This window comes from Pongo abelii, chromosome 2, assembly GCF_028885655.2.
Source record: "Pongo abelii isolate AG06213 chromosome 2, NHGRI_mPonAbe1-v2.0_pri, whole genome shotgun sequence".
Taxonomy (NCBI): Eukaryota; Metazoa; Chordata; class Mammalia; order Primates; family Hominidae; genus Pongo; species Pongo abelii.
This window is the reverse complement of record NC_085928.1, coordinates 139608559-139730454: the sequence shown is the minus strand read 5'-3', so window position 1 is coordinate 139730454 and position 121896 is coordinate 139608559. Positions and strand designations below refer to the sequence as shown.

General features: G+C 39.4%; 1 protein-coding gene across 1 annotated transcript; it reads right to left on the bottom strand.

Moving 5' to 3' along the window:
• Window positions 1-802: 802 nt before the first annotated feature.
• Window positions 803-90330, bottom strand: LOC100461955 (collagen alpha-4(VI) chain-like). The gene is made up of 37 exons (XM_054552577.2): window positions 90255-90330; window positions 86951-87553; window positions 84139-84726; window positions 82829-83434; window positions 79322-79951; window positions 74393-74938; window positions 73277-73831; window positions 68842-69176; window positions 67525-67603; window positions 65413-65558; window positions 65169-65261; window positions 63536-63589; window positions 57981-58052; window positions 56633-56659; window positions 55157-55201; window positions 52541-52594; window positions 49434-49496; window positions 49014-49079; window positions 42806-42859; window positions 42653-42688; window positions 39373-39435; window positions 37371-37433; window positions 36230-36292; window positions 35662-35724; window positions 32746-32796; window positions 28507-28542; window positions 28340-28402; window positions 27016-27078; window positions 25779-25814; window positions 24415-24451; window positions 22099-22110; window positions 21516-22009; window positions 13480-13570; window positions 10033-10716; window positions 8171-8267; window positions 7295-7524; window positions 803-1423 (listed from the first exon to the last, which is right to left on the bottom strand). The coding sequence occupies exons 1-37, from the start codon at window positions 90328-90330 to the stop codon at window positions 1251-1253; spliced, it is 7047 nt and encodes a 2348-aa protein (XP_054408552.2). The 3' UTR covers window positions 803-1250.
• Between the last annotated feature and the right edge of the window lie 31566 nt (window positions 90331-121896).

Genomic DNA, 121896 nt, shown 5'->3' with positions numbered 1-121896 from the left:
GCAGTGGCTTATGCCTATAGTCCTAGCTACTCAGGAGACGGAGGCAGGGAGATCATTTAAGCCCAAGACATTGAGGCTAGGCAAGGCAATATTGATATAGTGAGGCCCTGTCTCACATGAAAAAAAAAAAAAAAAGACACCAGAGAGCTTGGGTCTTTTCTCTCTTGCTGTCTTTATGAGCATGCAATGAGGAAAGGCCATGCGAGGACCCAACGGGAAGGTAGTCATTTGCAAGCCAGGAAGAGCGCCCTCGGTGCTGTGATCTTGAACTTCTAGCCTCCAGAACTGTGAGAAATAAATTTCTGTGGTTTAAGCCCGTGGTATTTTGCTATGTCAGCCCCAGCTGACTAATGCATGATCCACCAACCAGAAACAGCCGTGCATCCTCAGTGCCCCACAGATCTCCTCCACACAGTTCCCAATTCTGTCTGGAAGCTGGGCCCATGGTTAGAGGCCCAGAGAATCAAGCCATGAGGCAGAGGAAAATCTCACAAAAAACACAATTTTCCTTAATATCTTTGCTGCGAAATGTTTCATCCATGGTGAATGTAAACCTTTCATTTCACTTTTCATTAATAATGTCAGCCTTGATTGTTGAGTCACCATGTTTTGAAGGACAGAGATCACTATAATGGGTGCCAAAGGGTTGGTCTCATGGAAAAATCACTGCTGTCTCTTCATCAACCACAGTGTCACAAAGTATAGCACAGATTGCAGTGAGCAAGAATCACACAGTCTCATGCCAAATGATTTAAAAAAGAATGCCTTTATTTATCTACATTAAGTAGTAAGGATGAAGTTCGTTCACATTAGATGTCCCTTTTTCCATGCCCTGTCTTTGACTAATATTTCCCTATTCTCTGGTGGTAAAAAAACAAACCAAGTTTCGATTCATTTCTGAATTAGGTTTTTCTCACTGCTTACACTGATTTTTATTTTGCTACATAGCACCCCCAAATTTTAAAATAATATAAGTCAAGTTCAAGTTTCTTTTTCATTCAGTTCTAATTCATTTAAATATCTTTCAGTTACTTTTTTAACTATTAGAATTCAGTCCTCAAGTCACAAATCATCTGGTCCAAGTCCTTGTTGGCGGGAAAACATTCAGGCGTTTAGGAATCTGATGTCCAAGGAGTTGGAATGGGCTATGTCACTTCTGAGCTGTGAGGTCCTGCCTCAGCCATGGTAATCTCCATTTCATCAGCATTAAAAGCTCTGCCTTTAACAGTAACAGGGCTCTGCCTCTACTGTTACTGTATTGGGACACACTGAGCCTCACATTCTTCCTTGGTTTCAAACCGGTTGGCATTGCCCCCACAGCTGCCATACCAGAACTGCTGGCAAACCTGTTCCTCCTTGTTGTAATACCACTTCAGGGTGTAATCCTGACACTCGCCTTCCATTGGATCCATGGAACAAGGACCTGCAACAAAATAAACACAGAGCTGAATTTCCTGCATGACCATGACAGAAAAAGAGCAATGGTTTGGAGTCACAGACCTGGGAATGAATCTCAGCCTCACCACCAACTAGTTCTGTGACCTTAAGCAAGTAATTTAACCCCTCAGAGCCTCAATTTCCTCAGCTATAAAAGCAATATTTTTAAAAACTTCTATATCACAAGTATGTTATAAAGTGTCATATAACATATGTGAAATGTGCAACATAGTTAGTTATAGCTATGACTTTGCACAGTACCTGGAAGACATACAACAGATAATGTATAGATGAGTGAATAAATGAATGAATATTAATAAATCTTTCTGATACTGAGCACTCCTCACTTGTGCATTATACTGCTTTCCCTCCTTTTGCAAACCATCCCAATTGCTTGTCTCCAGTCTTCTAATGACCTAAGCAAATCTAGCTTATTTATTATTTATAGTACCCTGACTCTTGCCTGAGAAATTAAGACATCTATTAAAGGAAAAACATGATGTTCCTGAACAATTAAAAACAGCATTGGAAATCAACACATTACAACAAAGCAAGATCTGAGACTCCCTGAATTTTACATGAGGCAATGATTTTCCCAGGTATATAACCCTCCCCACCTCAACTTCTAGGGAGAACAGATTTCCTTGGGTATCCTTTGTATCACATAGAAGTATTTCTGACCCAGGTTGGCCCTGAAGCACAGGATGCTGCCATCCTCCCCATAGTTCCTCCTAGGGCTTCCATGTACCCTTAAATAAAGAGGATACTATCTTCAAAAACACAAGCCTTAAAATTCATGCTTCGTTTCTGTGAAACTATCTGCTAACCTCCCAACAGTATAATCAGCACAGACTAGTTTTCTAGGAGAGGTGACCAGATGTACTGTACCCACAGGGATGAGATATGCTCTTAGTATGGTAAGAAATTGATCATGGAAATAGTTCTATGCTTTGAGTAGTCATATTTGAATTTGCTCACTGCATGACCCCTACTCTGGAGGATATAAGATAACAAGCAGTACAGGCCCAGGAGAAGTAAGAGAAATACTTATTCAAAAACCTGTTGTTGTCAACAGAAAAACACTCCAATGGAGAGCTCTTTGCTCTACTCTCTAGAGCCAACAAATAGACTCAGGGGTTAGTTATCAGCTGGCACCAACCTCTGCCATTACAACTGATTCTGAACTGACAAACCAAGAATTCATTCAAATATATCCATCACTTTTCCTAGGGACACTCTGTCATCTTTAGAACCTCCACCCTTGCTTTGGGTCGGAAAGACAATCAAACAGGGACTGCTCTTCCTAAATTAGACTTCTAGAGTAGCACTTTCTATAACGATGACATGTTTGATATAATGGAAAATCTGTGCTGTCCAATACAGTAGACACCACTCCCATGTGGCTGTTGAGCATTTGAAATGTGGCTAGTGCAATCAAGGAACTGAAATTTTAATGTCATTTAATTTTGAATTATTTACATTTAAATGTAAATAGCCAATGTGGCTAGCAGTTATTATATTGGTCAGTACAGCTATAGGTGAAAGAGTCCTTCATGCTTTATGCTAATTATCTCTAAATTATCTTTGTAGCTTAACACTCAGAATACCACTAGTCTTAATTTTTCTTTTACCAGTATGTTAAGGCATTGAGGGCCAACAAATTTTTACCCAAGCAATTATTGCTAGCCCCCAGTCTTATATTTGGCTTTATTTTTTACCATGAATATTAACCTTTGCCTTCTTGGAAGAACTATGTGGTGGCAGTAACAATTTTACTCACAGTCGTTCATGGAATCCAGGAGTAAAGAAAGGTAAAGGTGCAGAAAGAGAAAAGAGTTGGCAGGTACGAACAGCAGCTACAATGAAATTATAATTTTGCTCCAGCTTATTCTATTCCCTGGCATATATGTCTTATAGCCCTACTTGGAGGAGAAAACCAAAAAATTGGTCTGTGTGCTCTGGATATAACACTGAAATTGAAAATGTACCAAGATCAGCCTGGCACCTGCGAAGAGAGATAACTCATTTAATTCTTCACAGGTAGGCGCAATGAAAGGTAGCAGGCACTATGGCAGAATTTGTCTTAAGATTCAGGAGAACCAAGGAGGCTGTGAAAATTTAAAACTACCTGGGGGCATAGAAAAAAACTCTAAGGAGAGGCGAAACTTCAGCTGAGTAGTAAAAGATGAGTAGATATAGCCCACGTGGACACTGTGGAGGAAATATAGACAGTCAGGTGAGGGTAAGCAATGGTACAGAGATCTGGAATAAATCGCAAGGCATAAAGGCCACGAAAGGCATATGCAGGGAAGTGGCAGCCAGTAAAGCCCCAGAGGACCAAAGCAGGGGTCTAATTGTAAAGGCCCGTGTGCCTTCCATAGGCACCTGAACATTATCTTCTAAACAATGAGGAACCATAGAAGAGGAGAAGAGACACAACCATATTTGTGTTTTAGAAATGTCAATCAGCTGTTTAGAATGGAACTGGAAGGAGGACAAATTGGAAGAAAGCAGACCAGTTAGACAGCAGGAGGCAAGGGAGAAGAGGTCAACTAGAACAATATTGGGCAATCAGGCATTTTTTTGAAAGAAGACATCCAAGCAGCCAACAAATGTGAAAAAATACTCAACATCAATAATCATCAGAGAAATGCAAATTAAAACCACAAGGAGATAGCATTTAGAGTAGTCAGAATGACTATTATTAAAAAGTCAAAAAACAACAGATGTTGGTGAGAACGTGGAGAAAGGGAACGCTAGTGGTGGGAATGTAAATTAGTACAATCGCTATGGAAAACAGTATGAAGAGTTCTCAGGGAACTAAAAATAGAACTACTCTTCAATCCAGCATCTCCACTTCTGAGTATCTGCCCAAAGGAGAAGAAATTATTATATCAAAAAGATACCTACACCCGTATGCTCATAGGCACACTACTCACAATAGCAAAGTCATGGAATCAACCTAAATGCTTATCAATGAATTATTGGATTAAAAAGTGGTATATATACCATGGAATACTACTCATCCATAAAAAAGAAAGAAATCATGTCTTTTGCAGCAACATGGATAGAACTGGAGGATATTATCCTAAGTGAAATGATACAGAAATAGAAAGTCAAAAACTGCATGTTCTCACTGGTATGTAGGAGCTAAACAATTGGTATATGTGGACATACACAGTGGAATAAGACACTGGAGACTCCAAATGGTGGGAGGGCCAGGGCAGGGGCAGGGGCGTGTAGGGTGAGATACTATCTTTTGGGTACAATGTACACTATTTGGGTAATGAGTACTCTAATAGGCCAGACTTCACCAATGTGCAATATATCCACATGTACTTGCACTCCTAAATCTAATTAATTAATTTTTAAAAAACAATACTGAGTTTTCCATTCCTGGGCCAGTGGTAGTTCATACCAATAAAGATAGTTGGTAAAGGAAGAGAAGGAAATTTGAATGGGAAAGACAATGAGTTGGGTTTGTTGAACTAAGTTGGTTTGATGTGACTGCAGGCAAGTCCAGTGGAATGATCTGGAGGGTAATTGAATACACTAGGCTGTAGCACAGGAGAGAGTTAAAGTGGAAGATACGGATTTGAGAGTCACCAGCACAGAGGGGATAGTTGATGTTGTGAGGGAAAAAAAAAGCATGCCTAAGTAGTGTGGTGGGTGCAGAGTGTTTGGAGGACTGAAGAAAGAATCGTGGGGAAGGGTGTAGCAGATTCATCATGACATTAATAAACGCTAGGCTTCAGAGCAAATCATTTGCATAAGGCTCTTCTAAATGAATATTCACTTTTCACTTAATTTTAACAATTTTTAAAATCTTTTTCTTAAAGAGGGCCCCCAAATTGTACAAATTCCATAAAACCTGAATCCCTCTGTGAAGGTGGGTCTGGGAAGAGGAGCCCACAAAGACAGACTGGCCAGAATAGAAGAACAAGAGGAGAATGTTGTCTCCAAAGCTGTGAGAGGAGAGGGTTTAAAGAGGAAGGTAGTGGCCAACAGTGGCCAGATCCCAAGAAGCACAAGTCAACAAGGTCTGGAAGAGCCCTTTGGTCTTTCTTGACAATTCAGAATAAGAGAAGGGCCAGTTCTTTTCTCCAGCTGGAGGGCAGGAAGAGAGGCTTGCAGAAATACAGAAAGTTACAGGAGGTTGCGCTCGGTCACCTTTATTTCTTTTGAAAAGAATAAAAAAAGAGGGAGGCATATCTGCTAGAGGAAGAGGCATGGGGGAGGAGGTGGTAAGGGTTTTGAATGGCCTTGGAATGAAAACAGAAAGGAAACTGGCCAGCCAGAGCCACGAAACAACAGAGCAGCTGAGAACTATCAGAGACCTTTAAACCTCAGTTTTTGTCTGTGAATGGGATTGGATTAGTTGACTAGGAAACTCTCCCCCATCCTTTCCACCTTGATTTTATGAGAAAGAAGGCCTTAAAGCAGTAGTTCTCACTCTTGGTTGTTCAGTGGAATCACTGGGTAAGTCCCACACCCAGAGATTCTGACTGATTTGGGCTGAGGTCAATCTTTAAAGATCTCCAGGTGACTAATGTACAATCAAGACTGAAAATCACTACCTTAGTAAGATTACCTGAGGATATTCTATACTGAAAACATAAGAACCAACAAGATAAGTTCTTCTATGTTTAATATTCTAGCCTAAGGATGTGGTATTCCTATGTCTGTCTGATTCTGTTATTTATTTTGGACATGTGTTTGCTTTGAAATCTAAAAGGTAGCATGTATCATCAGCATCTTAACAACTAACTTGTGTGGATGTATATACTATGTGGCAAACACATGAATTATCAAGTTGTATTCTCAAACCTATGAGGTAGGGACTCATATAATCCCCACTTTACAGAGCAGAAAACTGAGTCACCGAGAGAGTGAATAACTCCCATGGCCACCCAGCCAGTAGCCCCAGATGGAGAATCATCTAGGCACATTCAAAACCTCAGATAAATGATCTCTCCTTTAATGTAACCAGGACTAACCACACCACTCACTAGAAACTCTTTCAGCTATCTTGAATCACTTTCCAGAATTTCACAGAGAAGTTTTCCTGTATCTCTTTCTCATGTGTTTAGTGTTCTGCTTAATTTGTTGATCACATATAAAAAGTAACTTAGCGGAGAGTACAGTGGCTCATGCCAGTAATCCCAGAACTTTGGAGGCCGAGGCAAGAGAGTCACCTGAGGCAAGGAGTTCGAGACCAGCCTGGCCAACATGGTGAAACCATGTCTCTACTAAAAATATAAAAATTAGCCAGGCTTGGTGGCGGGCTTTTGTAATCCCAGCTACTCAGGAGGCTGAGGCAGGAGAATCACTTGAACCCAGGAGGCGGAGGTTGCAATGAGCCGAGATCATGCCACTGCACTCCGGCCTGGGTGACAGTGAGACTCTGTCTCAAAAAAAAAAAAAGGAACTTGGCATTTGCATTACTGCATGCTGTAATCCAAAATTGATGCTACAGTTATTTTAGATGTATCCAAAATGTAGAGCCTCTCTCCAAGTAGGTACATTTCAAGGTCAGGAGTATCTTTATCACTTCTGCAATAACTCATTGCTTCTCTGCAAAGGTAGTGCAGACACTTCATAGAGTGTGCCTTCATAATATGCCCTGAAATAACTTTCATCCAGCTCCAGTTTGACAGCCAGGTGAAAGTTAGCCTTTGTCTGTCTTTCTTTTTAAACTATTTTCTTTAGCTGCATACATGAACCTGTGGATTTGTAAGCAAAGTGAATTTTAAAAAAAATTGCATGCTAACACAGTGCACAGGATTTTTTTTAAGAAAAAGTTAAAAATGAAAAAAGTGCATCCAACTTAAGGACCAAGAAGTAGTTTGGTTTTTACCAAAGGTAGTGTCTGCATTTATTTCTTTTCTAGTTCCTTTTTGTTTTGCTGGTGTTTCTTGTTCATTTTCTTCAATGTCATATTTGTTATTTTCATAATTTTCAAGTGCTTCTTGCTGAGTTATAGATGTTGTGATGTCTTTTCTCTTCTCTTCTAGAAAAACGCCTGTTGCTTCAAGTGCTTCCAAATCATCAGCCAAGCCAGACATACCAAACTGGTGCCTGGGCAACCTGTATAGAAACAATCCATGTCAAACTGCATGAAAAGAATCTCAAGAACTGAGAGGCTCAACTGTTGTTACTGTTATTGCTGTGATTTGTAAGCCTTATGTTTGGGCATTTCCTAATGACTGTGTTATTGAATTAACTATTTTCTTAGCTTTGCAGACATGTTTGAAAAATCAGAATGTATGTTTAGCATTATCAATTTTACCTCTGGGATATGGAATTCAAGCTTGGGGCGATATGGTAGAATGGAAATTGGTAGAAATTGGTAGAATGCCAAGACCAGCCTTGACAACATGGTGAAACTATCCCTACAAAAAGTACAAAACCAGCAGGGTGTGTTGGCATGGGCCTGTAGTCCCAGCAATGTGAGAGGCTAAGGCAGGAGGATTGCTTGATCCTGGGAAGTGAAGGCTGCAGTGAGCCGAGGTTATGCCATTGCACTCCAGCCCGGGCAATAGAGCAAAACCCTGTCTGAAGAAAAGAAAAGAAAGACAATCCATATCAGAACTGTCAAACCCAGGAGCATCCCAGGACCAGTGGTTTAGGTCAAGTTGAGGACTAGCATTGCATATGACCTTTCTTTAGGGAGAAAGTCTCTTCCACCTTGGGGCAGAGGTATGAACCAATCTCAACCCTGTCCTCAACCCACCTGTTGACAGGCGTGACTAATTGCAGCACAGTGTCCCCACGGTGTAGGCCCCCACATTCTTCAGTGAGCTCTGGAGGTGGGTACTGGTTTGTCCCACCTAAAAGTAAAATAAAAAATCAAGTCAAATATAAAATAATATAAAATTCTAAAATAAAATAAAAGAAAATATTATTCATGAAGACATCAAATTCAAAACATAAAATCAAGTAAAACAAAGTGTAAAATATAAAATAAAACAAATGAAACAAAATGGAATAAAACATAACAATATAAAAATAAAAGCAAAACATTAATGTTTTTAATCCTGGAAGACATAAAATCAAAAAGACATAAAATATATTCACATAAAGCATAAAATAAATATAATATAAAAGCAAATAAAACAAAATAAAAACATAAAATGTATCCTATTATGTAAATAATGCAAAGTAAAATCCAACCTAAGAGAAAAACAAAATACAAAATACAATCTAACATAATACAATATAAAAAATAAAGTAAAATTAAATTAAAACAGATTAGAAAAGTGATTCCTTCAGGCTGCTTCTCCTTCAAAGAATCTCTAAGCCATCAGCCTTCTATTACCTACATATATAAGAAATCTAAGGTTCAGAGACATTCATGAACTTTTCTATGATCACATAGCTCACTAATGGCAGAGCTAGGACTAGAACCAATTCACTGATCTTTGTACCTCTCAAATTGGAGAGGTACAAATGCTGTGTTAGTACTTCTAAGATGTCCATCAAACTCCTTTTATTCTTATAATGATGAAGGCACAGATGTCCCTCAAGGCTCCCAATGGGCTACCACAACCACCTATAAACTGAGAAACTAATGTCTCCAAGCAAGGAGGGCAAGGAGGCTCCACATGTTACAGCAAAGCACCCTGCACATAAGTTGAATTATGCACTGGAGGATGAAACCCAAGACAAACTGCTAACAATGTGACCAGGATAATACCCTTGCCATCGCAATTCTAAATCTCCATTATCATGCTAGGGATACAGATTTGGCTGCTCACGAATTTAATTCATCTAGTTATAAGAGAAAAAACAATAACAATTCCACTAGTTCTAATTGGAGTTAAGGATGCTCGAGCAGGGGGATGGGAAAGAATTCTGGCTAGGACCCACTGGCACAGCCCTTGCCCCTTAATCTTCACTGTTGGCTTCATCAATCCAACCTGAAATGGAAGACCCTAGACTTTTGTCCTGTCTCCCTTACTTTCTAGTGAGTCCCTGAAAACCCCTGACTCCACACTGCCATGTCAACCTCTACTTTAAAATAAACATCAAATAAACTAGGATCATTGGTATCATTCTCAATCTTGTAAGAAATGCAGACTCTTGTCTCCAATGCAGACCTACAAAATCACAATCTACATTTTAACAAGATCCCCAGGAGATTCATGTGCATGTAAAAATTTGAGAAGCACTGTCAAATACTATTGGAAACTGTAGTAATAAATAGTAATAGCAGTAACTATGCCTTATATGTGTACAATATTAGTGCTTTCAAAGCCCCTCCCTGAACATATGGCTTCACAATTAGAGAAAAGACTGCAATTCTCATTTTGACAAACGAGAAAATTGAAAAGTTACGTGGAAGACTGAGGCTCCCAGCCACCAAATGAGAAGTTCAGGACAAAAAACCATCACTAGGCTTGACACAATGTCAGGGCAGTAATAGTGCAGAGTTTTCAGGAAATGAGGTGCTCCCTGGCGTTTCCCAGGGATGCTGGGCTACAAACATTAGGCAATAGTGAATCTGCAACAGGCACCTGCATGCCCAAATGCCAGGCTCTGTAAATTCCTCTCCCCACTCCACCCAAGGTGCCCCAGTTCCCGGGGACTGCTCACTTTTTAGGAGTTTCAGGAAGGCCCGAGTGAATCCCCGAGCGTAGTTAACCTCTGGCTCCGAGACCCCTTGTAGGCGCAGTAGATGCTGCTCAGAGGGAGCACTGACCAGCTCGGCTAGCTCGGCTAGCTCATGGGTCCCCACACCCGGACCCAAGGCCAGCACAAAGAGGGTGATGCCCTTGCATTTGGCCTCCAGGGACAGAGTCCATAATTTCTCCCTGTCCCAGCTACTTGTCTCGCTGGCCACGATGGCGAAGAGGACTTGTGCCTTCCGCGGCCGAGGGGCTGCCAGGAGCACATTCTCCAGCGTCCACTCCAGGGCGTGGCCCAGGGCGGGGGTTCCCTGTAAGGGGCGGGCTGAAGCCTCGCGCACATGTCTCTGCATCTGTGTCCGGTTGCCATAGGTGGTCAAGTGGAAGCCCTCGCGCACAGGGAGGCGACCCACACCCGGCCAGAAGTTGGGTGTCGTGTGCGTCACCAGGGCCACACGCGCCCCACGGTGGGACGCGCTCGGCTGCTCAGCCACCTCCAGGTCTTCTAGCGCAGCGTCCACTAGACTCAAAGACCCGCGGTGCACGTCGGCATCCACTCCATAGGAGCTGTCCAACACAAACACCAAGTCCACGTCCACCTCCTGGGGCCCCGGCGCGCCAGCCGGGCATCCTGGGTCTGGTCTGCATTTGTCTAGGAAGGAAGTGCAGGGAGAGGCTGGAGTTAAATCACGCATCCCCTTCTTTTCCATGCAAAACACAGTTCCAGACCCTCAATAAGGACAGCTGTCTCTGAGCACTATCTTCCAGGCATTGTGGTGACGTGGCAAGTCAATGGGCACTGTAAATGAGCTCATTTCTCATAAGAAGAATTGAGATCGATTGCACACTTAATGTTTTCAACCACTAGGCCATATGGCTTCCCAGTCTCTGTGTTCACAGACATCACCTCTATTTCCTCCTCCAAAAAATAATTATAATCTAATAATAGATTATAATCTAACAATAGATAAATCAACACTAGTGGGAAACCACGTAAAAAAACATTGATTGCTAGAGCTGGAAGTGACCTTAACGACCATATGAAACTGCCTTTTTTTTAAGGTTAAGAAAAAAAGATCAAACATTGCCAATTTTAAATGAAAAGCTAATAGTGTAGTCTTAGAGCTCTAGAGCTGGTTCAGCATCAAAATGGCATGTAGAATTTTTTTTTCTTTTTTTTACTGTTGATTCCCAGGCTCTAGCCACGCCAAGATTCTGGTTTGGTAGTGTTGGGAGGGAGCTCAGTATCTATCACTGAAATGTACACAGGTATTCTGATGAACAACGGTGTTAGGGACCCACTGCTGGGGCAAAATCTTTCATTTAGAACTGGTGGGGGCAGGTGTTCTTAACCTGGGAACCACAGTCTCCCAAGGTGTCTGTGAATGAGGATGGGAAAAAATTACATCTTTATTTTCACTACCTCTATTGAAATGAAATTTAACATTTCTTTTCACTGTGCATAAAGACAACAAACAACTATAATACTAGTGATTCCGACACCAATAGAAATCACTGATTTCCTTATCACTGGTTGCAAATGGCTCAATATTATTTGCACTCACTAATACTTTGAAATAATAGTTATTAGACCTGCTAGATCTTATCGTTTAAAATGCTAATAAAGAAGCACATGACAAATGGGTTAAGAATGTGGTATACACAACAGAATACTATTCAGCCTTTTTAAAAAAGCAGGAAATTCTGTCATTTGTGATGTGGATGAACCTAGAGGACATTATGCTCAGTGAAATAAGCTGGGTACAGGAAGACAAATATTGCATGATCTCACTTGTATGTGGAATATAAAAAGTTCAAACTCATAGAAATAGAGTGTAGGGAGGGTGGCAGGGAGGTGAATGGGGAAAAGAGGTACATTGGTCAAAGGGTACAAAGTTTAAGTTAGACAGAAGGATAGGTTCTGGTGGTCTGTTGCACAGCATGGTGTTATAGTCAATAATAATGTATTGTATATTTCAAAATAGCTTTAAAAAGTGGATTTTAAACATATTCACCATACACAAATGATAAGTATTTGAAGCAATTGTTATGTTAATTGGCCTGATTTGATCATTCAACAATGTATACATGCATTGAAACATCACTGTGCCCCATAAATTTATATAATTATTATTTGTCAATTAAAAATAAAACTTTTAAAAATATATATTACTATATCAAAATTTTTAAGTATTTTGATAATTTCAATGTAATCATTTTCCTTTGTAATCCTGTTTTTATTTTCTGCATTGAAAACATTATTCTAAGGAGAGCATAGGTTTAACCAGATGCAGAAGGGATCTATGATACCAAGAAAGGTTAAAAACTCCTAATTCAGTCATTAGCAAAGCACAGGGGTAATAGTCAAGAGTTCAGCAACCTGGCTGCCTGGTTCAGTCCAGGTCTATTCCTTACTCAGCATGTGACCTTGGGTAAATTACTTAGTCTACCAGAACCTCAGTTTCCTCATTTGACACATGGAGGTAATGATGATGATAATAATAGTACTTCCTTTTGAGGTTGCTTATGAAGTTTAAAAGAAAAACTGAGTTCATATATATGTAAGTGTTCAAAACAATGCCTGATGCATAGTAAAACCTCGATGAACACTAGCTAGGTTTAGGTTTCTAGAGGAGAGGGAACTGAGGCCCGAAAAAGCAATACGTCAGATTAGATGATGGATGTGAAAGCAGTTCATCACCTGTGACATACTCACAAATGGCAGTTACTACACTTGACTTGACCAAGTTGTCATAGCTGAGTATCTTGTGGTAGTACTAGGCTTAGTGTGGATCAAGCAGAGAAAACCATGACATCCCTTCAAGTTTACCCACTCTGGTGCTAGGTAAAATGGGTATGGACAGGAGCTCTTCACATGTGGGCATGCATGCGTTTCAGCAGAAACTTCTCTCCAGCACAGGTTGGTGTGGGATATAACAACGGGGTTTGGGAACCAAGACAAACTGGATGACTGGCCAGTATCCCACTGCTGGTCAATAGTGGTTCTAGGCCTAGAACCCATCACTCTTAATTCTTAGTTCAGTGGCCTGCCCATCACACTAAGGTACACTAAGGCAGGAACCACAAGCCCAGCCAACCCAGCAGCTAGCAGGACAGATAAATGAGCAGAGTATGCCAGGAGTAAGATAGGGAGGGATGAGGACTATGAGACTCCTCACCCCATTAAGAAGGGTGAGGCCCAACTCAGCTGTGCTGACTGTTTCTCATGGGAATGCAGTGTCTGTGACTCTCATGATAAGTCTGACTTCCTAAGAAAAACCAGAAATCCAGACTTCACAGGAAATTCTCTAGATTTTAAAACCCTGCACATGCCAAGTAAATATACATCTGCCGAGCAGAGCTAGCCTGTGGCCACCAGTGAATTCATCCTCTTCTAAAGGCTGTCCTGGCTTACCGTAGCAGAGAATGCAGCGGGCCATGTGCTCCACATCCTGCTGGCGCTCTGTCTCCCAGATGAACAAGTAAAATCTGTTGGTTCCATCCATCTAATCCAAACACACACACACACTCAAGTTTATGATTAGCTGGAGTAATTTCAGGCCGTCTTTTTCATGTGTTTTCTCATTCAGATGAGAAAAACATGAATATGATTTTTAAAGGATATATAATTATATAAATATATGTACAAATAACTCAGCATTATACATTCCAGTTATTTATTGCTATTTAGTTCCCTAGTTCTAACCTGGAGGTTGGACTGTCATTGGTGTGGCTATGTGTATTGTGGGTCTTCAGGCTCCCAATATGTGTAAAACTCATCCAACATCATGCATTGGAATGGGAGTAAGGAGACAATGTTAAATCATTTTTAAACTTCATAAATCTTTATTAATTGTTCACGGGATGCAGTGTGGTGGGAGCTATTGACCTGAATGGCAGACTCTTCAAATGGGCAGTCATAAATGTCAAATACCATTAGAATGGAAACAGTAGACACCATGTGGGAATCCCCTCTAGAGTATTCCTGGTGGTCAGAGCTAGACATATCACAACCAGAATATAAAAGTGAAGAGGCATCAGGGAAAGCTTTATAGAGATATAAATTTATCTCCTTTATTTAATTTATCTCCTTTACTTAGCCTTTTCAATTATGATTAATTTAACAACTAATAACAATGCTTAAAAGCAAAATATTAACAATAAATCCAACAAGGTCCATGGGTCAACTAGTTAGATGATCAGCAAACCCCTTCCTTCTTCTTCCTAGGGCACAGCTGGACTACATTTCCCAGGCCCTCTTGCAGTTAGGTGGTGCCTACTGACTGGGGTCTAGCCAATGGGATGCAGGTGGAAGTGACGTATATCATTTCCAGTGCATGCACTGTACTCCATTACTCCCTCTCCCCTCATCTGCCAGTCAGGTGAGGAGGATCCAGAAAAAGGCTTTGAGGCCCTAGGGTATAATGGGGTCGCTGACAGAAGCAGCCCACATCCCGAAACAGTGGCATGCAGCAAAACATGCCTTCTCCCACACAAACATATGCAAGGGACCATATCCACTTATGACAGGTGGCAGAAATAACCACTTATTATGTTTGTTAAGACACTGAGACTTGGAAGAGAATGGTTTCACAGTTAACCTGCCCTGACTTATACAGATAATTTGCAGAATGTCAAACTCATGATGAAACTAGAAATGCTTCTCTCAAGATTTGAGGTGTGGTTTACAAAGAGGTGGATGTCTAAGCTTAGTCATGTCCATCTTTGTATCTACTCTCTGCCAAAGCATGCAGAAAAGGGCCCCACTGAGAGTCAGCTTCTCCTCCTTCATCTGTGTGGGCAGGAACAAGCAAGCTCTGGGCCCTCCTCCAGGTAGCAATATGCTGAGGATATGAAGATGTTAGATGCTGAGGATATGAAGATGTCAGGCTAGACCTCAGGAAGATAGACAGTCAAGGGTTAATTTGCAAACAAATTTTCTTAACATTACAGAGCTCTTCACTCTTTCTGTTCGGGACTGTAGTGTATCCCAAACATTGTCTTTCAGAGTCAGCTTACTTGAAAACAAATCCTAGTGGGAAAAGAAATATGAAGAGTTCAATATTTATGCTAACGTAACACAGAAAACCATGGGAACAGGCCTAAGTCTCCTAAGAATAAAAGCAAAAAGCATCCTCTCTTGCTCCTCATATGGCAAAAGCAACCTTAAATTAGGCTTTTTCCTAACTTAGAAATCCAAATCAATCAAGACTGATTAAACAGATGCTACATGAAAGCATTAACAAACCATTTGGAGATATAAAGATGACATGGCCACATCTTCAAAGAGATTAAAATCCAAGTAGAAAGACAGATAAATGATTTTCAAACAAGAAAGAGCTCCAATAATATATTTTGGGAGCACAGGAAGAGGAGATTTTCATTTCAAGGGAGAGGAACAGAGGGAACCTAATGAAAATTGTGATGTCTGGCACTTTTGAGAGAATAAGTCAGATACTTAACTGGCAAAGAGGCAGGGAAATGCATTCTAGTGTGAAGGGACAGCATGTACAAAGGCCCAGAGGCGGACTGTGCTTATCCCTGGAATTCTGCTCTATGCTCTCGCTCCCACAGATTAGCGTACACCCACCTCCAACCTGCAGCTGCATGGCACACATCTGTGGAACTCCTTGCCATGTGGAGAAAGCTGGCATGAAAAGTGAGTGCAGCGCTGCCAACATTCAGCACTCAGATCTACTGCACATGATCATCAGATCTGAGTACTGACCAAGCCAAATGGACCTAATTAATCACCAAGGATTGAGAAAACAGTGTAGGCAGGAATATGACACATCACTAGCTGTACTGGAAATCACACAAGGCAATCTGGAAGGCTTCTGAACCCAGAATTCATGACAATGTGTCAGGAGATAGGAAGAGGCTGCGATAACTCTGGGTGCATCAATTTTACTCCAACAGTTGTAGGGAAATGCTAAGTTAGTGTACATTATTTTTTAAGCACAGGAAACATGGGTGAAGTATATTATAAAATGCAAAATTTCAGTGACTTTTTAAAGTAGTATGAAAGACTTCAAACAAATTTGAACATTCCCCCAAGTCTGTATAAATTCATTCTCCTTTGTCTTAGAGATGGTTCATAGGGAAAGTTCTGTGCAGCACTAACAGATTAGAGGTCAGGAACCTGGGTCCTAGTCCTTCATCGGCCGTAACTGGCTATGTGGCCTTGGATAAACCTCTGGCTTCAGTTTCCTCAGCGACAGAGTTTTAGGGAAAGACTCAACGACCCTGAGTTCTCTTCCTTTTCCAACACAGGCTGGTCCTAGGTAACTACCTTCTCTATTTGCTTCTTGATCAGGACAATGCACCAACTTTTCCACTTTGAGCAGCTCGGAGCACATAACTCTTCTATCTTTATTCTATTAATATTTGCTGGAAAACTATCAAATTCAACTGAATTTGAACACTTACTTTTTAAAAACTTTTCTAACAAACAATAATTTTATGATCATGTTTAAAATTTGTACTGTTCCTGCAAAAACAAAATTGTGGGAACAAAAACATGATAAAAGTCCACAGGGGAAGCTATGATTCAGTATAGATTCATCTGTACCTAGTTGTTATTAATAAACATTTAATTACTTTGACTTTGGACTTGCCAGCATGGTCCTTGTCACTGATAAAATAGACAAGATACTTCCTGAGAAAGTTCAAGCAGAGAGATAGCATGGGAGGAGAGGAGAAAACTGTGTATGATTCCTACTGCAAAGTTCCATCAACACCAGAGAAGGAAATATCAGTTGAGTATCTTTAACATAAACCAAGAGGTCTGCTCGAGGTTCAAAATTTTACTACAGTTTGATTCAGCACCTTTAGCAATTCTCTCAACCAACTTCATCCCTAAATGTCCAGTTGTTGTTGGGACTAGTTGTGTGCTAAAGACAGGAGTATATTGAGGGGAAAGGATATGGCAAAGGGGCTAAATTAACATCCTTTTTTGTTTGATAGACAGAAAGACATTTCTCAAGGAGTATAAGGATGACTCTCAAACTTCAACTCTCAATATTTAAAAAAAACTCCCCACGATCCCTGACTCAAACTTAACCCTGTGGGTTAAAGTCAATGCATCAGCTGTCGTACTAAGCTGCCAGAAGCCATGGGATAATGTTCATCTCTGGGACTGAGTTGGGGGAGTCTCTTGGCTTGGAAAGATGGGAATAGAGTAGAAAGAAGCAAGTGCTAGAAAGGAGGATTTGCCTTGGACAGAGGAAGAGCTAACTGGACCCTAAGGAGAGAGAATTAGAAACCATGTGTCATCAAGTTGAAGTAAGGGCTTGAGAAACAAGGACAGCAAACTGGAAAAAGTAGGGGGAAGGAGACAGAGGGAGAGAGTAGCCAGGTAACCCGTGACTGACCCCAGGAGCTTGAGTCCAGTTCCGGCTCCTTCCAGTTGGCATGGTCCCACCAAAGACTGCCATCAAACAGCCAACTCTTCCTAGATTCCTCGGAAAACATTAGGTGTCAGCATTGGGTTAAGGGTTTAGGTTGTATAGTGAGACTTAGGAACCAGCCATATCCAAATGTAAATTTCAGGACTGTATAGCTGAGAACAAGTAACTTCATCTCTGGCCTTCACATATCTGGGAAATGTACAATTATCATTATTAACTTGTAGCATAGCTATGAGGCTCAGACCAATACTCCTAAAACTTTAACATTTATGCAAACCATCTGGGGATCTTGTTACAAATACAGATCCTGATTGCTTACATCAGGGGAAAGGCATCACATGCTGGGTGATGCTGCTGCTGCTGGTGGTCCCTGAACCACATTTTGAATAGGGAGGGGTTGGTATGATAAGGCATGGAAAGCATGTGGCATGGTGGCTGGAACTCCATAGGCACTCACTATCAGATTTAATAAATAGTGGGCAAAGGACATTCTTATGGACCTCAAGAAGATGGTAATATAGTGACCCAATTGAGTAAACACATAGAAAGTGTCAGATATCCCTGTGGGTACCATCTCTTATAATTCTCACAACAATCCTATGAGTTTATCCCCATTTTACAGAGAATAAATTAAGGGGGCCCGATTGCCAAATAACACGCCCAGATTACATAAGGGACAAAACCAGGGTTTGAAGCCTCATTGCCTAATTCTTCCTTTGGTGCTGGTCCTGGCCTTAGGGCATTAACAGTCTGGTGGAGAAGAGAGCAGCCATAGGCCTCCTCTGCAAGGGCCCTAACTGCATAACCCAAAACCACCTTTCTTCAAAAGAAATGTTCCCAACTTTAGATATGTTGATTCCTCTGATTTGATTGTTACTTGATGTATATATATCAAAACATCACTTTATACCCCATAAATATATGCAATTATTTGTCAATTAAAAATAAAATAAAAATAAATACTTATATTTTATTGTCTCCCCAAAATAGGAAAGAATGTCCTACTGAAATTATCTGAATTTTGAAATTATACAAAAATATACCCCAAAAATTTATTTAGCCTTTCTCTTAATATTTTCAGCTTCTAAAGGTGATTTTTTGGTTTGCCTCCCATTATAGCTATCATTCCATTGCTTGGCCTTCTTTTTTAAGAGCAATACACAGAACTCGAAATAGGGCCAATTCATAGACCTATATCATTGTGTTATTGTAAAGACCAAATGCATAAATACAGGGAAAGAACTTAAATCTTCTAAAGTCTCTTTTCTTTTCCTGTTTTTGATTTTTGAATTTTGAAAATCCCATTGCTAATGAGAATTCCAGACCTTGAGCAAGTTGTTTAACTTCTCTGTGTCTCAGTTTCATCATCTGAAAAATGGGCTCATAATAATACTTATCTCATTGGACTGCTGAGGATTAAATGAATCAATAAGATCTTAGAACAGTGCCTAGATCAATAAATGTGAGCTATTAGGCATTGTTTCAAGGGAACATGGGCTAGACTTTTTATAAAGAAAAACAAAATTTGAAACCTGGCCCACAAATTGCATTTTCCTTGTAATCCTCTGCTTTTTAACTTAAAAAAAATGGGTCTAATGAAGTCTTCTTTTGAGACATAAGGCAATTAGACATTTCTTAACAAAGGGATTAGGCACAGAAAGTCCAAATGTTATAATGCAGTTTTATTTAGGTCTGAGACAACTCAATAGATGGCTTTATAAACCTTTTCAATATGCACCACAGCTTCTAAGCATGTTTAAATGGACTGGGAAGTTAGGACATCTGTTTACATAATTGCTTCAAATTGAACAACCATCATTTTTCCAGAAGTAGCATGTGGGTGTTGTTCTGAAAATCAAAATAACATAGAGGTGAAAGACAAAGCCCCACACATAATCAAAGAAAGCCTTCAGGCAGATAATTCAGAAGAAAAATCACAAGGTATTTCCACTCTCCTAACTGGATTGCCCTAAGGCTGAGGAACAGAGTAGGAGAGGTTAAGGGCTGAATTTTCTGCCCAGTTGTGAAGAAGTGAGGATTTTCTGAAAGGTCCTGAGAATGCAGTTGTCATTTTTACAGTTTCTCTCCTTACCAATGTCACCAGAAATGAGGTTACTCATTATAGCTGAGCTGGCAAGTATCATTTAACATGCTTTGTAAACTGTTAAATTTAAAGAACACGAAGTTGTCTCCCAGCATCCTGGGGTAAGAATATGCCCAATAAATGAAGAGGAGAGCAGATAGAAATGACAGAACTGAGGTTCAAGTACACAAGCTGGCATGTCCTTCTCACATACTGTTATATCCCTTTACTCAGAACCTAAGGCAACTAAGAGGGCAAGAACATCACAACAAAGGATCATCTGTGTGCAAGATCCCAACACTGTCTGCCCAGGATTCCCTCTCAGAGAGAAGCACTGATGAGCATTGGAGGGATGTGATCACACCCCAAGAATCACTCTCCAAATGTTAAGGAAATCCCTTCCTGAGAAATAAACACTTTGATAATTACACCTGGAAGGGAGCCTGGATAGTATCTAGTTGCAACTCCTCTCCATTTTTGAGCTGAGTAAAATAAGACCAAGAAAGGTGAAGAGACTTGTCCAAAGGCACCTCACTATTGATGAGAGAGCCAAAGACAAAAGCTGCATCTCTAATTTAATTAGCTATTTGTTTATACCTTGCCTTTATAAATCCATTCTAGCAGTTGTTGAGGATGTACCCTACCAACCCACCCTGTACAGACATCATACTAGGCAAGAGGGATGTAAGAATGAACAAGGAACTCATCCTCTGCATTTTAACTTTCTCAACTCAAGATATTTTGTCCATTCTTCCCTACAGTTTGCAAGCTGTCACAACTTTATTGATTCTTAGATGCATATTCAAAGCTGTGTCAACAAAATCTCTCACCTACCACTTCTGCTGCACACTGAACCTTCAGAGAAAATTAAATGGGCTGAATTGATCAGCTATTATGTTGAACCATATAACATTTCCATTTCTGCAGCTCAAAACTGGTGAAATATTGCCAATGTCCCATGATCCAACCTAACATTCATAAGCAGCCCGGAATCTCTTAAGAAGAAAATCCCTCTTCATTCTGATAAATCATCCCAGATATTCCATGAGAGTGTGTTGCATGGGTTTCAATTAGGAAAGTAAATTCTGGAGAATAGATAAGTAAATAAATGATTATGTATACATACAATGGAATACTGCACAGGAATAATAAAGAACAAACTACCCACACACACAACATGGAGGAACAAGAAGAGATGCCATGTTGGCTGGAAGAAGCCAGATACAAATGAGTACACACTGTATGACCCAATATATATGATGGTCCAGAACAGGCAAATAGTACTTGATTGTGATAGAACTCAGAGAAGCAATTACCATGGAGAGTAACTGCTTTATGGTTGCATAAAGAACGTGAAGAAAATTTACAGGGTGCTGAATGTGTTCTATATCTTGAACCACGTATCGGTCACAGGGATTTAAACATATATAAAAATTCATCCATCTGTACATTTAAAATCACTGCACTTTGTCCACTTTGTTACATGAGTATGTATGTTATATTCTGGTTTTCAAAAAGGAAGAAAATTATATTCTCTGACCTCCAATGATATAGTTTAGCATAGTGGCTAAGCACAGGCTCTGGAGGCAGACAATATCTGCCACTAACTAACTATTTGGACTTGACGATATATTTAACCTCCATAAGCCTTGGTTTTCTTATCCTGGAAATGGAAATAAACAATAACACCTACATTACAGAGTTGTGGGACTCATTAAGTAAGATAATGTACATGAGGCACATAGCACAGAATAGCTTGCTCAAGATTAGCCAGTGGGTACTAGGAGTAGCACCAGTATATGGGCCATACTGAGAGCCCTCACTCCTTGCATACACATCAATTCCAGGGAAATTCTTTCCCTAAACACCTCTCATTCCTCATGTGGTCCTTGATGGAGAGGTAGAAACCAGGTGTTAGCACCCCCGGCTCCCTGCCCACTTATGGTTCCCCCTACATACCAGCAGGGTGCCTGGGAGGTTGTGCCCCTCTGTGAAGGTGATGACCACGGGGATGATGCCCACTGCAGCAAGCTCCAGTGTGGCTGTATTGATGGAAGCTGCATCATAGGCCCAGCCCGCCTGGAAGAACACAGCCACCTTCCTCATGAGAAGACCCGAGCGTACACGTTTGAACACATGTCTCGCCATAAACCTCATGGTGGCCCCGAGTTTCCTGCGGCCGGATGACTGCTCCAGGGTGATGTTCCTGACAGCCTCCAAGAGTGCAACCTTCCTCTTGTAGTCTGAGAAACGAACCAAGTAATTGGTTTTGGCATTGTAGGAAACAATGGCCACATGGGCACCTGTTGGGCAGTTACTGTCACTTATTTCCATCTTCATCAACAGAGACAATAAAATGTCTCTCATCCTCTCAAAATCCAATGGGGAGACATCATTTGACATGTCCAAGGCAAAGGCCAATTCGGTTGGGAATGCTGGGCATTTGGAAGTACCTTGAGACAACAGATACACAGATTTAAGATATTCTGTAATGCCTTGAAAGAGGTAAGGGTTGAAGTGAGTAAGAAGGAATATTATTTACCTCTTGAACAAACTGGAAGGGAAATTATTTTGGAGAGAAAAGAAGACATTGTTAGCATATGTAGGCAGTCGCACCTTTCCCATGTGTGTGCTTCAATATGAAAAACCATCTTTTCTCAGAAATTCAAGCATGGCCTTCTCAGGCTCCTGCTGAGTGTGGCAGAGATCTCTACTTGTCCCCCAAAATCCATTCTCCCTTTTTTTCTATAGTCATGGAACCCCCAATTTTGGATTGAGCATATGGATGCCTGGAACAAAGACAACACTTCCCAACTTAGCCATCTTACAAATTCTAGGTAATAGAATAGGAAAGATGATAGGTAAAACTTTGAAAAAATATTCTTCTCCTTTCCCTTCCTTTCCCTGATGGCTGAAATACAGATGTGATGACTGAAGCCTGATATAGTTTCAGACCATGAAGCAATTTGGGGAACAGAACATCCCATATACACACAATGGCAAAGCAGGAAAATATAAAGAGACTAATCCCTGACCACCACAGGCTCCATATCAACCTGAACTTACTAGTTCCAGCCTATGGTTTCAGAAATAACATTTGTACCACTGTTACTGAGGATTTAGGTCACATTCAAATGAACTTAAACCTAACGAATACATTGAGCTATTCTGAAACTATATTATATACATGTATACAATATATACACACATAAAATTACATATATATTAATTATAAACTATATGTATTATATATAAGTGTGTGTATACAAGTAATACATTTTCAAAAAAATACTAAAAAAACAAAAAAAGAATTACCCTTAATTCATCATGTATATGTATTTATGTATATAAATACAAAATATATAATTATTTCATTTTTTCATTTCATTTTATAAAACTTGGAGCTTAAGATATATTTATTCTGAATCTTTATTCACTTAGTATGTAATGATTTTTTTCCATCAATAAATTTAGAGCAATATCATCTATTCTACTATATAGATGATCCTTTATGAGGAGCATACTTGTACATGTATCTGTGCACATTTGTCCAATCATAGCCCTATATAAATCTCTATAAGTATTGATTTTATATGCATGGTCCAGCCAGTTGCTCTTCAGAAAAGTTGTATCAATTTACACTCCCACCAGCAATATGTACTCTTACACATTTCCTAATCTGAATAGGAATTTTTCTGGCATTTTTAAAACACTTCCAATCTGAGAAACAAAATGGGTATCTCATTGTTTTAATTTATATTGTATGACTTCTGGTGAAGTTGAACATTTTACAGGTTTATTGTACATTTGTATATTTTCTTTTCTGAATCTCCCATTCATGTCTTTTGCCCATTTTCTAAAAGTGGTGTTTGTTTTTTTATTTTTACATTTAGGTTTAGCCATTATGCAATGTCTGTGTTTGCAGATAAAAATGATTGAGCAGTAGCAATCTTTTATATTTCAACATGATATAGTAAGGAATTTAGTTCCTTTGCCTGTATCCTTTGCTTATATTGCAAACTATTTTTTCCCACTTTTCTGTTTACTTTTTACTTCATGGCATCCCTCAGTGTAAAAGGGTTTTAACTTTTTATATGGTCGACTCTGAGACTCTTTTAATTCATAATCACACTGACGGTATTATTCTTTATGATTTCTAAGAAAAAGAAGTCCAGAATCTCTCTGAACAGCCACTGGATGGGACCAGAGAGAACATGGAAGTGTTAGGGTAAGAAGGGCAGGATGATTGCAGAGAAAACCCAAACTTCCAAACTAAGCAATTTGCCAAATCAACATTCTCACCCCATGGCCGTTCAGTAGGTAAATGTACATATCACAGGACACAAATATCCTGGAATGCATTGAACATAATAAATTCCAACTTGGGGATGTGACAAAACATTACTTAAGATTGGATTGTTCATAATTCCATTTTTAAAACACAACTGTAAATAAAATAGGACAGATTTCTTCTCAAAGGGTGACTATTGATCCCTCCTATTTAATAGGGTTACATAAAAAGAACAAAGCTCCTCTGTTTTGTGATAAGAAGCAGCAAGACGTAGGCACACAGGCGTGCAGTTATGACATCTCCTGGGGCACAGTATTGCTCAGTGGAGCTTCTCTTCATTGCTGAGATGGCATGCTGTCAATCCACTTTATTTCTGAGACCACATTGGGAAAGATTACTTACCTAAAGGGCAACTGGGCCCAATGGGTGAATTTATAAGAGCCTTTCACAATGAATAAGGCACCTTCCAAACCTCAGCCAAAGCCTCAGGTTACTTATGCCCCTAATCCGTAATCCATCCCCAGCTCATACCACTGGCTCCTTTTGAGCCTTTCCGAAACAACTTACGGCAGTTTTCACGTGTGAAATCAACAATTTTGCAAGGCTGTTAAAAAGATGGGGGGAGAACAGGAAAAAGGAAAAAGTATTTAACTTGAAGCATATTTTTATTCACACGTCACCTTAGGAATGTCATATGGGTGTTATCAGTGCCTATCTGAAGCTTTTTAATCTACGACAGAAAACCCAAAAATTGTCAGAGCAGATGAGACTATTCTACAATTACATTTCCAAATCCTGTCGATATTTTAAAACATTTAAAAGATGTGTGTGCAATATAGTGCCCATATTTTTGGAGATAGGTAGATAAGGGGTACCCATTTTTTAAATCTGCCTTACAAAGTAATGGAATCAAACCTGATTTTGAAGAAGTTGAAATCAAAGAATCTCAGCAGAGAATGCAAGGAAATGCTTTCAATTCTTGGCACTCTATATTATAATAGCAATTCCTATATCACTTCTTTAGAATGACTGCCAAGACAGGCACCCCTAACACCTCACCTGGTCATTCTGCTTCTTTCCTTCGATCCCTTCCTCTCTGTTCTGTTCTTCTCTCCATCCCAGGCCTCATCACTTCCTGCTCCTCAGTTGCCTCCACACCTCCCACCCCCTGCCTAATAGTATTTTTGTACTTGGGAGATGAAACGCTGTCATAACTTTTGAGATTGTTTTCAAGTGTTCCATGAAACACAGAAACCTGTGCTATTCAAAAGCCTGTGTGTGGGTTTATAAATACTTTATAAGCAGTTTTTGAGCTTTACAAAAAGTCACATTACAGAAAGGTAGTAGCCTCAAAGTCTTTTCCTTTTTTAATGTCAACTAGTGGTGCTCAAAAACACCCCAATTCCCTGCTAGATTTAAAATACCATTCTACTATTTTTATTTGACTTGGTGATAACATTTCAGAGTAAAGTCTATAAACTTAAAGTACTAACAGAATTTGTAAGAGGAAAAAACTAAAGACTCTTTAAGATTAACAGATTTCTATTTTGTGAAAGTGGAAAGCTTTGTGTTCTAAGAAGAATAAAGTTTTGGCTGGGTGCAGTGGCTCACGCCTGTAATCCCAGCATTTTGGGAGGCTGAGGCAAATGGATTACTACAGGTCAGGAGTTCAAGACCAGCCTGGCCAACATGATGAAACCGTGTCTCTACTAAAAATACAAAAATTAGCCAAGCATGGTGGCACACGCCTGTAGTCCCAGCTACTTGGGAGGCTGAGTCAGGAGAATCTCTTGAACCTGGGAGGTAAAGGTTGCAGTAAGCCAAGATCACATTACTGCACTCCAACCTGGGCAACAGAGTGAGATTCTATGTCAAAAATAATAATAATAATAATAATAATAATAAAGTTTGGAATTAAAATCTTCACCTACCGTCATATCTACCAAAACTTTGGGGCCCTTGATACCCTGGAAAGAATGGAAACTTGAGTTTAAAATGCAAAATTTTGAGATCCAACACATTCTTCTACAGAGTTGGCAAAAGAGTCTTAAAAACTCTACCACACTACATAGACCATCTTCTGTCCTTCACTCCCAGCCCTAGAGTTCTGTCTGACTCCTTTAGGAAGAAAGCCAGAGTGCCTAAGAGGTGTATCCAAGACCTCTGAGTCCAGAAGGCCTAGACAGAAACACTCTTAGAGGACCAGGTCATTTTGAAACCATAGTTTAGGATCACATTCAGAAAAAGGGCTATCGAAGATCCCAGGACCATTCATCGATAGTTCTAAAGTAGACCCTAGTTCCTCCCTTATCCCTTCTCTTCAGGCCACCCAGCACCACCCTTTTTCTGCCCTAATACTGAACAAGAAGTCTTCTCTGGAAACCTTCAGATTAGAGCTTCATGGCTCCAACCTCTGGGAGTCTAGAGATCATTGTTCTTATTTATAATCTACAAGGTGGTAACTTATGACCTCAGGCAGGGCACTATAATTATCTCAGCATCTCAGCCTTTGTTTCCTCTTCTGTAAAAATGCCATGAATGGTCCTTCTAGCATTAAAATTTTTTATTTTCTGACTTTGTTGCACCTCTCCAGTAAACCCTAGACTGCAAGTGAGACCACCAGGTTCAATCCATGGCTGACCTACTGTGCCATCCCTCATGGATTGACAGTCCGGCCTCCTAGGACAAGGCACAGAGCAGAAGGATCGTAGCCTCAAAGTCTTTCCTTTCATATCAAATGATGTTCCAGGGAATTTTAAAAATATTAGTGGACTCGCAACATTGTTAGTTAAGATTATATAAATATTATATTTTGTTAAGCTTTCCCCCTAGTTTTGCATAAATATTGTTGCTCATCTTGTTTGCAATGATAAACAATGATAAACTCACTCTCCAGTGAGTTTTATGCATCATTTTATTTATTTAGGTTCATACATCTCCAACCACTCCAATATCTTCCCCATGTTCAAGTAAAAATATATGTTGAATAAATATACTGTATAAAGACTTGAAGCTAATATGCTGTAGGACAAATGTACCCCATTCTCTATGTTGATCCCACTGTTTGTCCCAGATGTTCATTTCTTCTTTAGAGATGCTTCTTATCAAATCTTCATTTATTTTTATACAACAGTTGAAAACAAAAGAAAAAGGAAGCGTACATATTACCATTTGTCCTGGTGGGCCTTGGTCACCCGAAGTTCCAACAAATCCAGGAAAGCCAGCATTACCCTAAAAAAAGACCAAGCCAGAAGAATAAGCTTCCTCCTTGATTACAACCATCAGATCCACTTTGATATGTTATTATTCCTAATGCCAATGAGTCTGCTATTGACCAGTTAGTTTATAAACTGTATATCTGTGGGATAAGACATGGAGAACAGAAAGAGAGAAAGGTCATTTTGTGGGAACCATCCAAACTCCCCCCTATATACCCAACCTCAGTCATGCACATGTGTACATACACACACAAACACACACTTCTAGACAGACCCTTAAAATATGACTCAATACACTCTGTTGAGTCTTGAGGTTATATAATAAAAATAATGCAGGATGTCTGCATTAAGGGCCCGACATCAGGAAAAAGGAAAAATTTCCCTACCACCTTCTGGTTCTCAGTGTTTCAGAAAAGGCACATGGTGGCCATAGATTCACTGCTCATCTTCCAAGTATTTGAAATGACACAGTGTTATCTAAATACAGTGAATCCTTTATCTTTTTTTATTTGAAACTAGAAATAAAAGTTAGTTGATCAGAGCAACCATAGCCAGCAGCAAGCCAAGTTAGGCACAGATCAAATATTTCTTTATGTCCTTGCCAATGTATGGAAATGCTAATTCTTGAGCACCTAGAAAACATACATTATCTTTCCTTTCCTCTTTTCTGCAGTAAACACTGGTCCATTTCCTAGAAGACCTTGGTCTCTAACATTGATCAGCTAAACATTACCAGGATGTTAGATATCCACAGGCTTACTCTTTTCAAAAAGAGCTGCCAGTGATTGTGGCTGTTCAAGGCTGAGTGTTGAGAACATAAAGGAATTGATTTTTAATCGGAGACTGTATAAAGCACAGTGGACTCAAAGTCCACCAAGATGGCAACTACATTCTCAAGAATCTTTTCTAAAAATAGCAAGAGAAAGTTAAGGGTTGGGAGAATCCTAAAGAAACAGTAATGTTTGCTCAACAGCTAAAACGATATCCTTCCAAATGATGTCTAGACTTACCGAAGACAGAGGTGCTCCCAAACTTGGTTTTAAAAGGTTGGTATTGTAAAACCAAAACTCCCAACTTGGATTTTCTGTTGTTATGGCTTGGTAAACTGTATTTGTATTCAGGAGATAAATGAGAGTGGGATTAAGTGGGGAGTGGGATAGCCAAAGGAAGGTGTGGAATGAGCATTGACTGAGCAGGAATGGGCTTCCAGTGGAAATGTACTTCTGTAATGACGTGGGCTTCTACAGATCTTAGGAAGTTTCTTTGATTCTTACCCTCTTCCCTCTTATTCCCTTTGCCCCCTTTTCTCCTTGATGGCCAGGGTCACCATCTTCTCCCTTAACAGAATCAAAAGCAGAACTTTGAGTGTAAAGAAAAATAAGCACAAACAAATGACACATGCTGCCTACCAGTTGCCAGGCCCAGAAATATATCTTCTTACTTGTGCACCAGGATAGCCAGGGAATCCAGGTTCACCCTAGTGCCAGAAATGAGATAAGGTCTTATTTAATGTCACGTGATTAAGAAATTTCCTTGACATGCCTTAGGGAAAAAGAAGACACTATAATTTTGAGGAAATAGACTCAAAACAGGTGCCAGGAAAAACAACTATAGCAACAGTTGTTATCTTGAGCTGCTCTCAAGTGGCCATATTTCATATCTCTAATTCAACATGAAACGACTTGTAAATAATTTTTACAAATCTCCCCCCTCCCTAGTATATTGTGTAATGAAACTTTTTCCGTAGGGCATTTTTATCTCTCAGTTTAAATAACCTGAGGTTTAATCCAACAGAAACCAAGGGAGAGGGCACCACATTGAGTGTTGGGAAGCAGGTGCTCATTGTCAGAACCAAAGGCGTACTACAAAGCAATCATTCATTCAACAAATATCTATTCCCATCTCTTATCTTCCAAGCACTTCTCTAGGCACAGGAAATTCAGCAGTGAACAGAATGAAGACCTTGCTCTCATGGAACTTACAAGCTAGTGGGGAAGAAAATGAACAAAGAAATATATAATATGTGAGAAAGAGATCAATGTTATTCCAGAAAGGGTATTAAAGAATAAAGAACTATGTGTATCAAAGGATGAGGAGACACTATTTTATATGAGGTAGTCAGGCAAAGCCTTTTTATAAAGGCAGCATTTGGGCAAAGACCAGCATGAATTGAGAAAACAAGCAGACTTCTGGCAGAAGAGCGTTCCAGGCAGAGGGAAGAGTATGTGAAAAAAAAAAAAAAAAAAACCCTGAAGTAAGAGGAAGAGTATGTGCTGACATGTTTGAGGAACACTGAAGCAGAGTGGAGCAAGGAGGGCAGGCAGGAAGAGATGAAGACAAACAGTTCACAGAGACCACAGGGTGTAAATTCTTATAGACCATGTTAACAGTGGGTTTTATTCTGAGTGACATGGAGAACGACAGAAGGGCTTTGAATAAAGGAATGACTTGATCTATGTTTTTAAAGATGTCTCTAGCTGATGCATGGAGAACTAACTATATGAGGCAAGGGTGGAAGCAGAGAGACCAGTTCAGTGGCTATTGCCATCACACAGATGGAAAATTATGTTGGCTTGGTCCAGAGGGTGGCAGTGCAGTTGTGAGACATGATAAAATGCTGGATGTACTTTGAAGATAGACTTACCACTATTTGTTGATGGATTAAATGTGGGAGTGAGAGAAAAAGATTTATCAGTGACAGCAGCAAGTGTCTGTTTTGAGCAACTGGATGGATGAAGTTCCCAGTCCCTGAGATACGAAAGGCTGGAGGAGGGGTAGGTTGTTAAGGGAACCAGTTTTGGCTGACTGGATATTTGATAATATTAAAGGATTATTATTAATTCTTTGGTGTAAGAATGGTAGTGTGGTTACATTTTTAAATAATCTTTTAAAGATGCAACCTGAAATGTCTACGCATGGAATATATGATTATCTTGAAGTAAATCCCATATATCACATGACCTACAATAGGTGAACATATGTAGGGGTTCTCTCCTCACTCCTATTTTCTTAATGAAATATGAAGCATGATCATCTGCTTTAAATATGGACGACAAAGCAGATCTTGGAGGTTTGAGGAGGAAGAAGAGGGTATGAAATCAGCATGGTGGGAGGATAAGTGAGTGGGCGTATAAATAAAACAAAACAAAATTGGCCAGGGGTTGTTCATTGTTTGGATTAGGTGATGGGAACATGGGGTGAGGCAGGAGAATGTCATTATACTAGTCTCCACTTTTATTTTTGAATTTTTCTGTAACAAAATGTTAACAAACAAAAAAACAAGAAGAAATTTGTTTGGGGATATGCCAATTTTAAGATGCCTGCTAAATGACCAAGTGGAAATATTTTTAGAGTTTAGGATATTGGTCCAAGCTGGAGAGATAAAGTGGAGATAACAGGATTGATGGTTATCGATGCTATGGAACTGGATTTCCCCAAGAAATGTCACCTGAGAGGTGAGTAAAGAGGGAAGAAGGTATGAGAATAGAGCTTTGAGTCTTCCGATACTTAAAGGTCAAGAACATCCAGAAGATCTAGCAAAGCAGGATGAGAAAGAGAAGACAGTGAAAACCAGGAAAATAGAATGCACTGGAAGTTGAGTGAGGGAAAAAATCAGGAATAAACCCATGATCAATCTGTCAAATGCTGCTGAGAGATGGAGCACAATGAGATCAGAGAAGTGACCATTGAATTTAGCAACATGGGGTTTACCTCAACTAAAGCAGGTGTAGTTGAGTGGGGAGGGTTGAGGAGTGAAGGCTTGAGTGTCAGTTTTTCAACCTCAGCATCACTGATATTTTGGACCTGATGGTTCTTTGTTGGGAGAGGCTGTCCTGTGTATTATAAGATGTTAAACAGCATCTCTACCCAATAGATGCCAGCACCCTCTCCTTGAGTTCTGACAACCAAAACATCTCCAGACATTGTCAAATGTCCCCTGGAGGGCAAAATCACTTCTGTTGAGAAGCACTGGTATAAACTACTCCTTCAGTGAGTTTTGCCCAGGGGAAAAAAATGGACCGAGAGCCTCGGAAAGCAAAAGGGAGTGGAATCCAGTCTAGGAGGCAAGGATTAGTCTTAGGTAAGACCATGGACCCTCGTCCATAGTAGTAGGAGAGAAGGCAGGGTGTATGGGTACAGAGGCAAGTAGGCTGGCCTACTTGGTGGTGAACATTTATGGAGGTTCTTTTCTCACTGCTTCAATTTTGTTCATGAAATAGGAAGCATGATCATCTGCTTTAAGTATGGAAGACAAAGCAGATCTTGGAAGTTTGAGGAGAGAGGAGAGGGTGTAAAATAGTCAACTCAGAGAGAAGGGGAGTGAACAGACTAAGAAAATGTAGTCAACTGGCCAATCAGCAATATGAGACATTTAAAGTGAGGCCATTACATCTTGCAAAGAAAAATTCATGCAAATATGGACTGAATCTGTGTTCCATAATGTTAGCTGTATCACAATAAACAAAGACTGCACTTGTGCTTAGCTCCAAACTGACATGTAGTTCAAACCACACACATTTGAATTCCACCCAGAATTTCCCTGCTATGCAAACTTGTCCATAGCAGAGAAAAATTTAGTTTACCTGGATGGAATTTCAAGGGACTAGCTTCCACATTCACCTCTGCCTCTAACTAGCTGTGTGACCATAGGCAAGTTACTTCACTTCTCTAAGCCTCAATTCTCTGAAATGTAAATTGACAAAGCTAAACTAGATGATCACTGAGGTTCCCCATAGCCCATCATTCCATAGATATTTACTGAGAACTTACTATGTTTGAGGCATTTTTCTGCTCAATAAAATGGCAGTGGTGCCATCTTGCAGGCACCGGGAAACAAGAGAATTGCAGAGAAGCCAGCCCAGAGTCCTGACATCATTAAGCAACGAAGAATCACTAAACATCCCAGTAATTTCTTATTTTGTGAGGGAATACATGTAACTTGAAGACTGAAGCATCCAGAATAACAGTGGGTATTGAGACTTGATTTGCTCAACAAGTTCCATGTGACCTCCATGCTTTAAGACCTGTCAGTGACCACTTAACTACATATTAAAATACAAGCTTCTTATGAGAGTGGCAGTCATTCATTCAAATACACTTATTGAGCACCTACTCTCTGCCAGGCTCAATTCCAGAAAAACAAAAGTGCAATGCTGCTGTCAGGTTTACAGCCTGGGAGATACAAGAATAAATTATAATACAACATTGACAGAAGGGAGCTACTGCAGAAATATGAACGTGCTTTAGGAACACAGAGTATAGGAGAGCAAATTCTGTCCAGGGAAGACCAAGGCTGCTTCCACAAGGAGAAGTTGGTACTTGACTGGGTCTTAGAAAATGAGTAAAAATTGTCCAAGAGATGGAGATCAGGAAGCACATTCCAAATGGAAACACAAGCATTTGCAAAGGCAAGGAAGTTGAGAAAGGGTCTGGCATTCCCAGAGCTGAGGAGGGAATATCTGACATATATGTGGAAGATGAGGGAAGAAGTTTGACTTTTAAATAAGAGAGTGACAAAATCAATTTTTACTTTTTAGGGAGGGAGCTTTGGTGACCAAAACATTTTGTAAATATGTACAAAACATTCCTGGCATACAACTTGGAAAATAACACTTATTTTAATAAAATAAAATAAAAACTATAGTCCTTAGTTCAGAATACCCTGTAAGGTTACCCTCACCTTTGTTCCTTTTCTTCCTGGATGTCCATATCCATCAGAACCAGGAAGACCCTAAGAAAATGACATATAAGATGAATTGTAGAGTCATGCAGACTAACACTTGGTTGATAATAATATCTGAACCCTCGGATAAATCAACAATGCAAGGAAGTAAGGATAACAACGGGGCTTGATGGAGATTGAGAGACAACCTTCATAGGACAAACACTCAGATTTGGAGAAGATAAGAGTTTAAAACTTTGAAAGACCACAATAGAAGGAAGTTTTTAGGTTTTTTAAACCCCCATCTGTACATCAGCAAGATGATACCTTGGTTGTAGGAAGCCATACACAACTGTACAAAGTTTCCCTTGGGCTAAACTTGCTTTCCTTGTGAGATAAAGTAAAAATAGAAGCTCTAGAATTGGTAAATCACCAGACAAAAGCACAGACTTTGGAGAAAAAGATTGGAATATAGGCAATATAGTTTAGTGATTAAGTGTACAGACTATAAACGCAGACAGACCTGAATTTTTATTCCAGTTCCAACATTAGTTGTTTGAGTGACCCTAGGGAAGTTGCACAACCTCTATAAACTTCAGTTTCCTAATCTGTAGAATAGGGATAATAGTATCATCTACATTGTATACTTGTTGGGAAGATTAAGTGAGATTGTGTATGAAAAGTGCTTAGCACAATGTAAGGCACAGAGGCAGTACTTGATAAATGGTAATTAGTCTGCGCTGGTGGTAGCAGTGGTAGTGATGGTGTCGGAGGAGGGCAGTAATGATAGTGGTGCTGATGGTAATAGTGAAGGTGGTGGTGAAGGTAGTGATAGTGGTAGCGATGGTGACTGATTATAGTGATGGTGATGGTAATGATGATGGTGGTGGCAATGGTGATGATGGTGTTGGTGGTAGTGGTGACGGTGATGGTGGTGGTAATAGCGAAGATGATGGTGATGGTGATGGTGGTAGTGGTGGTGATGATGATGATGGTGATAGTGATGGTGGTAGTGGTGGTGATGATGATGATGGTGATAGTGATGGTGGTAGTGGTGGTGATGATGATGATGGTGATAGTGATGGTGGTAGTGGTGGTGATGATGATGATGGTGATGGTGATGGTGGTAGTGGTGGTGATGATGATGATGGTGATAGTGATGGTGGTAGTGGTGGTGATGATGATGATGGTGATGGTGATGGTGGTAGTGGTGGTGATGATGATGGTGATAGTGATGGTGGTAGTGGTGGTGATGATGATGATGGTGATGGTGATGGTGGTAGTGGTGGTGATGATGATGATGGTGATGGTGATGGTGGTAGTGGTGGTGATGATGATGATGGTGATGGTGATGGTGGTAGTGGTGGTGATGATGATGATGGTGATAGTGATAGTGGTAGTGGTGGTGATGATGATGATGGTGATGGTGATGGTGGTAGTGGTGATGATGATGATGGTGATGGTGATGGTGGTAGTGGTGGTGATGATGATGATGGTGATGGTGATGGTGGTAGTGGTGGTGATGATGATGATGGTGATGGTGATGGTGGTAGTGGTGGTGATGATGATGATGGTGATAGTGATAGTGGTAGTCATGATGGTAGTAGTGGTGGTGGTGATGGTGATAGTGATGATGGTGATGGTGGTATTGATGGTGATGGTGGTGATGATGCTGGTAGTTGTGATGTTATTGCTGAAGATAATGATGGTGGAGGTTGCAGTGGTTGTGATGATAATAATCATGAAAATGATGACACTACCAAGGAGCTTAGCATCTGTATAGACAGACAACGAGCTTACTGTAATAAAGAGTAAATTCAAAACCCTATAGGTGTTTTTTCTGAATGAACAAAGAGTTCCCCTAAACCAGGTAGATCAGTTGAGAAGAAAAATTAAAAATTTGAAGACACAAAAAGATTCCTATGGTCTAAATAGGAAAGTCTGAAAGACTAGAAAAGAAAGAAAAATAAGACAGAAGATTGCCAAAAATGAGTTCTTGGCAGGGGCCGGGGGCGGTGATAATGAAGTTCATTTGCTGTTACTCCATCTTCTCCATGCTGAAGGATGTGCAGAACCTCCATCATCTGCAACCCCCGAGACCCAAACTCTGTATTTTTGGAGATGTCTTTTGAAAATAGTCATAAAATAGCTAAGTTGCTCTCCTGTTCAGGGTGATAACTAAAGTAAAAATGCATAGCCCTGTGTTTGAAAGTGTTGTCTTGTAAAAGGAAATCTTTTATGATCTTTGGTCTCCAAAGATTATTTCTGTGCTCTGGATAATCAAACCCACACTCTTAAAAGTTTGCTGATCTGGCTGTCTTATTTGTTGCCCTGGAACAAAAATGTTTCACTGAACATCTCTGTATTCCTAAAAGACTCAAATGCCTATAAAATATCATTGTCAAACAGATGAGAGACATTGGCACTTTGCTCTTCAATATGTGAGAAGGCAAAATAAATTCCAAGTCATCTTTGGATTCTTAATTTATGCAAGAAGTCTCAGAAACTTTGACTATTTTGATTCTCAAGAGCTCTAGTGGTTATGTCATATTTGGAACCATGAGTTTAATTCATCAAGAATATTAAAATTTTGTGTTCACAGCAATGATGTTAAAGCCATTTCAATTTATTACATCAAGCTGATGCCATTTTTGTTTATCAAACCTCTTTTTTCATAATTTCTTACCAGAATCTAAAATATGGATAAGACACTTTAATGCTGTGGTAGATGAATCCATCAAAATTCAGCTTGGTGCACACTGAGATTTTTTAGACTATATCTCCCTGATTTGCCTGATTTCTTTTCTCTGGTATCTATATTCTGAACTGAATAAAAGTGGTTTCATACATTTAAAACATTAGAATTTTATGTAAAACAAGAACAAATGGCAAACAAATTCAATCAAGAATCCAAAACAGAGAAACTGGACTTACAGGTTGCCCTCTTGGTCCTTGTCGACCCTGTGGGCCTCTTTGTCCTGCAACACCAATCTCTCCCTTTTATTATAAAGAGAAAATATCTAATTAATTTTCTTCTATGAGATTATGCAATTTTGTGTCATTTTCCTTAGAGATTTTAGAGTCACTGCTTTCAAGTTTTGGTAGCATGCCATACAGCCTAAGGTAAATACTTTTCTCTAGGCTTTGTTAAATATGGATGGCTAACAAACATAGTAACAATTGTGGTACCGAAAATTAGCAGCACCAGGTATGTAACATCAATTACAGAATTTTATATTACTATGCCTTTTTCTAAATTTGGATATGCACATTTATATTTGTGGTGAATCCATGTGTATATCTATCTGTCAATACATCTTTGTCTACTTATACATGTGATTCATTTTTCTATATGTTCATCTATATGTCTTGCCTTCAGTCAATAGCATCACCAGCCATATCAGAAATGTATGCTGGAAGTGATAAGTAAAGATTTGTTTAAGAAAACCCAAGGGGTTCTCTCAAGCTACAATCAAGAAAGAGCGTGTTATCTGACATTTACCTTCACTCCTCTTGGTCCAGCTTTTCCTTTTGAACCATTTGTCCCTGGAGGCCCAGGATTCCCCTGCAACAAGACCGTGGTCAAAATCACCACCAGGGCCACAAAGTTTACTGTCTGTCTCTCTTGTTATTATTGAAATAGTCTGTAACTGGTAATATGCTCATGAATCACCTTAGAGATGGGAGTTTAACCTTTAATATTTAATACAATTAATTCTATCCTCCAACATATAAAATGCATAATATACACACTTACACTATGGGCTGGGGAGGTTAGGATAGGGGAGCGGGAGGCCACATCTACCACATACTGAGAATTGAAGGAATCATTTCTATGCTACAGGGGGAAACATTATTTGATTAAGAGATCAGGAAAAAAAAAACCTAGACTTTCACCTGCTCCAAACTGAAGATATTTTCAACTGAGATTGACAATAATATAATCAGTTATAAGGCTAGATTTTTTTTCCTGATCAAGGCAGAAAAATAGCAGAACTATTGCTTTGGCCATCTTTGAGCTGCTATTTTCAGTTTCCTGATGGAGACTCATTCCTGACTCTAATCACGCTGCTCATGTTTCTAAGCCATCTCAAATGCTCATTTCCGCAGGAAGCCACTCTAATCATCCATCTCAATCTATCTGAGCATCCTATGAACCATCAAGATATTAGCTGGGGAGTAAAGCACGCGCTAGAAAGAACCAAGTTGGAAGTCAGTTCAGACACTTACTATCTGGATGACAAATCATTTAATTCCCCTTAGCCTCAGTTTCCTTATCTATAAAATTGGTATAGTAATGCTTCCTTACATATTTGTGAGGAGCAGATTAGTTATTTATAATTTTATATGGTACTATTATTTCACCTTTTACTATAGCTAAGTATGAACTTGTATTACATACCCTCGAGGTTTAAACCCATATCTCATTGGTCACTATATTCCCACAACTTACCTAGAGTAGAAGAAGATACATAGCAGATGATCAATATCTACTGCATCAAATCAGCTTTTCCAGAAATTCCTGATATCCCCATATCCCAGAACGAACAGTGTGGCTTTATGTTATTTATCCAGGAACACTCAGGGGTATGAATCAGCCAGTGTTAATGAGTAGCTGCATTGTAGCTGTTTTACAAACCTACCTGAGCACCCACTAATCCTTTTTGTCCAGAAGTTCCTGGTGGTCCTTGCCTTCCTCTTGGTCCCTGATCCAAAGATGACATTAAAATGCAATCAATTTTTAAAGAGTCATTTATATTCCATGTAACCACAAAATCACCTTGGATGCCAATGGAAGCACAAATTAAGGTTCCCTGACCCATCACTATCTCATTTATCAAACTTTAATCAGGGAGCATCTGCACTCTGAAGCACCCCAGAACACTCACTTCAAACTCAACGCCATCTGAAGCAGAGGGTGTGAGTCCTCAGCATCTCTATTTTTAGCAATCTCTCCGGGTGAATCTGATGAGTACTAAAGTTTGAGAATATTGCTTTTATATTTGAATTCACTCAACTAATTTTAAATCCTAAAGGGGTGATGAGAGTGCAGCGAGGCTATTGATCTCCATTGAAGAATGAACCTTTTCCTTATACACACGAGGGTTAAGGACAAGAGATTGTGTTTTCGATTTGATCAAGAGCCAAGGGTGCATTTAAGTAGCTTAATCTCACTGACTACACTGCTGGGGATTTGCTCATTTTCTCTCCAATCTATTTTACTTTGCTGATTTTTGACACTTTAATATTTTTCCAGCTTTTCTGAGAAACACTTTCATATTAGAAGTATCGATTGACCATGGCTTCTACTCTCCTAGGTGAGGTATTGACAATCATCTATTAAAATAGACCATCACGCTCGCATCCCAGCAGGAAAGTGAGAATTAAGGAGAGGTTTTATTGATTATCTTGCTCATGGTTTCCAGCATGACTTGCTTCACTTCCAATCAGCTGTGTAATGAAGTGGGTATAGACAGGAAAGCAGGGACACAATAGTGGTGGAGGGTCCTGAGCCAGTCATCAAAAAGAAAAGGGAAAAATATACATCTTTTATTTGCTTTCCCTTCAGTTCAGATACTATTTTCCATCATAAAATAAGTATAATCTCTAATTACACGTTGACTATCGTTTTTTTTTCTTAGTTCCTTTAGCAAGTCTAAGAGCAGCAGATACCTTCTGAAATTATCATCTGACACTCATAGGATTTTTAATTATGGAGAATGATTTGATATATTAGTAAAATTTGTTGTTCCAAAGTTCTTCAAGTTGAGTATACTTAAAAACAATTTGTTTTTTAAAATAAATACATATAATGTGCTCCAGAAGGGCTATAGAATGACAGATTTGGGTTATGCTTAGATGATGCCAAAAGAACAGGTTGAAAGTTTAAATTTCCAGTTATCATTTGATAACCTAACAAAACCCCACTGGATGAACTTCTTGAGGGCAGGACCCTTGCCTTAATGGTATGAATGTCCCAGTTCTATTAGCAGTTCCCTGTGCATAATAGATACTCTGTAAACACTTTACTGATTTTTTCCTACCAAATTGAATGATGGGGTCTCACTCTGTTGCCCAGGCTGGAGTGCCATGGCACCATCATAGCTCACTGCATCCTTGAACTCCTGGGCTCAAAGTGACCCTCCTGCCTCAGCCTCCCAAGTAGCTGGGATGAAAGATGCACACCACTATGCCAAGATGTGAATACAATTTTAGTAAATTAAATCATATTTGAATACACAGCTTCAGAGGCAGTAATCAAGAGCACTGATTTTGTAACTATACTGCCTGAGTTTGAATCCCAGCTTTACCACTCACTAGCTGTGTGACCTTTGCCAATTTACCTAACTTCTCCATTCCCTCTTTATTTTTCTCCTGTAAAGTGAGGATAATAACCTCCCTCCCATTGAAGAATTAAATTAGTTAATACAAGTGCTTTAGACAGTGTCTAGAACATAGAGGTCAATAAATATTAGCTATTGTGGTTTAATCTTTTCAGAAAAGGGACTCTACAATTTTCTTTGGGAGGCCCTGGAAAGGATGCATCCGAAGCCATTCTGATTTATGTTAAATTATTATCAAACAATGAAGTTAAAATTTCAAACAAATATCCTTCAGCACTAAAACGAAGCTCCCAGATACAACCTGTGAGCCTGGATACCCAAGCTCTCCTTGGTAACCCTGTTCACCGGATTCTCCAGGCACACCCTGTCAAAATGAATAAAACTTATAGTGAGTTCACCAGCCATCTTTAGTGTTCTTATTGAAAGCAGCTTTTCCTGCAATATATCACTTGAAACCACAAGAGAAAGACTCAAACAAGATTTGACTGGTTGTGATCAATCCTCTTAGGAGATGAAGTTGAAGAGGAAATGTGGGTATTTACACTTATCTTGGGAAAAGGCAAGACCAGATTCTTAGGGCCTTTCCCAGTCTTTGCACATCTCCTTCCAATGTCTCAGCTAGTGATGGGAGCAAAAATACTTTGTTTAAATAACCCAAACTCTTATTTTGTGTAATAACTGGTTCCTAAACAGTCCTTCCTTTTAAGGCATACAGACTAAACATTCAAGGGCATTAAGGTCTTTTATTTCATACAAGGAAACTCAGAATGTTGATCACAGCAATAAACATGACACTCTGAGAAAGGCACAAAAAGTGCTTGGGAAAATAACAGGAAAGTGGCTTTAAAACCCTACAGACCTTGATAGCAAGAAGCTAGCTCTCTAGGCAAAGGATGAGTTGTTAAAATGATTCATTCTATAATGGATTTAATTTATCCCACAAATTAATATTTTCATTTTGCAGAGAAGATATGTTTTCCAAGATTGAGGATAACATCCATTTTGTGAATTGTTCTGCCTTCTTTTTCATGTTGCTCACATGTTGACTAGATTATTAATTATTCATAGATATGCAAAGAGCAAAAACTTCAAAGTCAGAATTTAATCAATATGTGGATCAATTACTCGTGCTTCATCAGTTTTTGAAACTATTCAGTACTTCTATTAATCATTCCTGTTATGTTATTCTGCTCTTTAAGAGTTGATTTCTAGATTTATAAATATGAACCAAATTTTAAAAGGAATACAGCTAGAAATTTTGAACCAGGTTATGAAATGTGGTCTAATTTGCATATCACATTAGTGATATTCATAGTGCAACATTTATAAAAACAATGTGGCTATATATAGCAATGTTCAGACTCTATCATAACTCTACGCTTATACATTTATATTAAGAAAATAATATGAGTGGAGCAAAAGTGAAAACAAAACAAAAAACCTGTAATACACATCACTGACATTCTTCACGTCAATTACCACGATACCCAACAAAACAGAAATTACCTAAATGTTCAACATAAGAAAGATTAGTAAATCACGGTACTTCAATAGAGTAAAACATAATGTTCTAAAATGATAATAGGGAGATTTGGAAACAGGAAAAAGCAGAATATAAAATGTTATGTACATTATAATAATCCTTTATTTTTTATACAAGAGAACAGAAAAACATGAAAATACTTGCAGAGGGGTGGTGGGTTTATGTACCTTTAAAAAAATTAATAATATTCTCAATTTTATCATAAACAGCAAATTTAAAATCTTGCCTTATTGCCAAAAAAGGTATGCATCAATTTGTTTGGCATAAATATAACCTTTTCCGTAAATAAAATTATATTTAGAATTCCACTTTATTACACATCTTGCAAAGGCCAGCAGATCTAATTTTGTAGATAATACTGAGCCAGATTTTCCCAAAGTCCAAGGAATGCTGTAATTTGGAGTTATGGGCCTATATGACCAGTGCTCCAACATTGAGTCAACTAGCAAACCACTGACATGGTGGATAAACACAGTTCATCCTGAAGCCTGACAATATTTGTAATTATCTCTCTTATTTTAAAAATCAACTACACTATAAGGCCATAGTCAGCAAAACAGCATGGTACTGGTATAAAAATAGGCATATAGAGCAATGAAACAGAAATAAATGAAATAAATAATAGAAATGAAAGCCCTACTCTAAGATATTAGGATATTAGCTTCTTTTCAATCTAAATGAAATGTTATAGCAGGGTGGGGAGGAGGCAGAGAACCATATAAACTTTCCCTTTTTCATGAAAAAAATCACCATGGAAACTTTCAATGAACCTCATGCAACCTCAGACAGCCCAGCCAGCACTCTCCTTGACATCAGAGAGAACAATTTAAAGAAGCCATAAAAGATAGACAAATGGGACTATATTAAACAAAAAGCTTCTGAACCGAAAAAAAAAAAAACAACAATGAGCAGAGTGAAGAGACAACCTGTTGAATGGGAGGAAATACATGCAAACTATTCACCTGACAAGAGACTAATATCTAGCATATACAACAAACAAACAATTCAATTACAAAAAAAAAGCAATCCCATTAAAAAATGGGCAAAATATCTGAACTGACATCTGTCAAAAGACATACAAATGGCCAATAGGTATATGAAAACATGTTTAACATCACTGATGATGAAAACCACAATGAGATATTATCTTATCCCAGTTAGAATAGTTTTTATCAAAAATGCAAAAAGCAGCAAATGCTAGCAAAGATGCAGAGAAAAGGGATACATATTTTTGGTAAGAATATAAGTTCGTAAAGTCATTATGGAAAACAATATAAAGATTTCCCAAAAAGTTAAAAATAGAACTACCATATGATCCACAAATCCCACTAATGGGCATTTACCCAAAGAAAAGAAAGTCAGTATATCAAAGGGTTACCTGCATCCCGTGCTTATTGCAGCACTATTCACAATAGCAAATATGTGGAATCAACCTAAGTTTCCACCAACAGATGAGCAGATAAAGAAAATGTGATACATATACACAGTGAAATAAAAGTCAGCCATAAAGGAGAATGAAATCCTGTTATTGGCAGCAACATGGATGGAACTAAAAGTCATTATACTGAATGGAATAAGTCAGGCATAGAAAGACAAATATCACAAGTTCTGTCTCACATGTGGGAGCTAAAAAAGTTGATCTCATGAGGTAGAGAGTAGAATGATAGTTATCAGAGGCTGAGAAGGGGGATTGAGGATAGGGAGAATGAAAAGAGGTTGGTTAATACATAAAACATGGAGTCACATAGAAGGAATAAGTTCTAGTGTTTGATAGTATAGTAGGGTGACTATAGTTAACAACAATATATTGTACATTTCAAAATAGCTAGAAGAGAATATTTGAAATGTTTCTAATATGAATAAATAATAAATGTTTGAGGTGATAGATATCCTAAATACCCTGGTGTGATCATTATATGTTCTATGTATGTATCAAAATATCACATGTACCCCATAAATATGTGCAGATATTCTGTATCAATAATAACAGTAGTCATATGTGTGGAACAAAGAGCAACTCTTTCCAGAAAGCACTGACCTTTAATCCTGGCAGACCTCGCCTTCCTATTGTCCCCTAAGAAAAATGGAAAGCAGAGACCTTAGAGAAGGATATAAACCAATTTTCACCCCAGCCTACCATCCTCTTCCACAAATGCAAGGGAAATACATCCCTCCAGCTGTTAACACCTACCCAAGGGCCGACATTTCCAGTTTCTCCCTGAGGTCCATCAACATTAGAACTTCCCTGAAAAGTAAGAAATAAAGGGAAGATCAGAAACAAACAACAACAAATGCTAGCAAAACTTTTTGTCCAATACAGAAGCCACTAGGTAGATGTAGCACTTAAATTTGCACCAAATTAAATTAAAGATGTAGTTTCTTTGTTATGCTGACCACATTCCAAGTGTTCCATAATTCCATATGGCTAGTGGCTACCACATCGGACGGCACAGACACAGGATATTTCCATGATCTCAGAATGTTCTGTTGGTCAGTGCTCCTCAAGAAGCAAATGGCATTAAATGCTGATGTTTCAAAATATCAGTGTTGTAGGCTTCTTTCCCCAGAGATTGTTCCTTTGATGACTCCTTACAGTTCACCATGCTGGGAACACAGCCATGCTTAATATTTGAAAATATTGGCACTTCTCTTTCTACCTGTATCATTTAGGGTCCTGAGTGGTAGATAGAAACAGAAGGTAGAAAAGTGTCTCTCTGAAGACATGGGTGATCAATATATACAGATGCTGACAGAGAGAGAAAGAGGTTATAGAGTCACAGTGAGGAAAGATTCTAGTGTTCTCATTTCTTTGGGGTCAGAAGTGGAAAAATGAGTATTGTCCAGAGAAAAAAAAATGAGTCTATCTTTTAAGAAAAATGGAAACCATGTGGGATCCCAAGTAGGGGTACTTCAGATAATTATTTCATAAAGTTACATGCTAACTCAATAGGAATACATAAATAGGGAAAGAATGTGAAATAACAGAAACAAAAACGTTTTGTGCAAAGCTGTTCACCCACGTTATTCATAATAGATTAAATTCTGAAACAATTTAAACATCCCACAATATGAGGGAAGTGTTGATCAAATTATGGTAGAAACGCTTATTGAAATAGAATACAACAATTAAAAACTATGTTTTTCAGAAGTTTTTAAAGTACATAAAACTTTGTGCTATAATACCAAAAGTATTTAGCCTGAATCTATTTATGGGAAAACAATCATACAAATCCTAATTGAGGGGTGTTTAGCAAAATAACTGGTGTACAGTGTCAGTGTCATGTAAACAAATAACTGAGCAAATGTGATGAAAGGGCACTGACGACACAGGACAACTAAAGGCACCGCATAGTCCTCAGCTGGATCCTGGAACAACAGCAGCAGCCACAGAGGACGTTATTGGGGTGTTACGGACTCAAGGTTTGTGTTCCCCCCAAAATTCATATGTTGAAATCCTAACCCCCAATGTGATGGTATGACGAGGTGGGGCCTTTGGAAGGTTATTAGGCCATGAGGGGGGGACCCTCATGGTGGGGTTAGTGTCCTTATAAAAGAGGCTTGAAGGAACACTATAGCTCTCCTTCTGCCATGTGAGGTTGCAGCCAAGAAGATGGCTATGAACCAGGAAGCAGTCCCTCACCAAACACTGAATCTTCCAGGACCTTGATTTCAGACTTCCCAGCTTCCAGGACTATGAGAAATAAATGTTTGTTATTTAGGCCACCCACTCTATTAATTCTGTTACAGTAGCCCAAACTGCCTAAGACATGGGGCAAGTGGGAAAATTTGAATATGGACTGTGTATTAGAAAATAATATTGGCCCGGCACGGTGGCTCACGCCTGTAATCCCAGCACTTTGGGAGGCTGAGGCGGGCGGATCACTTGAGGTCAGGAGTTCGAGACCAGCCTGGCTAATATGGTGAAACCCCGTCTGTACTAAAAATACAAAAATTAGCCAGTGTGGTGGTGGGAGCCTGTAATCCCAGCTGCTCTCAGCAGAAGAATCGCTGAACCCAGGAGGCGGAAGTTACAGTGAGCCATTGCACTCCAGCCTGGGCGTCACAGTGAGACTCCATCTCAAAAAAAAAGAAAAGAAGAAAGAAAGAAAAGAATATTGTATAAATATTGAATTTCATGAGGATGATGATTATATTATGTTTATATAGAAGAATATCCTTTTTTTTAACATATACTTGTTGAATATTTAGAGGCAAAGTGTCATGAGGCCTTTAATTAATCCTCAATTAGCTCAGCTACACACACACAGACCCCTAAGTATTTGTATAAAGAGATATAAAGCAAATATGGCTAAAGGATAAAAATTGGTGTTTAGACTTACAACTACATTTTTCTGTAGATTTGAAATTTTTCAGAATGATAAAAAGTAACAGGTTCATCATGGACTATTTCAACAATACAGAGAAATTAAGGTAAAGAAACACTAGGGGCTGGCATGTTGCTGCTACAAACAAGTTGGTTTTTCTCTGTCCTTTCACTTCCTTTCTTTCTTCCCTCCCTCCCCGTCCTTCCTTTCTTCCTTTCTACATTCCTTCTTTCTTACTTCTATTCCTTCCTTCTTATCTCTCTTTCTTTATTCCATACAAGGGAGTAGATACAGGCTGGCAACTCCACAGCCTCCACCATAAGTGAGCTGAAGGACAAACCCAGTTCTACCAAATTCTGAAAAAAAGTGTAACCCACTCCTTCTGAAGGAACTGAGGGTGCTGACAATGGACACTGTGTCCCATGTAAACTGCACGCACTCTCAGCCACAAAAGAGAACTAAATTATGTCCTTTGCAGCAACATGGATGCAGCTGGAGGCCATTATCCTAAATGAACTAATGCAAAAATAGAAAAGCAAATACCACATGTTCTCACTTATAAGTGGGAGTTAAATCTTGGGTTCACACAGACATAAAGATGGGAACAATAGACACACGGGACTCTGAAAGGGGAGGGAGGAATGGGGCAAGGAGTGAAAAACTTCCTGTTGGGTACTATGTTTACTACTTGGGTGACGGAAGCCCAAACCTCAGTACCATGCAATATACCCTTGTAACAAACCTGTACATTATCCCCTGAATCTAAAATAAAAATCGAAATTAATAAAAAAGAAATACACAGTTTTGGCAATATAGAAATATTCTACAAATTTGGACTCACGTTAAATACAGGGTTGTAACCTGCTTTTTTCACTTGATATTACATCATGGATGTTTTCCATATCATGAAATCATCTTCTACATTATGTTTCATGGCCTAATACTATTCCACTGTGTGGAAGAGCATTGTTTACATAAATAATCCTTTATTATTAGATATTTAAATATTTTCAATGTTTGACTACCTTAAAAATCACTGCAATGACCATCCTTGGAGCTAAATCTTTGTGTTGCACCATGATTAGCTTCCAGATAAATTTCTAGGACTAGAAAGGGTAGATCAAATGACATACACATCCTTTTATTTTTATTATTTTTATTTTTTTAATTTTTATTTTTTTTTTGAGACAGAGTCTCGCTCTGTCGCCCAGGCTGGAGTGCAGTGGCGTGATCTCTGCTCACTGCAAGCTCCGCCTCCCGGGTTCATGCCATTCTCCTGCCTCAGCCTCCCGAGTAGCTGGGACTATGGGTGCCCGCCACCACGCCTGGCTAATTTTTTTGTATTTTTAGTAGAGATGGGGTTTCACCATGTTAGCCAGGATGGTCTCGATCTCCTGACCTCGTGATCTGCCTGCTTTGGCCTCCCAAAGTGCTGGGATTACAGGTGTGAGCCACAATGCCCGGCCGACATACACATCTTAAAGCTGTGGCAGACTCAGTTGGTGGCCTACAAAACAGGCCCTCCCTTCCTCTGTGCTAAGAAAATCTGGTCTTTTTAGTTTTGTTTGGAGCAACAACATACCCGGCTCCAAGGGATGAATTATGACAGGCCTAAACCAACTGTGATGATCCCATTTCCTTTTGTTAGAAACTTGCTTTCTCTGGATCTCTTGAAATGCGGCAAGGGCTGTTGGGGAGCACAGGGCCTATTTTAGCTAATGAGCTATAAAGAGAATATTGCTGGGAGTAATTTGATGAAAAGAAAGCCCCTTTTTTCCTGACATTTTATGTAAAGGTGAAGACAAAAAAACACTTGGAGCTGCTAAACCTAGGGACCAAAAGCTGACACGTTGAGGATGGTAGTGTGGGAAGAAAGGCGTTGGGTCCCTGACGACATCACTGAGGCTCGATGGGACCATAAACTGATGTGCCAAAGTTTTCATCACCTATCCCTGGGTTGTAAAACACATTTATTAGCTAAACACTGCTAGTCAGGCTTTCTGTCATTGGTATATTTAAAAACATTACAAAAAAAAAAAACAGTAATCCTAACTGATGACTGATGTGCATTGCCTATTGCCTCCCAAAAAGGTTGTATTGACTTTCATTCTCCCCAGAAGTGTTACTTTCTCACTTCTGACTGGTATGATTGGTTCTCCATGCTTTCTCCAATATTAGGTATATAATAAAATTATTCTGCTTGGTCAGAAAGACTGCTTCATCAGGAAACCCTCTCCAGATTGCAACATTTAATCCACTCTTTGGTTCATGTCAGAAAGGAGCCGTTGCCCCCTAGAGAGCTATCTCCCAACAGCACTTAACAGGCTAGAACAGGGGTGTCCAATCTTTTGGCTTCTCTGGGCCACATTGGAGGAAGAAGAATTATCTTCGGCCACACATAAAATACACTAACACTAACAATAGCTGATGAGCTTAAAAAAAAAAAAAAGAAAGAAAAGAAAAAGAAGAGAAGAGAAAAAAATCTCATAATGTTTTAGGAAAGTTTACGAATTGTGTTGGGCTGCATTCAAAGCCATCCTGGGCCACATACTGCCCGTGGGCAGTGAGTTGGATAAGCTCGGGCTAGAATGTCAGCATCTACCAGCTGCAGGGTAATATAGCTGGTGGGAGTGATTTCTGTTATCTAAGTCTATTCAAAGGATATTTAGTTACCACCGTTTTTTGGCCTAGCATGGGAGCAGAAACCATGGGGAACACAAATGGAATATGTCACAGCACTGCCCCAGAGGGTTACAATTTTTGTTTGCACGTACAATTTAGGGATCTGGTGCTCAAGGTTAACCCTTGGCTAAACTCAGTGATGGAAACCTCAGAAAGCTGTGAACATGCGGCTCTTGCTGTGTCTGCGGTGCTCTGATGTACACAGCGCTGGACAGTTTGTCTACAGGCCTATGTTCCTTCCCAGCAGTAAAACCTCGAGCAAATAAGAGAACCAGTCTGAATAGACAGATCAAGATCTTTCTTCTCACAAGAACCACAACTCATGGAAGCTTTGAAATGGTTTCTCTATCTTCCTTCCCTCCTTCCAGATGAGGAAACCGGGGCCCACATGGGTTAAGGGTTGCTGTCCTGCTGCTCCCTTAGCTCAATTCCATAGCCGATTGAGTGGCTATTCACAGGGCTCTCTGATGTTAACTCACCACAGGACACCCTCTTAATTGGGTTTGTCCAAAACAACTGCAATTAACAACAGGATGAGATTCTTGCAGCAAGTCATACTGGTTTTCTCACACAGCAACACAATAATTATCTTGTTACAAACTGTATTTAACTCAGGATCTAGACATATATAAAAGGAATGCAAACTAGCTAGAGAAGAGAGCCAATGTCCTATAGTTTTGTCAAAGGATGAAAAACTGGAGTTCAAAGTAATAGAGGTTCCTCTCTAGCTGCAAACCTTTCTCTATGCAGACCTCATGCCTGGAAATTAGGAAAGATATGAGGACTGCAGCACTTGAGTTATTTTAGTCATTTTTCAGAATCATACATTTTAATGTCTGGGACATGAAAATCTAAAAATGGCTGCCAAGAAGTTAACATCGATCAAAGTTAACAAGTCTTTTTGCTTCTGTGATGCCTTCTATCACAATGCTTCTAGTTTTCAGAACTAGGCAAGGATTTCACCTTAAAAAATGGCTAATACCCAGTTCACATCAATCAGCACTGGCTGTGACAGAAAGCAAGCCAGCACTGTAATGACCCTGAGTACCTTTTAAATCAATACGTCATTATAAAGATAGAGAATTTAGAAACTAGAAATATCTTAGGCATTATTGAGTCTGATGATTTCATTTTGGAGATGAGGAAACCAAGGACAAAAGATGTAATGTTGTAGGAGATAGGATTCGTATAGAAAAAAACAACTATGAATTAACTATGCAAGGACGAGGATGTCAGTGGAGATTGGCATTCAGAGCTTCTATCTTCATAGACAGTGGATTCCCACAGGCTTGCTCTCTGGTTTTTTATGCTGATCCTACCAGAATGCCCAAGTCTTGTGCCCCAGTTAGCATCTGTTCCCATGTAGCCCCCCAAGGAAACAGAATATCTTACCTGACTCCCACGCCTTCCTTTTTCTCCCTTAGGGCCTTGGATATAGCTATTAGTTCCAGGATCCCCCTGAGAAAATAAAGGGTTCATTACCTCAAATGGACAGAAAAGAAAAGAAATTATAGGAAGAATTATTTAAAACAAAACAAAACAAAAAAATAAGGTACAACTAAAGTGGACCCTTTTTATTGTCTGGGCCTGCTCAAAAATCTTAGACATTTAATCCAATTAAAATTCCAACCTTTTTAAGAACTCAACTTTTCTATAAGTTTTCCCTCAAATCTCTTATTTGTTGCAATACTAAGATAGGGTGAGCAGATGCTTTATTAATGAATAATTAATTGCTCGTTGACTTTGTGTCATGAGCAAACAGTCCTCCAGTCCCTGGAATTAAAGCAGCAGAAATCCCCCAACATCACTCACAGGATCTCCCCTTAACCCAGGCTTTCCACACTCTCCAGGTTGTCCTGGCGGTCCCGTCAAGCCCTTAAATCACAAAGAAAAAATATGTCACTTTTAAAAATCACATATTGCCTAGAGAGAAGAGAACATTAAGAGGGAAAATAAGAATCAAAGGAAAAGAGCAACTTAGTACTTGAATTTTAAAGCATTCACTGCCAAGGAGGTGAGATTGAAAGGTAAAGAAGGACATACTTTTATTGGCTATCTGCCATATGCTTGGACCTAGTTGTGTGTTACCTCATTTAGCCCTCACAACTCAGGAATTCACCAATTTGCATTATACAGGACCTGAGATTCTAGGAAGTTGGGCCCAGGTCTCCCTACCATCAAATTCCTTGATCTTTCCACCCCTTGGTGGTGCTCCACACAGAAACACATGTTGTTGTTGTTATTGCTTAAAAAGGGTGTGGTGGTGAGGAGGGCTTTCTCCATCATGAGCATGGGCAGCAGTGGTAGAGCAAGATCTCATGAAAAAGAGAAAGGAGAGAACAATGTTTCCAGAGCTCCTGACTACGGCAGATAGGAAACCAGAGAGGTGAAGAAACTTGCCATAGGACTATGACATGATAAGTAAATGATGCTTCTCTTAAACCCTGCCATGATCTGTGCCATTCCTGTGTAGTAGCACCCACAGAGCCATGAACTGGGGAGAGGCTCCACCACAGGTGCCTTCCTCAGATGACATCACATGCCTGGAGCTGGAGGGTGTGCATGATTAACAGATGGGATCACTGTTCTAGCTTTCACACACAAAGGAAATAAAATGTTCTCTAGACTCCAAAAGAAGCCACCTCATAATCTTACTTGAGATGCCTCCTTATCTCTTTCCTGGCCTAATATAATGGTAAAAGGGGGCTAGATAACTCTAGGTTCCAATCCTGCTATTTAATTTCCTACACTGGTAAATTTCTTTGACTTTTCTAAGACTCCATTTTCTCATTTGTGAAACAGATATGCCTAACTTATAGAAACAGTGTAGGGATTAAATAGAAGAATAAATTCAAGTGTTTAGGCATATGGTTCCTATTATGATTCACCCTACTTCTAGACCCTCCTTTATCTGACCCAGTCACTGGACTTTCAGAGTAATCTTCCAAACCTACATCTTCCAACATGTGTCTTCCTTGCCTATAAACCTTCAATAGCCCTTGATTACTCAGCAGAAACAAAACTCCCAAACATAGCTTTAAATTGACTCCAAATTGCCCTTTCAGGCTTTCTCCCCACTCTTTATACTTTTTATTTTATGCTCCACTCCTATGAAATTACAATCCTTATTTTTCCAGACCTATCCTGATTTCTTCTAATTCTAACCTTTTCCTTGAGCCTTTTTCTTAAGCTAGAATACCCTGTGTCTCTCTCCCAGTCCCTCTCACAGAGGTCTCAGTGAAAAATGTCTTGATTTCCTGCATTTTCTGGAAAGCTGGAGTCCTCTCCACCCTTTGGCACCTGCTCATATAGAAGTTGTTCTCTTGCCCCCCTCTCTCTTCCTTGTTACCTATCTTTTAAATTTCATCCATCTCCTCTTCAATGAAGCCTTTCTGACTGCACAGGCTGGGTCAAATCCCCTGTCATATTCCTCTCCACGCCCTTATCTCTGCAGTAATATTATATCTATTTCCATGATTATTTCATTCGTGTCTATCTTTTCCCATAGAGGCCAATACTAAGAGATAGAGCCCATGTCTCTTTTGTTCCCCATTCTAGAATCATGCCTTGATTACAATAGATGCTCAATAAATTTTGATGATTGATCAAATGAAGAAAAGGGAATCTATTTTCATTTCTTCTCCAAGTCACTGTGCTCCCATTGATTCTTTATTTGCACCATTGTTACATCCTGTAGCTTATCCTATCTCATATTATAGTTTTTCCTGTACCAGTTGTATCTCCTGCACACTCAGTAAGCTCTTTGTTGGTCAGAGCCATGGCTTATGTATCTTGGAACCCTTTTTTGTATCCAGCAAATGTCCCACATGTAGGGACAATAAACACTTGTCAGGTGTTTATTGAATTTAACTAAATTTAGCTGAAACTGATGGCTCTCCGGTGTTAAGAAAGTATGGTATCTCCCACCTTCTCCAAAGTCTGATCCATAAACTTCAAGTTAGAAATTAAACCTCAATAAAGAGCCATGTCTTCTGACTCTCCCTGTTTCACCTATCAAGAATTCAATCCACATCACTAATTGTGCACCTTTGGAGTAAAATCATTACTCTAATTTCATGAGGAGTACAAAGAAGCATAAGCAAATAAATTACACCCTTTATGTCTAATCCTATCAATCAATAGAAGCTGATTATAGTACTATGTTAAGATGGATCCTTCAGCCATGTTGGATCCCATAAATGGTTAGTATGTCTGCCATGGGCACAGGAAGGGAGGGTTGTGGGACATATGCTAGGTATCTGCCATCCCTTACATGGAAACAGAATTACCATCAGGAGGAAGTGTGTAATCACTGTCAAACAGGCAGTACAAATAATTGCAAGGATGTAGAGAAGGCAAAGATCACTACAAACTGACATGCCAAGGAAGCTATTGTGAGGAAGAAAAAGAGGAACTGGGCATTGAGGAAAAGGTGATATTCAGATTAAGCACTGAATACGGAACCAAGAAAAAGGCATTCCAGGAGAGGCAGCTGGCATGAGCAAAGACACAGAGGTGGGCATGCATAAGCAACATTTCAAAGACAGTGAGCCTAGGAAGACATTTCTTGACAGAGATTCGTAAAGGATGTGGTTGAAAGGCCTTGGATGTAACACTAAATCATCGGTGACAGGGAGCCATGAGAAGCTTGTGAGACAGGGAGTGACATGATCACTGTTCTCAAGCACAAAATGTTAAGTCACAGGACTTACTTTACTCATTCTACCATTAGCAGAGTCAGACCTTAGGTAAAGCTTCCAAACAGCTATCTCATATTAATTGCCCTTTAACTCTCTGTTTAACTCCATACGGTTTAAGCCACTAGATGATTTTTTTCCCACAGTTTCCCACAGTTTAAAAATAAACTATCTATATCAGGTTACTCAATAGGAAAATGAAAGAATATCATCATACTTTACCCGATTTCCCCTATTTCCTTTTTCTCCAGATGACCCTGGGATTCCGCGATTACCCTAAAAAAAGAAAAATGAACAGAGAACCTGCCTTTTATTAGTCCCACCAAAATTTTTCTTTATGTATTTTCACAATTCTAGCCAAGAGTGGAAAGTACCTTTACTACTCTATTTCTGACAATGTGACACATTAGGTGTTTTGAATAACCCTCCCACTGAAAATTTAAAATTCCAGATAAATTAAAATATATTTTGTATACTTTAAAAATCTGATTTAAGGCCGGGCGCAGTGGCTCAGGCCTGTAATCCCAGCACTTTGGGAGGCCAAGGCGGGTGGATCACCTGAGGCTAGGAGTTCGAGACCAGCCTGACCAACACGAAGAAACCCTGTCTCTACTAAAAATACAAAATTAGTCGGGCGTGGTGGCACATGCCTGTAGTCCCAGCTACTCAGGAGGTTGAGGCAGGAGAATCACTTGAACCCGGAAGGTGGAGGTTGCAGTGAGCCGAGATCGAGCCATTGCACTCCAGCCTGGGCAACAAGAGCAAAACTCCATCTCAAAAAAAAAAAATCTGATTTAAAAAATCCTTATGGTTCATAATAAAGAGAAAGCAAAAACGCAGACAAGTAATAGCTCATGGCTGTCCTGAGGGCTTCTTGTAATTGTGTGTGTGTATGTGTGTGTGTGTGGTGTGTGCATGTGTGCGTGTGTGTGTGTGTGTGGTGTGAAGGGCCTCAAACTGACAATTTATTTTAGGGTGGTCCCAGAACGTAGTGCCACTAGGAACACATGACAGAAGCAAACAACCTCAACTCAGGCCTTAATGATGTCTCACAGATAATGTTCCATCAAAAAATGAGTTTAAATCAAAAGTCACAACACACATGAGGGAGATGCCATGAAGGAGAAGCCAGCAGAAACAACATACACCAAAATCGGACCTGCAGTGACTGCAAATATTGGGATTATAATATACTGAATATAAAATGAGTATATTTAGTATGTTTAAATAATTAGAAGAGAATGAACAAAATAACCAACTATGAAAGGAGACCAAGTAGATTTCAGAAAGGATCAAATAGAACCACTTAAAGTGAAAAATATAATTAAAATTAAAAATTCAATTGACAAATTAAATATTATATTAAATGCAAGTGAGGTGAGAATTAGTGAACTAGAAACTGAAGAAATTATACAGAATGCAGCACAGAATGACAAAGAAATAGAAACATAAAAGAGCAGTTAAGAGACATTGGGGACAAAATAAGAGGTTTTCACAAATTTCTAATTAGATTTCTGCAAAGAAATAATACAGAAAATAGGAAAAATAAAATTTCAAAATGATAATTTCAAAATTAAGCACTGAAGATTTCCAAAATTTATAAGAAACATAAACACTCAGATTCAAAAGACTGACAAGTCCTAAGCAGAATACATAAAAAGTAATTCACACCTGGACACATCATATTGAAACTGTCAAAAACTAAAATCAAAGGGAACATTTTAAAGCAGCCTTATACATTTTTAAAAGTTGCTTACAAAAGAACAATTATTTTGACAGATAAATTCTTTTTTGTTTTTTTGAGACAGAGTCTCGCTCTGTCACCCAACCTGGAGTGCAGTGGCGTGATCTCTGCTCACTGTAAGCTCCGCCTCCTGGGTTCACGCCATTCTCCTGCCTCAGCCTCCCGAGTAGCTGGGACTACAGGCGCCTGCCACCATGGCCGGCTAATTTTTTTGTATTTTTAGTAGAGACGGGGTTTCACCATGTTAGCCAGGATGGTCTCGATCTCCTAACCTCGTGATCCGCCCACCTCAGCCTCCCAAAGTGCTGGGATTACAGGCGTGAGCCACTGCGCCCAGCTGACAGATAACTTCTTAATGGCAATAATGAAAGGTAGAAGAAAATAGAAGCCAGAAGACTATGAAATTACATTTTCCTTTTTTTTAATACTCTGAGCCGTCACACTTACGTATTTTTTCCAAGTCTTTTCTTTTTTTCTTTTTTATTATACTTTAAGTTCTGAGGTACATGTGCAGAACGTGCAGTTTTGTTACATAGGTATACACCTGCCATGGTTGAAATCACATTTTCACAGTGCTGAGAGAAAGTAACCATCAACCAGAATTGCTTACCCAGTGAACTATCTTTCAAAGAGATTTTCAGGGAAACAAAAACAAGAAGAGTTGACAATGAACTGACCTTCATTAAAGGAAATTCTAAAAATTGTGCCTTAAGCAAAATAAACATGATTTTTTCATGTTCTTTTGAAGGTATCAATGACTACAAGGAAGGTGTCAGTCAGATGAGTAAACATGAGGGTAAAGCTAGATAAGCACTGACTATATAAAACAACAATAAGAATGTGTAATTGGTAGAATTTAACAAAAACAAGATGGAAATAAAATACTAGACAATAATATGTAATATGGGAGGGAGTTTATTAAAGTTTCTAGAGTCCTTGTATGTTGAGGATGAGGAAAAATACAGAGATTAACATTAAACATTGTTGAGTATGCATGTTAAAAATTCTAGCTAGTCATGAAAAGCTGTACTCTCTACAAGAGTATAAATGCCAGGTTAATAGAGAGGAAGACATTAAATGAGAAACTTCTGCACCTGTTCTCCATCCAAGCCATCAACTCCTTCCTCACCAGGATTGCCCTGTGAAGCAAAGGAAGATCAGAATCTTAGAGACAAGAGAAAAAGGTTTATGTAAATATTTCTTTGATGTTAATTTCCTTGCTAATATTTTTTCAATTGACACAGAATCTAGACTCTGTAACACTTATATACTGCACCCAGTTACTAAAAAGTAATGATTTTTTCTTCGTGAAATAGTTATTAGGGTTATATACTATTTTACCTCATAGCTTCAGGTGCTAAAAAATGTATATGTATTTTTTAACCTCAAAATTTGAGTGGATAAGAAAGACTCCCTTTAAACTTTTGCACTTGGAACAAGTAGCTGTTTCACAAGATCAAATGAAACACTGGTTGTCGAATGCTAAAAATGGTCTTTTTGTCATCGACCTTCTTTATAAAGATGGCAAATATGCCTGAATTAATTAATTTAATGGAAACCTGGTAGTTCACAGATTAAGGAGGAACTAAATGAGTGTGTGTGCATGTGTGTGCATTTTGGGAGATAAAATTTTAAAAAAGAAAAGAAGTGAAAAACTGAGGCTAATTACGAGATAGGAGTAAAACTGGGCAGTGGCATGGTGACATCTCATCAAATATTCCACCGCTTACAAATTATGGGCCCTTCATTTTGCCAACTAACCCAAAATGACCAATAATATATTCATTATAAAGAATCTTTCAAAGAAAAAGCCAGAGTTTCACAAGCAAAATAAAATGCATTTGCATGTGTGAAATAGTTGATTTACTCCTACTGTCTACAAAAGAAAATCAAGTTTCAGGCATTTTTTTAACCAAAGCACAGCTGAGTTATGCGTAAAAATAAGTATACCGAACTCTTGGACTAGAATTACATGGCATATTTGCCACAGGCCGCAGGAGGTTAATCGGTGGTACCAGAAAACATGAATAAGGAAGCTCCATGAGCCCTTGTCTGTCTTGTTCATCATTTTGTAACCACTCCCTAGGATAATGTGGGGAACAGAGTGGGTACCTAATAAATACTTTTTGAGTGAGTGAATCAGCAAATGGATACTATGGTTCCGAATCTGAATGTAAATCATTCCCTTCTTGTGCCAACTCCTTTCCTAACAACCTCATCCCAGCACTCCTCTTCCATTTGACACCCACCTTGACCAGACCCAGCCCACCACACCCTGGATTCAGGACCAACATTTCTAGACCATCATGTGATGAATACGGTGGCCCAATTCTTATATAGAGTCAGCGAGGATTGCAAACAATATGTCACTGCCTTAAACCTGAAATACATGTCTTACAAATAGTCACTCATTAGCATGGAAGTTTGGCTATTAATATCGTCTGACAAATTCTCTTGTCTAAAAGTCTGAAGCCTCACCTCACTCAAGCAAAGAAATGCGATTGAAATAAGTATTGCATTTCCCAAAGAAACTGCTATCCAGTTTAAGAAGGATAAAGGAGATTACCTACCGTCTCTCCTGAAAATCCTCTTGCTCCCTAAAGTTAGAAAGAGATCAAAAGAATTGAGCTTGAATGAGATTTTTAAGCCCTTGTTTCATTTAGGAAACCATATGTTCCCTGGTTTGAAGAAAATACAATTACAATATTAGATCAAAATGAAGACGCCTTGTCTGGCAAATGTGGTGGGCATTACAACACCCTGGTTATTACTACCCTCCTTTGCATGGAAGCTGGAGAAAATTGCACTTTGCAATTCCTCACATAGAAGGAATGAAAGGGAACAACAGTGACCTGCCTCTTATTAAAATGATGATATTTTTCAAACAAAAGTGAGAATACATTGGCTAGCAAGCATGAGAGGGCTTCAAGGAGCAACAGGAAAAATGAACTGAAAGAGTAATTTGATAGGTATACAGAACATGGTCATTGTGGTTAGGACAACTCTCTTTAGGATTCTTAGATTGTAGAATTTTTTTCTTTCAGTTTATTAAGGAAGATTCTCCAGTCCTGGACAGTAGAGGGACATTTAATGCAACCAACCGAAAATGTACCTGTATCCCTTTAGCCTTTAAAACTTTAGTGTTCTCACATGGACACAGGGAGGGGAATAACACACATTGGGGCCTCTGTCAGGGGACGGGGTTAGGGGAAAGAGAGCATCAGGAAAAATAGCTAATGCATGCAGGCCTTAATAGCTAGGTGATGGGTTGATAGGTGCAGCAAATCACCATGGCACACATTTACCTATGTAACAAACCTGCACATCCTGCACATGTACCCCAGAACTGAAAATTAAAATAAAAACAAAAACAAAAAAAACTTTAGTGTTCTCAATCCTACTTCCAACCACCAGCACCTGTCACTCTTTTCTGAGGGTTTTTTCAGGGACCAGGGCCTGCTCTACCCACATGCAAGACAGACCAAAAGTGCTAGGAACTAATACCTCCTGGAAGCTGCTGTTAACTAATTCTTGATGGGATTTGGTGTATAAATACCCCAGCTCCCTCGCCCCTTAACTGGGGTACATTGAGATGCATGTTCAACTCTGGGGTGCCAGAGTTCTTCAGCAGGATTAAGCTCCATCTACCCACAGTGGTGATCTGATTGATAATGTACCCTTTTCAGGCCTCCTTTCCTCCTTATCGCACTTCCTTACTTCCCCACTAATGTTTACTAGAATTATCTCCCAGTAAAATACTTGCAATTGACTCTTTTTCTCAGGCTTTACTTCTGGAAAACCTTTAATCTGAGGAGGAGCTAAGACTCCATAGCTATGTTGAAGAGTTATGATTTTCCTCAAACTCAAGAGATGAAGCCAAGAAAGAGAAAGAATCCCACAGCTCAAGGTCACACTCACCTTAAGTCCCCTCATACCAGGGCATCCTTCCTCACCTCGGAGTCCAGGAAGACCTCGGGGACCTCGTTCTCCCTGTGGAAGAAGAAGACACATGAATGCACTCAAGCAACTGTCTCTGTCACCACAAGCCAATTCAAGCCAGCAATAAGGACCTTCAAAATGACCAAACTATGACTTGGTCCTTACCGTTGCTTTTACAACCTCAAAGATCTGCTCAGGTCACCTGCAAGGCACTCAGATTGTTAATCCATCAACTGCTCATAGAGATGACTCCAAACCACACAAACCCAAACTATCTGCATTTTTTAATCAATTCAGTTAAGGCTTATGGGCAAAACTTCAGAATTCAAATAAAACAGAAGGTCTGTCTGAACATTTTCTTCAGTCAGCTGAAATTGGATGGAGGTTTCGCTGTGGTCCCTCAAGGAATAAACCATTATTTGACCCTTTCTCTTCCAGGTGAATTCTTACCCATTCCTAAGGTATAAGTCCTGTGTCACCTCCTCTCCTGAGAAGCTTTTCCTGTTGACCCCACCCAACTGTCCCTTCAATTTCCTTGTAGTATTTGGAGGATACAAATCAGCACATATCATAGTGAAATGTGGTTTTACACATCAGAATCTCCTGCTATATTGTGAGGTTCATGGAGACAAAGACAATGTCTCATTTCTTTATCGCTGCATTTCTATCCCCAAACACAGCATCTGATATCATACAATAGACATCCAACCAGGATTTGAAGAATGACTTACTGAATTATATTAATAAATATAACCTTTTCATCTAGGTATTAGATTAGGAAGGGAATTGTAGATATCATGCCTTTTGCCAAGTTGATTAAATATTAATTGGAAAGTACTGCATGTCACATGAGCTTTAATCAAAAGACAATCTACATTTGTAATATCTAACTTTGACTTAATTAGGTTGATAACTACATATGCTATTCAGGACAGTAAAAAGACATGAGAAAATGAGAACTATGGATCTAGAATGAAAGGGCATGTATTTGAGTCCTAGTTCTGCTTCCAGCCTGTTGTGTGAGCTTAGACAAAAGCACGAGATCACAAGATGCCATGAATCACAATTTTCACCATTTATAAATGTGAATCTAGGTAATACTGACTCTAGTCATCTCATAGGATTATTATATTGAATGTATGAGATGCTGTATTGGAAATACTTCACAAAGTATATGGATTGAACAAATGAGGTGTTTTGTACTTAGATAGCAATAGATAACAAAAGCACAGGTTCTGGCATCAGACAGACAGTTTTGGACACATCTCCAACCCTCTCCAACCTTAACAAGTCACTTACTCTCTCTGAGTTTCTACTTTCGCATCTATAGAACGAAAGTATTAACACATACTAGCAGGGTTGTGATAAGGATTAAATGTGATAATACATACAAAATGCCTAATGCAGGGCTTCACACACAGTAGATGCTAAATAAATGTCTGTTTTCCTCCATTCTTCCTAGTCTATTTGTATTTTTAGCTTCAATGTGTGGTGTTTAAGCTTCATCTGGAAAATGCAATCCTAAAATATCTACTGTACTATATTGCAATGTATAGTGCTATCAGTGTGAATAATTGGTTGTTGTGTTTATTAGAAAATAGTTGATATATACAAAACAAATGCTCTTGATAAAAGCAGAGACATCAAGGAAAAATTTATTTTTAAACAAAACTAAAAATAAACCCACTCAGCATGACTACTATTTAAAAAAAAAAAAAGGAAAATAACAAGTGTTGGCAAGGATGTGGAAAAATTGGAACCTTTGTCCACTGTTGGTGGGAATGTAAAACGGTGTAGCTGCTGTGGAAAACAGTATTTCTAATTCAAATATTAAGCTCTATAATGTTTAAAAATTGGTCTCTCATCTACTCACAGTATTTGCTTAAAGCTATAAATAATATCTATGATTTAATGGAAAGACTAACACCACTAAAAGGTTTTCAAATGTTTGGCTATTTTATAACAAATGGGAATAATAATAATAACATATATACATATATACACATAATAATAATATGTATATATGTTATCATTATATTTATATATGTTATTACATATATATATATAGAGACAGAGAGAGGAAACTAAGAATGTTTAGCCCTGTGTCTGGCATATATAAAACTGTCAACAAATGTTAGATGTTTTTGTTACTACAAAGTTACATAAATATTTTTTGTGACCTTAGAAAATCTGACTTTGTTCTATAAGTAAGGTTTTGCTGTGTAACCAATGCATAAGTTATTATTTAACCACCCATTCATAACATATTTCTTTTAAAATATACAGAATTTGGGAGTCTGACAGATTGCATTTTCCAAAGCCAGAAAACAATATCTCCCATTCCACACGCTCTGTGACCATGCCCCTCCTCCATGCTGGGGAGGAGTCTAAGTCCCCCCCTCTTGAATCTGGTCTGGACTTAGTGACTGGCTTGCAACCAACAGCATGAGAAAGCCATGTTACAGCCTGACTTCTGAGGCTGGGTCATAGGCCTTGCAGCTTCAGCCTTGGTCTCTTGGAGCACTCCCTCTCAGGACAGACCCTCCCTGCTGGAATGCTTCCTGTCAGTTCCAGCTCTACCTGTCCTTGTGCAGTTCCAGCTCTACCTGTCCTTGTGCAGTTCCAGCTAAGACGCCAGAGCAGCAGACATGTGAGAAGGGGCAGTGGGTCCTCCAACTCCTGCTTCTAGAGCCCAGACGGTCTAGTCTGAGACTAGTCAACCCAGCTGAGACCCCAGGCGTGGAAGAAAGAGGCCCCTCTTTTGCTTCTTTTTCAGGGTCCCCACCCACAGAATCTGTGAACATAATAAAATGATTATTTTACACAACTAAGTTGTGAGGGTTATAGGGGGCAGTGGGACTGTAAGTCATGGGTAACTGGAACAATGATTTAGTTATTTGTCCTTGTACACTTTCAACTTGAACTTACAAATTTATGGGCCCCATTCTGAAGCTGGTCTACATCTGCACAGAGATGTCTCTGCTGTTGAGTAGACCAATCTGACCAGCTTTTCAAGCCAACAACATTAAAAGCCATTCAGAGGACAACACATTGTGAAGTCGCCTTCTCTTGTGATAAATGTATTGAAAAGAAACTAAGACCTACTAGAGTTGTTCTTCAAATACAGGGGCTATTGAGCACTTGAAATGTGTCTGGTCCAAACTGAGATGTGCCTTCAGTGTAAAGTAACATTTAGAAGATAGTGTATAGAAAAAGTAAGATGTCTCATTAATTTGTATATTAATTACTAATGAAATGATAATATTTGAGATATATTGAGATAAATAAAATATATTATTAAAATTAACTTCACCTGTTTCTTTTTACTTTCTTTAAGATAGCTGCTATAAAATTTAAAATTATAAATGTCACTTGCATTATATTTCTAGCCCTGTACTAAAGGGTCTTTACAAAATATCTTGGTTTTATAATGTTGGCACAGTAAAGAAGGGGGACAAAACCATCTTTCACTCTAGACAGACAAGAATTTGGTTTATCCTGTTTGTCTGAAATTGGAGCCAATTGTCCTAATGGGTGGGATGGACCTTACGTCATTCTCCTAACATTGACTGGGCTCATTGAACCACAGACCAGGCAGAAAAAATAAAATAACACTTAAAGGACATTTTAAAACATAATAAAAATGGGAAGGAATATTTTCATCATTTCTAAATAAAATAGCAAAAATCCATCAATCACGTTCCTGAATGTATTTCTAACACCTAAGACTGTGCTTACTGAGGAAAAATAAATAGAAAAGTTGAGCAATTATCTTGTAAACATAAAGAAATGCGACTCCGTCTCAAAACAAAAAACAAAAAAAAAAAAAACAAGAAACGGATGAGCTTACATGGGTCTCAGCAGCTACATTTTCCCCTGATTTCTGCTTATTTTCCAACACCCTGAATGTTTAGAATAATAAAACAATGTGCCACTCTAAGTGGAGCAACGACAACATAGATACCAGTGGTTCAGAAAGCGTGGTCAAAGGGCCCCTCGTGTTTCCAAGATCCTTTTGGGAAGGTCACAAAGTTAAAGTTATTTTTCCAATTACACCAAAATGTCTTTTTTTTTTTTTCATTCTTCTCTCCCAAGTTGTGGTAAAGTTATCAAGAAGCCACATGGCAAGTGACAACACCACAGACTGAATACAGAGACAGATTGGAAATCCAGCTGCCTTCTAGTAAGCTAAATATGCTAAACAATGCCTCTTTCTCACTAATATTTTTTGTTTGGGAAAATACAGTTATTTTTCATAAAGAAATATGTCATGAATGTTAACTTTAGTGAGTTTATTGTTGTTATTTCGAAATAAGATAAACAATTTTTAATATTCTTAGTTCTAATTTCTAATATGGTAAATAATAATACATGGAAACCACATAAACAAAAGCTCTTCAAGGTTCCCAATAATCTTTAAGAGTGTAAAGGTTGAGAGGTGCAGGAAATTGAGAGATTTTGGTTAAAAGGTACAATCTTTCAGTTATAAGTGAGTAAGTTCAGGGGTTCTAATGTACAAGATGGTAATTATAGTTAATAACACTATATAATATACTGGAAATTTGCTAAAAGAGTAGATGCTAAATGTTCTTGCCACACACAAAAAAAATGGTAACTATACGAGGTGATGGACATGTTAACTGACTTGATTCTAGTATCATTTCACAATGTATACATATATATCAACTCATTATATTGTACATCTCAAATTATACAATTCTATTTGTCAATTATACCCCAATAAAGTTGGGGTGGGGGGAAGAATATAATGTTATCCTCAGGCCAAAATATTTGAGAACCAGTGGTATATACATGAATCAACCTTAAAATAGGCACCAGTGGCAAAGTGGTTTTCCATAATTCAAAATTAACCGAAAACCATGGGATTTAAAAATCCTTCTGGCATTTATATTATGTAATAAAAATGGTCCCTATCACATCCCAGTCCCCTAGCTCACAATTCTCTCTATAATATACATTTCCTCCACAGACAATCACATGACTAATAGATAACTTCTCTTTGCCCAGCATATCCCCAGGGGTGTGTCCAGAGTTACGTGCAAGCCATCGGTGGCTAACTATAACTCCACCATCTTCTCAGCCACATAGGGAAGCATCTGAATGACCTGTAGTAAGAATGGTCTTAGATTCTCTTCAATTATTTTGTTAACCATTTACAAACATAGATAGCTTAGTAATAGTAACAAATTATCTGCAATTTAGCTTATGATTAACAACTACTTTGACATCCATGCACACTAGACACAGACCACATTTTCAGTTAGTTCAAATTCACTGATTAAAAAATAAAACAGCCATACTGAATCATTAATGCATTCCAGAAACTATATATTTAAAAAGCAGATCTGCCTGGCATTTATTATAATAAATGTCTATTTTATATATATATTAGACCCACTTTAAATGGCATAGATGAGAAAAACTTTCATGACTTAGGTGCAATTAAATATTGCTAATATTTGATCCATTTTGCCATGTTCTTTCAAAGTAAAGAAATAACATTCGGTACTTACATATCTGCCTTCCTCACCAGGATGACCGGGTAACCCATCAAAACCCTTCTCTCCCTGAGAAGACAAGAAGTCAAAATAAATAACTTTGCCTCTAAATTATTTATTTCTCAAATCTATGTGAAATAAGAATTGTTACCAATAGATACCCTTGTCTCACGGAGTTGTCATTTTATGGAGAATCTACTAAATATCAGGCACAATGTACAGAGATATACAGAAACAAATACTCGTGTCCAGTGTTACAGTGAAAACCTGCATACCTGTTTATCTCAATAGTCAGTATATCAAACTATTCTTATTTTCCAAAATACCTTCTTCAGTCATTCTATTGCAAAAATCCAAATCAAGACTTGTTTCTAGTTAAAAGCGCAAGGAAAACTGTTACTCTTAAAGAAGGTTTCAACCTTGTTTTACAAAACATCCGTAAGCAAAGGTCTTCCTGCCTATCTTATTCATGAGAAATGGTTGTTTATTTCTGTATGACTCAACTGTCCAGTTTTGTTTTGTTTTTTTACTTCTTCTTACACACCGAAACACACAAACCATTTCCTCTCAAGGAAGTTTGGCTTGCCATGTTATAGTCAGATGTGTTTATTTAGTCTAAAAGCTGGTCAATAAGACCTGGAAGGCATATTTTATTTGTGAGCAACAAAGATATAAAAGTCATTATGACCATCTACTTAATTCTTGCAAACAGAAACAGCAGAGAAGTCAAAAATTTAAAATACTCCCATCTTTGGCCTTAGAGGCACAGGCACAAGCTGCAAAGAAACATACCAAGAAGCTCCCTAAACCTGATTTTCTGATTCTCCAAACTGTTAATGAATAACAACATGACAGGGAAAAATCTAATGCTAAGGCATGATTACAATTTATTTTTCAAACAGTAATTATAAACTTTATACTATTCTAAATTTAAAAGATTGATCTGCAAAGCCCTGAAGAGCTCATTCCAACAATCTCATGGAAAATCTTCCAAAGAGAACGTGTAAAAAGATGACACAAAGCCAGCAGGTGTAACTTAACCTTACCTGTGTGTTTGTGATTATACCCTCATTATAAAGCTTCAATCCCTGTGATAATGGAACCTTGCCAGCCCTGAATATCTGAGGACCATTTCTAATGAGATACTCTCCCTTAGAAGTGTTAAGGAGTAATTTTCCTATTGATTAACCTAGAATTGACAGAGATGCAACTCTTTTCTCAGAGTTTGATGCTGTAGAAAAGAATGTTAGATGGGAAAGAGGCATTTACTACTATAAAGAAAGCAGATGTTGGACAAGTGAAAATATGGTAGATAAGTGAAAACTGTGCAGTGGCAGAATTTGTGACATTATTTGTCAAATGAGCATAAGAAGGTAGCATAATACGGTGGAAATCATGTGGGACTTAGAGTCAGGCAGACATAGGGGCTTAACTCCCAAATGCATCTTCATAATGATGCAATTTTGGGAAAGTGATGTCACCTTTCTGAGCCTCAATTTCACACATGTAAAATGACATCTACCTGAAAGTGTTTGTTAGGGGGGTAAAATTAGAAAATGCTGTTAAATACATAACACAGTCTGGTATGTAGCGGGTACTGAAATATCGTCTCTCTCCTTCCCCCTATTCACATCTGACAAATTCTTACCTTCCTCCCAGAACTCCCATAATCACCTCTGTACCCATCTTCTCTAAAACACTTTGCATATATATTGCAGCATGTTCTTTCCACAATTGTATCCTGAAAAACAGATTCATATCACATACGATTTTCTCATCTGTGTTAGTCTATATCACATTACACACTAAGAAGACAAAATTCTCTCAATGTTTTTAAAATTATTATAATTAATAGAACTCAGCAAAGGATGGCGTTTTTAAAAAGTACTTACAAGTTGCTTCAGCAGGACGCTTGGGAGGGATCGCAGTGTGATGCTCAGAGGTTGCTTATATGCAAACCCTCTGCCAAATTCCAGCTCCTGGAGCTCTTCTAATTTATGGACACCTTCCAGGCCAATGATTAGGAGTCCAGAGAATCCTTCACAATTTCAACAGACGGGAGATTACTTTCATGTCTTTTGAATGGTCTATCTTTGTCTCAGCCCCACATATTCATCCATCATTCCACCATTCCCACAGCCTTCACTTGTCTTGTCTCAAACTGCATTTTGTTACAATTAAAACTAGTTTGTGGCATGCCTTCTTGAAGAATTGGTCTGATACCTTTCAATCCCACCAGCTGAAAGTTAAGCAGAACCACAAAGGACTCTCATAGCTCTCTTATAGCCCCCATTTTGTCATTTCACAGATGATTTTCAGCCTCGTTGTATTAAGTTAGATCCTTCTAAGCCTATCCCTGAAGTTGACTTTCGGTTACACTTAGGAATTGTGGCAGTCACTGTGGCTGTTCACAAACGTTCTGGCTCCCCTTCTTAAGGGCACATGATAGGATTGCATGTCTTCAGTCAGGTTATAAACACTCATTGAGCCTCAATTCCTTACCTGTAAAATATTATCTATCTCATGAAAGTTAGAAGTGACCACACGGCTCGCTCTAGCTAATTAAATGTGAGCAGAAGTGACATGTGTTAATCCCCAGGAGAAATTTTAAGAATAGTACACAATTTGCACCATTTCCTTTCCCTTGCCACAGCAATTACAAAAACAGCTGTTGGGATAGACCTTCCTTCAGCCTGGGTTCTTGAATGGTGAGCAGGAGGCAAAGATGAATCACTTCTTGCTATTTTAAGTCACTGAGGTTTGGAGGTTGTTATTGCTGCATAATCTAGCCTATCCTACCAATGCAGGCATTAAGAGATCATCTGGATTTGTCCACAGAACAAAAACACAAATGAACAAGGGTATTTTGGTAAGTCAACTAGAAATCACCTTGTTTGTCGAATTTCAAAACAAATATTACTGTTAATAGTTTGAACAGTAAATTCTTGGCACATACATACAAATCAGCTTTTTGCTATGGTAAACAAGCTGCTTGACAATTGTGTGGTTAAAAGTTGTGTACATATTCTTAATTATTCCTTAAAACTAAATTCTTTGAATGGAATTTCTGATCCAGCATAGCATGTAAGCATAGTCTCTTGTTACATACTCCCAAATCCCCTCCAGAAAACAAGCAACAATTTAAACTTCCAGTGGCAATCTATGTAGTGAATTAAGATGAGAGTAAGGTGTCATAAAAAAATATTCTAGCACATGATTAACCAATGGAAAACATCATCCCCAGCAAAATATGTTGAATATACTCGACTGAAGAGGAAAAGAGGTGAAAGGAACTTGAGCAAGTCAAGTTGCTGGTTGTCCATCCTCAGGTTGCTTTTGAGCCTTTTCATGGCACAAAGAGGGAATGGTGAGAGTCATAGTGTACAGTTGAACAAGTTGTGCTGCACAAGAATACCCATCTGAGAGAGCTAATGCATGGCCAAATCCAGCCAGCATACCCCTCACCACCCAGGAGCCCAATACACTTGCATCCATGCAGTGTATTGGATGTCTTTCTCTAATTGCACAAAGATGCCATATAGACTAGCAGCAGGAGCTCTTGAAGATGGAGAAGGAGGAAGAATTAAGAGCAAAGAGGGGAGAATTACAATGCAAAGAGCAGGGCCCAGCTTTAGACTGACTCCAGAGTTTAGGAGAAAACGACATATGGACCCCAGATTGGCCTAAAAGAAAAAACAGCCCCTCTCACCATTTAAGTATGAGGTGTACCTTCAACCTCCCACCCTCAAAAGCTAGTCCTGTCTGAGTCAGAAGACCCCAGTCAGTGTCAAGGACATTGCTGAAGAAGGCAGGGAGTTTCAGCCCCAAAACATCCTCTGGCTCATACAAAGAATGAGACTGGGCATCAGCCTTATGAGCACTGAGCCCCATGCACTGGGTGAACACAGAGGAAGCTTCATAAAGTCCAGTGCCATCTGGAGAGCTGAGTCCCTCAGTTCCAGTGGGAGGAGGGAGGCCCACACTGGGCAACCCTATGCACTTACCTCTGCTGTGGAGAAACTCCGATGTTTTTTTCAGTCTCTTTAAATCATCATCCAGTCCATCTGTAAACACTAAAAGGACCTGTTGTTTATGAGAAAGGGGGTTGGCAGAGCCAGACAGGGAGGGAGGGAGAAAAGAGAAGTAGAAAGGAGGGAGGGTGGGGAAGGAAGAGAAAAGGAAGATAATAAGACAGTGAGAGCGGGGAGGAAAAGGGAAAGGAGGGAAGAGGAGAGAAGAGAAGGAAGAAAGGGAAGGAGGGAGGAAGAAGGGAGGGAACAGAGGGGAAGGGGAGAAGGAATGCATAAAATGGATCTTATAAATTGTACATTTCTTTAAAATGCAAGAGTGAGTTTTTCTGGTTATGCCTAGCCTTTCACTCTGTTCCTTTTTACTTATTCTTTTATTACACATTCACCTTTATTTCAACTTCCCCATCCCCTGGAAAAAAAAAAAAACAGGATTTGAATTGGCTGAACTTATTTAAAAATACCTTCCAAAAATGCTTACAATATTTATCCTTATCAACAAAAAATACCAAAATATTAACAGAGAGGTGTGTGTGCATGTGTGGTGTATGCAGTATGGGCGGGGATGGAGGGGAGGAGATGTGGGGAGTGGTTATGGCTAATTTCTGTTATATTTTGTAATGTATTTTCTACAATTGAGATGTGTTTATTTGCTCATAAGAAATTTTTAATTTAAAACAGGAATAAAAAATAAAACATGGATGATATTAGTCAAAAAATACATCCATTGGATGCATAACAATGTAAATGTAAGTTATGAAGTTTTGGGATGTCATTTCCTATTATGTGATGTGATAAACATCACATAAAAGCTTTCCATCTCTGTGGGCTTTTGTGAGTATATGGTTCAGAGACAGCAGAAGGGAGGGAGAGGCTTGAAGGGTGAGCTGTACTAAATAGCTCTCACTAAAGACAGTTCAAGATGCTGACTGGAAAAATAGCAAGCCTACTCTAAATAGTAATGAGTGACCATAAAAAGCTAAGGAGTCTTAAAACACCTTCCAAGTCGTCTTGGAAATGAATTTATGTTATGGAAGAATATGAATCACTAAACTGTGGGCAATTTGAGAGCAGGTACTTTATTCTTATATTCCTACTAGCATTATTGAGCATAGGACATCTATTTGTTGTTGAACGAAAACGCATCTCTTGTTGGTTCTTATTGGGTAACAGTACGGTTTTCCTCTGTGTAAGATCAACAATTAAGAACAATTTAGTTGGCCTCAGTCGCAAAGCCTTATCCATTCTACCCTACCCGCTGGCTCCATAGCAAGAGTTCTCAGCATTTATTACCTTTACTTTAGCAGAAGAGAGATGAATAGCATTATCTCCCAAGGACTGCAAAAAGTTCACATCCATATTGTTATTCCTGGCAGCCTGATGAACCAAGAACTTCTGGATGATCTCATCACTGTATTTTTCAAAGCCTGAGTCAAAGATAAGCTGGCCATTTGAGCCAGGAACCAAGTAGCGGAATCTTGGGTTGATGTGATCAGAAATGCCACAGCTGATGTTAGAAAGTAAAGCCAACTGTTTCATCAGCTCTGGCAGTAACCTTTGAAGCTTCTGCTGAACTTTTTTTGAAGGAGTTGAGATATCAATTCCTACAGACAAATCCAGGTTGCATCCTTTGAAGGTGAAGAAAATAAAATTAGTCATCTGCAGGTGCATAACTGAGCCCAGAAGATATCAGCCAATCCAGCCCTAAAAGACAAACCCCCAGCCAACCCACAGAATTATAAGCTAAATCATGGTAGTTTAAGTTTTGGGATTGTTTGTTACACAGCAAAAGCTAATTGATACAATACATACTGTTTCATAGCTTTATGCCTCTGCAGATCCTACTCCCTTTGCCCAAAGTGTCTTTTCCCATCTTCCCACCCCAGTCTGGTCCTTCAAGTAGTAGTTCAAGTGCCCGCCCCGCCCCGCCCCACCCCACTCCCCAGGCACTCTCTGGTTCTTGTCCTCACCTCCTCATGTTAAGTTATTAAATGCCTGTGCATGTTCAGTGTTACTTTATTTGACCTTCTTCCCTACTAAATAAGGATTCCTTGATAGTAAAGACTATGCCATCTAATTTTCCAATTGCCTAATACAGATGTTCATTAAATGTTTGACAAATCAATGAAGAAAAGGATATAAATGAACCTTGAGTCTCTTTCAACAATAACTGGAATTATTTCCTTCTTCCCTGAAAGTGTTTTTCCTCATTCACCACCCATGCCTATACCTTGTTTCAGCAGCATGGGAGCATATTAGAAAATGTCAGGAAAAAAATCACTCCCAATTTTCTGTTTCTTATGTCTAAAAATATTTAAGCCCTCTTGGGAAGGTTTTCTCTGGAATTTGAAGGCCCATTAATATTTCAGGCTATACCTATACACTTACCAGTATATAATAAAATTATGCACAAAATTCCACTAAGGATCAAAAGTTGATGGTCAGAGACACATCTGAGGTAGTATCTGGTTGGATGAGTTAAAATGTAACAACCTTAAAAGGGCACCTATTAATTACTTCTGCACAACAAGCATAACTTAGGACTGTCCAAGGCAATCCAGCACATGCAAACATTTTCTCCTTAGATCATCACACACTAGAGTATATGATGATGTAAGGATCTGTGTCTATAACCGAATCTGTATACCTGTATCAGAATCTGCAAGAACAGCATTGCAGATGGGGAGGAACAATTTGAGGGAAAATAAGTACATAGTAGACCATTCACCATGGACAGTAGCTTAAAGTTTCCCAAAAACCTGAGATCAGAGCTGAGCCATGAGCATTCAATCCCCTAAGTATCATACTCCATGCTAGCTCTTAAGATATATTTCTGGAATTGCCAAGACAGAAAATGCCTTCCTCTCCTCCTTTCACATAAAATATCTTGCTTTGGTTTGGTTTTTTAAACATGTAATTCAAATTTATAAAAATGAGCATTCACAGATGTAAATCCCATTTCTATATTGGACCTGATTTCAGAAAAAAAAGGAATTTCCTTTTTGTAGTATGGCATATTATTCCAACATTTCTAATTCACATTTTCACCAGGAACATTTCCAGCTGGCTCTGTTCTATAATTGGCAAATGGAAGAAGCAATTTCTTTCCCTTTTAATGGAGAGGATTAAATCTTTCCAGGTGATCTCTAAGGTCTTTTTCAGGTTTATGATTCTAGAATCCTATAATTAATTAGAGTCTAGCCCTTATTAAAGTGTATAGCTAATTTCATCAAAAAATTTAAAGACAAAGTTGAAGACAAACATAAATCCTAACTTACTATAAGGGGCAAAATAAACTGAAAAAAGAAGCTGAATCCTATATCTCCTCTTCTCCCCAGTGTAATACCTACCTGCATATAAACAAAAAATAGGACTTTGGTGACTAAAAAACTCTGAACTACTTAATGTAGGACATGCCATAATTCATGCTTCTTTTAAAAATAATTGTACATGTGCATTCTTTTCCGATGATTTTCAAATTTGGCTAGACTACTGCAAAGTAGTTATATTTTTTGTCAATATAAGCAAAGATATTAATTTAATGTCCTAGAAAATTGGACTTCAAAATTTTGGTGGAATGTAGGGTTCTCATCCTAACCCTCCAAAATTAATTCTCTGTTTCCAAAATAAGACCTAGTCCAGGCCAGTCACAGTGGCTCAAACCTGTTATCCCAACACTTTGGGAGGACAAAGAGGAAGGATTGTTTGAGTCTAGGAGTTCAAGACCAGCCTGGATAACACTGGGAGACTCTGTGTCTACATAAAATTAAGAAAAAAAAAAAAACCAGCTGATGTCCACTCGCCTGTGGTCCCAGCTAGAGGTGAAAGGATCGCTTGAGCCTGGGAGGTTGAGGCTGCAGTGAGCTGTGATCATACCACTGCACTCCAGCCTGGGTGACAGAGTGAAATCCTGTCTAAAAATTTAAAAACAAAACAAAACAAAACAAACAAAAATCTTGGCCCAAGTATGGCCCTAGTTTCTCATAGAGAGGCTTCATAGGCATACATAATGCTTAGTGGTTGGACTTTTGACACCAAACTGCTGGGGAATTCAAACCCAGCCTCTATTACTTCCTGTCTATGTTTCTTAACCTCTCCCTTCTTGTTTTTTTTTTAAATCTGGAAATTGAGTATCATAATGATAGCGCCTGCTTCACATGGGTTTGATGTGAATGTTAGATGAATGTATACCATCTAACACATTAGAAATAGTGCTTTGCATTCAACCTTGAGTTTAAAAAAAAAGGGAAAAAATAGTGCTACATACATAATGGAAAAAAACAAGTAAGAATCCTGATTGTGCCACACCTGGAGCCTGCCCTGCCTTTGGAATGCCAGTTAGATGGAATAAAATGTGTCCTTCTTACTTGAGTTTTCTATTACTTGTATGCAAAAACATCCTACCTGATAAGAGGATTTTTCTTAAAATACTGCTTGTTATCTCAGACTTGTTGTGAGGAATCAAGTAAAATAAAGGATGAGAAAGTGCTCTATAAATGTCAAGAGCCCATATTCTGCCTCCCAGCAGAAGGCTGAAGGTGGCAGGACCTCATCAAGAGGCACACATTTAAGTAAGAACATAGAGGTGAGTAGCATCTTCTTTTCAGCCTAAAACTACAAAAAAATTTTAAAAACCTTCTAGATCCAATTAAATGCACATCTATTTAGGGACATAATAACAAAATGATTTCCTGTATACACATGATCACTTGAAGGAATTTTGAGTTTTATGGGTTCCATTATGTATCCTTTGACATAATTCCATACTATGCTATGTTATACAAAGTTATACCATTCTATCACATTCTGTGCTATCCTGTACTATACCATACCATACATATTGTATTTCACTATACTATGCTTTATTGTGCTTCATTGTACTGTACTATACTATACTATACTATACTATACTACACTATACTATACTATACTATACTACACTACACTATACTATACTATTCTATCCTATCCTATCCTACTACTCAATGTATGATGAGGACCTGCAAAATCTGCGTCACCTGGGAGCTTGTTAGAAATGCAGAATGCTGATCTGCTGAATTCAGAATCTGCATTTTAACAAGATCCCTAGATGATTCAAATGTATGCTTAAGTTTGGGAGCCCTTCAATCACCCACTGAAAGGCAAGTCTTGGGGAAGAAAAGCAGACCCCGACTGTCAAAAGGAACAACCCCTGTCTTTACGCCTTGCAGCTTTGGATAAAAACTTGAGGAGACGGAATGGGATTAAGGATGACCTTGGCCATATGGAAGAAGATTGGCAACCAAGTAGGCAGACCCCTGTACACAGCCTCATAGAGAAGACACTGTATTCTGTTTCATAAGAGAGACTGTCTAACTGACATTATTCTCTGCTTCTATTTCCCTCTTGACATGGCCAAACCTTCAGCACATTGTGTTTACACATTCCAATCTGGTTTTGCCTATGCTATAAGGAATTAAAGGAGGAGTTGTGAGGACTTCCTAGAGACAGAGTTCTAAGAAGCTTCAGGCCTTCAGAAGCCAAAGTGATGACAACCATGGGAATGATTAAAAGAATCCCCAGGGAAGGGTGAACAACAGCATCAGGAGTTCAGGCCCTACAGGGTGATCTCCTGCTCCCCTCCTTGCCTAGTTAGAAGGATCAGAGTTTTACTTTATTAAGAGAACCAATAGGATCTCTAACACCTACGATGAGCTTGTGGATCAAATAACAATTCTCTGTCACTCACCTTGTGGATCACAGACCTTAGAAAGAATTTCCTTCTCCAGGTTCTGCAGGGCCTCAAAATTTACATCATGGTACACTTTGTCCTCATCATTAGTGATCTCCACAAGCTGCGATTTTTTGGCTTCTCCCACCCCAATGGCAAAAATAATTATGTTTTTGTCCCTGAGGGCTTTGGCTGGTGTGATTACATTATCTTGGGCGACCCCATCGGTGATCACAATCAAATATTGTTGAACACTGGGTCTCCCTCCTTTTGAACTGTCAAAAAAAGGCAGAGTGAAATTCAGAGCTTTCCCAGTGCGGGTGCCATCCCTCATCTGCTGAACATCAAAGATGGCACTGTAAATGTCTGCCTTTGAGTAGTATTGGTTGAGCCTGAATTCTTCCTGGGGGCTTGAGCTGAACTGCAAAAGGCCAATTTGAATTCCATCAGTACCAATATTAGATTGGTTCACCATGCTCTCCACAAATCTTTTCATCTTTTCAAAGTCTTTTGGGGAGATAGATTCTGAACCATCTATCAGGAAGATAATGTCAGCTTTACTATTCTTACAGGCTGGGGAAAAAGGAAACAGAACAGAACATTCATTAGGAATCTGAAACCAAAAAAAAAAAAAGAAAAAAAGAATCTGAAGCCAATTAATTACAAGTCCCCAGGGACAGTCTGGAATGGCATATATACAACACAAAAATATTTTAGAAGGGAGTGGAAGAGGAATTCAATGAAACAAATACTCTGCAACCCAGCAGAGTTGTTCTGCAATTCAGAGTAGTCTCAAAATAAGCTACAGCTGTATGATAAATATATAAAACTTGACCATCTTGCTTCATTCTAGGTTGTGGTCACTTTGAGTGTCCAGTACTAAGCTGCCAAACAGTGAATCCATGATTAAAGAATGAAGCTGGCTAGGTGTGGTGGCTCACACCTGTAATCCTAGCACTTTGGGAGGCCGAGGCAGGAGGATTGCTTGAGCCCAGGAGATCAAGACCAGCCTGGACAACACAGCAAGATCCAGTCTTGGGAAAAAAATGCGTAAAAGAATGAAGCTTACTTAAATAAATCAGGTACATATTCTTGGAGAGGTGGGAAAGGAGATTGAAGAAGAAAAAGTCTTACCCTCTGAGGAGCAGATGTCCTGTACCACTTCTTTTTGGATGTCCTTCAGTAAATCAAACTCATACACAAAAAATATCTTGTCTTTAGCTATTTCCTTAAGCTCATCAATGTTAGCTTCTCTTATTCCAATGGCATAAATGTTAACTCCATTTGCCCTCAATCCCTCTGCAGCCTCAGCCACCGGGTCTGAAGATTTACCATCAGTGATGACTATAAGGTATCGAGCAACATTGATTCGGCCGGTGTCTGCAAAAACCTGAGTCATGTTGTTCAAGGCCTCACCGGTTGTGGTGCCACCTCCCCCCTGCTGGATGTTATCAATGGCTACCTTCAGCTCTGCCACACTGGGATACTGGCTGAGGATAAATTTACTTTTAATTTTGTCTGAGTACTGAATGACTCCAAACTGTACTCTGTTGGGCCCGATCTGGAACATCTTTATCACTTCATTCATGAACACCTTCATCTCAAGAAAATCTTCTGGATAGATGCTGCCAGACCCATCAATAAGGAAGTAAATATCTGCCTTTTCGATGTGCACACAACCTAGGCAATAAAAAGAAGCAAGAACCCATCATAACAGAGTCTGAGATGGTGAAGAACCAGAGCGATTGATCCCAATCTCCACCCATATTCCCTCAGTACTCTTTGTTCCCTTGACAGCACCTGTGACTCTGCCTACAGGTACTCTTTGGCCAAGAGCATGATCAGCTGGCACACTAGGAAGACCAGAATGCCTGGGAGTGAGTCTAGAAGCAGCCACCACCCAATAACTGACAGAGGTTGGTGGATAAAGACCCCAGCTCCCTTGTTCATTGCATAGAACCACTCTAAGGTAAGTCCTGCATGGTTTCCCTGAGTCCCCAGTTGCCTGTAGCAATAACCTGTAGGTTACTCCTCATCCCGAACTGGTTCTTAAATCTCCACTCTCCTATCAGCGTCCCCTGGGATCACCACCCAGATAAATAATTTGCATCCAAATCGTTGTCTCAGAGTCTGTTTCTGATCAACCCCACTTAAGACACGAAGGAAATATAACTTGACATTTCTCAAATGGGGAAGTTAAGGAAATGAAAGGAAAATCAGAGCACATTTGAACCTATGAATTGTTTCAGATTCCATTATCCCTGCCTCCCATCCAAGCTGTGCTTTTTAAGTACATGGGCAAAAGTGTGTACATCCTAAAATTTAATTTAATTTAATAATTTGACAAGTTAATTTAAAACATTCTCTATTATATGAGCCTGAATTAGGAAACAACAGATGCTAGTGAGGCTGTGGAGAAATAGGAACGCTTTTATACTGCTGGTGGGAATGTAAATAAGTTCAATAATTGTGGAAGACGGTATGGCGATTCCTCAAGGATCTAGAACCAGAAATACCATTTGACCCAGCAATCCCATTACTGAGTATATACCCAAAGGAATATAAATTATTCTACTATAAAGACACATGCACATATCTGTTTATTGCAGTATTATTTACAATAGCAATGACATGGAACCAACCCAAATGCCCAACAGTGATAGACTGGATAAAGAAAATGTGGTACATATATACCATGGAATACTATGCGGCCATAAAAAGGAATGAGATAATGTCCTTTGCAGGGACATGGATGAAGCTGGAAGCCATCATTCTCAGCAAACTAACACAGTAGCAGAAAACCAAACACCGCATGTTCTCATTCATAAGTGGGAGTTGAACATTGAGAATAGATGGACACTGAGAGGGAAACAGGGGGTTGAGGCGAGGGAACTTAGAAGACAGGTCAATAGGTGCAGCAATCCACCATGGCACACGTGTACCTATGTAACAAACCTGCACGTTCTGCACATGTATCCCTTTTTTTTTTTTTTAGAAGAAATTGTTTTAAAAAAGAGTGTGAATTAAATCAGTCACCTTGTGTTAAAGCCCAGCCTCCAGGGCAAGTGGCTCTAAATTTAATCCTGTCTCCTCGGTTACTAGCAAGCTTGGCCCCCTTGCATCTCAGTTTCCTGATCTATCAAATGAGGATGTTGACACCTACTCAATAAGCTTATTGTGAGAAGACAGTAATGTCATGTAAACAGAGCAGAGTTCAGTATTAAAGATGTAGAGTTAAGAGTAGCTGGTGTTTTATTATTTTTGTCATCTAGCAGATTCCTCTAAAAAAAAAAAATTTTCTCCACTCCCTCTCAATAAGGGCAGCCCAGCCTTGAGTTGTTAATCTCTGGATTCCCTTGGCCCTAGGAAGAGCCTTTTCATTTCTTGGCTGAAAGGGAAGTGGTCTAAGGTGGGAATTGGGCTCCCTGCTCAGGTCTTCATGTAGGAGGACCTAGGTCCATGCAATATGTGTGGCATACTTAAAAAACCCTTGTTGTTTATATGAATGAAATTCAAATGTAATTGGGTGTCCTATATTTCATCTGGCGATGCTATCCTAAAGGGGCATGCATTGGAAAGGAATGTAGCTTAAAGCAGGTAGAGAAAGGAGTCATTCACTCCATGGTAAGTGTTTGCTGAATTCTGGAGAGTAGGGGGGAAATTATGGAAAAATAAGGCAAAAACCCAAACTTTGCTGGACTCCAGCATCCACTGGTGACACATAGATGGCTGCCCAGTGTCAGAGAAAAGGACCACTGTGCAGGAAAGGGCATTTCTGCAGCTAGCCCCTATAGGAGCAGCCCAAGGAGGCTTCACTACAGTCCAGGGCCCTTGGATTGTCAAGAGGAGCCGAGGACCCTAAATATTGCCTGCACTGTACATTCTTGTCAGTCTTAGCAGATTGGGGGAAAAGAGAAAGAGAATATTTCTTACAGTCTGGAGGTTGCCGAGCATTCACATCAATCATACACATACAGTGCTTAGCAGAATATCTGATACATGGCAAATGGCCAGTAAATGGTAGATATTATGATCATTGTGATCATCCAAGACAAAATTCTGGTAAAATCATCATAGCTTCTATTTACCTCTAGGCTACCCCCTTCCCCAACCCATCTAGACTTTGGGCTACTTTTTCTGATTGCAAGTTTCTTTTTAGCTTCTCTGCAGTATCAAAAAACAACAACAACAACTCTCAGCTCTTCATACTGTGAACTAGTAGTGCTTGTCTTCTGTCCTTCTCATCTACAGAATATAGGCAGATAGGCACACGGAAATGAAATTCACATTATAACAATTTTGTTTCTCATTCCTAGAACACAGAAAGGAACTAAAAATATAGGTCAAAAAGAAAGATAGAAATTTATTTAGATATTTCAGATTTCTAGACCTCAGCACAAGTAATCAAGAAATTACCAGATCACTCAGTGTTTAACAAGAAAAAAAGCTCAGTGATTTTCCCTTGAAAACATAATTATAGCCTTGAATTTTTACCTCAATTATGTACATTTCAACGATTCTAATTTAAATCTATGATTCTAATTTGAATCTAAGAAATACTAACATGGGTAGACAAAAATAGATTAGAAGACAGACAGACACAAAGATTTTCATAACAATCAGTAAGTGCCAAATCTAGGATTTAAAATTTGGGCATTCATATGCCAAAGGGCATACACTTAACCACTATGTTTTTTCTGGTGTGTGTTTTTTTGTTTAACTGCATATGTAGTAGGAACTCTCCTGACCAACCTCCACTTTAGTGACTCACCAGATAAATCAATGTTCTCCCTTTCCTCTGTAAAGCATGAGTGATGCTCCCATAAAACAATGAGTGCCTGAAGTTCTGCTTCAACCAGTGAAAGAACAAGCTTACCAAGATGAAGGCGGGTTTGTCCCCAGCTTGTTTATGGCAGTTTTGTTGTTATAATTACATAATTAATCAAATATTGCGCAAATCAGCAGGATTTGACTGTGAGTAAAAGAGGTTTATTGCATCTATGAAAACCAGCTTAACTGCTTTAAAAAGACTCAATAAAAGAAAGTTATTTTTTAAAAAATTGCCAGTGTACCAGATAGCATTACGAAAGACTGCATTTTTAAGATTATAAAAATCAATAGCTATTTCTGTTTCTGTTTTGAATTGTTTCAAAAGTCTTTCTCCTTTAAAGAAACTGAAACTGGAAATTATTGATAACATAATATTGGATGGTTTATAAAGAAAATACATGAAATCCAATCAGCAGGGCTCATACTCAAAGAAACCTTGGCCCTATACCAAAAGATTGCCAAATTAACATTCATTTATATGTATTAAGTTAACTTTTTAAATTTCAAGTATGTGAGAAACAATAGTTTCTGAGAAGAAAATAAATAAAAAAGAAAATAACATTTTACAAATTCAAGTGTGTTTGTATCCTTTTTAAAGTAGTTGCCTGCTTCAGTGACTTAAGATTTGTTCAGTCCACACTCGGTTCCTTAGGGCTTCTACTGTAAATATACACAACTCTTCATCAAACTGTTAAAACAGAAGGGGGCCAGGCATGGTGGCCCACATCTGTAATCCCAGAGCTTTGGGAGGCCAAGACGAAGGATCACTTGAGGCCAGAAATTCGAGACCTTCCTGGGCAACATAATGAGACCCTGTCTCTGCAAAAAAAATTATAAAATTAGCTGGGCATGGGAGTGCATGCCTGTAGTCTCAGCTACTTAGGAGGGTGAGACTGGAGGATCACCTAACCCCAGGAGTTCAAGGTTACAGTGAGCTATGATTGTGCCACTGCACTCCAGTCTGACTGACAGTGCGAGATCAAAATTTACATAATTTTTTAAAGGGATGAAGGATAAGATAGGAGGTGCTAGAAATGTTGCCTTTTTACTTCATATTCTCCTGCATTGTTTGGCATCAAGATAAACAAAGTTTCAGTTTCTGGTTTTTTAATGAATTGACTTCAAAATCTTTTCTTTGTTGGAGGATAGAGGAGATGGGTACATGGAGCAACTAAAAAGACTTAAGAAAAGTTTTTTGTTTAAAAACATCAAATTTGGAAAAGACCCTCCTACCTTCGTGTAGGGGATAGCTCGTCCCACTAATGGAAACTTTACTGTCCACCATCTCAGAGCAAAGCTGGTTTGTAAGCTTGCTTCCTACTATGGAGAGCTGCAAAAAGGATTCCAGGGGGACTGAATACTTCCAAGGAGGGTATGATGCTATCTTCTCCAGGTCCTTACTCTCTGAGACATTGTGGGTGCCCACTGCATAGATGGTGATGCCTGCCCTTCGGAGGCGAGAAGCGGGTCTAGATACGCTGTCTTGGGAGAAGCTTTCCGTGATGACTACAGCTATCTGCTGCACACCGTGGTTGGACCGGCTACCCTTCTCCTGAATGAAAACCTCGTTCCTCAGGAAATCTAACGCAGCACCAGTCTTCGTCCTTCCTTTTCTTTCCTGGTAGGTTAATTTGTCCAAATGCTCCAAGATTTTGGCTGGATTCTGAAACGCATCCAGTGAAAATTCAAGTCGTGGTTCCTCACTGTAGAAGACCAAGCCAAATCTCACAGTATCAGGACGAATGCTTAGAGAACTGACAATGGTCTTTAGGAAATTGACAACTTGTTGGAAATTGGGTTGCCTAACCCTGCTAAATTCCTCAATGAGGAATACTAAGTCAGCCGGGATAGCAGTTGCACATGCTGCAAACAGACAAAATCAGAAAGAATGGCTTTATCATAAGAGCATTAATATAACATAAAGACAACATTAATATATAAAAGCTGTATTATAATGTATTTTATATGTTACATAATATATTTATTATTACAATTATAATAATATGTATCATATGAACTTATATTTCTACATTTTATAATTTAAAAGAAGCCTTTATTTGGCATGATGGTCAAAGAACATCACAGAGTTCATACCTATTTCAGAAATTCTCATGTGGAAGAGTATTCACATCACTTGCAAAATATTTAAATACACGAATATCGACAGTAAAGTGCTTCAAGATTGCTTTTCAATTTATCTAAGTCCGTCAGAAGAATCTGAGTCTTGACTAATTTTTCTTCATTTTTCTAGTTTCAAGAGACCCTGGGTCAAGTTCTCATTTATAGGCCTGAAACCTCCCAAAAGATGAAAATTAACTGTGGCTGTTAATTTCTAAACCTTTCTCTGATCAATGTCATGTCATTTTAACAGAGGCAGCCTGAAATGTTGCAAGTTTCTATGAAAAATCTTTATCCAAATATTAGGCTAGCTGGCTGTTTCATTTTGCTACAGAAGAACTTTCCCTTCCACTTACCTCAGATGAAGGAATAAAACATAAACTCGCTGCCAAGAAGAATGCAAACACCACTATCTCTATTTGAGACAGTGCCTATTGCGGGGACACAGACCACTGTGTCCCCATAGTGTCAAGGTCCATATCTGCTTTGATCCGTGAAAAAGGAAATCTCCCTAGCAGAGAGCCAAAACCACACATGCGGAAGCTTGAAACCACTGTGTAAACAACTGAATATTGTGAAACAAGGTTTAGGGGCAATAGAATAACCTTTTAACTTTCTCTTTTGTCTCTTGGTGTCCTGAAATTTCCCCTGTGGTCCTTTTTCATAAAGAATCAAAATTCAATCCTAGATTTTAAAAGAGGGTGTTGTCCACAATTTTAGCAAGTCTAAAACACTGATGCTAGAAACTCCAGACATTTTTGACATCTCCTTTCCTTCACCTTCTTGTACCAAGTGCTGTTATTCTCCTTTGAAATTGTCTTCAGGATTCCTTCCCTTTCCTCATTATCAGAGCCACCCTTGGGCTGGGCCCAGACATCCTCTCCATGTGGCCAGATGACAGCTCAGCCTTAAAGTCTTTCTGAGTCTGAGGTGCCATTTGGAACCCAACCTGCCCGCTTAAGGTTTCCTGAAACACTGCTTTGGTCATGTCATACTTCTTGCTTAAAAGCTGCCCACCAATTACTTCTAGAGTCTTTGAGATCCTGTAGTCAGGGTCTATCATACCTAATCCATTCTTATCTCTCACTGCTTCTATACTCTTCCACTGATCCAAATTGTCTCCATTTTTAAACTTTGTTCCACATTCATCCAGACCATTCCCATTTCCACACCCTTACCAGGAGCGTAGACCCCTTACATGGTTCTTCCCCTTGCCCAGAGTACCCTCCTCCCTTCTCCTATATATTAAAATAATACCTGTTATAGAGGGACCAGCACAATTCCTTCCAGCCCACATCCTCTGGTATGCCCTCCTTTTGTACTATCTATCTCTGCTTAATATGGTACCTCCATAATGTGCTTCTTAGTTCCTTATTACTTCTGTTTAGATTTCCTCTTCTTGTCACATATGTGTTTGTCTTTTTTCTGCCCATAAATTTCCAAGGACCCCAAGCTCTAATTGTTGATAGGTCTGGGCAGAGGTGTGACAATTTCGAGAAAGGAAAAATTGGCCACTTCTAGTTGTGGGGCTCAAAGGATGCTTCATCAAGAGGGTAACTTAAGAACTGAAGGGTAAATTTTGACTGTGGGCATCACAAGCTGATATTATAGTGTATTCAAGAGCAGAGACAGAGGTTGGAAAGCATGATATACATACAGCAAATTATGAGTAGTTCAGCTTGGTCGGTGAATAGAATGTGTACAAAGACTTAGCAGGAGATAAGGCTCAGTAGTTCTCAGCCAAGAGTGGTACCTATCTACAAGGGACATTTTGGAAATGTATGGGGATGTTTTGGATTACCATAATGATTCAGGGATGATACTGGCAGAAACTAGGGATATCAAACCTCTGACAATGCACAGGACAATTCTACACTATGAATTGTCTTAACCAAAATGCCATTAGTATCTCCCTTGAGTGTCTTGGATGCCAACATAAGGAAGTACTTTATCTAATCTATGGGGAGAAGCCTGAGTGCTCCTTCTCCTGGAAAAGGTATATGGTAATTTAGGTTCTTACTCAGAAATATTATCTCCTTACTCCTTATTTCCATGGGAAGATATTCTTTTCTACTCTACTGATCTCAACATAGCCATATGACTTGCTTGAGCCAATGAAATGTTAGCAGACGATGCAGCAGAGGTTTGAGAAATGCTTATGCAATTGGTTTTCTCTCTGGTACCTCTGCAATTACCAGGAGAAGAATATGCCCAGACTAGCCTGATGATCCCAGGAATAAGATGAGAGATATGTAAAGCAGAGCCAAACCTAGATCAACCAACACCCAGACAAATCCCAAATCTGTGAAGAGACAATATCAGCAAAGCCGTTTGTTTGGGCCCAGCCAAGATCAGCTGTTCCTCAACTGATCTGTGAGAATAAGTGATTCTTTTCAGCCACTGACTTTTCATCCAGTTTGTTATGCAGCATCATTGTGACCATAGTTAACTAAAACAAGGTTGTGCCTGAGGCATCCCATGCTTCCTACTCTTTCCTGTCTGCTAGTGCTAGTACCCCAGTACTGAGGAATCCAGAATACCCACCTTCTCTGCTCTTTCCCCAGACTTTCCTTTTACACTGAGATCTCCCAGTGTCTCATATATCCTAGGACAAAATTTTACCTCCTACAGCCTCCTCGTTGGCTGTAATCCTGTGTTCCTGCTGTCCAGTTCCTTGGATCACCACATTCATATCTTCTACTATGTGTCTGACTTCATCTTCTCTCTGCATATCATAGACAAGGTCTGGGGATCCCATCCCTTCCAGTTCTCTCCTGTCAAAGTCCTGCACACCCACAGACATAACTTTCACACCTTTCTCTCTTAGTCTCTGTGCAGCATCCTGGACTTCATCCTCTGATTTGCCTGAATTAATGATCACTGCATACTGGGGAACGCCCTGGAGAAACCGGCTTCCTGCTTCCTCCTGGAAGAATGTCTGAAGAAGGTATCGCAGTGCCTTGCCTGTCCTCCTGGAGCGACCCAGGGGCACAAAACGCTCACGAATGTGAGCTATCATCTCATTCTGGGTCTTGTAGGTATTGAGCAAAAACTCAGTGTGACCTTGATCACCATACTGAGCCAGCCCAATTTGGTACTTGTCCCTGCCAACCTCCAGCATGCCAATCACTCTGGAGAGGAAATTCTGCATCCTCTGGAAACTGGCCCGTGATGTGTCCTGTGATGTGTCAGCAAGAAAGACCACGTCTGCATAGGCTTTGATGAATTCTGGAAGTAAAGGGAAAGGGAAACCAGGGGGCCAGAAAAAGACAAAAGGAGAAAGTAAATCAAATCAAACTCTCATGAAAATTGAATATAAGGATGGTTTTGTGTGCCCAATGTGAGAGGTAGAAGTACTATCTTTATACAACTCTCTGTATATTGTACTTCCCTTCCTCTATGTGGGACTCTATCACAAGGCTTTTCCTCTCTTACAGCCTGCTGCCTTGTTGTCTGTTTTATTATACTAACCTACTCTTGTTCAATTACTCTTGTTCAAACAATAGAGGAGGCAAGGGAAGTTAACTGAGGACATACTTTATGCTAGAGCTTTTTATACATTTTATCTGATTTAATCCTCATAAACCTTTCTTCTAAACAAGTATTATTTTCTTTGTGCAGATGAGAAAATTGAAGTGAAAAAGTGAAGCCACTTGTCCTTGCTCACATAACTAGAAAGTTGCAAAGACAGGATTAAAAAACAGATCTTCTGGCTTTCAAAACCCATGCTGTTTCCTTTGAACAACATGGCAAGATGTTCCTTTCTACCCACAAGAACTCCATCCAGCCTTCAATCCCTTCCCCTAGGAAGTCTCCCCAGGTTCTCCAGTGATGCCGGGCACTCCTTGCCCTCCCATACACCCAGCGTATTCTGGGTTATACTGTAGTGAGCTGGCATGGTTGGAATCTTGGGTTCTAACACAGCTTCTTACCTTTTATCTTACCCTCCACTGCTGAGCACAGAGTCTGAAGAATACTTCCTGAAAAATCCTGCAGGATATTGAAGTTTTCGGTGTTGAAGAGAAACTTCTCAAATGGCTCACTGGCTATTTTTTGCAACTCTTGGACATCCTGGACATTGACCCCTACCACATACACAACAACTCCATCTTCTTTCAATCGGTCAGCCACCTCCTGGACCTCATCATTTGACTCCCCGTCAGTCACCAGGATAACTATCTGAGGAACTCTGTCCTTGGCCCGACTGCCGGACTCCTCAGTCAAATAGTTGGTCCTGATAAACTCCAGGGCGCTCCCTGTGTTTGTGCCTCCTGTGCGGTATGGCAGATTCTGGATCTGCTCCAAGACCATGCTCTTCAGAGGGTGCTGGTTCAGCTGGAAGGCTGGGTAGATGTTGTCATTATACTGGGCAAGTCCCACTCGGACATGGTCACTGCTGATGTCAAGCCCCAAGATGACAGAGTAAAGGAAGTTCTTGACTTTCTGGAAGTTTTGGGGTCCGATGCTAGTTGAACTGTCTACTAGAAACACAATGTCTGCCAGGGCTGCTTCTCTGCAAGCTGTAAGAGAGACGGCAAAAGGGATTGGATTACTGGATCTTCACTCAAAATGCTTTGAACCATTGAACCAATGGTTCAAGCTGCTTGGAACCAATGCAGAAAAGAAGAATAATGGCAGGCAGCCTATACTTAGTGGTCCTCAGACACTACCCTCACCCCAAATGACAGTGTACTCAGAGCAATAACATTAACATCCCCCCATACCTTTCCTTCTCTCTGCTCCATCACCTTCTGAGATTTCAGACCTGCTCTACCGATACTTCCAACCTTGAAATTCACTTAGAAAATCCCTTAAATTTTATTAAGAAGAAAAGCACTCTGTAAATTAAGCAACATGCTAAGAAAGGGAATGTCTTCTTCCCAGTCAGAAAAAGCCATCAGCCTCCTATCTTTTGACAAACAAACCTCATATCTAGGAGTGTGCTGGCACCAGCTGGTCAGAAAGCTGGAATATATCCCATGTTCCTTGACACACCTTATTGCAGCTCTATCATTTAATAGCTCTGTGACCTGTTTATCACTCACCTCTTTGAGACAATTTTCCTCTCTGCAGCACTGAAATCTTTACATCAACCCTCATACCTCGCAAGGTTGTTTTGAGGATAAAATAAGATAATCTACTGTAGCAGACAATGTCATGCTCTGCTCAGTCCTTTTGGATTTCTTTTTTACCATTCTATGCACTGCTCTTTGGAAAACTACCCTCCAGCTAGTGAAACTACTTTTCTCACAATATTTAAAAGCCCAGATCCTTGCTTGACCCAGATTCAGGGTCAAGACAACTTTGAGGCATAATGTACACCAAGTTCCCCTGCAGGATCAGGCTAAAACCCTTTACAGAATTTTTGCCTGAAATCACAACCTTCCTTACTTTTCTCTACTTCTCTATCCTGAATACCCAACATCCTTACTGACCATTGCCCCGGGAGCTCTTCCTTAGCAAATCATGTATATCCAAATTCTTGTTTCAGGCTCTGCTCCCCAGGAATACAACCTAACAGCCCTGCTCTAGTGGAATGGGTCTGCTCTAAAAGATCTGGGATCAAGTCCCTAGTTCTGCAATCCACTTGTGGTAACTTTGGCTTCAGTTTTCTTATCTGAAAAATGCAAACAATAATGCTAATTACCCTATGTATCTAACAAAGTTGAGATGATCAGTCAGATGAGCAATGTAAATAAGCTTTGAAAACTATACAACGCCAGGCAAATAGTAGCTACTATTACTATGAATGTAAAACCTCTTTGTAAACCTTGAAGTGCTGTACAAAAGGAAGATATATAATACTTATTTGCCCATACAAATGCAATACTACCACCACACAGCTGCTTCATCAATGGGTCAAAAGTTTTAGCACTTCTTCCAATTAACATACCTTATACAGAAATACCAAAATAATGAATAAATCATGAAGAGTCTGTCCTCTTGTGGGTTTTGATGGAGCCCACAAGCATTCTTGTCTTTCTCTACTCAAAGTTGTATGCTTTATTATGGAGTTTAGTAATTCATTTATAAAGAATTTTCACCATTTTATGCCCTATCACCAATAGAAGCACAAAGTTGATGACAGGCATATCAGCATCACAGGTTATGACAAGTAATAACAGGTAATGCTTATGAGTACCTCTGGTTGGCCAGGTATGGTGCCAAGTACTTTACTTGCACAATTTTGTTTAATGTTTTTAACAACTCTCTGAGGCAAGTACTATCATCCTAGGAAGAAAATTTAGATTCAGAGAGGTAAAGTAAGTTGTCTAAGATTGCCCTTTCTCTACTTTGTAAGATTTGAATGCAGATCTGTATTTTCCCTAAATTAACAATCTTAACCAGTATATTAAACCAACAGGCTTGCAGTTAAATTAGCAAACATCCTAGGGGAACTACTGCCCCTCTCCCTTCCCGTCCTTCATCCAGGCAACATGAGTAAGTTAACCTAGGAATAATAATGTCATTCTAGAAACAAATAAATCTTCATTCAAAAATGGACTTATACTACATCAGTATATAGAACCAGCATAAGGCCCAAAGGATTTATAAAAAGAGCTGATGAGGCTTTGGTCAGTGATTGAAGAGGAGCATAGGATTGGCTTCATGAAATTTTAATTTTAAAATTAAAAGATGCACACATATGAAAAATAAGAAGGATGAGCAGAGGGATGAATAAGAGATCAAGCTTTGAGTTTCATGACTTCCAGATCAGAAATTAAAAAGAAAAAGCCTTCATACCTGGAGAGACGTGGTCAACATGTGGAGCTGCCTTTGCCAACGTATCACAGAGTTCCTGCCGCAGCTTCTGGGCAAGATTGCTCAGACCAGAGAAGTTAGGAACAAAGGAGGTAAAATTCTCCTGAGGACTACTGGCAATTTCCTTGAGCTCTGCCCAAACTGCATCTCTGACACCAACAGCATAAAGCAGGATGCCTGCCCTCCTCAATGCCTCCGCAGGTCCATGGACATTGTCCTCAACTGGCCCACTGCTGATCACCATGGCAATCTGAGGTACCCCTTGGCTTGCCCGGCTCCCTGATGCTTCCTGGAAGTGGTGGTCTAGAATGAACTTCAGGGCCAGGCCCATCTTCTTGCTCCCAGGCTTAAATTGAAACTGCCGAATATGTCTCAACACATCACCTTTGCGGTGGTAGGTGGAAAGCAAGAACTCTGAATGGGGCACATCACTATACTGGGCCAGACCCACACGGATGGTCTCACTGCTGACATTGAAGCCGTTTACCAGAATGTACAAGAAGTTCCGCACACTGCGCGCATGTTGGGAGTTGATGTTGGTGTCCACCAGAAACACAACATCTCCCAGAGAGGCCTCCCTGCAGACTAAGAAAGAGAGTCACTTTCAGATAAAACATAACAAATGACAGTTACTGGCTGGAATCCCATCTCTTCAGACTCAGTGCCTTTACTCCTCACAGATCTGCCTACACAGCATGCAGCCTAGACACACCATCATCTTCCCTTGTATTCCCATGGCTACCATCTTCCCCTTCTCACCTGCCACTCTCTGTTCCATTCTAATAGACATTTGGCCCTTCAGTTAGATCACCCACCCTGCTTTCCATTCATCCCTTGACCTAAGTAAAAGAACCCAGTTTTCTACCAGTAGTGGATGCTGTTGGTACCCACCTAGATCGCCTTTACTGGTTGGCACACCTATCCCCCAGCTGCTTCAAGTGCTACCTGTGACTTTCTCCAGAGTCCTAACCTTGGCTGAAGGGAGCGGCCTCAATTGGAGACACCTGGGAAGTTACACCACTACCATCACCCTGGGTGGCCAATGTCTAATTGACATGGAGATACAAATGCCTGGCACACTTGCCTTCAGTGAAACAACCCTGCAGTGTTATTTAGACTCCATCACCACCTCTCATGACTCAGGCCAAGGCTTGACTATACCTATTGTCTTCATCCCCTACTCTAACCCACTTCTCTTACTTCCTTACAGATTTTTTTCCTAAAGAGTACTTTCTCAAAATAATGCACTCAAATTCCTGTCCCAAACTCTGCTTCCAGAGAACCTGACCTAAGACATCAGCTTTCCAGCTTTGACTTCTGTACTCCCTGGCCACCACCAGCCCCTTTTAGTTTGATCGTTGGCATTCCTATACGTGTGGTTCGCATGTGTCTTTTGGCTCCCTGAATTCAAGCTGCACTATGCAGCTACTTCTCCCCAACCCCAGCTACAAGCCTGGAAACCACCATCTCAACAGTGGCCAGGCCCATTGGTACCCCACCTGGGCCCATCCTGGCCTCCAGCATGGAAAAGATCAGACATCAAGTGGCTGCAGGACTGGAGCAAATTTTGGTAAATTCTCATAGGATCATGTTCTTTTATATTTGTAACGTAACATTCATGATTGTGCTTATTTAATTAATGGCAATTTCCCCAACTAGACTGTGAGCTCCATGAGAACAGATAACCATGTATTTTGTTTGTTTGTTCACCACATGAGCATCTAGCATAGAGCAGATACCCAAAAATATTGAGGAAGGAAAGAATAGAGGAAAAGAGAGAAAAGAAAGAGACAGAACTTATAAGGATGGAAATCTTGAACATTAATGAAAACAAATAATGGAATTAAAATTTTAGTGCTAGAAATAATTATATGAGACTGTAGCTGCTAGACATGTGGCAACTGAGCATGTGAAATGTAGCTAGTATAACAGAAACTGAACTTCATCTTTTACTGAATTTTGATTTATTTTAATTCAGAGAGTCACATGCAGCTAGTGGCCCCTGTATTGGACAGCACAAGTATAAAATAAGGAGTCCAATTCAGCTATCTCAAAGAGAAGGAAAATAAGACCTGGAAAGGCAAAGTAACTCAAGTAAATCTGTTCAAAGAGCCAGAATTAGGACCCGGGTCTCCTGATATCTAGTCCATACCCTGAACTGCCATGAAGATTAAATTAGAAATCCATATTACAGAAAGGCAAAGACCAAGTGAGAGTCTAGACAGAGAGGGCTTGGGGAGGTTGGTATAATCCAGGGACACTTAATCCACTTGTCACTTCTGGAGTCCTGGGTCCCACCTCTCAGAAGTTTGCATAACATTGGTCATAAAGCCAAGTGGAATTTGATCACGGAAAAGGCAGACAATAAATGAACCTCAGGTCCTTTAAGCTTTATTTCCCTTCAACACTCCAAAGTGCAGTCTTACTGGGAGAAGAGAATTCAATGGCTGTTCCAGGGATGGCTGACTGGCTTGTCCCCTTAACATCTCTTTCAGGGGTGATCAAATGCAAACCACGAAGTGTTCCTCTGATCTTTCAAATCAGAGGAAACCACACAGCTGTAGAATATTTTCGAGGCAAGTAAGTTTCAGTTCTATCATATGCAACTTGAGAGATGTATTACATTTTCATAGACTGTCACTTTCTTAACCCCGCCACTAGCTCTTTGAATGTTTTAGAAGGTGTTTGAAACATGAAAAGACTGTCACAGCTTCTGTTCACAAGTGAAGGGAGCCAGAGCCAAAAGGAAAACTGAGAGAGCTTCATGTTTTTTTTTCCCCCAACAAATAACAGCCTGTGTAATTATATTTGAATATTTAAACCTCAATATTGTCTCACTGGCACTTCAGGCTACTCAAATAATCTTCTTCTGATGAGACTTTCATCTTGGAAAGTCCCAACAATCTATTAAAATAACTGCAAAAAATTGCAGATGTGTCACTAGCACTCAGTGAAGCGATCCATCTTGTGATGATAATTACTCCTCAGAACAGCTCTGCCAAAGAGAAAAGGCAGAATGCAGAACAGACTCCTGTTTACAAAAGCGTTTGAGAAACTGGTGATACATTTCAGAGTATGGAACTTTTTAATATCTATTTTTTTGTCATTTGGGGTTAAGTACTGAAAAAACAAGTGCCCACCATTCACTATAAGCTTCCAGATTCTGACTAAATTCTCCTTCAATGAATAGATTCCCTCTTATTAATTATGAAGCTTCTGTAATATTTCCTTTTAAGACAGTCACTACCACTAGATGGTTTTCAGCTTAAAGAAACCCAGGTATTACCAATCCTCTGTGACTTGATGAAGCCAAAACCAGCTTCAAGGAGGATGATCCCCCAAAATATCTTCCAAGTCTCCATTCTAGATGTGGACCTAGAGAAAAGAAGAAACCTTGTAATTAAAAATGTGCCTTCATGCACTTAAATTATACCTCATGAAGTTGATTTTTTTTAAAGCATAAGGATGTCTTTCCCCACATCAACATAGACTTTATCAAAATAAAGAGGGAAATGTTCCCACATTGTTTCAATTGTGCAAGGAAAATGGTCTTGCTGACACAACTCGGGAAGAATTTTGTAAACACCCAGAGTGTACACCTCAGACTTCACTATTTAAAGTTGTCCAGATGTGGCTATAAAAGGAGAAAGCATACAGGACATGGCATAGAACTTCCATTTCACACACTGCATTCATTTGGTGGTCATAAACATTTCTGAATGATTTTTTTTGTATATTTATGCAAGAGTGGAATGACCTGATAAATAGTTGTGGTATGCTAAAATATTCAAGTATCTCAGGAGCACATCTGCCTGGTCAAATAAGCCTAGTTTGAAAATACCTCATACATTCTCAAAAAAAAAAAAAAAAAAAGCAGAACATCAGACCTCCCTCCCCAAAGCTTAGATCCATTTCCAAAGGGGTCCATGGAAATTGTCTACTCTCAATTCCGTTTCTAATTTTTTTTACTCTAAGAAAGTCCATTTATTTAAAAATAAGAACATAATAATCCCATTGAATGAGAGGTTCCAAGTGGAACAGGGAATACCTCATCTTTATATTCTTGGCCAGCCAATCTCATAGCTGCCTTCAGCAGAATGTATGTGGTTAAAAAGCAAGGACTCTTGGAGATAGACTGCCTGGGCTTGAGTCTTCGATCAACTATTTAATAGTGGATCTTAGGCAAATTGCTTCACTGTTCTCTGCCTCGGTTTCCCCATTTGTAAAATAGGGGCAATAATAGCACCTACCTTATAGTGTTATCAGGATTGAGTTCATTATTATAAAACACTTTACCCATTCCTGGCATGCAGAAAGCACTCTTTAGGTGTTTGTTAAATAAAATAAACTTTCTTGGAGCCCCAATATGTAAAAGTTCAAAAGAATTCTTCCATGTCTTTGCTATTGTGAATAGTTAAAGCACATTCTTAAACAAACCAAAGAGTTTAAGCAAGAATCTCTAGCATGTCTAAATCACTTCCTAGTCTTGGGTTCTTTAAATAGAATATTGTGTGGAAGTGATCATCACAACACCCAGGAATAGCAGACACCCAACAGCTGCATTTCTCTTTCCAGAAAGTGTTAAGTGCAAACACCCCAACTCCCTAAAAACACATCTCGACTGTTCATGCTCAACTTACTCCTTAAGAGGGATTCAAAAATTTGAGATAACCATATTTATTTTATTTACTTTATTATTTACACCAACAGAAAATACTGGGAGAAGTCTTGACTTTAAAGGAAGCCCATAGGCCTTGATTCTGGTTTGAGCTTGGCTATTTGCTCTGCAGACTTGAGCAAGCTGTTTCACCTTTCAGGTTTTATGTGATGAGTCTAGAGGGCTTAGCACTGATTTGAGCCAACTACTATATTGACCATTATATTACAAACATGATCCAGGGAATTAGTCCAGTGTTTTTCCAGGAAATATATGTGCTATAATTAGATTTCTCTGTTCCTCAGTTTCTACATAACTTCCCACTAGTGCCTTCTCCCAGAGGTGTATAAGTAACTAAAGGAAAGATACTTTAAGACTTTAGATATCCTATCCTTCAATAAACTTTTACCCAAGGGTGAAAAACATGCATGAATCTTAAAGAATAGATTGCCCTAGTGAATTAAGAACTGTATGAGGGTAAAGAGCTTGAGAGTCTGAAGGTGTGAAAAATGATCCAAAATAAATTAATGGTTCATCAACATGATCATCATCATCATCAATGCAATAAAATATTACACTTCCAATTTTGAAGCACTTGAGTTAATAAAGTTATTGGAAAAACAAAACCTTTAAGTAAAGGTTTTATTGTGTAAAACCTAAATATAGATATTATGTCTACATTTTCATTTTCCATTATGTCCCAATTATTACTATTCATGCAATTAGTCATAAAAAATAAGTATTTTTAGCTAATTGTAAATAAAGCACTAGAGCTGTTTATGAAATTCTAGTGGGAAAGTCAAAATGATAAACATTTATAAACGGTTGTAAACATTTTACAGCTGTGAATGTCTGTGTTATATCAATGAAGAGTTAAGTGTCTATATATTAGAGTTTTAATATCTACATGATATGTACTATTTCATTAAGATGTTTATATCTTAAGCTGCTGAAGAGATTTTGCATTTGAACACATGGGGCTCTTTACGGAGGCAAGAAATAAAGCCATTAGATGAAATGGAATTAGATAGGGATAGCATAGAATACTGATTCTTTCTGGAAATACCTTTAATAGTTTTGCAATAGAAAAGATTTCTCTCAAAAACATATTGCTCAAATAGTTAACCAACTCAAACAGTCTATTTTTTAAGATTCATTTATTCAGTTTAAAAATTACTTTGCAACTACCATAGTAACAATTGGCTCAGGAAGAATCATCAGAGATTGCTAAAACCATTGGGTAAAAGTTTGTTACACAACAGAATATGAATATATTTTCAAAGTATCTTCTGAAAAATTACTTAGAAATTACAAAGGGCAAAAAAGAACCATTACGATGGGGAAGCCTGATAGGCATGACTTAACCAAGTGATCAATTACATCAATAATAACAGGATAAACCAACATTATCACCTCCTGATACTATGCATGAGAAAACTTAACATCACTTACATAGTATTTCTCCTTAAAATCCATGACCTAAATGTGATAATGAGAAAACAATCACATAAACCAAAACTTGAGGACAGTCTAAAAAATAACTGGCCTGTGTGTCTCAAAAATATTAATGTCATGAAAGACAAAGCAAAGGAATTGATTCAGATTATAGGAGTCCAAAGAGACATGACATATAAAGGCAATTCATGATCTTGGTTTGGAGGAAAAAAATGCTATAAAAGCCATTGAATGAGACAGTAGATAAAATGTTAATATGGGCAGAATATTATATAATAATACTGTATCAAAGTCATGGTGAAACCCGGTTTCTACAAAAAAATACAAAAAATATTAGCTGGGCATGATGGTGCATGCCTGTAGTCCCGGCTACTCGGGAGGCTGAGGTGAGAGAATCGCTTGAGCCCAGGAGGTTGAGGCTGCAGTAATCGCGCCACTGCACTCCAGCCTGAGCAACAGAGTGAGACCCTGTCTCAAAAAAAAAAATACTGTATCAATGTTAAATTTAATAACTTTGATTATTGTGTTGTAGTCATGTAAGAGAATGACCTTCTTATTTAAAAATACACACTGATGCATTGTGGAGCAAAGGGCCTTACTATCAGCAACTTACTCTCAAATGCTCAGCAAAATTATAATGATTCATAGAGAGAGAAATAAAGCATTGCAATACATCTGCAACTTTTTACTGAGTGTTTATTGTTTGCCAGACAAAACTTCAGGCCCTAGAAATAACAGACTAAAAGAAACCGTTCTTTTCCTCAGAGAACTAGTGGAGAGAGAGATGGAAAAATTGTAATATTGTGGGATGAGCAAAATAATATAGAAAGCTACAACAAAAAACCAAACACCGCATATTCTCACTCATAGGTGGGAATTGAACAATGAGAACACATGGACACAGGAAGGGGAACATCACACTTCGGGGACTGTTGTGGGGTGGGGGGAGGGGGGAGGGATAGCATTGGGAGATATACCTAATGCTAGATGACGAGTTGGTGGGTGCAGCGCACCAGCATGGCACATGTATACATATGTAACTTACCTGCACGTTGCGCACATGTACCATAGAGCCTAAAGTATAATAATAATGATAATAATAATAATAATAATAAAAGAAAAGATTACACAGAAAAAAAATAAAAAATGTCAAAAAAAAAAAAAAAAAAAGAAAGCTATACAAAGTGCTGAGGAACACGGTGGGTGAGCACCTGTCTTCACCTGGGTGAAGAGTTTACAGAGCAGATGATTCCAGAGTGAAGACTTGAAGGATGAGTAGAAATTTGCAAGTGAGAATGTGAAGAAAGTGTGTTCCAGGAAGAAGAACAGCATGTACATGCAAGGACACTGGAGAGGTACTAGACACTCCAAACACAGCCTGCCACACATTCAGGAGCTCAGGTTTAGGAGTGCTGGGGATGTGGTTAGGCCTTCATTAGAGCTCATGCACCTGTGCTGTGCAAGCTCTTAAGGCTTGATAAGTCTCATAGAGATCTTAGGTTTTCTGAAATGACTGAACTTAAAAGGTGGGATAGAAGAGGGGACCTGAGCAGAATTCCTCAGTCTTCAAAAACAAACCTCCTTAACTTCATTTAATTAAATTAGCAATGCTTTACATACCAGTCTCCTTCAAGGTTTTTGTTTGTCCTCTGTGGAATGCTCAACTATAAAATACGAAGATTCCATCTCTAATGTTCTATGCCAGTAACTCTTAAACTTCAGCATTGCATCAGAGTTACCTAGAGGACCTGTTAAAACCCAGTTTGTTGGACCCTACCTTCAGAGTTTCTGATTTTGTAAGTGTAGTGTGAACCCTTAGAATCTGCCTGCTGAGCTGGTCTGGGGAACCATATTTCAAGAACCATTCTTTAGGCCGGGCATGATGGCTCATGACTATAATCCTAGCACTTTGGGAGACCAAGGCAGGAGGAGTGCCTGAGCCCAGGAGCTGGAAACCAGCCTGGGAAAAATAAAAAGACCCTGTCTCTACAAAAATAAAAATAAAAATAAGCCTGGTATGTTGGTGTGTGCCTGTTGTCCCAGGTTCTCAGGAGGCAAAGGTGGGAGAATTGACTGAGTCCAGAAGTCGAGGCTGCGACAAGCCATGATCATGGCACTCCAGCCTGGGTGACAGAGAGGGAAGGGAAGGGGAAGGGGAAGGGAGAAAGAGAGAAAGAGAGAGAGAGAGAAAGAAAGAGAGAAAGAAAGGAAAGGAAAAGAAAAGAAAAGGAAAGAAAAGAAACTAGTCTTCCATGCATTTAGCATGCAGTGGTTCCTGCTCAAGCAAGTGTCTGCCCCACTTGCTTTCAATAGCCTCTTTAATTCCCTATGGAGAAAATTAAGTGTCTATTATCAAGTAAGTGAGAAAAGAGAAGAGATTATTGATTTTAAAATGTTTTTTAAATTACTGAGGTAAGCAGAAGCTTCAAAATATTTGGATGAAATACTCAATGCAAATACGCAAAATTAATTTAACACATTTTTTCCATTTTCTTTCTATTTATTCTCTGAAATCCAGAGCTGTGCTCTCTCTTTTCTTTCTGTTCACTTTAACAGGGTTATTACAATAACTGGATTTTTGGCTTTCTAATGAGATAGTCTTACAGTGTGCCACGTCTGGGCAGGAAGCTCCAGAAGGCAAACAATTGAGAAACATGAACCGATTCTTCTGTACACTTCACGTTAAACTCTACATAACATGTTTGACAGTAAAAAAAATAAAAATAAAAAACTAAAGTTTAGCCTTAATTTATTGCATAAACATTAACATTTGCTTTGTGTGCTCATTCACAAATCTTAAAATGGCTCAGATAAATCTATAACTTTGTTGTAAAATATTTGAGGGAGGCTATGTCAAACACTTCAATGACAATGTGTCAGTAGGCTCAGAAAAAATAACAAGATGCAGAATCTTGGAGCTTTCCTCCAGAGAAGGGTAAAGATTACAATGCCAGAGTTCAGCGGAGCTCTGTGCAAAGCAATAAATGGCTGTTGATGGCTATGATACTCCCATCAGCTGTGGAAATTAGTAGATTGGCACACAATTAATTTGTGAGGCACTTAAAATTTTGGAACACTACACTAAGAAAATAAGAGAAAAGACCAAATAAATAAAATGAGAATTGAAAGTGGTGACATTACAAGAGATGCTTCAGAAATGAAAAAAATTAAAAGGAACTATTATGAACAATTATATAGCAACAAATTGGATAACCTAGAGGAAATGGATAAATGCCTAGAAAAATACAACTTACCAAGTTTGAATCAAGCAGAAATGGAAAGCTTGAACAGATTTTTTTTAAAAAAATCAAGAGATTAAAGAAGTAATTAACAACCTTCCTAAAAAGAAAAGTCTGAGGCCAGATGGATTCATGGTTGGTCTATCAGGCATTTAAAGAATTATTACCAGTACTTCTTAAACTCTATCAAAAATAGAATTAGAGGGAATACTTCCAAACATATTTTTATGAGGCCACTATCACCTTGATATCTAACTCAAAGACACCACAATTAAAAAAAACTACAGGCCAATATCTCTGATAAACATTGATGCAAAAATCCTTAATAAAATACTATCAAACCAAATTCAACAACACATCAAAGAGATTATATATCAAAACCAAGCGGAATTTATCTCTGGCTGATTTAACATACACAAATCAGTCAATAGTATCCATCACATTAACAGAACAAGAGATAATTACCACATGATTATCTCAAATGGCATTAAAAAAAATTTGACAGAGTTCAGTATCCTTTCTTGATAAGAAAAACTCTTAACAGTTTAGGTACAGAAGGAAAGTTCCTCAAATAATAATGATCATTTATTAAAAACCCACAGCTAACATTATAATCAACAAGGAACAACTGAAAGCTTTTCCACTAAGATCTGGTACAAAGCAGGATGCCTACTCTCACCACTTTTATTCAATACAGCCCTAAAAGTACTAGCAAGAGCGATTACTCAAGAAAAAGAAATAAAAGTCATCCAAACTGGAAAGGAAGAAGTAAAATTATTTCTACTTGCAGAGGGCATGTTCCTATCAGTAAAGAACCCCAAAAATTCCACACACAAAAAAATGTTAGAACTAATATACAAACTCAGTAAAGGTGATACAAAATCGACACACAAAAATCAGTTGGCCAGGCTCAGTGGCTCATGCCTGTAACACCAGCACTTAGGGAGGCCAAGGCAGGCGGATCACCTGAAGTCGGGAGTTCGAGACCAGCCTGACCAACAAGGAGAAACCTGGTCTCTACTAAAAATACAAAATTAGCCAGGCATGGTGGCTCATGCCTGTAATCCCAGCTACCCAGGAGGCTGAGGCAGGAGAATCACTTTAACCCAGAAGGCAGAGGTTGCGGTGAGCTGAGATCACACCATTGCACTCCAGTCTGGGCAACAAGAACGAAACTCCATCTCAAAAAAAAAAAAAAAAAATCAGTAGCATTTCTATATATAAAACTATGACCTAGCTGAAAAAGAAATCAAGAAAACAATCCCATTTATAATTGCATCTCAAAAATAAAATACTTAATAATAAATTTAACCAAGGAGGTAAAAGATTTGTACACTGAAAACAATAAAACATTACTGAAAGAAATTGAGGAAGGCACAAACTAAAAAAAAGATATCTCATATTCATGGATTGGAAGACTAATATTGTTAAAATGCCCATACTACTCAGAGCAATATATAGATTTAATGCAATCCCTATCAAAATTCCAATTCACAGAAATAGAAAAAATAATCCTGAAATTCACATGGAATCACACACATACCAAAAAAAAAAAAAAAATACCCAAAGCAATACTAAGAAAGAAAAACAAAGTTGGAAGCATCACACTTCATGATTTAAAATATATTACAATGTCATAATAACCAAAACAGTATTGTGCTGGCATAAAAACAGAAATGAAGACCAACGGAACAGAATAGCGAGAACCCAGAAATAAATCCAAACATATATGGTAAACTAATTTTCAACAAGGGTGCCAAGAGGACACTATGGGTAAAAAATACTCTCTTTAATAAATGGTGCTAGGAAAACTGTATTTCTACATACAAAATAGTGAAATTGAACATTTATCTTACATTATACACAAAAATCAATTCAAACTGGAAGAAAAACTTGAATGTAAACCAGAAACCATAAAACTCTTAGAAGAGAAGATAGGAGGACAGCTCTTTAACATTGGCTTTGACAATAATTTTTTGGTTATCACACCAAAGGCTCAGGCTACAAAAGCAAAAATAAATAAAAGGGAACTACATCTAACTTGAAAGCTTCTGCACAGCAAATGAAATGAATGCACAATAAAATGAAAAGGCAGTCTATGAACTGGAAAAAAAGTGTTTGCAAAGCACATATCTGATAAGGGGTTAATATTCAAAATTTGTAAAGAATTCTTACCACTCAATAGCAGAAAGGCAAATAACGTAGCTTTTAGGCAGGCAAAGGAACTGAACAGACATTTCTCCAAAGAAGACACAAAAATGGCCAATGGATATATGAAAAGGTACTCAACATCTCTAATCATCAGGAAAATGCAAATTAAAACCACTATAAGACATTACCTCACCACCATTAGTATGGCTATTATTAAAAAGGCAAGAAATAACAAGTGTTGGTGAAAGTATGAAGAAAAGAGAATCCTGGTACAGTTGGTGGGAATGTAGACTGGGACAGCATGGCTTAGTCTGTTTCCTGTTGCTTATGACAGAGTACCTGAACCCAAGTAATTTATAAAGAAAAGAAATTGATTTCTTACCGTTATGGAGGCTGAGAAGTCCAAGGTTAAGGGACCACATCTGGTGAGGGCTTTCTTGCTGGTAGGAACTCTCTGCAGAGTCCCAAGGCAGCACAGGCCCCACATGGTGAGGGGGTTCAGCATGCTAATTCAGGTCTCTCTTCTGCTGCTTATAAAGCCACCAGTCCCACTCCCATGTTAACCCATTAATCCATTAATTCATGAATGGATTGTAACATTAATGAGGACAGTGCTCTCATGACCCAATCACCTCTTAAAGGTCCTACATCTCAGTACAGCCACATTGGGGATTAAATTTCAACAGGAATTTTGGAAGGGACAAATATTCAAACACAGCACAGCCATTATGGAAAATGATATGGAGAGTCCTGTAGAAATTAAGAATTACCATACGACCTAGCAATTCCTCTTCTGGGTATATTCTCAAATGAGATGAAATCACCATCTTGTAAAGATATGAACTTCCATGTTTCTTGCAGCACTATTCACAATTGCCAAGCTGTGAAAGCAACCTGAGTGTTCATTGGTGGATGAATGGATAAAGAAAATATGAGATAGATAGATATATAATGAAATATTAGCCTTAAAATGGAGATCCTGCCATGAAATACATGAAATACATGAAATAAGCCAGACACAGAAAGTAAAATCTTGGGGAGATGTAGGTCAAAGGATACAAAGTAGCAAACAAATAGGATGAGCAAGTCTACAGATCTAATGTATAATATGGAAACTACAGTTAATAAAATTGTATTGTTTAGGGGAAAAAATATTCCATTTGCCATGTTGCATTGTCATTATCTGCTTACTTATCTGTCTCCCTCAATGGACTGGGAACACACAGAAGGTGGAGCTTTGGTCTTAAAAATCTTTGTAGTGCTGGATATGTGAAAGACAACTAATAAATCTTTTCCTCTTATGATGACTATGTAAACAATTGAGCATGTAGTTTTGCAAAAGAGTTAAAGAAAGATAAAAAGAATATAAAAATACATAAAAAATATGTGATTGAACAAATTGCTGAATGATTTAATCCAAGGAAAAAAAGAATATTTACTCAGACTCTTTCCACTTATGTGTGGCTTATAAACTTCATCATCACCACAACGTTTCATGAGCTTGGCTATCTTTCTCAGGAGTTTTCATTCAGGAAGGCTGCCTACAATCCGCTAGGCAGATTGGGCCTCTCCAAAGGCCTTGGGCAGGTCAGGACACTCCTGTCACCTCCGACCCTTCCTGTCACCAGAAAACATAGAAAGTGCAGGTCATGCTAGTGAATAAAGACAAGTCCTGATGACCACCTGCAATTGTCTAATCTGGCATCCTATACACAATTCTTTATTTCCTGTATGTTCTTTAAGAAGTTTGCTCCAGAAACTGGAGCATGGTTCAGTAAAAAATTGCACAGAAATTGAGTTTGAATTTTCTAGTTCAAGTGTCAGCCTTGACACATTCCTGTGACGTGACTTCTTGCAAGTCTCCTGAACTCTCTATGCCTCAGCTCTGTCAGCCATAAAACAGAGGCAACGATGTCTTGCCATCGCCACATGGCAGTTATTGTGAGGATGGCAGGAGCTAATGGGGGAGGGTGGACTTTGTACAAAGCTATAAAATTGGAGATGTTACCATCACTTTTGCCAAATAATCTACAGAACAAAATCTTAAAAACTTAGTCCTTTCTCACTGATAGAACCAAACCTTAACATTTTTATTCTAAGACAAATGCTTTGCTTGAATCAAAGAGCTGACTACATTTTTGCTTCGTTATGTCTAGGAAATAACCGCGTGATGGCCAAAGTGACATTTTGATTGTAACAGACTTTACAACAATGAGAGACAGCCTCCCTAAATTGTTGAATCCAGTTACCAGATGCGATACCCAGCTGGTGTCAGTGTGGTCACTTGGGTGAAATAAGCTCTTTAAAACCAGCTGTCAATAATTCCATTAAAAAGTGGGCAAAGGACCTGAATAGACATTTCAGATGGCCAACAGGTACAGGAAAAAATGCTCAGCATTACTAATCATTAGAGAAATGCAAATCAAAACCACAAGAAGATATCATCTTAGCCTAGTTAGAATGGCTATTTCTAAAAAGACAAAAAAATAACAGATGCTGGTGAGTATTTAAAGAAAAGGGAACTCTTATACACTATTGGTGGGAACATAAAGCCATTACGGAAAACAGCATGGAGATTTCTAAAAAATCTAAAAGAACTGCCATACAATCCAGAAATCTCACTACTGGGTATTTATCCAAAGAAAAGGAAATCAGCATATCAAAAAGATATCTGCACCCCCATGCTTACTGCAGCACTATTCACAATAGGAAATATGTGAAATCAACCAAGTGTCCATCAACAGATGAATGGATAAGGAAAATATAGCATATGAAATCCTGTCATTTGCAGCAACATGGATGGAACTGAAGGTCATTATGTTAAGTGAAATCAGCCAGGCACAGAAATACAAATACTACATGTTCTCACTCATCTGTAACAAAAAAAGTTGATCTCATGGAGGTAAAGAATAGAATGATACTGAAGAGAGGCTGGAAGGGTGTGGGGGAAGGGGAATAAAGAGAGATTGTGTTTGTATGACTACAAACACACAGTTAGATAGAAGGAATAATTTCTAATGTTTAATGACAGAGCAAGCTGTCTATAGTTAACAATGATGTAGTGAATATTTCAAAATAGCCAACAAAGGGACTTAACATGTTCCCAACACATAGAAATGATAAATGCTCAAGGTGATGGATATCTTAAATACCCTGACTGGATCATTACACCTTCGTGCATGTAACAAAATGTCACCTGTTCCCCCGTAAGTATGTAAAAATATTGGGTATTGATTTTTGTTTGTTGGTTTGTTTTTGAGACAGAGTCTTGCTCTGTCATCCAGGCTGGAGTACAGTGGCATGATCTCAGCTCACTGCAACCTCCAATTTCCAGGCTCAAGACATTCTCATATCTCAGCCTCCTGAGTATCTGGGACCACAGGCATATGTCACCACGCCCAGCTAATTTTTGTATTTTCAGTAGAGATGTGTTTTCTCCATTTTGCCCAGGCTTGTCTTGAACTCCTGAACTCAAGTGATCTATCCATCTCAGTCTCCCAAAGTGCTGGGATTACAGATATGAACCACTATGCCCAAAAAAAAAATAATAAAGTATGTTATTTAAAATTAATCTATCTCTAAGATCTCAGTTTAAAATAACTAAGTGACATTGAACTATTCTTTCTACAGTTTTTAAAAAATCTTACATGGTATAGGATAATTTTTTTTTTTTTTTTTTTTTTTGAGACGGAGTCTCGCTCTGTCACCCAGGCTGGCGTGCAGTGGTGCGATCTCGGCTCACTGCAGGCTCCGCCTCCGGGGCTCACGCCATTCTCCTGCCTCAGCCTACTGAGTAGCTGGGACTACAGGCGCCCGCCACCACACCCGGCTAATTTTTTGTATTTTGTTTAGTAGAGATGGGGTTTCACTGTGTCAGCCAGGATGGTCTCGATCCTCTGACCTCGTGATCCGCCCGACTCCGCCCCCCAAAGTGCTGGGATTACAGGCATGAGCCACTGCGCCCAGCCTGTATATGATAATTTTTTAAAAGCCAAATTGAAAAATTCACAAAATACAACACTACAAACCTATGTGGCCCTCAGAAAGATAAAGATATTTCTTTATAGATTGCAAGGTTCATTGACCGGACTACGAAACTTTGTGAGGGTCACATAAATACCAGACAGTGTGTTTTGCCAAGTTCATTCAGACCCTGAAGATTTGGAAAATGTCACTTATTCCTTCCCTCTACCTAGAAGGCTGCACATCACTCCTCAGCCCCAATGCACTTGCACATGTAAATACACAGACACGTGCAGGCCCCTCAAAACCCAGCTCAGATGTCACCTGCCTAACTCAAGCCTGATGGCAAATCACTACTGTTGTATTCTTCCTCTGAATGTTCTATACTTATTTCAGTGAATGACTTAAATTTACTAAGGCTGGATCTTTATTATTTATATATACTCAACACCCAGAACAATTCCTTCCTTCATTCTTTCTTTTTCTCCCTCCCTCCATTCACTTCTCCCAGTTCATGGCAATTGCATCTTTCTATTTACATAGACAAAAAGCTATGAAGTTATTCGAAAACAAACAAATATGGAGTCACTAATGGCTCCTCTTTCATACACACACACACCCTCTACATTCAACCTGTCAGGAAATCCTGTTGGCTCTACCTTCAAAGCTGTATATCCAGGAACTGACCATCTCTCACCATTTCTGCTACAAACAGCCCAGTGCAAGCCACCATCATCTCTCCTGCCTGATGACTGCAACAACCACCATGGGTCTCCTTGCCTCTAACCTTTCTCCTTTAAGTCTCTTCTCAACATACAGCCAGAGAAACTCCTTTTAAACCTAAGTCATTCTAATCAAAGCCCTCTAATGGCCCCCTGTTTTACTCAGAGGAAAAAGACAAAATAGACTGCATGGTCCTATGTGATCTGGTCCCTCATTTTCTCTGACTCATCTCTCACCTTCACTTATACTCTGATCACTTCAGCCTACTTGCTATTCTTTAAATAAGCCGGATACACTCCCTATTCAGGGTCTTTGCACTTGCTATCTCCTCTGCCTGGAAAGCTCTTCTCCATATCTCCATGACTAATTCCCTCACCTCCTTCAAGTCTTTGCTCAAATGTCGGCTGCTCAATAAGGTCCATCCTGACCACTCTATTTAAAATGGCTGCTCACCTTTGTGCTCCCAGCACACCCAATCCTCCTTAGCTTGCTCTGCTTTTCCTTTCACCCTGCCCTGAATCACCTTCTAACATGCTATATAATATTTGTCATGTTTATTAATTATCTACTGACACGTTCCCACTTCCAGCTACAACATAAACACCAAGAAGTATCCTTTTGTTTTCCAAGATATGACTCCAGTGCCTGGCACATAGTAGGTGCTCAACAAATATTTGTTGCATAAATTCATTTGTTTGAAAAACAGACTTCCTATACTTAAGACAGAATGTTCTATAAAAAGATTGGAGGGACTCTTGGAAAGATCCCTAGAGCACTCCCATTATTTTGGTAAATGGAGGACTCAAAGCCTATTGGGGTCTCTTTTATACTTTAATTACTATTATATTTTTAATTAGTTTGTATTAAAAATTTAACCAGAACAGCATAAAACTAAACACTTGGCAGATTTGTGGAACTAGTAAAACCAAGCCATAGGCATACTATTTGAAGGGGTCTTTGTTTAAGAGCTCAGAGAAATCTAAAAGGGAGCAACCAGGTTGTGATTGCAACCAATGCCCAAGGAGGTAGGGGAGATATGGTCGGAAAGATGAATCTAAAACTCACAGTCAGTGGGGTGCAGTGGCTCAGGACTGTAATCCCAGCACTTTGGGAGGCCAAAGTGGGCAGATCACTTGAGGCCAGGAGTTTGAGACCAGCCTGGCCAACATGGCAGAATCCTGTCTCTACTAAAAATATAAAAATTAGCCAGGTATGATGGAGCATGTCTGTATTCCCAGATACTCGGGAGGCTGAGGCACAAGAATCTCTTGAGTCCAGGAGGTGAAGGTTGCAGTGAGCCAAGATCAAGCCACTACACTCCAGCCTGGGCAACAGAGGGAGACTCTGTCTCAAATAAACAAATAAATAAATAAATAAATAAATAAATAAATAAATAAATAAATAAAACTCACAACCACAAAACTTCATTTAGATAGTGAGTGGCTCAAATATAAGACATAAGATTAGGTTGGAATGTTTGGGCAAGACAATTTCCTGCATGATCTTTTTTAAAGGAGTCATCTTGTTTTTAGCCTCACAATATTTAAGGCCAAAATATCAGGTAAATATTAGTCATCATTTCACTTTCTTGTAACTCTCTAAATGTGCCATATTTGCTGTTTTTGCAAAATGTAGACAGGGCTCTACTACTCTAACCCAGTGACAAAATAAATCCCCCCACAGACCTTTCAAAGCTCATTCCTGTGAGTCAGAAACTACCAGACAGAATTGTCTTCAAACGCCACTGGGCTACATTCAGGGGCTGAAATTTAAAAGGGCCCATCTGTATTTTTTTATGCCCTGCACCTATTTCTTAGCATCTGAAGATCAATACAAAACATATCAAAAGAGTGATAGATTTTTCTCCTGTGGAATAATTCTCAGCCAGTATTTGATCTTTTATCCCCTAGAAGTCATCCCTAATAGTCATCACCATTCCTATGTTTGTTTAGTGAATTCAAATGAAGAAGTATCAACCCCAGGCATCTATAAATTGCACATTAAATCTAATTTTAATCAATTTCACATTAACTTTTATTGAAGTGCTTAATAAGAATAATCATTTTCTTGAACCCTAGTAAATTATATGCATGCTGAAGTGTTCAGGGAGAAGCGTATTGGCATCTACAATTAATCTTAAAATGCGTCTAAAAATAAGATTAATTAATGGATGGGTAGAAGAATAGATATGTGACAAAACAAGCATATTAAAATGTTAATGATGAAATCTGGATCCTGAGTACACACATATTCTCTGTGAATTCTTTTAATTTTTCTATAGGTTTTACTTATTATTAAAAGTATATATATATATGGTAGGCCAGATGTGGTGGCTCACGCCTGTAATTCCAGCACTTTGGGAGGCCGAGGTGGGCGGATCACGTGAGGTCAGGAGTTCAGACCAGCCTGGGCAACATGGTAAAACCCCATCTCTACTAAAAATACAAAAAAAAAACTAGCCGGGATTAGCTGAGCATGTTGGCACCTGTAGTCCCAGCTACTCCGAAGGCTGAGGCAGGAGGATTGTTTGAACCTGGGAGACAGAGATTGCAGTGAACAGAGATTGCACCACTGCACTCCAGCCTGGGCAACAGAGCGAGACTGTGTGTCAAAAAAAAAAAAAGAAAGAAAGAAAGAAAAGAAAAGAATATTTGACAATCAAATGTAAACAGAATGGTAGTCAAATTATATGAATCTTGGTAAACTAAACAGAGGAAATCCACTTCTAACTTAGAATTGCCCCCATAGCCTCTGTGACTACTCTGAGAGGGAGAGTCATTTTTTATCTGAGTTTTGTATCTCTACTATGCCTGTTTAGTCATTAAATCTTTAATGTTTTCTTCTTCCTTTGGCCTTACCGTTGTAAACTAATCTCCAATTTTAAAGTCTCCCAAAACTTTGTATCAATGAAATAACTCATAAAACATGCATGAGTCCCCATAACATAAGCTGAGCTCCCCTTTCCACACAGATGGTAAATCCTGGATGCATTTGCAAATATTTCATGTCTTCCCGATCAATAAGTGTTCAAAGAGTTGCAAACCCCCTTTATCGTAGTTTTCATTTTAGGTGTTACTCCTTCTCTTCTATCTAACAAATATTCTTTTTTTGCAGGGCGGGGGTGCGCAGCAGTGGTTTCTCTGTGTCTTTATCCTTATCTCAATTTCTCTCCATCACTTTGCTGTTAATGATGTGTCTTTCAGACTCTCTTTCTCATCTGTCTGTTTATACTTCTGGATGGCTTTGTCTCTTTCAGCATGTGAATGAAAGATAAGAAATGCATTTGCAAAAATAAATAGAAATAAACTAAAAGACACCCACCCATAAAACTATTCCTGGGAAAAGGAAATTCCTCTTACCTGTCAAAATCTTTCTGGCTGGTCCTTTCAATTTCTCTTTCTTGTCTTCATTCCTTGAGAAGCTATTTGAGCCTCAGGAATTCCCTAGAGCACAGGAAGTCTGAAGGGCACAATGACACTTCAGCTTTTCCAGTGTTTAATACCCTCCCAGGACCATGGAAAGAGAGCAAGGGGAGGAGCAAGGGCTGTGTTTATGGCAACTGACACATTGCTTGCACTCATACGTGCTTTATTGCCATTAAATAAAAATGGCCATTCACTCTGTAAACACTGGTCTTGAAAATGAATGCAAAAACGTAAGAGACAGCATTCCCAAAAAAAGTAATAATAAAGTAATATAAATGAAACTACCCTTTTTCAATTTTAATTAAAATTCCCGAGAATAAAAATTCATCATACTTATTCCTATTTCAATGTTTTAGTTTTCATCTAAAGTCTCTAGACTATAAGTTCCTTGAAAGCAGGAACTGGGTGTCATTCATCTTTGTGTCATTCATATCCCCTAGATATCCCATAGTAAACAGTCTTGCACATAGTGAGTCTCAACACACCGTTTATAATGGATGAATGGATTGATGGATGAATGGATTGATGGATGAATGGATTGATGTATGGATGAATGAATGCAGAAATAACTTAATGAATTAAACAATGACAAATGCTCCCTGCATTGATAAGCTTTACCTAGGCAAGGAAGCTCAAATGTCTGCATAAACCTTGGGTGCTCTAACCTAGCTCATGTCAATCAGATTAGAGATGAGGGTATATATTTACATGCATAAGTTAGGGTAAGAGTTAAGCTGCTATAACAAGAAACCTAACAATAATATGGCTTAAAGGACAAAGAAGACTGTTTCTTTCTCACATGGTTTAGTCCAAAGTAAGTATTCCAGGTCAGCAGAAGGCTTTTCTCTCCGTATTCATTCAGAGACCCAGGCTAATGCAGACATGCCGTATTCAACACATGGCATCCGAGATTCCTGCAAGTATCACCAGTGGAAAGGGTGAAAGAGCTAAGCCCAGAGACTTCCTCCTAAGCAAGAAAGGCAGAAGTGGCTCACATCTCTCCCACCACCATTCCATTAGTCAGAACTTGGTCACACAGCCACGCCCAGCTGCAAGGAGGGCTTGAGATTTGGTTTCCAGCTAGGCAACCCATGCTGTTCAACTCTATTACCACAGAAAAAGGGGAGAGAGGATGGATTAGGAGTGAGGGGGTCAGCTACTATCACCATCACATTTTGTATACATGTTTATCACCACTATCTCAAAATCTGAGGACCGATACTTGGAACGCAGTGGTGTTTAGTTTCTGGCATAAGTATTTGAGGAAATGGGGTCAAATGAAGTTTCCTGAAATAAACTGTCACTGAAAGATAGTCTGTCATTAACAGAGTTTAAATTTATGCTTCTCTGGATTTTTCCAGGATTGTTAAATTTATACAGAAAACCTAGAGAGCCTCCTACTCAGAGGATAACTTCCCAAATGATAGACTGTTCATTCTTCATCAGTGTACCCTTAATTTACCCATAATGTGAAGATAACAGGGGCACAATTTTGTTCTGCTAGGAAATAGAGTCACTTAGCATATAGCCAAGAAGCAGTGTGTTCTCCAAATGTTCTGATTTCCTCAAAGAAATGTTATCATACTTAAAATTCTTCAGCAAAAACAGTTAAGCTCAGATATTTAATGCCATGCACTCATTCTTCTGCCCCTTTCTTCTCAGGAAGCAGTGTTCTCTTCTCTGACTCATTAACCCAATAACATTCTCTTCCTCAAGTCTCCTTTTTATTCTTCCAGGGCCATCTGGAGTTTCTTGGATACCAAGATGACCTTGGGCTCAAGGTCCTGAACTCTCTCTAAGACTAACCCTGGTTAATTAGTAAGGTCCTTATTTCTTCTATTACTTCAGGGCTTTCACCACTTTTGTCTACTCTGTCTCCTCTCTTTGACCCTCAAGACATCTTCCTACTCTTCCTGGTGTGCTATTCTCTCACAGGGAAGAAGCTAGCTGGTCTAGTTCGGGTTTCCCCCAAAGCTGATCCTGAGACAAGAACTTGGGTGTAGGTGATTTATTTGGAAAGTGATCCAAGGAAGCAAGGGAGGAACAGGTAAAGCAAGACCTGAAGAAAGAAAAGCCAAAAAAGTGTGCTTTCATGAATGTGTTACCTCTGTAAACAACTAGGATTCAATCCCACTGGGGACCTGTGAGAAACTCTGTAGAAGGACCCTCAGAACCATCCCCATGAGAGACAGTTGATATCCCTCAGTGGTTGAGGGTTTCCTTTGGGGCTAAGGAAGGGGGTAAACCCCAGCACATCCCAGCTGCCCAGGAAGGAGGCTGAGTAGTCTCCCTTCTCCGTGAGAAAACCCCTCAGGCTGAGACGCTGAAGCCTGGACACTTGCCATGGGAGGCAGAGCGCATGCTCAGGAGCTGCCCTCAGGAGGTGAGCTCAGAGACTCTGATCTCAGAGACACTGTAGGGATCTGGACCAACAGAACCGGCTGCATTTGCCAACTTCCTCAAAATGATATCTCCGCACCCCAAGACCTCACTCACCCCCTGACTATTTTCACCAGGAGTGGGACCAAATCCCTCAGACTGGAGTCCACAACTCCATCCTCTTTGTTCTTGCAAACATTTAAATCAAAATCCACTATTGCCCTCATCAGGGTTTACTGGGTTTTTTCCCCCCTCGAGGTTTCCCTCACGAGATTATGAGCTGCTCAAAGATAGAAGTGATATCTTCTTTGTAATCATGGGCACATAGTAGGATCTCAACAAGTATTCACAGGGTGAATCCGTGAGCAAATAATCACCTTAATCATATATTTAAACTCAAAAATGACCTTCTTGCCCGGGCATGGTGGCTCGTGCCTGTAATCCCAGCACTTTGGGAGGCCAAGGCAGGTGGATTACTTGAGGCCAGGAGTTCAAGGCCAGCTTGACCAACATGGTGAATCCCCGTCTCTACTAAAAATACAAAAATTAGCCAGGTGTGGTGGCTCGCATCTGTAATCCCAGCTTCTCAGGAGGCTGAGAAAGGAGAATCACTTGAACCTGGCAGGTGGAGGTTGCAGTGAGCCGTGATTATGCCACTGCACTAGAGTCTGGGCTACAGAGCAGGACTCCACCTCAAAAAAAAAAAAAAAAAAAAAAAAAAAAAACCTTCTCCAGCTTCCCCTTGTAACTGACATTGACATCACATTTCCACCTTAAATTACTTCTTGATGTTAGACTACAAAAGCTCACTGTTATTTCAAGAGAGACCCTGATCAAGAGTATATCTGACAGTTGTAGAGGGAAAAGAATTTCCTTTGTGAAGCTGTGAAAAAAAAAAAACTGCTTTTGTTAATTAACAAAAAGACATGAGAAAACTTGTTTTCTAAAATCATAGACCGTCAGAAACTTTACTGTTTGAAATCACATTTAATGAGAATGAAACACCTCATTCTTGCCTGGAGGAGCTAAATCATTTTAACACAGAAAAACAGCCTGAATTTCCAGATGCAGAGCTACAGATAAAGGTTTTGCACACAACACTCCACATTTATCTTAACTTTGTAGTTTCTGATGAAACAGGACAGTTTCAATCTCAGCCCAGGCTACATGTCAAGCCTTTTATACGCTGCCCTGCTTTGCTTTGAGTTGGCACACACTGCTTTGCTTAAATTTTACCTAAACCTCACCCCTCCCACAAATACAATAACAAGCCTGTGTCTTCCTTTGTCAAGTGAGATGCCTGCTGGTTTCTCTGACATGTGGTCTCCCTTGGTCGCAAGTTAACCTAACATTGTTGAATGGCAAATATGCCCTTCGTGGTCTTCATCAGATGGACTTTATCACATCTAGTCAATTTGTTCATAACACAGATTAATCTGTTGAGGTTGCTAGTCATTGCCATGAAAAGCACTTAGAGATAGACCCTGAGAAAGCTGGGCAGGTAAACTTCAAGCAGGGGCTAAGCCAGAATTTTTTTAAGACCTAGAGGCTTTAAGGGTATGGTAGACTTTTGAAAAGGGCAAATGTATGTGGTGGACCTGAACCTAGAGTATAGGAAAGACAACACAGTGAAACAGTCATTTACTCTTTGCATGCCTTAAATGGTAACTACTCAACTTATCGGAAAATTCCATCTTCAGTTCCAGCGGGAGTTGCTAACCACAGATCTCAGTCCACATACCACAGTTGGCCCAGGAATCAGGAATCACAATTGACCCAATACTGGCCAATCAGAGTCCTTCCTTAGGTTTTCTTCCTAACATCTCTAGTTATGAAGCTTTACAGATGTGTGCTGAAGTTTCCTGTTCAGCTTTGTGGGGCAGCCAGCCTGACCCCAAAACACTGAGGAAGGCAGAGATGAAATCCTGAGAACATTCAAGTAACTGTATCTTGCCCTTTCCACATGTTGGTAGTTTTTTTAAATTTCGTTTTGTGTTGTTTTGTTTTTGGTTTTGTTGGAGTGTTGTCATTGTTTGTTTATGAGAATCAATATGTTACCTTAATTGCTTAAACCAGCTCAATTTGAGTTTTGGTCACTTGTAATCCAGAATCATCACTATGACTTTTGCATAGACACAATTTAAAACTTTCTCCAGGGTTCCATATTGAATGGAACTCTTACTTGAGTTTTATTCCATCTCTGCAGATGCAAGCTTGCACTTCTTTTTGTCAGACAATGAGCACCATATAATTCAGCCGCATTTTCTATTTTCTTTTGCTACCAGGAATCCTACAGCCAACTGCAATATCCAGTTGCATCAAATGTTTGTACATTCACAGAACTTATTCCTGGGAGGGATCTTACAAATTATCGAGTCAAACCCCTTATTTTTAAGAGAAAACTGATGTCCAAAATGGTGTTATGATTTGCCCAAGGGAAACATAAGCAATTAACAGTCATTTTCTTGGGTAACTGACCAAGAAATCACTACTCACTTTGCTCCTTTTATATTCTCTCAGCTCTTTTATCTGAAAACTGCCTCAAATAAAAGTGTTTCCATTTTCATCTTCAATGATGGGTGGGCAGAGGGTAGAGAATGAAGGAGTGACCTCAGGAAAGAGGGGCAGAGATAATGAGATTTAACCAAGAAACTAACACTATTCGGACCCTACCAAAGCCTGGAAGTTTATACAAGAAATAAAGTTCACAGTGACTTCCTAAAGGGAAGAGATTATTGAGGACTCAGGGAGTTTTAAGGCCAGAAATAGAAGACTTGGTGCTAAACTCAAGAATTCCTTAGACTTGGTTACAGTTGTAGTGCTCTAAAACTTAAAGATCTATGTTTTATTTGTGCCTAACAGAATGAATCCAGCAATGCTAGTCACAAATTTGTAGCATCATGTATTCAATAAGAACTGTGTAAAAACCAGGCTGTGGCAGAATTTAAGATGTAAACCACCTCTCACAAATACTCCATGGGTGAGAAATGACAAAAGGAGAAACGACGCAATAAACGTAGTCTGTGATTCAGAGTACATCTTTGAGAGATAAGATACTAGCAACTCCATGAGCCAATATGAGGCCCCACCCAGGACAGCATGTGCTTATTAGTGAATAAACTTCTGTTGGTAACATAAGCCCGGGCACCCTCTGAAATTCCCCTTGATCCGGAAGCTGAAAGAGATACATAGGACCATACAGTCTTATTCCCCAACCTCATCCCCTGAAATCACAGAGACATAAAGTCCTTCCACATTTTAGATCGGGGGGAAGGCATCAAGGACGTTTAAACCATTCTTCTCCATCCCTACACTCCAAAATCAGATCCCTGGAAAAATGAAGATCCCCAGTTATCACCAACAAATACTGGCTAAGTGTTCACAGCATAAGTGGCACTTCACTGGCCTCTTGGAATTCAAGACCCAAAAGCTATGTTCACTGGAGAGACAAGATTTCCACACCCATGACAAACAGCAGAACAAGAAAGAATTCAGAAACAAAACATAAATGACAACAACAAAAGATAGCTAACTTTATACCGTCAAAGCCTAGGCTTTTAAATGGTTGTTACATGATATCATTATTTTCAAAACCGTACCCAGAACGTTCAGTAATTCTGTTACACAACTTCATCAGAAAACAGGTCCAAACCCAGTGTGGGAAAAGATAATTTGCTGTGTGTCTTCAAACCCATTGTGGGGAAAAGATAATTTGCTGTGTGTCTTTATCTGCTAAATTTATGTAGTTAATGTTTACTTAGATAGAACTTGTGCAAGGATGAATACTCCTCTCTCCAAAAAATGCTCAATTTTTAAACAATGATTAGTTAATTACAACAAAATCAAGAGGTCATTGTCAGGAGGTCAATGATCTCAAGGTCAGCCATAAAGTCAACCTCCAATGATAAACATAGTTTACAATTTAAAATGATAAACACTTTTGTCTATAATAAATATTCTAACCAATATAATTCCTTATAGCAAACTATCTCAAGGTTATTAGTCAATGATCTTTCAGAGGTTTATATTAAGTAAACTTTTGACTACCACAAGAAGTTGCCTTTTAATAAAACTGACTTAACCCAAAAATCAACTTTATTCGACAAGATCCAGGTTAAAAATAATTTTAACCCCATTTTTTTCCCACTAGTGTGTAAATACTTTTCAATCTTCCTAATCTATGTAAAGCAGTGTATTGCCTTCTCGAAAGCACTGGCATTAACAAAGTGTCACCTTTTGAAATTTACTGCTATGGAAATCAACTTTCATTTTAATCAAGGTTAATTCAAAGAATTTGCGACATTATTTAATTCCTACACCAGAGTAATAGAGCATCAGTGAAATTTTCCCATTTCATCGATATGATGTGGTGGGTAAAATCTTTAAAACACTTCTCCAGAAACAATTTGGTATGTGGGCTTTAGCTTTCTTCTGTGTCCTAGGAGAAGTGAATTGCCTTAATCTGAAAACTCAAGCAGCATTTAATCAAAAGGCCACACAGTAGATGTGGCTACAACCAGTGCTACAGCTATCTTTATCTCCAACATTTTTTAAATTAGCCTAATGGCCATTGGAAATTGATTTTCTTTAGCAAAATCTATGATGTTCTAGATATGTGGATTTGCTAGATATATTAGAGACACTCTCTATCATTGCACGAATGGGATATAAGTACTTGGCCAGCCCAGTGTACTTTAGAAATATTGCATAAGACTTGATTCTCCAAGGTTCTGTGTCCATCCCCTGATTTGGAAGGATTCTTGTTCCCTTCGCTCTACCCAGATGGTCGATCCAAATCTTATCCCTAGAACATTGTCTCATTGCCTTGTATCAAGCCTTTATTTCATGCAGGCAGGGCACTATCAGATCTCCTATAAGACAAAGAACTAACACTTTCTTGATCTTGCTGAACAGGTGATCTATAAACTAACTCTAACTCTAATCCTACTCTGCCTGTTTGTGACTGCTTCAATGTAAGTATCTGGTTAAATTCAGTCTGAGACTTGCTTTATTGTAACATGATAGCAAAATTGTAAGCTAACAGAGCTGTAGCTCCCTCTTCTAACTATTGGACACTACAGATACCAACCAAAAACTAAAATAAAATAAAAATAAAGAGCCTAATAATTGTGAACAACCACATCAATTTAAGTCAAGCTGCAATATTGAAATATCTATCTTTATTGTATTGAGTGTTTCTCCCTGCTTATAAAATCGTGTTATAGCAGAAATTTAAACAGCTTATAATAAGACAGCACGATAATACTCCAAATAATAAACCCAAAACAAAAAGAGAGACCAAGCAACAAAAAAGCAAGAAAGGAGGAAAAAAATAAAAAACTGTTGGCTAAGGAAAGAAGTAGCAATTGAGCATAGAATCTAGTTTTGAATGAAAATAAAGAGTCTAATAACTGTGAGCGACTACATCAACTTACATCAGATTGTGATATCCAGTCATCTGTCTTTATTTTCTTGGTTGTTTTTCCCTGCTTAGTTATAAGAGGAATTTTAATTGCTTGTAGTAAGAAGGTACAATAATACCTCAAAGAATGAACTCAAAACAAAAAGGGAGAGATCAAGTAACAAAAAAGCAAGAAAGGGGGAAAATAACAACCAAGACAGAAACACAACTAGTTATGTAGTTGGTCCAGAATGATGCCTAAAACAACCCTGGTCCACCCAGGTATGGCCATTTCCAGACAGAATGAGACTGAACAGCCTGAACTCCTCACCTCAGCCTTTCTAGAGTAACACTTCTCAGTCTGTTCCTAGTCAGTTTAACTCTTGTCCCCCTGACTGGTTTCCTGTTTATTACCTCAGTGATATGGTTTGCATGTGTGTCCCCTCCAAATCTCATGTTGAAATGTGATCCCCAATGTTAGAAGTGGGACCTAGTGAGAGGTGTTTGGGTCATGGGGGCAGATTCTTCATGAGTGGCTTGGTGCCCTCCTCAAAGTAATGAGTGAGTTTTCACTCTGAGTTCATACAAGAGCTGGTAGTTTAAGAGTGTGCATAGGAGCCAGGCACAATGATTTGTGCCTGTAATCCTAGCACTTGGGGAGGCTGACGCAGGTGGATCACTTGAGCCCAAGAGTTTGAGACCAGCCTGGCTAACATGGTGAAACCCTGTCTCTACAAAAAATACGAAAATTAGCCAGGCATGGTGGCTCATGCCTGTAGTCCCAGCTACTTGGGAGGCTGAGGCAGGAGGATTACTAGATCCTGGGAGGCAGAGGTTGCAGTGAGCCAAGATTGGGCCACTATACTCCAGCCTGGATGACAATTTCAAATAAAAAAAAAAAGAAGAAGAAGAAGCAGAAAAAGAAGAAGAGTGTGGCAACTCTCCCTAGCGCTCTGTTGCTTCCTCTCTTGCCACGCAATATGCGGGCCCTCCCTTTGCCTTCCACAGTGAGTGTAGACTTTCTGAAACCCTTACCAGAAGCTGAGCAGATGTTGGTGCCATGCATGTACAGCTGCAGAACTGTGAGCCAAAGTAAACCTCCTTTCTTTATAAATTATCCAGCTTCAGGTAGTTCTTTATAGCAATGGAAAAATACATAAGCTTACTCCTCAGACCTAAAAACACTTGGTATGCTTTCTGAAAGCATAATGTCCAGGTTATTAATACAAACAGATAAGCACATGTGAAAGTTTTACTCCACTCATTAATGAAGGAACTAGCAGAAAGACAAAGCCAGTTCCATGAGGATGAAAGAAACCTGGTTTATATGGTCAGTGGAAAAAGCATGCTGACATAAGAGTTACAAGTCAGATACAATACTAATTAATTTCCTACAAGGCAACAAAACGATAGTCTTTGGGATTATCTTCTCTACTGGACTAAAAAAAAAAAAAGTCCCTTTTCAATGTAATGCAACTTAATCTTTAACTTTTCAGAGCTGTAAAACAAATGGGCGCTAATTAATTCTGAGTACTTAGTCAAAGAAAATTACATTCTCTAAGAGTCAGAATAACCTGAGGCAGGCTTATTAGAAAGTGCTCTAGCATGGTATTAAAATGTCAGGTACTGACCTTTTTGCTTCATTCCCAACTTTTAGATAATTTTCCTGAACAGTTTCTATTTTTTAACTTCAGTCACATGGCGCGCTTTCCCTCCAACAACACCACCATGGGTAAAACCCCAGAAACATCCTCCCACAAACCCTCATTGCAGCTGGGGCATATCCATGAGGTTTTCTCTGGCCATCCTGATGAACTCTTTGATGACCTAGCTTTCTTTGATGAATAGTAGGATACCAGTTCATGGATGAAGCGGAAATGTTTGGATTCTGCAGACCAAAGGATCGCAAACCTTAGTGTGCATAAAATCCTCTGGGGAATTCTGACTCCTTAAACTCAGAGTGGGGTTCTGTCTGCAGAGTGCCTTCAAAACTCAGCTGTTTCAGCTGGTGCCAACCTGTGAACTTTCCACCTTATGCCGGAATCTGCTATTCCCCAAACCACTTCCCAGTTTTCTTTCAGTAATCTTTCTGAAGGAGCCAGGACAATAGGGCCTGCTGTTTAGTTAATTTCTTTATTATTTTCAGCCTTTAAAATATATTTTACTGCCCGGCGCAGTGGCTCACACCTGTAATCCCAGCACTTTGGGAGGCCGAGGCGGGCAGATCACGAGGTCAGGAGATCGAGACGATCCTGGCTAACACAGTGAAACCCCGTCTCTACTAAACAAAATACAAAAAATTAGCCAGGCTTGGTGGCGGGCGCCTGTAGTCCCGGCTACTCAGGAGGCTGAGGCAGGACAATGGCGTGAACCTGGCAGGCGGAGCTTGCAGTGAGTCGAGATCGCGCCACTGCACTCCAGCCTGGGCGACACAGCGAGACTCCGTCTCAAAAAAAAAAAAAAAATATATATATATATATATATATATATATATATACACACACACACACATATATATATATATTCCATCTCTTGCAATGAATTTGTTTCCCTTTTACTTTTTGCTTCATTTTGTTTAAATTTTCAGGTATTTAGCTCCCCTTTTATATTATTTTTAAATTTTTTATTACCCGTTTTAGGGTGTTCCTCCAGAAGCAAACAACAAAATTTTACTGTTGTGATGTACTGATTCTAACTAATCGTAATTTTCCATTTCCTGCATTTAATCATTGTCTCTTCATTTTAAGACTTTTAATAAAAATGTCATTTTTAAAGAAAAAAAATCACCCTCAAGTGATTCTAGGTCTTGTCTTTTTCAGTTTCTGGTCCATAACTTCTGCTTCCCTTCACTACTGATTCATTTCACGTGTTGGCTCATGGGAATTGGCAATAGGATAATGGATTTATAAACATATACACGACATGAGTATGTTCTTCCCCAACCCCACCCTGCTAGGAGGGATCAACACTAAGATGCATTTACCTCCCTTCCAGTCAACCCCAGGAGCTAAGTACAAATCCTTCGTTTTGGCACAACAGAGGAGGACACAGTTTGGGGTTCACAGGAAGAGGTGACAAAGCCTGATACCTGGGGTTGGGAAGGGAGACAGAAATGTCCTGAGACTATACCCCCGAAGTGGGGTTTGGGGTCTCTACACGGCACACAGCCAAGGTCCTACATGCCTACTGAGCCCCAATGGATTGGGGGGCCTGAGGAGGGTGAGTCTGCCGCACAATGCAGCTCCAAAGTGGGCATGCTTCTCTGGAGTGCTGGGAGCCAGTGGGGAGAAACAGCTCTGAGCATGGCCACCATTATGGAACCAGGAAGCCACAGCCCAGGTGGGAGCATCTTGGACTCAGAACCACCTCCTTGCCCCAAACTGAAAATTCTTATTTGACCCTGTGGAGATGAGGAAAGAACCTCAAAAATGCCTGGGGTTGAATACTCTACTGCCAGGTAGAGGAAATCTTAAAAGAAGTCATCACATGGAGAGAAAAAAATTACAGAGAGGAAATTTCAAATATATATCATTGAGAGCAGGGACTCTGGGGCTAGATAGCTCTGGGATGAAATCCTGGAGTATTAGCTGTGTGACCTTGGGCCAGTTACTTGATCTAACTATACCTCAGTTTTCTCATCTCTAAAATGAGAATAGTAATAGTCCTGATCTCAGAAGGCTGCTGTAAAGTTTGAATGAGTTAACCTCAGCAAAGCATTAAAATCAGCCCTGGCACATATCAGCTGCTACATAGGTTTTTTCTAATGTTATCATTCTAAAACTCAAATGCTGATATAGGCTGGATGTGGTGACTCACATCCTGTAATCCTAGCACTTTGGGAGGCCAAGGCAGGAGGATTGCTTGAACTCAGGAGTTCGAGACCAGCCTGGGCAACATGGCAAGACCCTGTCCCTAAAATTAAAAAAAAAAAAAAGAAGAAGAAAAGAAAAGAAAATTAATGCTGGCATAGTTTGGATATTTGTCCCACCCAAATATGTCAAATTGTAATCCCCAGTGTTGGAGGTAGGGTCTGGTGAGAGGAGATTGGATCATGGGAGCGGGTTTCTCCTGAATGGTTTAGCACCATCCCCTTAATGCTGCCCTCCAGACAGTGAGTGAGTTCTCTCAAGATCCAGTTGTTTAAAAGTGTGTGGCGCCTCCCTCCACCTTGCTCCTGCTTTCGCCATGTGATGTGCTTGCTCCCCTTTGGCCTTCCACCATGGTTGTAAACTTCCTGAAGCCTCCCCAGAAGCCGAGCAGACATCAGCACATGCTTCCCTAGAAAGCCTGCAGAATCGTGAGCCAATTAAACTTCTTTTCTTTATAAATTACCCAGCCTCAGGTATTTCTTTACAGCCATGCAAGAATGACCTAATACAAATACTCAGTAGCAAAAGTCACAGCTGCTACATTTACAGTGTTCACCGATGAACGACTTCCTGAAGAACAATTTTACCCATCAGCAAAGGCATTTTACTTCCTGTTTCTGAATTTGTTCTTTGAAAGAAAGTTGAGATCCTAAGATTAAAGCCTGTTTCTGTAAAGTTGCCGTGGGGTCAGTGGTAGAGGTTGGGGTTGGCAGAGGGATTTAGACCAAGTATGCAGTGTTCTAGGAATTTAAGGACTAAGAAATGAAATAAGAATATGATGATATGCAATCATATATAATAAATATATGTTCCACTGTCTCTGTCATCATTGTATTGATGATTCATTTATTTATTTCAAAGTACCTGCAAAGTACCTGTGCAGTTGAATTCATTTTTTAACGTTTTATATTGCACAATAAAAGACACGTTCCAGGGTATTAATAGAAAATGTAAAAAATTCAGAGAAGCCTGAAGGAGGTGGGGCACAGTGGCTGACACCTGTAATCCCAGCACTTTGGGAGGTCGAGGCAGGTGGATCACCTGAGGTCAGGAGTTCAAGACCAGCCTGACCAATATGGTGAAACCCCTTCTCTACCAAAATACAAAGAAAAACAGCCAAGCACGATGGCGCATGCCTGTAATCCCAGCTACTCAGGAGGCTGAGGCAGGGGAATTGCTTGAACTCGGGAGGCAGAGGCTGCAGTGAGCCAAGATGAGGCCACTGTACTCTGGGGGACAGAGTGAGACTCTGTCTCAAAAGAAAAAAAAAAGAGAGAGAGAAGCCTGAAGAAGAAAGAAATACCAACCACCACCACAACCCCACCACCTAGAAATAACCTCCAAAGTCCTTTTTTTTTTTTTTGAAAAGAGTCTTGCTCTGTCGCCCAGGCTGGAGTGCAGTGGCATGATCTCGGCTCACTGCAAGCTGCCTCAGCCTCCATTCTCCTGCCTCAGCCTCCAGAGTAGCTGGGACTACAGGTGCCCGCCATCACGCCCGGCTAATTTTTTTGTATTTTTAGTAGAGATGGGGTTTCACCATGTTAGCTAGGATGGTCTCGATCTCCTGACCTCATGATCCGCCCTCCTCGGCCTCCCAAAGTGCTGGGATTACAGGTTTGAGCCACCGTGCCCAGCCCAAAGTCCATTTTTAAAAGGGAAGTATTCCTTCCTTTGCTCTTTGAAGGCTGTTTTCCTTCTTATTGTGTTCAGGAGTGGTGTGAGATAGGCTGGGTGCTGCTGAGAGAAAGAGAAAGTACTCCTGCCCAGTGGGCAGAGATGAAGAGATGAGTTGCACACATGACCTGTCAGTAGCTGAGCTAATCTCTCTGATCTACATGATGTGGGCCACAGACAGCATTTTCTTGACATGTCTATGCTGAGTCTGAAGGATAAAGATTGAATTTCCAACAAATTTTAGCCTCTGGCCCAGGCTTCTGAACATAAAAACTGGAGATAGAGATATCAGGCCCTCTGCAAAGCCCATTCAAAACCTGGAATGGATGAGCTGATCACCAGAAGAAAGGGAAAAACACTCTTGAGTTTCCCTATCCAATTAGGATTTGGATCAGAATTCAGACTTCTGGGCACTGTTAACAGCCCAAGAACATGGATCCAGCCCACACTCCATTGGCCCAGATGCGCACCCCCGGGGCTGCATCCTTTCTGAGAAATAACTTTTTTTCTAACTGGGAAAAAGACAAGTGTCTTAATTAAAGCAATATCTTAGACACAGGGACTTGGAAGCAGGTGATTTATTTAGAAGATGATCCCAGGAAGCAGGAGTGAGGGAGTGTGGAGTGTGAGAAAAGAGGGAAAAAAGGCAAACTCGAGGCTATGTTATGGAGATTATTGCTGCTGTAAACAAGCGGGGCTTGATCCTATGATGACCTCTGGAGAAGTATACAAATGCCTCCTAGGACTGCCCATCTAAAAGACTGGAGGCCAGGATCTTTACTGCAGCTTCCTGTTCCTGTTAATTGAAGGTGGTTCCTAAGGCTATCAACTTCAGGCTAAGCTTACAAGAAAGCCCAATGGACTCCCTTAGCAATAGAGAAAGCCCTGGATTATAAAGAGTGAAGACACAGGAGACACATTTGTAAACCAAAAGTAAGATTGTAAGCCTCCAGCCGGGCACAATAGCTCATGTCTGTAATCCCAGCACTTTGGGAGGCCAAGGCAGGCAGATCACTTGAGGTCAGGAGTTCGAGACCAGCCTGGCCAACGTGAAAAAACCCTGTCTCTACTAAAAATACAAAAAGTAGTCGGGTGTGGTGGCTCACGCCCGTAGTCCCAGCTATTCTAGAGGCTGAGGCAGGATAATCGCTTGAAACTAGGAGGCAGAGGTTGCAGTGAGCCCAGATCACACCACTGCACTCCAGCCTGGGTGACAGAGTGAGATTCAAAAAAAAAAAAATGTAAGCCCCTCATCCACCTGAATGGACCCCTCCTCTTGGCCAAGGGCATTGCAAAGTTAGCCTGAAACACTAGTTCAGGCTATGATAAGTTAGCCTGAAACACTAGTTCAGGCTATGATGGGAAATAGGGACCAGATATGCTTATTATACCCTCCTCCTTTGGAATTCAGGCACAGCTGACTAGAATTAACATTAAAACAGAGACCTTAAGACTGATAGAACACACTCCTTAATTCTGATAAGAAACATTTACAATCTATTCTCTCTGAAGCCTGCAACATGGAAGCTTCAACCGCATAATAAGAGCCTTGGTCTCCACAGCCCCTTCTCTTAACCCAGACACTCCATTTTATGGATTCCAGGTCTTGAGATAAACTCTTTGAACCAACTACCAATCAGAAAATCTTTGAATCTATGAATGACCTGGAAGCTCCCCCACCCAACCTGCCCCTGCTTCACATTGTCCCACCTTTCCGGACTGAACCAATGTATAACTTACACATACTGATTGATGTCTTTTGTCTCCCTATAATGTATAAAATCAAGCTGTAGCCTGACCACATGTTCCCAGAACCTCCTGAGGCTGTCATAGGCATGTCCTTAACTTTGGTAAAATAAACTTCTAAATTGATTGAGACTTGTCTCAGATACTTTTTGGTTTACACTCTTAAAGTGACAAGGTGTCAGGGTGGAGGGTTCTGGGCTCTCTCAGGGCTCTCCATGGCAGCTGTAGCTGAAGGTGGGGAGAGGC

Coding starts and splice junctions, on each gene's coding strand:
- LOC100461955 (XM_054552577.2), bottom strand. CDS start 90,330: ATGGAGACTTGGAAGATATTTTGGGGGATCATCCTCCTTGAAGCTGGT. Junction 63,590..65,168: donor ATGGGAGTTCTGGGAGGAAG/GTAAGAATTTGT, acceptor TTGTCTTCTCAG/GGAGAGAAGGGTTTTGATGG. Junction 36,293..37,370: donor AAGGATTAGTGGGTGCTCAG/GTAGGTTTGTAA, acceptor GTCTTGTTGCAG/GGGAATCCTGGGCCTCCAGG.